This window comes from Denticeps clupeoides, chromosome 3 (assembly GCF_900700375.1).
Source record: "Denticeps clupeoides chromosome 3, fDenClu1.1, whole genome shotgun sequence".
NCBI classification, from domain to species: domain Eukaryota; kingdom Metazoa; phylum Chordata; class Actinopteri; order Clupeiformes; family Denticipitidae; genus Denticeps; species Denticeps clupeoides.
In genome coordinates this window covers 1,438,658-1,546,658 of record NC_041709.1, presented here as the reverse complement: position 1 = coordinate 1,546,658, position 108,001 = coordinate 1,438,658, and the positions used below count along the sequence as shown (strand labels likewise).

Sequence of the window (108,001 nt, the reverse complement as noted above, 5' to 3'; positions counted from 1 at the left end):
CCATCACTATGTGGTCCTTGTCAGGTGCCACCGTAACAAGATCCTCTGTGGTGATAATATTATGGCAGTTTTTTTCCTTCATGAACCAGAAGTCCCAGGTTCAAACCCCACTTACTACCATCGTGTCCCTGAGCAGGACACTTAACCCTGAGTGTCTCCAGGGGGGGACTGTCCCTGTCACTACTGAGTGTAAGTCGGTAAATGCTGTTTGCTGTTTATTAAGTGGTTGGACTTGTTTAAACGGCCAGTTCTGTTGGTAAAGAGGCGGTACCAGGGGGGTAAAAACCACTTCCCCATAGCTGAACGGTGACGCGGAACAGGAGCTCTCTCTCTCTCTCTCTCTCTCTCTCTGTCTGTCTGCGGAACTGAACTTGATCAGATGCAGCCACGGACCTGAACGTTGCTTCGAAGTCGCGGGGATGGCGGTGTGGCGGCTCCTCGGCAGGCACGTCGAGCCCGTGGTGGCCTGCGCGCAGGTCGGCAGCGCCTTCTACGACACCGGCCTGCAGATGATGATGAAGGAGCGGTTCGCGTTCCCCGAGCAGGAGAGGCAGCAGAAGGCCATGTCGGACTTTTACATGACTTACAACATGCTGGGCAAGTTCGTCCCGATCGTCCCGGCGATCGTCCTCTCCAAACTCGGAGACAGGGGCTACAGGAAGGTGCCGATCGTGGCGCCCCTGGTCGGCTACCTGGTCTCCAGGCTGCTCCTGCTCCTCGTCATCCTGCTGGAGTGGCCGATCCAGGCCATGTACGCGGCGACGGTGGTGCACGGCGCCTGCGGCGGCTTCTCGTCCTACTGGGCGGGCGTGATGGCGCTGGTGTCGGTCAGCACGTCCGAGGAGGAGCGCTCGGTGCGCATCATGCGCATGGAGCTGGTGTACGGCCTGGCCGGGCTGGTCGGCAGCCTGTCCTCCGGGCACCTCTTCCAGCTGTACACGGTGGAGCTGAAGGGCGGGGTGCTGCTGGTGGGCCTGAGCGTGCTGCTCTACTTCCTGTGCCTCGCCTACGCCGCCCTGGTCCTGGACGTGTCGCGCCCGGCCGGCGGCCACGATCGGCGCGGCAGCGCCGGCATCCTGGACCGGCGCCCCCGGGACACCGCCAACATCGCGCTGCTGTTCTGCGGGGCCATACTGTACGACGTGGCCGTGGGCGGGGGCGTGGAGATCCTGGTCTCCTTCGTGATGAAGGAGCCGCTGAACTGGAGCGCCACGCTGATCGGCTACGGCAACGCCGCCGGCTTCGTGATCTTCATCACCAGCTTCCTGGGGGTGAAGGTCTTCTCCAGGCGCCTGAGCGACGCGTCCATGATCATGGTCGGCATGATGTCCTTCTGCGCCGGAATTTACTTCATGGCCTTCGTCACGTCCACCTACATGTACTACCTGGGTAAGGTCCTACACCTCTGACCCAGGCCCGTTCCCCTTTCACCCCATTGGAGATGTCCCTGTCACCCAGATTTCCTTCACGTTATCCATGGGATGGTCAAATGTCCCTAACGCACTGCAGTGTGAGACCCCTGCATGAAATATTGTCCACTGAGGGTGGGGGCCGTAGGCAGCCTTTTTGGGGTGACCTCCGCATCACCTGTTTACATTGCTGGAGTGTTCATCCAGGAGCTGGATTTTCTGGTCTTGCAACAATCAGCCGAAGATGTGACATCTTCCCTAATAGTAGCACAACAAATGCAAATATACACTATACACACACACACACACACACACACACAGAGAGAGATTAAGTACTCATAGTATGTCCCAAAAAAACCCCGAAAAATTATAATAATTATGCCGTGTGTGTGGTGGCCGTCAGTTATGCATGAGCCACAATGAAAGTTGGGTACAATATGCATTACTAGAACAACAATTCTGACCAAACGTTTAACCGTTTGTTCGCCAGATTTGCACTTGTTCCCTTTTGCTTCCTCTTTCTCCCCTTCCCTTTTCTCTCTTTCATAAGCCTGGTGCACAGGAAGTGATAGTACATATTCAACATGTTTCACACTGTGTTTAAATGTAATGCCTGCTGTTCGCAGTCTTGATGTCCTAAAATGGGGACGTGAAATTAAGAAGAGATTCCAAACTAAAGCCTTGTGAGCGCCAGCGGTTCTCGTAAATCAACAGTGCCCTTTGTACATTATTTATAAGTGTACTGTATGTATTTAATCGTGAAAGGGTACATATTGCTCGCCACATCTTCTGGGAGAGTACTGATTTGACTTGAACCCTTCTGTCTCTTCAGCCCGGAGTCTCACCTTGTTCGCACTGATCCCGATGCCAACAATCCGGTCTCTACTCTCAAAGCAGATCAAAGGCTCATCCTATGGTAAGACTGATTGACTCTAATAAATATTAGTACTATATTAGTTAGTACTATACTAGCAGTAAAGCGTTATATTTAAATGCAAAAAGATGTTACTTTTACACCAAGTTGAGAATTAACTTAAACATATAGGGAGCACAAAATTAAGACATCCTAGATGTGAATTAATGAAGTATTCTTATTAAATACTTGAATGTGCTGACAACAAAATCACACCAGAATTATCATTGGAAATCCAAATGATCAACCCATGGAGGTCTGGATTTGGAGTCACACTCCAAATTAAAGCAGAAAAACACATTCCAGGCTTTTCCAACTTTGATGTAATGTCCTTAAAACAAGTAAAAATGAGGCTCAGTAGTGTGTGAGGCCTCCACATGTCTGTATAACCTCCTTAAAACACATGGACAGGCTCCTGACGGATGGTCTTCTGAAGGATCTCCTCCCAGACCTGGACTAAAGCCTCCACCAACTCCTGGATAGTGTGTGGTGCAACGTGCCATTGGTGGATGGAGTGAGACTACGGAATCAGATTTGTGTCAAAATTTTAAAACAAAACTTTCCTAATATCAAACAAAGACATTTCAACGTCTGGAATTTTTCAAAATTCTCTTTCATTTTCACTTGTGAGACTTTCAGTCACGCTGCTCGTTTTTACAGTTTTACTACCGCTGGCTTTTCGGACACTTGTGGTACAGTTCTCTCGTGTGGGCGGGGCTTCGCCCCATTGGCCAGCAGGTATTTGAGTGTCAGCATTGTTTCCCGGAACAAGTGATGGGAAGTTTGGTTAATTTCTCTTGTGGCATCCGCAGCCTCGTATTCCATTCGCACAACAGGATGTGAAAGGATGTGTGTTGCTTCCTGAGTGGACAGTTGACTTGGAGTTACATCTGTTGTTCCCTTTTTTTTTTGAGCGGTGTACAACTGAAACCCCCATGGATTTGATGCACAAATGTGTTGGCTCAAGTGAGAAAAAGCTGAAAACTTTTACACCACTTGTTACGTTACAGCCTTATTCTAAAATACATTTGAATGTTGTTCTCTTTTGCAAATTTGTTAAAAAATTAAAACATTTATACACAATAGTTACATTGCTTTGCTATGACAGTGAAAACCTTCACTGATCATCCTTGAAATGCTTCTACAACTTGACTGGAACCCATTCCAGGGAATGGTCTGCAGACCTCTGACACTGGATTGTGGCAAGGAACAGATCTTGGAAAAGTAAAAAAAAAAAAACAATAACAATAATAAAAACTATTTTAGGTCCAAATAAGCACTGTGGTCTCCATTAACCCTGAAACCACCTGGATCCTCTGGCCCCCTGAGTAGTGGTTAACACACTCGCCTGTGAACCAGAAGACCCGGGTTCAAACCTGAGCAAGACACTTAACCCTGAGTGTCTCCAGGGGGGGTCTGTCCCTGTAACTACTGTAAGTCGCTCTGGATAAGGGCGTCTGGTAAATTCTGAGAATGTGAAATGTGACCAAGAACAGAATTACTATGGTGGAGCTTAAGTGTTCTTCTTGTGGAAATGGATGGTAGTAGCCTAATGGGTAGCACACTTGCCTATGAACTAGACAACCCCATTTAAATCTCTCTTGGCACATGGCAGCCTGTAAGAAGGAAAATCCTGTTGCCAGATTTTAGAATAATGTAAAAGCATGTATGCGTACCTTGTGGTGGTAATGTAAGCAGCGTTTGGGGGTATTTGGGGAGGCTTCTCAGAGAGTTCTCTCCGTATTATAACCACCACCCCTCCCTCTCCCACCATTTCATTCTGACAGACAGAGCTGTCAGGAGAAGGTGTCTTATTCCTGTCTTTGGGGTCCACCAGCCAGTCCACAGTCACAGGTTCAGATCATGCCCTCTACTGAAAGTAGTTGTAAAAGGGCTCAGGTCTCAGTCCTCTCTTTTTCACCCTACAGGCATGATCACTTAACTTCTCTGTTCCTCCATCAGATGTACATGCTGCTTCCAAAATCTCTGCATGTCTAACTGACACTTCATCTTGGATGGCAGCCCATCGTCTAAAAACCAGTCCCACCAAAAATAAATAATCATTCCAGCAGATTCTTCACCACATCAGGATCTTGCTGTGTACCTGAACAACTATAAGATCTCTCCTTCTACAACTGCACGCAACCTTGGAGTAACTATAGACAACCAACTCTCCTTCTCAACTCACATCACCAATCTTGTAGATTCCTTCTCTACAATATCAGATGAATCTGCCCTTATCCACCCAGATACTTGTTCAGTCCCTAGTAATCTCACAACTAGATTAGTGTAACTCCCTGCTAGCAGGTCTACCTCTGAGTGTCATCCAGCAGCAAATTCTCCCACACCGCCCCTCTTCTACGTTCCCTCCACCGGCTCCCAGTAGCTGCACGCATCAGGTTCAAAATACTGATGGTGGCCTACAAAGCCAAACATGGAGTAGCACCATCCTACCTCACAGCCCTTATTACACCTCGCACTGCACCTCGTATACTCCGAGCCTCCAGTACTGCTCGCCTGGTACCTCCATCTCTGAAGGTAAAAGGAAGACGCTCATCTAGGTGGGGGAATGAACTTCCCCTCGAGGTCAGACTAGCTTATAGTCTCATTTAGACTAACTTATAGTTTGACTTATGTAAGAAAACCTAAAACAGAGGGAATAAAATGATTGTATTCGTGAGTCCTAGTGAACCAGAACTAATGACTTCATTGATGGTGACATGAAAGCATGATGTAAGTCGGGTGGGTGCCAAATGGCGTAAATGTAATTTGCAGAGATGACGCAGGTTGGAGGAGTACCAGACGCAGCCTTCAGTACATTTTTTGAAAATGTGGACTGGCTGGTTGTCTGGACTGGGCTAAATATTGTACACTGAGCTGCTTTTCAGGCAGGAATGCCATGCCTGACTCAGACTGACATCACAAGCTGGTTAATGTGTGCGATGGGTCACTGCCGGTCTTCTGATGACCGAAAATTAAAGCATGCACGATGTATCATTGCCATCTGCTCAAAACCAGATGAATGGTGCCTTAACTATTTTCTTTTCATTTAAGGACTCGTACTCATCTCACTGCAACTGTCCTTGATGATGGCCAGTTTAGTTTATACTCCAGTCTACACCAAAGTATACCAGGCCACACTGGATACTTTCCCGGGGTTTGTCTTCACAATGTCCAGCATAATCTGCTTCCTGGCTATAATTCCCATATGGTAAAAATAATTCATTTTCAATTTACTGTAAATATATTGGCTGTAAATTAATATTAACTCTATACTGTTTTTTGGGTTTTTTTTTTATTTCCACTACAGCATTGTTGGGTGCCGAACAGCACACGAAGGATATGAAAGAATCCAGGGGAACTGACACTGTGCCTTTATGACCCTATATCTGCGCAGAGACACCCAACATGGTGTAAAGCTACTGAAGACCCACTTGCGATTGTGAATAATTGATTTTTTTCTAGGGTGTAGAAGTGTGTGTTGAGTGTATAGCATGTGTGTGTATGTGTGTGCTAAATCATGGTCATTTTAGCATTTTAGTCTTTTATGACTGACAGCATCTTTGTATTCATCATTGTGATGATTGGCTTTTGAAAGGTCAAGATTTTTTTGTAACAGTGTTGAGATTTTTTTTTATGGAATTATTAACCATTTTTAGTACAATATGAATATTTATTTTTGTAAGTTAAATTCAACTGATCAGTGATTTGATCTCAATTTTATATTGAATCTTTCAACATAAGCAGACTTTTTAAAACTTAGTGGTTTACTTTTTGACAAATGCCAGCCAATAAAAAAAGTGTGTTGAACACATGGTAACCTTGCATATTTAGTTCATATGAAAATATAAGCGTAGAAGAGTTAACATTGAATTGTAAAGGGGGAAATTCACACATCCATATCACACATGAAATTATTTAATCAGTAATTGTACTCCTTCCTGTCCGAAGTCCTGAAATTGAACCAAGGGATGTATCTATACTTCAGATTACTGTGTACATACGTATATATATTTTTTCCTGTCTTTTATGATTGCACTATGGGGGGGTCTGTGTGAAACATTATTTCAATACACGGTGTACTGTGTATACTGTTGTACTGACAATAAACCAATCTTGCATCTTTCTCTCAAGAACAGGTTACATCTCTAGATGTTTTTTAATGTTGTCATGTGAGGAAATGCAAAGTTTCAAGTAAGGAAAGTAGTTTCAAAACAATGCAGGGGGTTCTTTCTTTCTTTTTTTAAGTTTGTTCTGCATAATCATGTGAAATACGAACCTACTGGTCCCATTAGTGACAACAGATTTCAGAACTTAACAAAGAAGGGTGGAGAAGACATAGGATCAGCACGTTGTCACATTGTTCTTGTAGTGGCAGAAGGAAAACTGGAAAAGCTGGAACAATTGTCAAGAAGCATATAACAGGTTCTTCTGTTTAGTGAAAAGAAAAAAAACAGAGAAGACAATTTTCCAGATCAAGTGTGTCGGGTGACTTCACAAATGTCTGAGCTTGTTATGTAATAAAACATAGCATACAGTATTTTACATTACTAACACATACATAAGTTCGGATGCACCTAGTCTGTGGCGGCTATAGAGTCAAAGATGGAGGCATTTTGAAGAATCTAATGCCAGAAACCTATTTAGTATTTATTGCAGCAGGAGAAAGTTGAGTATGTTTGATGTTTTTTCAGAGTCGCCTCTTTTTGCCGTGATGGCTGCTTTATCCACTACAGTCATCATCAAAAGCCGCTTGTTGGGATGTTCATTAACATGAGTGAAGGTGCTCAGCATAATAACACTTCAGGACTGTTGGAAAACCATCCTTGTTGTCAAGAGTGTGAAATGCTGCAATCACGGCAAAAGCTCCCTGACTTCTGGTTTGGTTTTTAAAAAAATATTTTCACCAGAAATATAGTCTAAAGAAAATCCAAGAAGCATGCTTGATGCAAGTCATACCTCAGCCACATGGACAACTTTTACTCCATCAAAGTGGAGCAGTACACCACCACAATTAGCATTAGAAAGAATGAGACTCCCGTTTTTAAAAATGAGAAATTTTATGGGGAAAATAAATCCATGCCAATCACATTGTCCATTTGCAAGGTAATATTTTATGGATTTCTTGGATTTCTTTTCAGTTGTTAAAACAAGGGCCAGTTCTGGCCAAGTTATAGCGATGGCAGGACTACAGGACGTGATGCAGGCTAAAGCTAATGAGCTGCAATGTCTTTTTACAGCAGGACCTCTCTTAGAACTACACAGACATTTTCAGCCATGTGGAACCGAGGGCTACTTACAGGACCTTATCATCTCTTGTGCAGTCCTACAATGTGTGTTACTTACAAGACATTTTTACAGGACTCTTCTAGCCAGTTAGCATGCTAACTTGATTAGCTCATAGAACTGGACATAACGTCAAAACTGTCATCACATGACATTCTATGCACCATTTTGGTAGCTTTTTGAATATTGAACTGAAAAGGGAAGATGTGAAGTGAAGTGAAGTGATTGTCACACGTGATACACAGCACACGGTGCACACAGTGAAATTTGTCCTCTGCATTTAACCCATCACCCTGAGTGAGCAGTGGGCAGCCATGACAAGCGCCCGGGGAGCAGTGTGTGGGGACGGTGCTTTGCTCAGTGGCACCTCAGTGGCACCTTGGTGGATCGGGATTCGAACCGGCAACCTTCTGATTACGGGGCCGCTTCCTTAACCGCTAGGCCACCACTGCCACATGTCATGAAACACAGAAGCAGGTGGACTTCTTTTTAATTTGGCCTTTAAATTGAAGTGAGAGGTCAGGTCACCTTCTCCCGAGGTAAGTTTACATCTTTTTAGATTAAAAATGTGTGAGACACTCGACAAAGGCACTATTCCTCACATTCGTTTTATTGGTCCAATAATTTAAATCACTTGAGGTAAAGGCAGTTACTTCAAAACGACACAAATGTACAGGCTTCTTTCAAAATGTACAAGTGTTACATCAAACATCAAAATGTTCACTTTATGAATTCAGTATTAAACAATTCACACATAATTAAATATCCTTTGCTAAGTTATGTAAACACAAAGCAATGTGTTGTGGGAAAATGAAAATCGGAAAAGCTGAACACATGTGGTTGAAGAAAGTGTAGACAACAAAGACATCGTACTGATAAGTAATTAATTTGCTTCGTCATCCTGCACAGATAATATGTAGCCTCAACAATACCATTAGCAACAATGCTAGCCCTTTATAGGGCAGCCATGTCACAAAACAAGGTTTCTCAACTATTCTCAACAATTTAAATGAAAATGTTCCCTGCCCAAACTAGCTGGATCAAGCATGAGGTCTAATTTAAATTGAATATTTTATCCTGGTTGTCTTCTCCCTGTGCGACCACCAGGGGGCAGAGTCGAAACAGATTTTTGGACCATGGGTTGGATTAACCATTGAATTGCATCAATTTTCTTTCAACAAATATTTCAACCAAAACTACTGGTTAAAGAATTTCACCTGCCATTTACAAGTCTTAATGGTTTTCGAAGTCAAAGTGAACTTAATGAGTTTGCAGAAACATAATTATGACATTTTCCTTCAAAGTTCACATGGATGTCTATTTACTGCAATTTTGAAAGGTTTGTAATATGATGTTATGCGTGTAATATTTCAAAAGTCAATTATTCTCTTTAGATTTTATGTGCAGAATGATTCTGCCATGTCTGTTTTTTTATGTGAAGTTGGAATTAATTTTTTATAGCTCAATGTACCATAACTTTGATGTATCGCTCTTTTCACTCATCCAAAAAGGCCTCATCCATTATCTTGAAGCTGTAAGCCAGTTATCTATAACCCAATAGGTATATTGATTCAACGCTAACAACATTTAAAGCATTTTCAGGTTTGCATTAGAAATATAAAGAACCAAAAATGCATTTACTAGAACAATAGTCCCAGCCAGCGCTCTACATATATTGCCGTTCTGCACAGTCTCTCACCATCAGCTCTCTAATGCACCTAGTAACCTTTACTTGAATGAGCTCAAAGAGAAATCTGGGCATTTAAGTATTAGTTACCGTGCGGTTCAACAGATGCAAATGCTGGGTACTTTCATCCCTCATGTACCCTTGTAAAGACAACATGAAATAGCTTCAGCAGCAGGCCCAGCGAGGGGTAGAGGACAGAGATCAGTATGCCAGGACCATGTGAGCAGGAGGGCTGGCATATTGCACTTGCCATTCCCAACCTGCTGCTGGATAAGTAGGATCTGGGTGACAAAGTCACAAATCTCCTGGTCCGAAACAAGTATGGTCACTGTGACATTTTGTAATATTGTGCAACTCTTTAGATAGATAAAATATTTTATATACTTTCACAATGTTTATTGTACCATTAGTTATAAAAATGCTACCATAAAAGATCACTTTTTATCATAAACATTTACATTCTCTTATTAGAAGCGCCTTACAATAGGTTTAATCCAGACCCAAATCTACTTCAGGGAGATGATGCTTCACAAAGACTGTTCTATGGTTTAAATAATCTAGAACCCATTTGGTTTCCCAAAATATGATGATTAAAAACGTCATGTAAAAATATATCTGACCAAAGCACAAGTTTGTCTGCTGCAGTTGGCAGGGCTGGGCCAGTGCTAATACATTCCCAGGTTCTCAAACAGTGGGCCCTGCGTATCATCACCATTGGAGGGGTCTTCAACGACTTCTAACAAGTACCCGCAAATCCACAAACCAAGACTCTGACTTCCTCTACTGAAGTTATATCAAAGTGTTATGACCGTATCTGATGGTGGTTATAGAAATGAAGGAGATATAAACCGATTCGCCACAGTGCTGCTGACACGGATATTTCAGCAAAGCCAACAGGATCGGTGTCGCTTGGCACGTGTTGCTTGAAGGATGCGGAGGAAACAGGATGAAACTCGGATTTTATTCTAATGCAAACAGAACAGGTCATCTTACACAGTTTTTATTAAAGAGTGCTGGGTTCCGCCACCTCATTTCCTCGTGTTGCACGCTGACAGCTTTACAAATGAAACTCGATGTCAGCGCTCCTGGAACAGGACCGTCGAGGCAGCAACAGGAAACATGAATTCCGCACCCGCCCGCCCACACCACCCCAGACGGCTCTACAACATTTCACGCCACGTAGAACCTCCACAGTCTCGTGCACTTCAGGCCTCGACGCGAGGCTTGGACCGCTCCCACCGGGGGCGACCGAGAGACCCCCGAGACACATCTGCGGTCCCATAGAAACATTTTGGGACGTTTACTTGACCGGGTGGATGGGCAGGGGCTATAAACACAACCTGGAAACACACCTGAAAAAGACATTTGACAGATAAAAAAAGTAAAATCCGCGGACGATGTACAGAATGAGAAAAGACATTTCACCCCGGGTCCTTGGTGAAATGGACAGTTCGTACCTAAGAAACAGCATAGTGAAGTCACCGAAGGGCAAAGCAACAACGCTCGTGACGGTTCATGTTGAGTATGGGTGGGGTTTGATGCTACTTCATGCAGTGAGAAGCCTCCGCCTGCGTACTAGGGTCCTGTAATTAAACGGAAAACGCGGCTCCTTAGGTCCCCCCCTCAATCTTTGGCCAGAGGGCTGGACAAACCCTCAAAAGTCTTTGCTTGGTCTGAGGGCGAAACGAGAAGTGACAAAAAAAAAATACACTGCAGCTCAGACCAGATGCAGCGGTAAAACAAAAACGACGAGTCTCGCTTCTAAAAAAAAAAAAAAAAAAAAAAAAAAAAAGGACCACCGGCAACCATGTGCTAAAAATCTACAAATTAGCCATAGGTCACCAAAAAAAAAAAAATGTACAGGTTGGCTCGCTTGACGTATCCTTCATTTCTGTCCCATGATCCTTCGAGACGCTTCTCCTCGGGTGGGTCTGTGGCCAGGCTGGTTTGGTGTGCTTGTAAAGAGACGTAACAGAATGAGCGTTGGCCACTCGGCGCACTTAGACCCGCCGGATGGGAGGATGGCCAGCGGAGAGTTTCACAGATGAAACGCTTGAGGAAAGAAAACAAACAGCATGATGAAATACTTGCGATCCCTCCCAGCACCCCGGCGACGAACGCGGCCCAGTCAGAGAACCGCATCACGTGGCCACGCCCACCCTCGCCGATGAAAGGCTGTGTGGCAGGTGACGGCAGCTCAGTTCGTCTCAGGTTTGCCGTTTTCCTGTTTGTCCTGTAACAGTGGGATGAGGGACTCCCAGGCCGCCAGGCACTGCAACGCAAACATAAGCAAGCAATCAAAATATGAATTATTAAACGTCCCCTATTATGAAATAGTTTTTTTGCTTTTATATAGGTCTTACTGGTCCCCAAAGACTATCTCTGAAGTCTCTTTCTGAAATTCAGTCTTGGTACAGAATTACCACCACTTTGAGCCCGTCCCACAATGATTTCCCCAGGATGTGCCATTTTGATGTGTGTAGCTTTAAATGATAATGAGGAGGAGAGAGGCCTATAGAAGTGAGCGGGCATTCACAGAATGTTTGCCGCAAACAGGAAGTCATGTCAGTGTTTTTCTAGAAAAAAAATGTAATTAACCCATTGGTTCTTTACACGGAACAAAAAAAAAAAAAAAAAACATTAAAATGCTTCACACATTTTCAAGACATGATGGTCAGTGATGACAATGTTTTAGGGGACTCGTGGGAAATTCTCTGGGATGAAGGTAACCTTTCCCCTTATGACAACATAATGGGACAAATTCCAGACCCGACTGTCTGGGCGAAACAGAATGACCAAAGGACTCTTTATACATTCTAGCTACTACAGGACCATAGATAGACTATGGGAACTCATATTAATGTTAAAAAAATCTTACAAAGTGAAATATTCATAATAGGGGACCTTTGAAATATTGGAATTATTTTTAAAAAATTGTTCAACAGCACCTTGGTCAAAAGCCCCCACTCCACATTTTCTGAAGTGTCACTCAAATAATTATCATAATTAAAAGGCACAGTAAATAACTTTAAATTTCACATTCAAATGCTGAGCGAGCTGCTCTTGGCTATTTTAGAAACATGATGGTGCAACATGAAGACCTCTGTGGAACGGGTCCCTCTCCATATATAACCACATATAAATACATTGCAGGAACCCAACTATTGGGCAGAGAATTCCATTCCTGGCCACAGACCTCCGTCATACTGCATCACTATCATGTAAACGCGGCCAACAATGTTCCAGCTTTCACAAAAGCCAACCTCTGCATTTCCATTTTCCACCCTGGACTCTTCCCAGTTGGCAGCAGCCGTTGGAATTTTGCAGAGCCGTGTCGGTGTTTTGTGCCAGAGCTACGCTAAAAGGTGAGAGAAGTCCTCCGCAAGTCAAGCGCAAACATCAGACGCAAGGGGCCACAAAACACGGGATTAGAACCCATCTGATTCCACTCCAAAATCGAAACAACAGTTAGGATTTGGTTAGCATGTCAAAAACGTTCTTTTGTTCAAGCTTGATTTTCCACATAATCTAATCTCACGCAAGCTTGCTTAATAGCAGTGCTCAAGAAACACCGCTATCATACTGTGAGCAACAAGCTGTCAGTGATATCAAGTTGCACATTACGAGCGGAGTGCCAAGAATGTCATGTTTCAGCCCCCGGGTTCGTTTGTAAGAAGAAGAGTCAAGTAAAAACACAGCATAGCATCTGTATCAAGGTTCAGAAATATGGTGTAACAGGATCAGTGGTACAACAGTGTAATACAGGGTGGGTCATTTATATGGGTACACCTTAATAAAATGGGAATGATTGGTGACATTGAACACATTTTATAAGTGGTCAGAAACTTGTAAATAACTCATGAAATAATAAAGTTACGTTAAAATTACCAATAAATTTGATGGGTCACATGACCCTCTTCCTATTGAAAAAACAAAAGTTGGATCCAAGATGACCGACTTCAAAATGGCCACTGTGGTCACCACCCATCTTGAAAAGTTTGCCCTCACATATACTAATGTGCCACAAACAGGACGTTAATATCACCAACCATTCCCATTTTATTAAGGTGGATCCATATAAATGGCCCACCCTGTACATTTGTGCACAAGGGTCTAAAGGGCCTTTTCAATCTAGAGCAGGATTAAAAATGAAGAAGAGCCCAGATCATTCCGGGACCTTGAGGAGCAGATGTTACTGGGAAATGTCATGTCCCCCGGTCCCCTGTCCCACAGCAGCCCTTGCTCGGTCCAACCTTCTCGTAGTACTGGATGTTCTTGTCTGCCATGCCCGTGAGCAGCTGCCTGAAGTCTTGTCTCTTGTTGTTTTGCCACCGGTCCCAGTCGGCTTTCAGGTCAGCGTTGAAACACTCCATGCGGTCCTGGCACTTTTCCACATCTGTGGGCATCTGTGGAAATGAGACTCAGGGGTCACCGGGTGTGTCACCGGCAGCACCACAGTTTCAGCAAATGGCAATGTCACCTACACTTTATATTTGAAGTTCAGGAAATTCACAAAAACAAAATAGCATTAGCGTAAATCAGAACAGTCGGCTTAATTTCCCTAAAATTAATAGCAAACAATGAATAATTGGTTGTACCATGGGCTCCTGTTCAATTTGCAGAGTAAATGATTGCTTCTTTTTAGTAAGTAACACCTCTGCACTAAAAAAAAAATCATTACTACTCCATTACCCTGTGTGCTGTGACAGATTTTTTTATTAATTTATTTCTGCAGTGAGAAGTGAAAATTAAAACAAAATCCTTTCATGACGAACCTGTGGACTCACCCCTGACCTCTCCTCTTTGCGAAAGGCTACAGCTTCCAGCTTGGTCTCATACTCCGCTTGTACTTGGTCCCTTTTTTTCAGGACATTCTGTGGGATGACATGACGGTTGCGAACATTTAATAATGTTTTAACTTTAAAAAAAAAAAAAAAATTCATTCTGGTGTTTCTGTCCAGACATCATATCTCTGCTAGTGAGGGGAAGTTAGCCATCACCCCACAGTTGCAAACGTCAGTTTCCTGTCCCCAGCCTGACAGGAAGAGCTGCCACGCTGCGCACTGCTGGGGTGAGAGGTCAGAGCCACCATATGGAGCAGGGAACGGTGAACGTCGGGTCTCCAGGGCTCTCTCGGTGCTGACAGGAGACATCTCGCCCAGTCCATCCCCACACAGCAGCAGCGGTGCCAGTATTACTGAGATCCAAGGGCTCCTTCCCACCACACAAGACGCACTACCAGCTAGCAAATGCTCAGAAGGACCAAAGAGTGGGTTCTAGCATATTTCATCCTCCTGCATTATCAGAGAAGCAAATAAATACACTGGGGTACTGGACAAAGGAAGACACACAAAGGTTGTCCTCAATCTATGAAGATGAAGAGATTCAGGACGGGCTGTTGGGTTTTCTGAAAAGTGCCAACATCATAATAATAAAACAAGACGTCTCCGAATTGATTACAGATAGTTCAAGCAGGTCAACTGGGCTGGGAACAAGCCTGGGACACCTGGACAAAGCCATTATTGTTTCAGAGATTCATTTCATAGCGCTAGGTTCTCTCGCCAAACCATGTCACCAATCACGTGATTGTCACACAACGAACCATCATCCTAGTGAGCAGTGGGCGGCCATGACAGGCGCCCGGGGAGCAGTGTGTGGGGACGGAGCTTTGCTCAGTGGCATCTTGACTGTTCGGGATCCTTACCTGCTACCACTGCCCTGGAAATGAATACGGGAAAATGGCGAAGGGGCTTAAGAGGGGGGCTCGTGTACCTTCATGGACTCGATGTAAAGAACATATTCTCTGAGCACAGGCAGGAAGTCCTCGCACATCTCCTCCGTGAGCTCCTCCAGTGCACTGCAGCAGTTTGCCACACAGCCAGCCACGCCCTCCAGAGGCTCCTGCAGCTCCGCCTCGAAGGATGCCCAGCTGGAGTAAACCGGCCCGTACTCCTTAAGCTCCACCAGGTACTCTGGTAAAGCGAGGGCGAGAGTGAGACTGATCCACACTGATGCATTGTGGGTTATTGCCTTCCCAGCACCCCGTTGGGACTGCACCGCAGACAGACTGCAGCGCTCACCTGACTGCTCTTTGATAATTCTCTGGGCGATCCGGTCTATGGTGCCCAGCTTCTGGGTGAACACGTCCAGGTATTCTCCCATGGCGGCGAACTCCACCGGCCGCCCTCGCAGCTTGTACCCTCCCGTCACGTACTTCACCGACTCGCCCATTTTCGTTAGCAGGGCCAGGCCTTGCTTTTTATAAGCGTTCAAGTCCTGAGGAAGGAAGTTAGAACCTGGGTTACATTTCCCCAACAGGCCCTATAATCCAAACAGAAACAGCATCTAACTAAAGATATGCGAAGAAATAATAAATAAATATAAAACATAAATATACAAATCAATGCCCAGGCACAACATGACTTATTAAATAAACCTCAGCCAACAATTTCACCGGGCCTTACCCATTCAGGTCGATAGTGAAACGGTCATTAGAGACCCTGATAAACCCATCTGTAAGGCCGTTCTGGCCACAAGTCAAAACTATCGATTAGTTTGAGTTTTTATGACTCGGCCGCTCATAACAGGAGTAGTTTTCATTATTTAAAATGTCTAAACCATAACGTCTCTCACCTAAATAAAATCACCCCTACTGGCTCCTCCCCCTTCAAAACATCAGGTTGGTCTACTGGGTGACACTTAAACAAAAAGGCCTGTTTCCATTATGATGAATATCGAGCACGAGATCTTACCAGATCTAAAAGGGAAAAAATGTCAAGCCATCAGTCACCTTAGCTGAGAGGAAGACGCTGAAGTGCTCGTTGAACGACAGCACCGGGTGGTCCGCGACCCTCTTCAAGAACTTGTCAAGGGCCTTCCGCCTCGTCTCGACAAACTCCTCGGAAAAGCGGTCCACCACCCCCTTCATCACGAACTTTTCTGGCAGCGGCTGGAGGGAGGCGAGCAGAGGCAGGCTGCCTATTTTCAGCCATCTTACGACATGACTGATGGCTTCGTGACTGATGGCCTGGAGCCTCCGCTGCCTACCGGTATGAGATGGGTGGGCTGGCTCTCCTCGAGCTTGATCCGCAGCCAGTCGAAGTCCTGGTAGCGGCGCCTGACCGAGTACTCTGGCAGATCAAACTCGGCCCTGGTGGTCTGGCAAAGGAGAACGGAATTAAAAATTGAGTTTTTTTTTTTTTTTTTTTTTTTTTTTTTTGTTCCGTTTATTTATGGCCGTCTGCAAAACCCCTTTTTCTGGGGGGCGGCAGAGCGTGCGGGAGACGTGCCGGCTGCCATTTTAATCAAAAAAGAAATGCGCCCAGTCTAGAGCAGGACCCTCCAACTCTCTTCTCCCAGATCCACCACACTCGAGTCAACTCAAGCCCTGGAGTTCAAAAGGAACTAGTGGACCCATCAAGGCCGGGTTGGGTTTTCCCACGCGGATGAAAGTCATGAATATCACAAAGACATTTGAGCCCAGAATAAAGAGTAAAACAGGGGGTTCAATTAAAATGCAATCAATTAATTTCCGAGATGAAGATGAACTAATGGGTCAGAAAAGGCTTCTTAAGAAGACACACTTATCCAGTCTTCACAAAAATTGTCCTTTGGAATTTGTTTAAGGAACTTGGAGAATAAAATGTTCGTCAGGATCTTGGCAAACGAGGCCCAAGCAGGCTCTGTTTTCCCAGACCGACGCGGTGTTGTGCTGATTCCACCTCTCTTCACACGCCATCCATCGCCGCGCTCATTAACGGTCTCTTCTGCGCTGAGGAAAAAGACGCCGGACGAGGGGGACGGAGCTGAGGCACGGCACAGTTTAATTGCCCTCGGTTTGCTGAGGCAAAAGAATGCTTACAAGGACCAAACGCCCTGACGCGACGCTGTAGGTTTAAGAATAAGATCAACTTCAAACAGCCAACAGCCAACCAATTGTTCCTTAAACAGCATAATATGAAGCGTAATAAGATCTGATTTCTGCTGTTTAATGTTGCTTATATGCATTGATGTAGTGGTTTACGATGGATTTATTATGAGCATAAGTATTTGTAAATGTCCAATTCAGAAATAAGCATGTTTTTCATCATATGGATAAGAGATAATCTTCTTATGAAAACACTGAGACTAGCCAATCAGCATCTTGGGTCAAATACTTCTGCTATAATAATAATAATAATAATAATAATAATAATAACACCACCAGCAGAGCTAATAGAAGATGAAATAATGGGTCAGACACTTCAGGGGTTTCTCCACCAGAGCAACATTAAGAAGTCTTTTTCATTCATTTATTTATCACGCTAACCTTTGTTGAGACTCGATACGTGATATACGTCTCCATGGTGGACACATGCTTCCTTGGGTCGTCCACGGTCACAAAGAGGTCACGGGTCTCTCCATCCAGGTCATCGTCCAGCTGCAGCCGATTCAAGAGCGAGGAGGAGGAGGCGGGGCTTGATGTGTCCACTGGAGTCCCGTTGGGGAGGCTCAGGTCCTGGATGGAGCAAAAGAAGGTCTTAGAGCAACCCTGCCAAAACATGGTCTACAAATGGCATCTCGTGTTGCACGTTATGTCTCTCCTGCCCCACTGTTCCACAGAATCGCCAATACGATAACTGTGAACTGCAATCTGATGCTGTTGTAAGGAGAAGGTGGAGGGGCTATTGCTTGCCGGGTCATATTATATTTTATTGATTGTACTGTAGTGTTTGCAACCATAAATAGTGTCCAGAGTTCAGCGTTATACAATACAGTAGAGCATCGTAACATAAATATCCACAAAACCGACCATGACAGGCGACCCCTTCACGTTTACAGGCTCCGGAAGGAATTTTCCGAGAGACAAAATCATGGACCCACCTTTAGGGTTAAAATCATTTAAATATGGCCGCTAATAATCCCCTGCGGGTCAACAAAAGGCAAGATTTTAGAATTACTACGATAACCAGAGGCAACGCTGTCATTACAGGGCACGGGGGGGTGGGGCGGTCATGGTGAAGCAGCAGCGAGTGACAGATGCCACAGTCCCCAGCCGCCAGGCGACCACGGCGCTGATGTGATGGAAGCAGACAGACGGCCGTCAACAACACACCTCACACCACCCTGATATCCAGCACATTTCAGGGGGACACTAGTCAGGATGCCACAACTTGCCGTTCCGTGACCTCTACGTCAGTGTGTGTGTGTGTGTGTGTGTGTTGAAAAATCCACCTCTGGCGCTGCCAGGCGCTGCCAGCAGCAGGGAAACTGTCAGTCGGTAACAGACACCACTGAGAGGCAGACTGTTGTCTCTCTCACACACACACACACACACACACACACAGTCTAGGGGCTCTTAAACAAGCCCACAATGTCAGATGGAGACATAAAATCCACATACAGAAGACAAAGAACGATCACACGTTTAAATTCGAGGACCTGAACTAAGACGCTGCTGACCAGCACGTTCCCTCGCGGCGAAAATACACGGTCACTTCAGCTGGATTTACTTTACAACAAGGCAGCGCACCGAAAACCCGTTCAAAACTCGCCAGACAACTCGTTCAAACTACGCACAAACCTCACAACCGTCTCACGGCACATGAGCCGCAGCCGAGAGCCACAACAAGACCAACGCGCTTCAGCGTCTTTCTGGGGCTCCACGTCCACCGCGTGACATTTCCAACGCTTTAGGGTCACAGTTAAAGGGGGGAAACGACATCAGCAGAGAAATGAAAACGAGTCCGTGCGTGACTTGCACGACAATAGACAATGGGCTCGGCGTCACCAGCCAAACACGGCACCATTATCAGCGTCCCTGCGACCGTCAGGACAAAGACGAGGCTTCCAGCGTCCAGTGAAACCACCCAATAATTATTCAATAATAATGACGTTTTAAAGAACGTTATGCGTTTTTTAAGCTTCGTTGTACTTTTGCTTGGTCCTCTAAGCTTAGAATTAATGGCATGAAAAAAAAGATAGAACTGGGAGCAAAATATCATTCAGCAATTGTCAGTCTAAATAAAGCCTACAGTTAAAAAAAAAAAAAAAAAAGTGTAATTAAGGGGAAGGAAGTCAAGAAGCACCAAATCATCCAAGCAAAAGAAGAAAAAAAAAAGCCCCATTACAGTCCTCTAATAAAGCGCACCCTCACCAGGGCCGCAATCCGAAGGTTGCGGGTTCGAATCCCGCACACCAGGGGCGGCGGTGGTAAAAAGCAGCGGACACATGCCGTCGTGCCACCGTGTGCTGTGCTGCAGTGTTTTTTTTTTTTTTTTTTAAATCAATCGATGCCACGATCCACCGGCGATCGAAGGGTTTCGTTTTGAGCCCGTGAAGGAGAGAAAAAGTACCACGACTACCGTGCGAGGGGAAAACAAAGAAAGGATCTGGAGGCTTTTTAAAAAGGCGTTTTTGTTACTCGGCTGTTCTACACACATCGTGGAACTTCTTTAAGGAAGAGAAACCCGGAGCCGTGGCGACGAACTCAGCATTTTTCTGATATACGGCGTCAGCGCGCTGGTAAAAGGGGACATCACGATGTCCCCCAGATGGAACCCGCGGGGCAGGGGTGGGGGGACGCACCTTCTCGCCGATGCTGCCGGTCGCGGCGGCGGTCCCGACGTCGGGGCTGGGCGTGAGGACGGAGGAGTCCTCGGCGGACAGCGGGTGGCAGATTTCCTGAAGGGACCTCTGGCCCGACGAGCAGAGCGTTTTCGGGGTGCCGCCGCTCATCGTGCGGCCGAGGCGGCGGGAGCAAGGGACGCGCTCCCGGGGGATGGGGGGGCGGCTCGGGTTCTCGTCCTCAGGTGGTGTCTTGCCGCCCGGAAAACCGTGTGGACTGGACCCGCGTACATCTGTCAGCTGGTCTGCACCGCGCAGGTCCGGAAGTACAAAGAGAAGAGACACAAATCACAGGCAGCTCACGTGACCAAACAGCGCCCATTATCAGCTGGGGAGCAAAACACGGACTACAAGAATATTATACGAATGTTTCGACTGAACGGAAGAACGAGATATAAAACGGCCTATTTTAATTAATTTAATTAATAGAAAACAGCAACATGTTAGTAAAACGGTAAAATAAGAAAGCCGTTGCGCGACGTATTATCAGGTTTACGGTAAAAGAGGCGCGGTCTGATGACGCACATTGTGCGCGTCCTTTCCTGTCTGCTGTTCGTTTGTTTTGTCTCTTTCCTTTATGATCCTGATAAATACTCCACTACTCCCGGAGTGTAACGTTATTCAAAGGCCATTCCGACGCCTGCTTTAAAGGTTTCTGTATCGGCTAATATACATTAATACCTGTTCTGTTTGTGTTGAAATTATAGTAAACGTTATATATATAGGTCTAATATCGGTTTTAGTGATTAGAGTATCGACTCATTTGTTGTCTCGGAATCCTCCGGATTTAATCCACTCAGATGGCTTCGAATCCGCCGCAAGGTAAGATCTTGGGTTTGTATGGGAGGGTGAAACGTGGGTTATTTCCTCTAAACCAAGTGGCCTGCTGTGTTCGTTTTGTCAGGCTTTCAGAACAAAAACCGAGCTGCGATCCTGGCCGAGCTGGACAAGGAGAAGAGGCGCCTGATCCAGAGCCAGTCCCTGAACAGTCCCGGAGCCAGGTGACGCGCTCTCCGAGCCGGCGGCGTTCGAACCGGCCGCGGAGCCGTGGCATTAAAACGCCCGCAATGTGGTTCTTTTTTTTTTTTTTTTGCCCGCAGCATCGCTCTGTCGAGGCCCGCCGTGAATAAGGACTTCCGCGACCACGCCGAGCAGCAGCACATCGCCGCCCAGCAGAAGGCTGCGCTGCAGGTAAAACACCCGACGCGAATCTCTCTCTCTCTCTCTCTCCCCCTTTCCCCACATTTGGTTCCATTTTTCTGCGTAGGTTTTTGTGATTTTTTTAGTTGTTTGCATCTCCCAGCATGCCCACGCACACTCTTCAGGCTTCTTCATCACCCAGGATTCTGCCTTCGGGAACCTCATCCTTCCGGTGTTGCCACGACTGGATCCAGAATAAATCCAGAAGACAGTCATTCATCTTTCTCTACTTTCCTTTTTTTTAATAAAGTGACCACAAATGGACAATAATACAATAGTGCTATTGTTTTTTTTGTTTTTTTGCTTTATATAAAAATAATAAAACTGTCATGGGATGGAGAATTTATTCAGTTTGGCAGCTGCAAGTTGGAATCCTTCTACTGGTCATTGTAGCCTGTAAAGCGTTGCTACAAAAAAAAAAAAACAGTCGTAATTATAGGTTTCAAATAACCAACTTGTAAACTGCCACCTGGGTCTTTTGGGACATTGACCTGGCAACGAGAACGAATGCATAATAATGACACCTTTAAATGTGTATTTTTTTTTTTTAAGAGGAGGGTCTTTATGTAAGTGCTTTGTAATCCTGGATAAATAAGGCTTTCTGGGGAATTATTATCTGTATAGCTGCTACATAATTAGATGCATATAAAGTTTGACAAAGACAGGAACCACACTTTATGCAGGTGAACACGCATTCATATGTACTGCCAGAGTGGCACACAGAGGTTGGCACAGGACGAGTGAGCAGTGAATCGGGGTCTGCGGGGTCCTTCCGAAATCCGGATTAGGATGGGTTGAAGGGTCCGGCGATGATGTAGTTGGACGGACTGGCCTGCTGACCGAGGTTGTTGCAGATCAGCATTATCTGGTTGCTCTGGGCTTGGGACAGCGAGCTGCAGCTCTGGTACACGCTGAAGTTGGTCTTCCTCCCCGGAATGTTGCCCTTCTCGCACATGGTCTTCACCATCTTGGCCAGCTTGTTCTTGCCCAGGGCCTGGCAGTTGTACCAGTGAAGGGCGGCCAGGTTGACCACGGGCTTGATGGAGAGGTAGAAGGGCGCGTCGTCGTGCAGCATGGCCTGGGGCCTGCGCTGGGCGTACTCTTTGTAGTCCTGCACGGGGCAGGTCTGCGGGGTCTGGGGCGTGCCGTAGATGCGACACTCCGTCCCCGCTCGCCTGGTCCTGGCGTTGCTGCTGCTCGGGTCTTGGTAGGTCCACTCCAGGCACTCCAGCCCCGTCTCTGACGCCAGGAGACGCACGTCGCCCCACCTCAGCACGGAGCTGTGGAAGCCAGTGCAGTGGCCGAAGGCCTTGGTGGTGTTGAGCCACACCAGGTTCAGCAGACCCTCCGGGTTGAAGCGGCTCAGCAGGCCCTTCTTCCTCAGGATGAGCTCGTCTGCGAAGGTGAGCTTCATGGACTTGTGGGGCTTGTTGCCCTTACCTTTGAACTTGAGCTCGAGCTGCTTCTGCTTGAGGGCCTCCTGGGAGCACCGGAACTCCCTGTCTCGGGTGATGCTGTACTCGTAGCGCTGCTCCTTCAGGTAGCGCTCCAGGCCACACTGGTAGTTGGCCAGGCTGTTGGGTTCGTACTCGGAACCGTCCTTCTGCCGCGCGTCCATGAAGAACGAAGCCAGGTAGGCGTCCAGCTCGTGGCAGGGGACGCAGTAGATCTCCCTGGTCTCAGACGGGTACTTGGACACCAGGAAGTCACGGAAGTTGCGAAGCGCCGTCTGGGTGCTGCGGATGGTTTTCTCGTTCTGTTCCCGGAAGGTGTCCACTCTTTCCTCCAGTTCTGTTGGGAAGGAAAGGGTGGGACTTTTACAACGAATCTACTAGAGCATCTCATAATATAAAAAAAAAAAAAAAAAACTTTACCTCCACGTACGCTATTCGTTTCCCAACACAAAAATGTCCCATTTTTGAGGTATGCTCATTTATTCAGTGAATAATTATTTTGGAATTATTAGGGTGGAAAGTTTTCCGTCGTTTCATGGCTGTTTTTATGTGTGGCCGTAACTAGCTTTTAAAATAACGAACACAGACGGGTTTCGCCTCTTATTCCATTTTTTTATTATTATTACATGAGGCCAGTGGCTACTGAGTGCGAGTTTGGCTCATTAGAAACACGGTACCAAGACACACAAACAAGTAAAAGACAGAGGAAACAGTCCCTGTGACCTGTAGCAATATGAGCATGCACTCCCCCCCCAAAAAAACGCTAAAACCAACGCTCAGACTACAAAAGACGGGAATTAATACTGACGAAGGTGATTACGGTGAAGATCCAACGTGTTTGTGCACAGCCGTGAACAGCTCATTAGTTCCTAGTGTTCTTGACATGATCGTTTCATCACACAATGGCCGTGGCTACAAGGTCCATGATGGTGGAAGATGAGGACGTAGACATCAGGCCTGGGAAAAATGACAGGGACGGCTCATCCAGTGCGTCATTTGCTGACGATTGGCAAAAGGTCCCCCTTGGCTTTCATGGATTTAATCTTGGCTTTGATGTTGTCGTCCATGGCCTGGCGACAGCGCACCGCGTAGCGCGCCAGCGTCTCCTCCTTCTCGTCCCAGGGGGGCAGAGCGTGGAAGACCTCGGGGGCGGCCAGGCTGAGCTCGGCGATGGCCGCCGTCCTGGAGATGGTGTTGCGGTCCACGCCGACCCGGTCGAAGGCCACTTTCATGGACACGCTGCGCCGGAACTCCTGAAGGGCGGCCATGTACCGCGCAATGACGCCAACGACGTTCTTCACTGGGACGGGAGAACAGATGTTGATTAATACGCAAGCGCGCACGCAGTCAGTGATGTATATCTAGGGAAATTCATATTTCATTGTTATTTCTTCACAAATCTGGTCCAGAAAAGTTGACATTCACATATGCCAGATTGAAGTGAAAGTGACTGTCATTGTGAAACACTGCAGCACAGCACATGGTGCACACAACGAAACGTGTCCTCTGCTTTTAGGTGAGCAGTGGGCAGCCATGACAAGGCGCCCTTGTCATGGTGATTTGCTCAGTGGCACCTTAGTGGTTCAAGACTCGAACCGGCAACCTTCTGATGACGGGGCCGCTTCCTTAACCGCTGCCCCTCACTTTAACACATAAAGTGATTTTTATTTTTTAACGTTGATAGTGGCAATCCAGCACCTCAAATTATTAGAACCTATGATCAATGGGGTGGTAGTAGCCTAGCGGGTAACACACTCACTTATGAACCAGAAGACCCAGGTTCAAATCCCACTTACTACCATTGTGTCCCTGAGCAGGACACTTAACCCCGAGTGTCTCTGGGGGGGACTGTCCCTGTAACTACTGACTGTAAGTCGCTCTGGATAAGGACGCCTGATAAATGCTGTAAATGTAATGAAACATGACAGAAACACCTCACAACACTTTCAGATTACAACTTACTGCGAACGCGGGTGTTCTCCCCCTCTCTGCTCCTCTTAGAAATCTTTATGGTCCTCTGCCTGTCCAGTGGGTGCAATTCCACTTCCTCAAATGAGTCAAACAGAGCAGGGGACTCAAACTGGACCGCGTCGTCCGGGAAGGTGCTGATGAGCTGGTGGGAACTGCCCGGCTCCATCTGACTGGAGGGATGACCCCTCCTCTTCTCTGGAAAGTACAGAGGAGGTAAAAAAAAAGAGGACATTCGCGTCCAAAACTGCTTCTAAAAACGTGTGTACGTTCGATAGGCCTTGAGGCTGAACATGGAGGTACCTGGCCGGAGCTGGTCCTGCAGGAAGTCACAGATTAGCTCGGCCTTTTTGGTCAACTCCTGCTGCAGCAGCTCCTTGTCCTGCTTAAGGCTGCTTATGGTCTCGCCCATCAGCTCACTTTTGCTCCGTTCTGCCTGCAGCAGCGCTTTGAGCCTCTCTATTTCATATGCGGCAGGAGGCACTGTTTGAAAGAGACGCAGCGGTTCAGTTCATGCAGTTCTGCAGAGTTTGTGAGCATTCACAGCCTGACCATGGAGAAACGAAGTTACGACCACATAAAACAAGGACATATATCAGAAGTATTTAGATTAATATTTTAATCTTCTCCTCTGGAGAAATTATAAGAGACTAAATTAAATAAATTATTAATTACATGTAATTATATGTAGTTGCCTGCTAATAACAAATTAGTAAACAATGTTTTTCAGGACATGCCATTTTATATGTATTCATAAATTACATGTGGTAGTAACACATAAAACTTTACAATCATAACAATATAAATAAATGTATACTGAATGAGACTGTAACCTACCTGCTAACCTGCTACTACGATGTTACGTTCCTTTTCTTAAATTGAGTCCCACATAGAGCATATTAATCACTACCGCTTTTTCTTTTAAGAGGAAAAAAGGCGATGTCAATGCCACATTTGTTAAGTAATCAGGGACCAAATTTATTAAAATTCTGCTTTGCTGTTTAACAATAGCTACTCTATGAGGTCTCCTTTTCGTGCAATTGTCCTGCTGGTAATTTCAGTAAAAGTTCATTAGAACGTGTTTCATTGGATCTCACGTGATTTGTTTTCTTTTATTTCAGCATTCATTGTTCTAGTGTACAGTAATGGAAACACAGATAATAAATCACAAAAAAAATAAAAATAAATAAATAGTCATCCATTGGATACATAAAATCTGACATTTGTCAAATCTGCCAATCCAACCCATAATGGAAAATAAACCACAAAATTACAATATTGAATTCATGGTTTTAATGAGTCAACAGAAAGACAACACCTACTGCAGATGCTCTGTAGTGATGATTACAGCAATGTTTCACAAAATGCAGAGATAAGAGAGTAAAATTCACAACTACAGGTGACTGTGGCCTGCTGTTACGCAACACGTGCCCTGAGAGAACCTCCAGTCATCCTTGTCCGGCATTTATTTTTCTTCAGTTTAGAAGATTCTACCGATGTCCACCCGTCGAGTGAGGAACACTGAAGAACGTGGGCTGCAAAAGAAAGAAAAACAGAATGATTAATTGGTTAACATTTGCATTGTTGCATTTAAACCTCCATTTGGCGTAACGTAGTTTCACGTCAGGGCAACATCTCGAAGAGTTCTTGGAAACTCACATATGATTCCATCAACTGTGCTACGTTCTAAAATCTGTTTGGAAAATCTCCCCAAATGTGACCGCACCTACAAGGTCCTCCTCGCTGAAGAAGAAAGGGCCTCACGCGGTCTTTCCGGGACTCCTGGTTCAAGGCGCACAGCCTGGAAAAAAATTCCCGCTGGCCCACCCAGCTCTGGCTGGTCGGCCTTATGGTCACAGGACAGGCAGGATTGGCCGCCCACGGCAGAGTCTTCTGACGGGAGGCGGGTATTTCGGCGATTGTCTGCAATGTGGTCAAATAAACGGATCATTAATGGATCATGTGGGAATTGCGGGGCCGTGTAGAGCGGTTACGGGGCTGCACTTTACCTGTGCTGCCTACAAACTCTTCTAGCTGCAGCTTGACCGCGAACGGGCTCTCGCTGCTGGGGCTGTACAGTGAGGTCACAGGCCACGGCGCCTGTGCGGCAGCAGCTGTGAACGCAGCCTAAAGCGGGAAGAGAAAAATAAATTAAAAAAAGGGAATAAACAGCCTAAAACGAAGAGAGTTATAATAGTTCCTACACGCACCGGCCTGATTTTAAAGCGTCATGGGTCAGCTTTTTTACAACTTCAAAAACTTGTAATGCAGGTTTGGGCTGGTCAGTCTATTGTAGTATCTGCTGTCTTTTAAATTCTGCACATGGCTGCACTGAACTTTCCATTCTTCCCCAATATAAAAAAAAATGCTCATGTTGGTTCAAGTAGCTGTTCACAGAAGTAAATTCAGAAAAACATGTTAGGTAACAAGAACTTTATTTTATGCATTAGATTTGTTATCATATTTAATTCAATTCTGCCCCACCTGCTTATTATCATGAAAAAAATCACCGTTTGACGCAATAAAAACTAACACTGAACATACAGCGAAAACAGACATTCCATCTTCCTCGTTCTCATCTATACTTGTAAATATGACGAAATGCTGGTTCACTCAAAAACTAAATCACCCACAGTGCATTTGGGTCATTATGACAAAAGTTAAATAAAAATAAATAAATAAACAAATAAATAAAAAATAAATAATAAAAAAAAAATAAAAGACACTCACCTATAGAGCAACTCCGTCTTGCAGTAAAATGAAATAGGGCACCGTCTTCCTTTCACTTCTGAACCGAAATTGCGAAACACGTACACGGTAGGCTATTTTGAACCAGCGGCCCTGTGGTTCCAAGTGAATGGTAAAAATGAGGTTAATGCCAAACCAGACATCTTCAAAGTTAAAGAGACTCAGTCGCCATATGGCAATAATACGGAGCACCCGCGGTTCACACTGGTAACCGTCCAGTGCACGAATACACCGGATCAGCATTGGCGTGCAGTGATCAGTGGCACCCCGGCAGAAATGCCCGGCTCAGGGGAATAATTCTTCGGCAAAACAGGATTCCAGGTGTTAGTTGGGTTACATTAAGCTTAAGGTCGTGGTTCGCTGATAAACTCGCTTAAAATAACCCAGGAATCTGAGAGAACCTTTTTTTTTTTTTTTTTTTTTTTGTGGAAAATCCCCCCCGGTCTCATGTGTGCATCAAAATACATAATTAACACCCATTAAAAAGCATATGTATATTTGATCTGACTAACATTAAAACCATTTATAATCTGCCCAGCAATATGTGAATTTACAGAAATTTGCAATCAGGCGGAAACAATTACGACGCATGAACTCTCCGATTCTGCACCGTCAGGGTGGAGCAGCGCTGTGCACACGCGCCGAGCGTGGGGCGTGGCCTCTCGGCTGCAGCATGAGAAATTGAATTTTCTGCCCGGACGGGAGAGCTGTGCCAGCCTCGTAAACTTAATTAGACGTATAAATCTGAACAAAGCCTGGCGCAGTGTGCACACCAGCCCGCCGGGCCTAACGCGCCCTCACAAAGTCACCGAAAACAACAACATGTTGTGCAGACATCTACACACAATCCAGACATATTTTACCAACTACAGACTCATGCAGAGCTGTGATCAAATCTCACAACCAGCCAAGCAAAAATGTACAAATGCAAATCTATAGCCATGTCATTCAATAATCACGGTGGCATTTGTGTAAGGACGTTTTAAGTATTTTAACCTTTAGAGACGATTTAAACGTCTGGAGGTTCTTGCTAAGGAACGTGTAGGTGTGTCATGCCAAGTTGGGGGTACCATACCTGAAGGGTCTCCTTTAGGATCAGCACTTAAGGCCTGAGCCGACATCATTCCCAGATCCGGGTTCGCTCCGCCACCCAGGTCTCCGAAGGCTGTGGCCGTGGCAAAGTCGTCGCTGGGGGGGCGTCCCGCCAGGTGTAGGGCCCCGGCGGACCCGCTCCCGTTCTGACCCGCCGTTCTGCACTGGGCGCCGGGGAGAGGGGCGCGCGCGGGTTTGGCCACGGGCGGGTCGTACGGGGACGAGTTCCCCGGTGGGGACACCCCCGCGGAGTCTCCGTCCGGCGAGGGGGGCTTGTGGGGTAAGGGCCGGCATGGCGAGGACCGGGACGGAGGGCGCGACCGCGACACCCCTGCGGACGAGTGGCCGGCCTCCGCGCCGGCTACGGTGTAATAGTCTTCCGAAGTCTCCTCTTTAATCTTCTTCACCAGCGGGTCACCGGCCCCTTCGTCGGAGCTGCCCCCCTGCGGCGGCGGCGGCCTCTTCCTCGGCGGGACGCGGGACGCGCGCTGCGGCTCAGAGTCCTCGTCCGTGGCCGACGACTCGCAGACGATGTCGAACAGGTTGCCGTTGTACTCCTCGCCGTTGTCGTCCGCCTCGGAGGCCTCGCTGCAGTTGGAGAAGTCGCACGAGTCCCGCGTCCGGCCGCAGTGCGCTTTGCCCTTCGCCGCGCGCTCCAGGAAGCGGTCGCCCTGGCTGCCGGAGCCCGGCCCCGGCAGGTGGGCGTCGGCGTCCGGGTAGCCCCCTCGGTCCTTCTGGCCGCTCGTGCAGTTGGACATCAGCGGCCAGTGGTAAGCGTGGCCGGCGCTGCAGCCCCACAGCGCGGTCAGGTTACCGTGGGACCCCTCGGTCAGTAGGTGCTTGAGACTGGGAATCAGGGTGCAGATGGTCCCGTGACTGTGGGCCCAACTGACCAGCTTAGACAAGTTATCGGACGAGGTGTGCAAGCAGTCTTCCATGCTGAGGTCCTTCCCCTGTCAAAAAAGGGACACGCTGGTCAGTCAAGACCCTGAGGAATGAAGACTGAACATCCGACGCGGCGCTTAACGAAGGGAATTAAAAATGGGGGGGCAGCGGTGGCCTAGCGGTTAAGGAAGTGGCCCCGTAAACAGAAGGTCGCCGGATCGAATACCGATCTGCCAAGGTGCCACACTCTGCTCCCCGGCGCCTGTCACAGCCGCCCACTGCTCACTAAAGGTGATGGTTAAAAGCAGAGACGCAATTTCCAGCGGGATTAATAAAGTGTAAATAAATAAAATAACATTTACATTTAAGGCCTTTGGCCGACGCCCTTATCCAGAGCGACTTACAACGTGCTGTCACGTTACCATGGATGAAGTGATCAGATGAATACAATCTTTTTATTCACTCTGTTGTAGATTCTGTACACAAGTCAGACAAGAAGAAGGTCACAAGTTCATCTAAATATTCTCTAAAGAGGAAGGTCTTGAGCTGCCGTGTGAAAGTGTTCAAATCTCAAGGGGAAGTTCATTCCACCACCGAGGATGGAGAAGAGTCTAGATTTATTTGAAATAACAAATAAATTAATAAAAACATGCACTGTACTTTTTTCCCCATTTAAATTTTCAACTAAAGGTGCAACCGGTTAGATTCAGATATTTTAGACGAAATAACCACACACAAGAGAATAAATCTCGGCCTAAAATATGCAAAGCGTATTTAACGAATGCATTAGTGACAGTTGGTGACAACTAGCGACACTGTGGCTCGTCGTACGCACGTATGGCTGACCGAAGGCGTCCCCCAGGCAAATCAAATCCAACAAGGCGCGTTTTAAAAATGTTTTAGCGCCTGGATTAGCATCACCAGACCGCGGATGCGCTAGCTGGCTAGCGGGCAGAGCCGGCCGAACAAAGACTTCAGCCGCAACGGTTTACCTCGACGCGGGAGGGTCGTCGCTCAGCGTCCACTCACACGCAGCTCGACCGGGCGTCGCTGCTCGGCTGCGGGCTCACGGACGCAGGCGTGCAAATGGCGAGACGCGAGCATGCAAAAGCGCAATAAAAAAAAAAAAAAACCAACAACAACAATACAACGGAGATGCTCGGCCGCGCATGCGCACTTGTCCACTTCCGCGTCCTTCGACGCCTACTACCGCACTCCCGACACTATTTTACAGTTTTAAATACATTTTTTATGAAGTCTGTCTGCTTTTACTACCACGGTGTCGGTGAAATTGTACAGATAATGAAGCAGTAGGTGCTCTAGCAGACGATTAAGAGAGTGGAGTGGACGGACCGCCATTACGCCAGCTGCGAAGCACGAGGTGGGCGTGTGCGCGGTGACGTCATCAAAACAGTCGCCGAGGTCTCCGTGGTAACCTGCCGCTCCTTCTTAACGCCCGACGTTTAACTGTCTACATCACGAAGGGTGCGTCTTCTCTCACCTCGTCCGCGGCGTCAGCGATGGCACCGCGTCTAACTGCTTCCGGGTCGGACCCATCGGGCGTCGCCGCCGCCGCGTGCTTTCGCCCCGCGAAGCCATTGCGTTTCAGGAACTTGTCGAGCCAGCCGCGGCTGGCCGCGAACTGCCCGCCGCCGTCCGCCGCGCACGCCCGGACCTCTCTGGCCCTGCGCCGGATCATTGTGCGCGACACGCGGCGGCGACCGGCGCGCATGGACGCGACCCACCCCGCCAGCCTGGCCTCCATCTCCTCGCTGACCTTCTTCCTGCCCCCGCCCTCCAGCCTCGCTCTGTGCTGGTCGGGGACCGACAGCAGCTCCTGCTTCTGCCTCCTCCAGTCTCGGATCCGCTTCGGGTCCTCTCCAGAATGCTGCTCTGCGTATCTGACGGCGTCCAGCTTGAATTTGACGTCGTACTTTCTCTTCGGTGCCATGCTGCCGGTCGTCTCATAGTCGACGCCAAGGAGAGTTTCCACCGCCGAGTTCCTCAACTTACCGGGAATACCGTAATACTTCTAATAACATCGCGTCTCTGATAGTAGACCGTCTCCTGTAAAAGCTGCGCAGCGCACGTTTGTTTCCCGCGCACGGGCACACGGGACGTGCGCCATCGAGAACTTTCTGCCAACTACCTCACTTGTCACTTCGTCACTTTAAACTTACCTCTGTTGCACTACATGGTTTTGCACTCTCCACCATTATTTGTATATGGTGTTTATAAAATTGTATATTGTTTTTTTTATTTTTTTTTATTGTATTTATACTTTGTATTCAATGTTACTGTTACTGTTTTTGTATTTAATGTTACTTGTATGGGTCAGAGAGTAACGTAATTTCAATTCTCTGCATGTCCTGTACATGTGGCAGAATTGACAATAAAGCTGACTTGACTTGACTTGAAGAGCGGCGCAAGCGTGCGGGCTTTCGGGCGTCCGCGTCAGCACGCACTCGGGCCATTTTTTTACAGGTTTTACGGTAGATGGCAGGCGGAATCCGGGTACTTTTCAATTCCAGCCATCATAGTCACATGGCCACGCTGAGCCACGCTATTAAAGTAATACAATTGAATAATCACTAGCTGTGGCATGAACGAAAGTTAATAACATTACTATAGGCTTCCCGTAAATAGTTGGGAGGTGTGAGCTCGGACCTTGTAAAGTGAAGTGATTGTCACATGTGATGCACAGCACACAATGCACACAGTGAAATTTGTCCTTTGCATTTAACCCATCACCCTGAGTGAGCAGTGGGCACCATGACAGGCGCCCGGGGAGCAGCGTGTGGGGACAGTGCTTTGCTCAGTGGCACCTGGGCGGCTCAGGATTCGAACCTTCTGATTACAGGGCCGCTTCCTTAACCGCTAGGCCACCACTGCCCCCTGTGCCTGTGGAGTTGTGTATGATCTGTTGCAAAACAAGTTCTAAATCTTTTTTTTTTTTTTTTTTTTTCCTAAGTATTAATGCTGTGGTTTAAATGCGACCGGTTACTTTTATAAAAGCTTGTGTGTTATCCTTGTACCCTAATCAATAACTGGACTTTAATCAATAACTCATAACTTTATGAGCAGAGTGCAATAACAATTGGGAGACTTTTACTATTATTAGAAAGTTTATTGTATTTACATTGTTAACACTTCACTGTGTTTTTACATAAAACAAAACTATGGTACAATTAGTCAAACTCATTTATTACAAACCGTTTTAGGTCACACAGAGAGGCGTTTAAGGCGTTCTGCATTCTTTACAGCTTGGGTTTCATCAGAGCCATCATCTTCTCCATTTTAATAGCAAGTGCCATGTCTCCCTTGATCTTCAGCTTTCCAGACATGAACGCCATAGTCGGTTTCAGTTTGCCTGATGAGAAAACGACTACTTTTAGAAAGATTATATGAGCTTATATTGTCATGTGTTGTATTAGCCTAGCGGCTAACCCCACTTACAACCATTGTGTCCCTGTGCAAGACACTTAACCATGAGTGTCTCCAGGGGGACTGTCCCTGTAACTACACTGGAAATAAGGAAAGGTTCCCTTTTTAACTGAATCACATGCGATTCAACTGAATATTTAAAGTGTTCCCAACACAATGAATCACAGTTAAAATCAAATTTTTTGACTAACATGTTTGGACTCAATGCCAAATCACGTTTTTGATCAACTTAATAAAATCATTTGTTACTTAATTTTTTAAAAATCATTTAATATATATGGTTTGATATAACGCAAAGGAAGTAGGATGGCCTAAATCAAACCGATGGGTAAGGATGTCTGACAAATGCCATCATTGTATATATATTATACATATGAGACAAAGAACGTCTTTTCATGACCGACAAGAACCGTGGTGACACACCTGCAAACATCTTGATGAAGTCGGCACTGTCCATGTTCATAACCACATCAGGCTTGACCGGCGGCTCCCCGCTGCCTGCGCTTCCTGCGGCATTTTTCAGGTCAATGTACCAGGTGCCCGCATGCTCTCCTAAAAGACCAGCATAGAGTGAATATGGTCGCATAGTGCATTGGAGTTAAATCGGTAAATAAAAGAACTATAGTAATTTTACCTGACAAGTCAAATTTGTATACACCTTGGGTACTTTTGACCACGTCAGGGCTGAGAATGCCCTTTATGACACTAAATGTCTCAGCAATGGGTCCACTGCCTGCAGAATCTGCGACGGTTTTTCCTCCTTTGAAAACTGGACTCCCACCTACAAAAAAAGACGCGACATAACCAACGGCAACAGGCGGCAACATCCGGTGCTGCGTGAGAAACCAAGCGCTCACCGTGATCTTCCATGTGTTTTACCAGGTTATCCGGCACTTCATCCAGGAAGAAATCTGGGAGCAGGGGATGCCCTGAGGGAGAAAAAAAAATGTTAAACTTCATCAAGCCTAAAAAAATTTGGTAAACTAATGTTTTGAAAGGTTGTCTTGCACTGTAAACTACTAACCTGGCTCAACTGCATATATGTCTAAATCCTTTATGCCCTCGTTCTTCAAGATGTTTTCATCAATTACAAAGTTCCCGGTGAAGCTTGTGGGCTTGCTTAAAATGGCATAGGCAGCGTCAGCCATGATATCCACCGTTCTGCACTGTTTGCCAATGCCAGATCCTCCAAGCATATTCATGGCCGCTGTTTCAATGGCTGAAATTTACAGAGAGTGCCAGAAAAGGCTAATTCATATGTTTATGCAAATGAATAACAGCACATGCGTCTTCCTCATCTCACCTGTCTTGGGCCATAATGCGTTAACAGCAATGGAGCCTCGAAATTCTTCCGCCATTCCCAGAACACACATGGACATCCCATACTTGGCCATAGTATACGCTAAATGTGCAAATTAATGAACAAATGCTAAATTACACAATTTAAAACAGCCTAAAGTTGCATAAGGCTAAACAGAACGGTTTCGCTGGACATATTTTTACTTGAAAGCCGCACAAAGCCTACCTGTGTGGTTTTTGAACCAGATCGGGTTAAGGTTAAGAGGTGGGCTGAGATTGAGAATGTGCGGGTTTCTACTCTTCAGCAGATGTGGGATGCACAGTTTAGACCTGTTGAGAAATATTGGATCTCGTAAGGAAGACAGCAAAGCATGATTTAAATTGATGTGTTTACCAACACTGGCAACGCCCTAATCTACGCAGCTAGAGGTACTGCCACCTAGTGGAAGTGAAAGTACATTGCTGAAAGAACTGTATGGGAAATGCACACTTATCAGATATTGATCTTCCTAAAATTCTTGCAGAATCTTAGTATTGTGAAGAAAGACTACGTTAGCCTATTATTCTCTAAGGTGTACTCACACTAGGCAGTTTGAACCATGCACGGGTATACGGCAACCATGCCTAGTGTGAGTACACCCTAATCCGCAATACAATAAGATAAGATCAACCTTTATTAGTCCCACAAGTGGGAAATTGCATTTGTTATGGCAGAAAGTGGATAGAAACAGAAGTAATAGCAGCAAAAACAGTGGTAAATAGCAGCAAAAAAATAAATATGTATATATATCTACAATTGAAATCTACACATGTGCAATGGGGAAAGTAATGGGTAAAATGCAATGGGTACACCTGTACAGTTGGTAATGTGTGTGTGTGGTCAACTGTGAGGTCTTTGTTATAGAGTCTGAAAGCGGTTGGAAGAAAAGACCTTCTGAACCTCTCCTTCCCACATCGTGGGTGCAGTAACCTGCCACTGAAGGAGCTGCTCAGTGCTGTCAGATTTTCCTGCATGGGGTGGGAGATGTTGTCCAACAGGGACAATACTGTTTTCGGACCCCCAGTTCTTGTAGCACCTCCCTGGATATCAATAGTTCTCCTCAAGTCAAATTAAATGAAATATTTTTTTATTTGAGATTAGACAACTACCCACGTGAGGTACGTTCCCCTGAGATTGATACCCAGCATAAGGTCCACTTTCTTCATGGGAGTGTCCAGAGTCCCCGTTAGGTTTATGGCACTGGCATTGTTGACCAAGATGTCGATTCCTGTAAAGCACGACAGTAAAAGCCAACGGTTGCTCCGTGTCAGAATCGCTTGCCAAAACCAGAGCGTTGACAGGACTCACCGCCGAACGTCTGCACCGCTTTCTCCACAGCGTCACCAATCTGTTTTTCATCACGGACATCGACGACACAGGGCAAGGCCCTCCCGCCCGCCGCCTCGACTTACAAGAAACATTTCAGCTGTTAGGTATAAACCTCGACTGAGAAAACTCATAATTAGGTGCAATTAAAACGAATTTCTTATTTTACTCTCTGCGGCGGTGGTGAAGATGGTTCCGGGTAGTTTTGGATGGGCCTCGGCGGTTTTGGCAGCAACGACAATGTTGGCACCGTCCTTGGCAGCTTTCAGGGCGATGGCCTTCCCAATGCCACGGCTCGCGCCCGTCACAAACAGGGTACAGCCAGCCAGTTTTCTGAAATGAACACACAAGCAAGGACCATTAAATGAAAAAAGTGCATTTATAGTCCGGTCACTGGGGACACGTATCCCCATTTTTTAATGAAGGGCCGTGCCTTGATATCTGAGAGTGACGTCAAGCGTGTTTGACCTCGGCTGAGGCCAACGTGGAATATAGGGTAAAGGTCGACGTCGTTTCGGACTGAAGCTGACAATATGATATATTATCATATAGCGCACAAATCAATCGGGCAGTGTGGAGTACCGATTACGGCATGCAAAGTGCAATTTGATTTAGGCTAATTGAACCGAAATGAAGTGATAGCTAACGTGCATACCTTTACATTCTGCACAACCTGCTATTAGCTCGTGTTAGCCAGCTGGTGTGCTGTCTACATGCATTCGAATGCATTAAACTAGTGCAATTTCTATGTCTAAATAAGCATTTGTTGCTTCCATTAAATTAATTGCTGATTAAGAGGACCTTGTAGGTAGCGTTCAAAGTCAAAAGCTAGCCGCCGTGGCTAGCATGATTAGCCGAGTGACAAAAGTAATATTTATAGTTCACAGCAATATGGAGGTCAGTTCTGGCAGATAGAGGACGTGAAACGCGTTTAACGTGAATGCATATGACGTTAGTGGTTCACGAACGAACTAACCAAAGGCACCCGAGGGCTCCACAACAACGTCACAGCTCGAAAGTGTTACAACATGTGCACAGCCACTGCCGCTGATCGGAGCATCAAACTCACCCCGTGTTCTGCAGCATGTCTTGTCTGTATCGATCCGAATCGGCGAGGACGACGTTCTAGCTCAGCTCCAACGGGACCTTGCGACGGCAGCGGTGCAACGTCTCGACCATGAAATTGACTTTTACACCAGGAACCAGGCAAAGACACACATCGACACCGAGACAACACACTCTGCGCAACCTATGTGCGAAAACCGAGCGGCAGACGTCCCTGTTGGTCAAAAGAGGTTCTAGTGATTTGTTCATTTAGTTACTCCTGTATTCATTTAAACAGTGATATAACATCTTAAATCCTATATAATACGATGTATTTACGGTTGGGCTTTAGCGTTACGCGTTTAGTCATAAATATACAACGCAATTATTGACCATATTATCCATCGTTGTTTCTTTATTGGTCTGTCTTCTCGCTGTGTGAAATGGTTTGAACTGCTGGTAATTGCTTTGCCACTGTTTTGGTTGGCAGTGCCGACGATTTATAAATGGTTGGGTAAAAGTGACGCATCTTGATCGGCGAAGATCTCTGTCCCGCTCAGACGAGGTTGAACGAAGACGGCCGAGTGAAACCGAAACCACCGAGCAAGGTAAATAAGATCGTTTACCGAAAGGCCTCTCTTTAAATCACTGCCCCCAAAATTGACATTTTCATCAGTATGCGGTCAGTAAGTGAATGGTCTTATTATCCTCTAAAACGTTACACAACAGCTTTTACTGAACTGTATTAAAATACAGCATACAAACAAAAAATGCGGGCCAAATTGTTCTGCTGGTCCTACCTGTACGTTGAATTCTAGAAGTTATGCAAATGAATAAACAATCCTCCTAGAATCCGCGTGTTTGTATGCATTTTTTTTTTTACTTTTTATTGCATTGCTTGGATGTGTTGGGCCATGTCAAATTAGGCTCCGCAGAACCCGCCTAACTGGTGAAACAAGTTTCCTCTTGCACGCAGTGCTGCGGGGATAACTCCTCAGACCGACACCATTGCCAACCTCTTGCACTTTTTATTATTAAATCGCGTGTTTTTTTTTATTTGTATTTTTTATTTTTTTGCAGGCTGAGCAAATGCAAACGACGGCCCGCGTTTCGTGCGTGGGGGAAACCGGACGCCGAAGCGCGGCCTTTATCCGTTTAGCTCGTTAATTCATTCCAGCCCGCGGCTCCCGCGTCAGGTCAACAACAACAACAACAAACAAACAACAACAACACCCACTTTCCCGAACACACGTGACGGAGCGCCACGACCGCGACTCTCCTAAAGGTGTGTCTCCTCCGGAGGGGAGGCCATTTTGTCTGTACGTCGGCGGCAGGAAGTGCGCCTTTGTGCCCGTGAGCGTGGAGATCCAGCCGCAGCGCCCGACGCCTCCTGCTTCTTCTTCTTCTCCCTCCTCCTCTCCTCCTTCGTCTTCTCCTCCTCCGGTTTTTTTTTTTTTTTTTTGCCCTCCTCCGCCTCGCCCTCCTGCCCCGTTTCACGAAGCTGCTGTTGTCGAGCCACTTCGCAACTCTTCCTTCTGTGCAATGGATGGGTAGGTGACTTCTCCTGCCTTATTTCCCCTTTTTTAAACCGCGTTATTATTATTATTTTTATTATTATTACAACGCGCGTGTTTATTCCCGCTGCTGGTGACGGGCTCGTCGCCGGAGGGTCGGGGGGGGGAGGAACACGGACGGATTTTTTTTTAAAAACATTAAAAACAAGATTAATTAATTTGTTCCGTGAAAAGGGCCGCGGATGACCGCGTCGCCCCGCCACATGTCCGCAAAGTGGATGTTTACCAAAGTTGCTTTAAGGAAGTAGGCTCGTCTCGCCTTCTCTCTCTCTCTCTCTCTCTCTCTCTCTCTTTTTTCTTTCTTTCCTTCCTTGTTTTTGCGAGCAACTCGGGATTATTCGCCACAAGTGATGAAGGCTGCGGTCCGGTCCGCCTCGACCGGGCGAAATGAACTCGTGAGGATCGTCTCTCCGCCCGCTGCCATTTTAACACCACCACCGCCATCATCATCATCATCATCAACAACAGCGGCGGCGCGGAGAGGTTCCTCCGGAAAACAAAGACGGGACGCGCCGGCCCGGGTTTTATTCCGCGACTCGGGACCCCGCATCGTTGTTTACAGCGCGGGGCGCGCGCGCGCGTGCGTGCGTGCGTGCGTGCGCGCGTCCGCGTCCATAGGCGTGTCGAGCGTGTTTTCGTCCCGTCGTCCTGGACATCGACGCGTTCTGCCACTCCGGTGCCATCACGCGGAACAAAAGCGGGGACCCCCCCCCCCCCCCCCCCCCCCCCCCCGACCCCGTGTGAAGGAAAGTCCCGTTTCGGGGACCCCCCCCCCCCCCACTTTCAACAAGTCTGCGTCTTTCCCCGCAGTGAGTGGCCGAAAGAGCTGAAGCCTCAACGACCTTCCATTATTTTACATTTACAGCGTTTACCAGGCGCCCGTATCCAGAGCGACATACAATCAGTAGTTACAGGGACAGTCCCCCCCTGGAGACACTCAGGGTTAAGTGTCCTGCTCAGGGACACGATGGTAGTAAGTCGGATTCAAACCCGGGTTTTCTGGTTCACAGGCGAGTGTGTTACCCACTAGGCTACTACCACCCATTATCCCCGTTTTTAGTGGGGGACCCCGCTGCGAGGTTGGCGTACGCGCCGCTTTATTAAGGATGTTGGCTGCTGGATTTGTGACTACAAGACCGTGTACGTTTACAGGCGGATGTTTCACCGCTTTATATGAGCAGGTTGTTTTTTTAATAATTAATGACAGTCGCTCCACTCCAAAAAAAAAAAAAAAAAGCGAAAGAACCCACGACCAGACGCCGGCGGCGTGTTCCAGACGTCACGCCACGGAGCGTTCGCGGTGCGGTCGATGGAGTCGGTCGCCTTCATCCGCGTGTGCGGTTCGGCTGGAGCCCACCAGTCGGAAGCGGTGAGCGGTGCCCTCGGTGAGTAAACGCCGAGACGATGGACTCACCGAAACGAAGCCGGCGGTGCTGCAAGTGGCCCCGTATCCCTGCGTGATGTGGAAAGTGGTGAAAGTGATTGTCATTGTGATACACAGCAGCACAGCACACGGTGCACACAGTGACATGTGTCCTCTGCATTTAACCCATCACCCTTGGTGACAGTGGGCGGCCATGACAGGCGTCCGGGGAGCAGTGTGTGGGGACGGTGCTTTGCTCAGTGGTACCTTGGCGGGTCGGGATTCGAACCGGCAACCTTCTGATTACGGGGCCGCTTCCTTAACCGCTAGGCCACCGTTGCCCCAAGTTCTATGTCTGCCGACCCGGCTCGACGGGCACGTCCCGTCCCGCTCTCCTCACCCCCTCGGAGGCGACGAGGTGCTGAATGGCCCCGCGGCCATTTTTTTTAATGATCGTTACCAGGTTCTGCGGCGGGAGGGCGGGGTCGTTTCTTCCGTTTTTAATCGGGGGCCGTGCGTAATTACGCGTTTTCCCGCTCGCCCTTCCCTGGTACCGCCGTGTGGCCCCGCACCCGCGCTGTGATTGGCTGTCGTACCAGCCGGAGCGTAAAATGGCAATCATCCGCTGCCCACCTGACCCGACCCACGTTGCTAAGCAACAATAGCTCGCGGTTTTATCGCCGTTTATGACGGCCGTGCGTAAGTAGCGACGGTAATCGCCGTTGGGGGAACGTTAGCCGCGCGATTCCCTCTCCGGAGGGCCGTTCCGCTGACGGAACGTCGGTTCCCCGCCAAGGCCGCGCCGGGGAAGGCAGGTTGCCGGGAGGACGGGGGGCCGCCTGCATACAGGGGCCATTGTGCGAGTCCTGTCATCATCTGACGCCGTACGGGGCCGCAGATATAACTCTGGGGGGAGGAATACCGGCATCGCACCGGCGCCGGTAGATCGTTTTCTTCCCTCCTGCGGGATGGCATTCCGGCGCTCCGCTTCCGAGGTGAATATTTGCGGGGTTTTTCTTTCGGATCGTCAGTGCAAGTACAAATTTTTAACACTTTACAGCATTTACCAGACACCATTATCCAGGCCGTCTCACTACCAGTAGTTACAGGGACAGTCCCCCCCCGGAGTCACTCAGGGTTAAGTGTCTTGCTCGGGGACACGATGGTAGTAAGTGGGATTCAAACCCGGGTCTTCTGGTTCATAGGCGAGTGTGTTACACACTAGGCCACTAACACCCTGCAATGTGATTCGTCTTTTGCTCTTGCGTAAGTTGACTGTCAAAAACCGGAGTCGCGTCGGTCGAGAGCGCCGATGAATGTCCCTTCGAAAGGAAGCGCACGCCGGTGGTTTCACGAAGGCCTCGTCCCACAGCGAGGACGCCAACTTCGGGCAGCGTTCGCACTCGAAGGTCTCGCTGTTGCTCAACTTTTTTTTATTAATTTTTTATTTTTTCCCTTTTTTAACTTCAAAGCCGAATAAGACGTCTAATTCTGCTGCTCGTAACCAAGCAGGAAGTGGCAGGGACGCTCGGGATCTCCGGCGTGGCCGTGGAAGGTGGAACCGGGGTTTTTAAATGTGGGGATGTCTCCCTGTTCCATGTGCTCTCTCGTAATCTTCTTTCTGGGGTTCCACCCAACACCAATGTCAGTTGGAAATTTTTTCTTTATTATTATTTTTAATTTTATTGTATTTTGTCACAATTTCGCCGTTGAACAAAATGACACAAATGCATAAGGGTGCAGGTTCACCTTTTTATTTCCGCCTCTGGAAATAAACCGGTATCGGTGCATGTGGTGGGATTCAGGAATTATTAATAACATTTTTATTATTTATTTATTATTTATTTATTTATTTTTACATTTGCAATATATATATTAGATTGACCTTTTTAATATAGTGGGGGGTGCTGTGATGCAGGCTTCCTTTAGTTCTTTTCCTGGTCTGCGTCCCACAGGAGCGAACAGGAATGTGACTGAGGCGCTTCGGCCACCTTCCTGTTGCCTCTTTTGAAGTTTTCCCCTCGACAATATTACAAGAAAAGTTATTGTTGTGCCGAGACAATTGTTCAAATAATGAAAATGTGCCGCCGCTTTATCCGCCGAATTCATTTCATCCATCAAATGTTTACACAAAATCTTTCAGGCTTTTTCATTGGCGGAAATTTGACATTTCAGCTTATAGATTGACATTTACAGCATTTACCAGACGTCCTTATCCAGAGCGACTTACAATCAGTAGTTACAGGGACAGTTCCCCCCTGGGGACACTCAGGGTTAAGTGTCCTGCTCAGGGACACGATGGTAGTAAGTGGGGTTTGAACCTGGGTCTCCTGGTTCGTAGGAGAGTACACTACTACCACCCTATTATGAAACTGAAAACTGAAGAAGTGGTGTTTATATTCTGTTATATATTTTTTAAATGTGCTAAAAGACTGTTGCAAATTTTAAACAAGAGTTTAGAAACGGGGTGTTTTAATTAATCAAGGAAAATACATTAATTAAATGTATTTTAATATTATTGTTTAGCCTTGAGTGGCGAAATCAGCTCTGAACCACCAAGACATGAAGGTGTCCTGTAGCACCAGGATGTTGGCAGCAGGTTGGTTGTGATGTTGGGCCACTGTGGATTGGAGTGGATTGTTTGTTTTTCCATCACATGCCACAGATTCTCCATCGGATTGAGATCTGGGGAATTTGGCGGCCAAGTCAACCCTTGAACTCGGTCATGTTCCTCAAACCAGCCCTGATCCAGTTTCACAGTGTGACTGGGTGCGTTTAACCTGCTGGAAAAGGGGGTGCTGCCACAAGGGAATTTCATTAAGGGGTGCCCTTGGTCAGTAGCGATGTTTAGTGTTACCGCCACATCCTTCACATGAATGCAGGACCCAAGTTTCCCAGCAGAACCAGTGATCACTCCTAATTTCTGTGGTGCAGAGGGGTCAGAAAAGTTTCTGAACCAGATGACCACAAAGTCCCAGATTCAAGCCCCACTTACTACCATTGTGTCCCTCAGCAAGACAAAGTAATATTGGACCCTATGAAATCAGTTTTAGTTTTTACCTAAATTCATTTTTTTTCCTTTTAAATTCTTCAGAATTCCCTGTTTTCCATTATAAACGTTTTTATTAAAACTGTATGATTATGGAGTGGGTGGGGAAAAAATAACCTGCAAGAACATCCCACTGTTCAATAAAGTGCTTGGGCATTTACAGGGCCGCTTTCTTAACTGCCAGGCCACCACTGCCCCATGTAATCAGAACTGAGACTGCTCACCAAGGGTCATGGTTAAAAGCAGAGGAGACATTTCGTGGTGTCACCGTGTGCTGTGCTGCAGTGTTTCACAATGCCCATCACTTCAATTCACTTTCATGTGAATACTATGTGCATTTCAGAACTATTTCACAATATTACACATTCTTCCTTTTGTGAAATTAAAGTGCTTCACATTTGTAATAATCCTAAAAACATAAATAAATAAACATTGAAAAAAAAACCAATTAACTGGACAATTGACTGTGAGTGGTCGTCACATATGTTCTCATAAAAGAGTCCAATTCATAAAAAATAGTTTGGGTATTGTCCAGCTCTAAACTTAGCATTAAGAGTCAAATTCCGCAATTGACCGCAAGTTTACATTTTACATTGCGTTGTGGTGTGCGCAGAAGTCCCGCCTGGACAGGAAACCCGTGGACTGGTTTCAATGGGTTCCGTTTTATTTGTTTGATTCCACAATTCAGTCACAGAAATCATTAGAGCCCCAATAAAACTATACGTTTAAAGGTGATTGGCTTGATTTTGTATCACTTCGCTTTTTCTGTTTTAAAGCAATTACAGTCTTATAACTTGTTGTTTTGAGTTGATGTCTCTATGTAGGAGTGGGCGATTTATCGAATTTGGGCCCCGGGGCTCCTTCAGCTCTCTGGACATTGTTTTTTTTTATTTTTCGTTTTGAGGAACGCTGGTTCAGCGGCGGTCCATCGTCCTGCCGGGAGGCCCAGTGCCTGATTTCATCCACCCGCTGCCCTCCCATCGCTCTGCAGAAATGACTCAATCTGATTGGCCAGTGGAGGTTGAGATTGGTGGAATAGACCCGGCTTTCGCTTTGCCGTCGACTCCGTTTGAGATGAGGTTCCTAATTATTTTTTACGGTCCAGGACTTTCCAGTCGGCCCTCCGGCTCGGAGCGGCCGTAATCGGTTGCAGGGTTGTTGGCACCGGCCGCCACGAGCGAGTGTCCATCTGTTCCACGTTATCGGGCGAATATCCTCTTCCTCTTTCGTTGGAAAAAGCCAATCAGGCCGCCGCCCCCTTCCCGAGCCGCTTTGGGTGACTGGGCTGGATTGGGAGGGACGTCGCTCCAGACACGCCCCTGCGGCCCGGTCCCTCTCAGCCCGCCGGGCTTAAGGGGACAGATGCCACGTTGGTGACCGGGGGGGCTCATGTTACACGCGGCTTTGCGCACCTCCCCGCTTTTCAACCTCAGGAATGAAATATTGATGTCGCACGCTCGGCCCCCTTCCTGCCCGTGGGGGCGTGGCCGAAACGATCCGTAAACGTCCAGAAAATCGGAAAAGTCCTTGCTGACTGGATGGTCACCGGTCTCAACTTTTTTTGTGTTTTTGATTGTGTTATTTGGCATAGCGCTTACTGTGGTTATTTTTCAACTTGATTGGCGCGGAGTCGGTGGGCCATGTGCCCTTCAGAGAGCCATAAATCCGGTGCTGCTGATGCCATCAGATTTGCCCGGGGTCGCTGACCCATCTCTGGTACCCGGGACTCCTCAGAGAACCGCCTCCACTGATGGAAAAGGAGCCCGGCGCTTTAAACATTCATGGCTGTCACCATATCCTTCCCGTTGGCCTTTGTCCACTGCCACCTGCCTTGTCATTTTCCAATGGGCCTTTCTCTCTCTCTCTCGCTCGCTCTCTCTCTCTCGCTCTCTCTCTCCCCCCCGGCCACCTATTCTCGTGACCATTTCCTTTTAGGGTTGAGTTAATTCTGCAAAGAATGCCACAAATCATATGACTCTAAAATCCTGTTATTGGTTTTTGGTTCCCATTTGCACACGGCAATCGCTCGGTTCCCACATGATATTTGTCCCCCCACCAACTCTCGTGAAAATTAGATCTTCAGGTTAGAAAAAACATCTTCAGCATCCTCAGACGAGACTTTAATACAGCTGCAAATGGACTTTTGCACGGGTGTCTGGACGCGTCTGCACATAAAAGTGAAATATTCGTGGTCAGACTTGCTGCTGACCCGTGCGTCTGATCCAAGACCGGGCGACTTTGCCAAAAAACGTTCCGGTCCACGAGACCCGAGCCGGGCGTCTGCAAAGTGGAGGCGACTGTCCGGCATCATTTACATTTACGGCATTTATCAGACGCCCTTATCCAGAGCGACTTACAATCAGTAGTTACAGGGACAGTCCCCCCCTGGAGACACTCAGGGTTAAGTGTCCTGCTCAGGGACACGGTGGTAGTAAGTGGGGTTTGAACCTGGGTCTCCTGGTTCATAGGCGAGTGTGTTTACCCACTAGGCCACTACCACCCTACTACTACCACTAGGCATCCAGACACGCACCTGTTCAGACAAACGGAGGGTCATGGACCCGAGGGTGTTTGGGGACACGAGGCTGCCACGCCCGTGTATTTTGACTACCGCGTATTGTTGGCGCGCTGCTGGTATTCCGGGTCGCCATTCCGCTGGCGGTGTTGTGGCTGCGGAGCCCATTGTTCTGATACCGTACGGCCCTCGCTCCCGCAGTCCTTCAGCCCTCGTCTGTGAGGAATGATCAGTATGTGGCAGCTCGGCACAGGGTGCCCTGCTGGGTTCACATCCAATCCAGAGCGACTTACACTCAGTAGTTACAGGGACAGTCCCCCCCTGGAGACACTCAGGGCTAAGTGTCCTGCTCAGGGACACGATGGTAGTAAGTGGGGTTTGAACCTGGGTCTTCTGGTTCGTAGGCGAGTGTGTTACCCGCTAGGCTACTTCCACCCATCTAGATCCTTTTTAGAGAGTACGGGATCATTTATATTTCTTTCTTAATGAAGTGACCGCTTGGGTCTTCGTGCTTGTAACGTTAAAAAGGGCGCGCAGCGGTGAGTCGGTAGTTCAGTTGTGTTTTCGTGATGAACGCACTCGCCTGCAGGCCTGTTGAGGCAGGCGTTCGACTTTCTCAACAAATTGGCTTTCATATCATGTGCTCATTAGGTAATTTGCCTGCGGCCATGTTGCATTATTAAAAACACTCTTAAGCAACACCGGCGAAGCATTCGGCCGGTTTTCCCCCCAACTCTTCAGTGCCTGGACCAGAAGTGAAATTTCCTTAAACGAAATTATTCTTCTTATTATTTTATTATTACATTATAGCATGAGATTTTGAGGTGATGTTTAGGGTGGTAGCGACCTAGCGGGTAACACACTCGCCTATGAACCAGAACACCCAGGTTCAAACCCCACTTACAACCATTAACCCTGAGTGTCTCCAGGGGGGGACTGTCCCTGTAACTACTGATTGTAGGTCGCTATGGATAAGGACGTCTGAAAAATGCCTTAAATGTAAATGTAATGTTTTTTTATTATTCTGACAACGCACCCAGGACTGAGATTTCCCAGGAAGGCGGCTGATCCAGTGTCTTCCCCACGCTCAAAGGCCGCAAGGTGGCAAGGACACGAACGTCGTCCGCTATCAGTTAACTCGAACGGGTGTCCTACTATCGTGTGGTGGCCTCCTGCCGTGTTGAAATGGGCTGAGAACGTGTTGCGGGGTCGGCCACTAGGTGATTTAATGTGTACATTTGTGTAGGTTTTTTTGGGGTTGTTTGAATACCATTTTACTTGTTTGGTCAGTGCAATGTGACAGTTACAACCTGCACACAAAGTTAAAGTGCGCAGGTGCATTGAAGTGCATCAAATTTTGTGTGGGGGGGGGAAAACGCTCAAACTACAATTCCCAGCATCCTTTAGGCTGGAGAAATGGCTTCAAATAGCGGTGAAACCGTATGGACGCCGCCATTGGACAGGTTAAGTGAAGTGATTGTCACATGTGATGCACAGCACACGGTGCACACAGTGAAATTTGTCCTCTGCATTTAACCATCACCCTGAGTGAGCAGTGGGCAGCCATGACAGGCGCCCGGGGAGCAGTGTGTGGGGACGGTGCTTTACTCAGTGGCACCTTGGCGGATCGGGAATCGAACCTGCAACCTTCTGATTACGGGGCCGCTTCCTTAACCGCTAGGCCACCACTGCCCTGGTTAATGACGTCCACTGGAGGCCTTGTCTCCAGACCCGAGGCCAGTTAATGAGGCCGGTCCGCCGTTCCACCGTTTGGGTTTCTCTTCATGGCCTTCCCAGACAAAGCGGCCCAGGTACAACTCTTGTTGACGCGCACGGGATCGGGTGGCCGGCCTACCGGGCTTGATTGTCATCCCGGCCGGTTTCAGTTCACTCTTCTTTATTACCCCCGTAGAATATTAAAGGGAAACGGACACCAGGCTTGGCCCAACCCCAGAAACCTGAGCGAGAAGTTCCCCTTTCTTCCTTTTCTCGTCATGCAGCTTTGCCGGGTCCTTCCACTGAGGCCAACGTGGCGTGTCTGGAAGTCGCGAGTCCGGCTCCATTTTGGATTTCTCTGTTTCCGCGAGAAATGTGGGATTTGGGAACCGGAGACGTTAGATTGCTCCTCCCCGACCCGCAACACCCCCCCCCCCCCCCACACACACACACACACACACAGGGCTGGCCGCTGCCGTGCCCTCGTACAGGATAAAAAACAGAATACCAGCGCGTACTCGTGCGCGTTCGGGGCAGGACAACGACAACCGAACACCAGCCATTCCGGCCGGCTGCGCGCTTCCGACGGGGAGAGCGAGGGGAACTCTACACCGGTGAAAGTAAAGGCCTTATTAAATTGTGGCGGGGGAGGACGCGTCTGCAACGGTTTCCTGGCGGGCCGGGACGTAAGAGAAAAGCGACTCTTACACTCCGCACGCCCTGATCGCCATCTTTGGGATTTTTATTACCAGGCTGGGAACGCCTCATGTGACGTTGCCGCGTCGCCGCATAATAAAGTGTTGTTTTTTTTTTGTTTTTTTTTCGTCTGGCCGTGTTTGGCGCTTCTGGTCCCTGAAAAGAGATAAAAAATGAACGGATGAATAAATAAGAAGGAGCGCTGGGCCCCGGGCGGCCGCTTGGCTTTCAGCGCCGCTGTTTAATTAGAGTGCGCTGCTGGCTTTTGTTTGTCCGGCCGTATCCGGTTGCTGACGGAGGGGAGGGCCGGCCGCGGTAACGGATACATCACCTGCGGCGGGGCCGCCACACGTATGCCGCCCGCCCGCCCGCCCGCCCGCCCACGCTCGGGACAGCTGTTCCCTTCAGCAGCGCGCTGTGCCCCTGTTTCTAGGGAGATTGCTTATATCAACCTGTTGAAGCCCCGCCCCCCCGTAACCTTTCCGCGCGGCCGTGGGAGGGGTTTATTATTTAAATGAACAACGCTTGGTCGTGTGCCTGAATTTCATTTACATTCGTACATCTCTACTCCCTTCCCCATTTCTGACAGGTTTGAACAGAGTTTGTGGTGTGTGTGTGTGTGTGTGTGTGTGTGTGTGTGTGTGTGTGTGTGTGTGTGTGTGTGGTGTTTTTTGAGATGCTCTGATCACATGCGCACACTCCCACCCGGCTCCTCCCTTATTGCTCTTCCTGTCGTCCACGTCTCGCTCGCTCCCTCTCTCGCTCTCTCTCTCTCTCTCTCTCTCTCTGCCTCACTGTTGCACTTGCTGCTCCTCAGCTCCGTCTCTCCCACTTCTCTCTGCTCTGAAAGCCCCTTCCTCCTCCTCCTCTTTTTATTTATTTATTTATTTATTTTTATTCGGTCTTCTCTCCACTTCTTCCTCACCCTTTCTTCCTTTTTTTTTTTTTTTTTTTTTTTTTTTTTTTTTTTTTTTTTAACGTTCAATCTGTCTGTGTCTCGTCTCTTCCTCATCTCCGCTCGGCCAGTCCCCATGCCGGTGACGGAGGACTAGGCCGACACGCTGCCAGTGAGTTTCAGGTACAGTCCTTCTGGGCCGGGATCTGCCCACTCGCGTGCGCCCCCGCTGGGCTTGTAAAGGCAAGCGTTTCGGTTCCTTTTTAAAGACAGGAGACCTTACCTGTTGCGCTGTGTGTGTGTGTGTGTGTGTGTGTGTGTGTGTGTGTCTGTTGTAGCCCGACCAAGTGGGCTTGGTAAATAAAAGCCCCCATTTTGTGCGTCTGCATCTATTGCATGTTTAATCTGCAGGGCATTAAACAAAATTCATTTTCACTTTGTTGCTCTGTTGTCTCCCTCTGTCTCTGGGAAGGAAGTAGCGAGTGTGTGTGAGTGTGAGTGAGTGTGTGTGTGTGTGTGAGTGAGTGAGTGAGTGTGTTTTTAAGAAACCAGTTTGGTGTGTGTGTGTGTTTTTTTTTTTTTTGCCTCAGATTGAAGGTTGCAGTCTTGACTTATATCGTGACCCTGCGCTCGAGCTGTGTTTAATCCTCCAGTCCTGGTGGCCTGAGCTCCGACAGTTACGGTGAAATTTGGCTGCAGGAGGCCGTATTTTTACTGCAGACCGGTGGCCATTTTGCAATGGATATTAATTTGGTATGTGCTACTAAACTGCGTACAGCGGAATATATTGTAAGTTTTATTCGAAAACCTTTGCAAACATGATTTATGAAGTCGAACCTTTTTTTTTCCTAGTCAAGAAAATTATGAACTAAATAAAAAATTCAAATAAAGCCGATCTCTGCCGGGTGCTTTTTTTTTTTTTTAGGGACCAATCATCAAACGGCTCGGGGAAATATGAAGGAGTCTCGGTGTCTTGCTGTGGCAAGTGACGTCATTGCAAAACTGGTCTGGTTGCTGGTGAAACCTGAGCTGTATTTATTTTCCTTCTTGTTCCATGAGGCCTGCACATAAACATGCACAATACCCGAATCCTACGGTACCAGGCCATGGCGAATAAAATGTCACCTCTTGAAATGCCAACGCTACCAAACGAGTGATTCTAGTTCTATGTTCACGTGCATTTTGTACTGGACAGTAAAGGGGGCAGAAAACGAGTGTGTGTTGCTCCTGTACCCCGGCGTTTCCTTCCGTTCCATCCGGTACCTGGTGAACCGCCATCCTCAAAATGGCAACGCTTGGGCTTCCTCGTTCTGCTTCGGCGCTGTTCTTCCAGCTGCGGCAGTCGCAGCACCGCTGCAAGGTTGTTCCCGATACGGGATCCGCACCGTATGGGGAACATTTAGTACCCGAGTCAGGGGGGACAATGGCGAGATTGTAACACCGTACCGACGAGGCATCGGAAAAGCAGGACCGACATTTTTCTACCTGCCCGAGCACGTTAATTGGCGTGGGAATCCGCGTGGAATGAACGCGTGTTGCCTTTAAGAGGCGGCGGGAGGCGAGACGCGAACGACTGCAGGAAGAACACTGCGGCACATAAAGCATTTCCATTGGATTTGACCAAAAATGTTGTGCGTCCCCCGACAAAAAGCCCAGGGTAACCCGACGGTTCATCGCGGTGACATGACAGTCATCACCCGGCAGCCCGGATGGCTCTGGGACCAAAGTATTGATTCGTTGGCTGCCAAGTCCAGTGTATTTGTGTCTTGCAAGGCAGGGGACACCCTGTCCTTATTGGAACCAAGCTCGTGCAGGCATTTACGGTGTCCACACAATGTGTCAGCATTGCACGTGGAGACCCCTTAAAAGGGTCGTTTTTCATGTCATGGTGATGGTGGTGATGATGATGATGATGATGATGATGCAACCATGTTCATAAACGAAAGACAGGATCGCCCGTCAGTTTTTCCAACGCTGGGCGTGGGTTCTGCTTGGGTTTTGGGAGGGGCGAAACCCTGTTTACTTATCGTTTAAGTCTCTTTTGGTTTTCACTTTGTTAGTCTTTTAAACTTTTTGATCTGTTTGTCTTTGTCCTGCACCTGAACACACGCGATGTCCGCTCGGCCAGTCCCCATGCCGGTTACGGAGGACTAGGACGACACGCTTTCTCCTGCACCTGATTGAGCTGACAGGAATGCACATAGTCGTCCTTTGAAAACGTACATTCAAATGAGCAAAAATGAGGAGAAAGTTGCGCACGTTTTACACGCGAGTACATACAGGCATAACTGGGTGATATATCAGTAATATCAATTTGTATATTGTGAGGAAGTCATTCAAGAGATGAGTCTGTTGGTGTAATCTGTCATCATGCCGGTCAAGTGCAGCCATAACTACAGGGTGGGCCATTTATATGGGTACACCTTAATAAAATGGGAATGGTTGGTGATATTAATGTCCTGTTTGTGGCACATTAGTATATGTGAGGGGGGCAAACTTTTCAAGATGGGTGGTGACCATAGTGGCCATTTTGAAGTCGGCCATCTTGGATCCAACTTTTTTTTTTTTCAATAGGAAGAGGGTCATGTGACGCATCAAATTTACTGGTAATTTCACAAGAAAAACAATGGTGCACTTGGTTTTAACGTAACTTTATTCTTTCATGAGTTATTTACAAGTTTCTGACCACTTATAAAATGTGTTCAATGTCACCAACCATTCCCATTTTATTAAGGTGTATCCATATAAATGGCCCACCCTGTAGTAATAGTAAAACAATGTAGTTGTCATGGCCAAACGCTGAATACACCAGCTGGTAAACCCGACGTCCTGGAACGAAGTTTATTTGTCTAGTTCATTTCGGTTACTCTACCTGTGGCGGTCTTCAGTCGTGCAGGCCAGCAGCTGGCAGATGGAGAGCGGTGGAGCCGAAACACACCTGCCTGGCTTGAGCAGGCTGGTGTGGTCGGCCTCTTCTTTCCTGCGTGTTGAAAATTGCATGATGCACACGCTTTGGCATTCATTGAAACAAAGCAAGTTTGCTCTTTTTCTTTGTGTGTGTGTGTGCTGTTTGCCTACGTTCTTTATATAACATCATGCAGTTCTTTTTTTGAAAGTTCTGTGGCTGTGTGACCACTGTCTTAATATCATTCTGTGAAGGTTGTGAGAACTTTGTTGACTAGAATATGATGGAAGAGACCGGAGACCTTGTTTAAAGGACTGTACTGTATCTCTTCTGGTAGTAACTAGACTGCATGGCTAATAGAAATTCACAGAATTCACAGAAACGAGATGTAGATGATCCTTTGACCATAATATTCCGCAGTATTGGCAAATGTAGTGAAATGTTTGCATAGTGCAACCAGGGTAGAACGGTAGCCTGAGGTGGTGAGGGGACATGTACCAAAAGCTTTTATTCCAGACTTTTGCACACCCTGAAGCTGTGCTCTGGCCGAGAAGAGATGGGCCTGTTTTGGCAATTTTTTTTTTTTTTTTTTCTTCCTGCATTTCAAATGAAAAAGAATTATAAGGATTAATTTTTCACACCAGTCATGAAACAACAATGCCTTGTTTTTTAGCATGATAATTGATCCCAAACCAACGGTTTGAAGCCTGGCGGAACCATTGTTTCCCGACGAAGCAGCTGTAATTGCTTGGTGTCATGCACGCAGATCTTGGGAAAAAAATTTTTTTCAACTATTTCTCAACTGACATACTTACATCTGTGTAAAGTATTATTTATTCTCATATACTGAATCAGACACTAAGGTCCTGTAGAGCTAAGCAACTAATCATACAATTGGTTATTGCCGCTGCTAAATAATATTGTAATAGGGTTCAGTCTAACTGGAATATGAAGGTTAATGTGCTTCATTTACGTTGTAAGTTAGATGTCTGAGCTTAATTATTAGCGTGCGTTAGCAAGACCAAAAGCAGAGTCGTGTACCGCAAAGTTGCCCACTTGTTTTTATGGTAATATGTGTATGGACTATTATACATACAGAATAGAATGGGAAAAATGGGATTTACTCCTGTCGAAGTGCAAATTCATCTATCTTGCGTTATATACAAATTATAAATTGTATTTGACATCTGAGCGAATCTGTTAGCCTTTAGCATTTAGGCTGAACTAGGTCATTCAAAAATTGTTGCTAATTGATTAGCTTTCCCATGAGGTGAAGTATTCGTTCCGAGGTTCATTTCTAATTTTACAATAAACACATCTTTAGTGTTTATTGTACACATCTTTGGATGCCATTTGACACAAATGTGCTTGACTTAGTGCATGGATATAAAGACTAGATGTCGTGTTGAATGGCGTCCGTCTATGGGAGCGAATGCGTTCCAAGGTGGAATACAGAATTACAGGGCCGCAAACCGGCGAATTTCAGAAGCAGTTTTTGTTCTCAATTCGTTTCAAATGTCAGACATGTATTCATGACTGAGACATGAGTAAATTGATAGAGAAAATATAGCATAATTTTATGTTCAAAATGTAATGTGTGTGTGTATATTGTAATTTTTTTTCACCTCAAAACACATCAAAAAAGGCCAGCAATGTTAGCTGAAATCTTCATGATAAGCCCTTTAGCATTTTTATACGTACACATTTATATTTACGCTTTTATCCAAAGCAACAGGTGTTTGTATCTATTTGTAAAGAACTGTAGACAGTGAACTCTACACCAATCCATTTATCTGACAAGGAAAATGCTACTTTTTTTTTTATATATATATAATATGAAAGATTTTTATTTACCTGCTTATTTGGAAAAAAAATAACTCTAGACAGGGAAGGTCCATACACAGAGGCATTTTGTGTAGATTTGTCAAGAACAGAAGCCGTGTCTTTCTTATGAGGTGCTATGGTCTGTAACATGAATAACGTTATTTGTCGAATTCTCGTAAAATAAACACTTATGAAATGTCGTGGTCCTACGGTATTACAGTCCTTCGCTCGTACCACCTTGGAACCCCGTCTAAATACGCGTGCTGTGAGGCTGAGTGCGACATGTAGTGTTTCGATGTATGGATTCAGTTTTGGGAAATGGCGAGTGGAATTGCCAGATTTGATGCTGAAATTCGCAGAATTGCAGCCACGGTGGCGCAACGTTTATTTTAGCGTGCGGCCTGGACTTAACGTGGTGAGAAGGAACCGTTATTAACGCTAATGCCTTCAGCATGTGCAGCCTCATGTTTGCAGATTAATGTGGTCGTGTGGAAGGATTTTTATTTTTTTTTTTACTCTCCACGCCTCACACGGCATCCCAAAAGGCACCTGCGGCCATTTTCACGAAGGCACGGGGTCGATGAGAGAAGATGGTTCGTGGTGAACAGACTGCTCCCGGATGCCAATTAAAAGACACTAGCGATGGCGTCGTGAGAAACGGCACGGTAGCTCCGTGGGGTCGGTGCCGACGCCCTGTGCCTGTGTGAAGTCACCCCTTCAGGGTGTTTGACCCCACCGGCCACCGCGTGTGTGTTTGGTTCCATTTTGTCCCGTGTGCACGTGCATTTTTCACTCGCCAGACGAAATGTCAGAGGCATCAGAGAGGAGCTCATAGCTGGAAAGGGTAAAGAGATTCTATCTTTTTTTTTTTTTTTTGGTCATTCTTTTCCAGACGTGATTTGAATGTGGCCTGAGAAGAAAAGAGATGAGCCCCCAGTTCGAAAGGCGAAATGACGAGCCGGCGAGGGACGTGCAGCTGCCTCTCGGCCACCTGGCTCGGCAGGATTCCTGCTCGTATCTACCGCTCGCGTGTGATTGGTCGGCCTTCGGCGGGGCCTCGGGGTTCAACTTCGCGCCGTCGCTGTTTCTTTCGGTGACCCTGAGCAGCACAGTTGTGTCTGTATGAGATAAGAAGGAAGCAGTTTGTTTCCGTACTTTGGCCTTCTTGGCCGTTCATCCGACTTCAGTATTTGCTTTGTTTCTATTTCCTCTCCTTTTTAGACGCTAATTATGTGCATGTTGGCTGACTTTTTAGTTAGCGACGCATAGCAAAAATGATCAGTGATGGGTGGTGGTAGCCTAGCGGGCAACACACTCGTCTATGAACCAGAAGAGACCCACTTACTACCATCGTGTCCCTGAGCAGGACACTTAACCCCGAGTGTCTCGGGGGAGGGGGACCGTCCCTGTAGCTACTGACTGTAAGTCGCTCTGGATAAGGGCGTCTGGTGAATGCTGTAAATGTAAAAACGTTGAGCTCTCCTGCGGGAGTCGGTGTGGGTCCGGTTGGACTGGCCTTATGGTCCTGAGTGCGCGGAGAACAATCGGTGTGATTGTCAGCCGCCGTCACAGCTGTGGAGTAGTGTTGTACATTAGAGGCCCCCCCCCCCGGGGCGAAAAGAAGCTATAATTGGAAGAATGGAGGAAAGTCAATTAGTAACGTGCTCCCTCCGGCTCAGGAAATAAAGCACGAATGCAGACGTTTCCTCCAGCAGCCGACAGAGAATCGCCGACCATCTTGCATATTGTGTGTGTGTGTGTGTGTGTGTGTGTGTGTGTGTGTGTGTGAGGTCACCATCTCATGGTGCCATGCTGAGAAGCAGCTCGAGAAGCCCCCCATTAATGTGTTTTGCGCGTTAGTTAAGGTGCGGATGGCCACCAGAAGCTTTTCCCGGCCTTAGAGCCACGCCGCCGCTCCGTATAAAATCAGCCGCGCCTCTCGGTAACTTGGATGGTAATCGCTGGCTTGGTGCTCCTGAAGGGGCGTGTCACGTTCCTGATGTTTCTTCCCTGCTTATGCAGCTCCTCAGTCGGCTTTGTGCAGCGGCTGGGAAACTGTGCTCGGCGTTTGTTCACGCTCATCGTAAAATAAAATTCATGATCCACCTATATATTATTAGAGTATTCTTTCTTTTTTTTTTTTTTTTTTTTTTTTTTTTTTTTAAATGCACGTGATTTTATTCAATTTGCCTAAACCTCTTGGAATTCATGTTGGAATTCCACATACAAAACCCCATAATGACTAAGAAAAAATGCATTTAATCCTTTTTTTTTTTTTTTTTTTTTTTGAACTCACAAGTAACTGCCCCACTGCTCCCCGTGTGTTTGATGTAAACATTCCTGTATTTATCCTGGGCTGCTCGGGTCGTCCACATATAGGGGAAAATGGGAATTGTGTTCTGCTGATGTAAATAAAGTTTTTTTTTTTTTTTTTTTTAAAAGGCCGGTGACCTTTAGAGAGAGAGAGAGAGAGAGAGCGCAATAGAGAGAGAGAGAGAGACGGGTGGGGAGGGTGGCGGAACCTCCGATGTGATTTAACCCTCAGCTCTCGGTTTTTGTTTGTGTTTCAGTGGGGACCTGAAGAGCCTGCATTTTCCACTTTCATGCGTGGCCCTACTACCATGAGCAATTCTACTCCTTCCACAGGTAACCCCGCCCCTCTCGAGCAGGACATGCCCGGCATGTGGGGGTGTTCCTGTGCTCCAAATTGACCTTTCACTGATTTAATTCACAGGCAAAAATTTCACTAGATCCGTTGCTGGACCTCGATTGGTAGAGTGCCTGTAGATATGTGGTCAGCATGTCCACGGTCAGTCAGCTGTACTAACAATATAATAAACCTTAATTACAACTGGAACATGGCATCGGCCTGTGGCCTTTCCCACTGGCTTTGTCACCTATGCCCTGTAGTAAAGTTAGTGTTCTGTAAATTGTCCAGTAATCGGAGCGATCCCTTGTCCTCATAGGTTACTGAACTTGGTTTTTTCAGTGTCCTTAGTGAGGTAATAAATGGTAATGTGCTGCTTGGGACATTAGGTCTGGACTGGCTGTGGTCGTTTCTTTTTGCCGTTTAACTGAAACAGAGCTACAGCACTTTAGAACTTTGCTTCGTGAAGCCACGTTGCTAGAAAATCTATATAGCGGAAAGCGGCCGCGTCCATGTTGGTCCCTTCTCTTTCCCACAACGGGCCTGTTGCACGCCGCATCTGTCCACCCGTCCTACGTGCGTTTTGATGGGGGGGGGCACAGCCTCCTTTGTGCAGTAGCGGCGGGAGGGAGGCGCGCCCAGGGGGAGGGCCCGGGCGGAAGAGGGGGAGTAGCGTGGCCCTAATGTCCGGGGGTCAAGCTGTGAAAATTAGTTCATCTCTCCTGCTCGGCCGCAGCGGAGGGCTACAACTGGGCCGCTGCATTTATCGCTTGTAAAAAGCATCGGGCGGGCGGGGGGTTTTAATGGATGTTCCGCCTGGCCACCGCGGTAATTACGGCCGTAGTACGTTTTTATCCTACACACTACGTCCCATCCCCCATGCAGAGAGTGAAATCTGCGAATTATAGCTCCTTATAGTAAACACACGCACTGGCGAGTAAAATGGACTCCACTTTACTCATTTAAAACCGTTGATTGTAAGCAGCGACTTGTATTGAGCAGCCATGTTTTTTTGGGTTTTTTTTTTTTTTTTTTTTTTTTTTTTTTTTGAGAAACACATATCATACACTGGAAATAAAGAATTGATTTTTGAAATATTGCTTTCGTGTTCCACCGGTGTGGTTTTTGGTTTAGGCTTGTTAGTGTTGTTAGACATACAGTCCAGGCCAAAAGTCTGGACACCTTCTCATTCAACGTGTTTTCTTTATCTTCATGACCATTTACGTTGGTAGATTCTCACTGAAGGCATCAAAACTATGAATGAACACACGTGGAGTTATGTACTTAACAAAAAAAGGTGAAATAAGTGAAAACATGTTTTATATTCTAGTTTCTTTGCTCTGATTACTGCTTTGTACACTCTTGGCATTCTCTCGATGAGCTTCAAGAGGTCGTCACCTGAAATGGTTCTCCAACAGTCTTGAAGGAGTTCCCAGAGGCGTTTAGCACTTGTTGGTCCAGCTCACCCCAAACCGAGCGGCGAGCTAACCACGCTGCCAAAGCATTAGTGCCAGCATATTTATCCTCATTCGCGAGTCAAGACGACTGAGATGGCCATAGTCTCCCTGTCCCAGGGACAAAACACGGGCTGCCCACCTAGGCCCAGCGGTCGAGCAAAACATGGAAGGTGGATATTTAAAAAAAAAAAAAAAAAAAAGTGAAAGTGAAGTGATTGTCACATGTGATACACAGCAGCGCAGCACACTGTGCACACAGTGAAATTTGTCCTCTGCATTTAACCATCACCCTGAGTGAGAAGTGGGCAGCCATGACAGGCGCCTGGGGAGCAGTGTGTGGGGACGGTGCTTTGCTCAGAGTCACCGGATCAGGATTTGAACCGGCAACCTTCTGATTACGGGGCCGCTTCCTTAACCGCTAGGCCACCACTGCCCCTTGTTTTTTTAGGTGCTGACAGCAGTTTGGAGAGCATGCTGGAGGAACCCACCGCTGCTGGTTTCTGTAAAGTGGTCGGTTTGATGGATGGGTGATGATCTGAAAAGCTGCCATGTGCCTCACCATTCATCCTTCTATAACGGAGTTTAAAAAAAAACAAAACAACCCACACACACACACACACACACACACACACACACACACACAAGCACGCTGTTAAATTCAGACGTTGAGGTTCCTTTTTTTTTTTTTTTTTACTTGGCAGACTCTTTTATCCAAAGAGACTTACAAGAGGACGACACCAGCAGTTCTCATTCGGTTTCTATAGATTTTGAGTTTACAAAACTAAGAGCCCCGATAAGGCCCAACTTGTCAGAAAAAGAACATGCTCGGAGATTAATTTTTTTTATTTTATTTTGTGAGTGTGTGTGCGTGCGTGCGTGTGTGTGTGTGTGTTGGACTCGTCTGAAATACTTTTTGAACAAGTGGGTTTTCAGCTGCTTCTTAAAGGTGGTGGTAGTCTCGGCTGGTCGAATGGAGCAGGACAAGTTGTCCCACCAGCCAGGGACAAGAAAGGAGAACAGAGTGGATTGGGATCGGAGGCCCCGTGAAGAGGGAATTTTCAGTCTGGTTTCATGGGCGTGCAGGAGTGTAGCTAGTAGTGTGTTGGTGTAAGAGGGAGAACTTCCATTTACAGCCCTGTAGGAAACATCAAGGATTTAAACTCGATGCGAGCGGCTCCCGGGAGCCGGTGGAGAGAGGTGAGGAGGCGGGACGTGGGTGTGTTTCGGCTGGTTGAAGATGAGGCAGGCGGCCACATTTTGGACCATCTGGAGGGGTTTTATGGTGACTGCAGAAGCTCCAGCCAGGAGAGAGATGACCATTCCCTGGACGAGGAGCAGCGTAGCCTGTTGTGGAAGAAAAGGTCTAATCTGTTTTTTTTTTTGTTTTTTGTTTTTTTGTGTTCAGTGGTATGAAGCACTTACCACCACCAGTCGGGCTGCCATTAAAGATGGTGGTGGTGGTGGTGGTGGTAAGTGCTTCATATCAGTCGGGAGTAAAAGCTGAGCGCATTTAGCCCGGGAGCCAGAAGAAGGAGCCGCTGATGGATGTTCTGCTGGGACTCTGCCTCTCGAGGCTTTGGACGGAGGTCGTCTTCGCTCGGGCAGAGCAGGAGTGTCTGTGCCGTGGACCGTGAAGTGTTAACGTGTTTCAAGCCACCGCGACCCTGTCATTTCCTTCACACAGCGTCGGGCTGACCGCCTCAGGATTCCCTGTCCTCCCATCCCATGGAACACAAGTCCCTGCAGGGACCAATCACAGGCGTCCTTCTGCCTGTCAGACCGGGGCGTCCCTGTTCCCTTCAGGCACTGAGTAGAAAAAGTGCCGCAAACCCTCGAATTTCCGAGTTGGGGGGGATGGCGAGTGGTAGCAGGTGGGGAGGGAAAGAACAAACAACAGTGGGAATGGCAGCCAGGCATTCCGGGAATGGTATCCGTACATATTGTTGAACGTGCAGTAATAAGAAAACGTTTCTTCGGATTCCCCAAATTCCCGAGTGTCTTGGCAACCCCGCGGCCCAACTTCATCTGCCCAGGGCCGTGGCGCGGAATCAGGGAACCGCAGGACTAAACGCAAAAGAGGGAAATATTAACCAGAGGCTTGACTCTGAAAGACTGAGGTGGTGAGGGATCTGGTGATTGATGTTCTTCTAATCTGGTAGCCAGGACTGTTTACATTTACGGCATTTATATAAAGTGAAAGTGAAGTGATTGTCACATGTGATACACAGCAGCACAGCACATGGTGCACACAGTGAAATTTGTCCTCTGCATTTAACCCATCACCCTGAGTGAGCAGTGGGCACCATGACAGGCGCCCGGGGAGCAGTGTGTGGGGACGGTGCTTTGCTCACTGGCACCTTGGCGGATCGGGATTCGAACCGGCAACCTTCTGATTACGGGGCTGCTTCCTTAACCGCTAGGCCACCACTGCCCCTAGACGCCCTGCTACCACCCATTTACATTAATGTAAATGTAATCGGGTAGCCAAGACTGTTTACATGTACAGAAATCAAACAGGCTCATCCCTTCCCTATATTGTGAAGGGTTTACATAGATGGTTATTGGCGTAAAAGCAAATAAAATTTTCATACTTTAAATTGTTAGTGGCTCAGATGGTGGTAGTAGCCTAGTGGGTAACACACTCGCCTATGAACCAGAAGACCCGGGTTCGAACCCCACTTACTACCATCGTGTCCCTGAGCAGGACACTTAACCCTGAGTGTCTCCAGGGGGGGACTGTCCCTGTAACTACTGATTGTACGTCGCTCTGGATAAGGGCGCCTGGTAAATGCTTAAAGATGGTGAAATTCACAACACAAGGGGTCATTTTTCCATTCATGAATTAAGCCTGGTCCTTTACTAAAAGAGGACCTCGGTGAAGTTCCCCGTTCAAAAATGCTTTTAGTTTAGGACTGGGCTTAATCCATGATCCACAGGATAAATATTAATTTTGTAATCGCACCACTGCAGGGTCTGTATGAAGCAACATTTCAAGCCTGGTCTATTGACCATAAACCTCTCTTGAACCTTGAGGAGGAGAGCGTCCCTGGATGTTGCAGGACTTTTCCTCTGCCTCTGATGATCCTGCTTGCAGGTTTGGGAAGTTGCGATGTAGAAGGATCGGGCAGATCGGGCACCCGGCATGTGTGATCGCGTCCCTTATCGCATGAAACACGCGATAAGATTTGTTAGCGCCGCAACGAGACCGATCGCTTTCCCGGAGCCAGATGCTTTTGATTGGTCGTGTGAATGTCACCATGGCAACATGGGGTCACTGGAAAACAAGCCAATCACAGCCGGTTCCTTTACTGCTTCCTGATATGTGGCAAGGTGCCTGTCTCTAGGAGACCCACGCTGCTGCGCCGTCGCCGCGAAGCCCACCGATCGGTCCACACGGAAGGAAAGGAGCCGTTTAATTACGTTTTCCTGGCTTTTTCGGGATTCCCTGGGATTTTAATGGGATGCGATGACTTGGGTACAATTCCAGTAAAAAGATGGAACGGACGTTCTAGTCCATAAGTTGGCCTTGGTAAAATCCAGATTTCGGTTTCGTTCCCCAGGCTTCATTACGTCTGTGGGATAATCGAGTTTCGCCTCGCAGCTTGTTATCTCTCTCTGCGTGGGGTAGGCCGATGCCCGCCCGCGCGTACGTACGTTCGCTCGTTCCGGCCGAGCCGTAATTCACCCGGCCCTTCGGCGGGCGGGCGGGGTGAGGCGAGGCCGCGGAAAGATGTGCACTAAGGAGAGGCCAAATCCAATAAGGTCCCTGATTCATTTTGGGTCTTGAGAGTGCTGACAGATGCCGCGGCGGGCAGGTTCACGCTGAAACCCGAGAGGACTGGGCCATTATTTACTCTTTGCGAGGTGTGTGTGTGTGTGTGTGTGTCACATGTGGTCCGTTCTCGCTATAAAGCATGCTTCACTTCCCCATTTAATCCCTGCCCCCACGCCACTCCCAGCGTGGTGATGTCATGGAAGAAACCCGAGCTTGCGGCCTTGTGGATTTGCATGCCTCCCATCTTTTTCCTGTTTGTTCGAAACCGCGACTGTTCTGCAGACGGACGCTGGCACATTATCCTGCGGCCCGAAGAGCTTAATGGCTTCGCTCGGGGATTAAATCGGGGTCCACAGAGAACCCGCCGTGTCCACGGGGTCCAGCCGAAGCTCCCGGCTTCACTAATGACCTCTGAGGAGAAAAGGGAGGGTACTTAGCAAGACTGCCTTCTGATGGAGTGCAGAGGGCCGCTGTGGCCCCAGTCGAAGGCCAATTACGGGGCCGATGGAAGGGCCAGGACGGTAAAGGTGCTTCGGGGCCCAGTCCAGACTCCACCCACGATGGTGAGGTTTGTTCTGCTGTCAAGTTGCGACCACAGGGCCCGACCTGGTTCCCTTACCTTCCCACAACACCCTGTAGCGGCCTCAGGTGGGGTCTTACATGAGTGAGATGATTTTTTTTTTGAGGGAGGGGTCCTGTCATGCTGACAGCAGCACTTTCTTTTGTGTGTCCCCCCCACATCCCTGCTTGCTCTGCTCAGCCTGCAGGATTAACTCTGAAGTGCGTCTGTGTGTGTCTGAAAGCATATTAGTGTACACTTGAAGGCCCTTTATCACTCCCACAAACACACACATTCTGTTTGTTTCCATCGGAAAGAACGCGAGGCTGTATCCCCGGGTTCCCCAGTGGAAATTTTGGGACTGAGAAGGTGTTTGGTTTCCTGCTGGTATGGTGGCGGTCATTAGTCCCGATGGCGATCATGCAGTTCTCTCGGCCTCTCTGGGCTTCTGGAGAGTGGAGGACATGTCACATGCCTTGGGCCTTCTTAATGGCTGTAATGACCGTGGTTCAGGAGAGTCAGGCTGCAAATATTCAACAAGACTGCACAACTCTGACCAATTTTGAGCATTTTTGAGCTATTTGTGATAATGGTGCATTTGATATGTATAGTTTAATGTACATACGTGTTGTGAAGATAACTGTGTTGCATCACAACGTGAACATTATCAGCATTTAATGCGTTGTGAATACCAATGCAGAGCCTAGAAGCTGGTTTTCTTGCTATTACTACAGAGTGGTCCATTTATATGGATCCACCTTAATAAAATGGGAATGGTTGGTGATATTAACGTCCTTTTTGTGGCACATTAGTATATGTGAGGGGGCAAACTTTTCAAGATGGGTTGGTGACCAGGGATGATAGTAGCCTAGTGGGTAACACACTTGCCTATGAACCAGAAGACTACAGAGTCACAGGTTCAAATCCCACTTACTACCATTGTGTCCCTGAGCAAGACAGTTGCTCCAGGTAACTTGTAACTACTGATTGTAAGTCGCTCTGGATAAGAGCGTCTGATAAATGCCATAAATGTAAATGACCATAGTGGCCATTTTGAAGTCGGCCTCTTGGATCCAACTTTTTTTTTTTTTTTTTTTTTCCCAATAGGAAGAGGGTCATGTGACACATCAAATTTACTGGCAATTTCACAAGAAAAACAATGGTGCGCTTGGTTTTAACGTAACTTTATTCTTTCATGAGTTATTTACAAGTTTCTGACGACTTATAAAATGTGTTCAATGTCACCAACCATGCCCATTTTATTAAGGTTTATCTATATAAATGGCCCACCTTGTATATACTATCTTTACATGCCAGTTCCATAGTGCATCCATAGTGAGGCAGTAGCTACCTGAGGTGCCACATTGGGCAGCGTTCGGACCCTGCCAGACGGAACGATTTATGTAATCCTCTAAGAGGCTTGTACTGGTGGTGGGGGGGCGAACTGCTGTTGCCCACTGGGTGTGGCATTGGTCAGAGTAGCCCTTTGGGGTGTGGCTGGCATTGTACTGTGGGGTTCTTCACAAGGAGTTGGAGGGGAGGATGTCTGTATGTGATTTTAAAGAAGAAAGGCCGCTCTGTTGCTAAAATCCTGCCTCTTTTCTCCCTTGTCTGGCAGCTAATGGCAACGAGAGCAAAGCGTTTAAAGGAGACCGATCTCCCTGTGTCCCCTCCCGAGTCATCCACATCCGCAAGGTCCCCATCGAGGTCTCCGAAGCCGAGGTCGTCTTACTAGGAGTCCCGTTCGGCAAAGTCACCAACCTGTTGATGCTTAAAGGCAAAAACCAAGTACGTTTCCCCCCGTCCAGCAGGTCTTTATATTTATTTTATTGAATTTTTTTTGCTCTGATTTTATTGCTTGAATCACTGCGGTCATTTCAAATCGGTTTATTTCCTCAAACGTTACATGGAAGCGTGTCATTGTTATCCGGAGAGGTAAAGCGGGGCCATGCTGGCCGCCTGCCAGTGCCAATTTTCACGGCGCTGTCCAAGTTACTTTTTGTCCAATCTTTTCCGGGCTTATGAAATTGAGGTCGAGCATTATTGAATACGAGTCTGTTCCAGTCCATTTAGAAATTCTTCAAACACTCAGAATCTCACATTACCTTCCAAAAAAAAAAAGTAAAAAATCAACAACCCAAAAGCAGTAAAAATATGCTTGGACACGCTGAGAAGAACGTTGTGGGCAGTTACGCTTCGTTAACGGCACTAACGCCCGTATGCGTCCCTTTCAGAATACACCACGGTCTGCTTTAATAAGAGTGCTGATAAGATGGTGCTGAACAGACCACAGCACTCCACCCTCGAGTAGCTTTTCATACTCAGAGACAGACAGCATATTTAGACTAAAATGACGGGCAGAATTCGAGATGGCAAGACTGCTCGATGAGGCGCCAAAGCGAGACACGCCTCCCATCTATCGGCCTCTCACTCCTTGTGTAAACTGGTCAGAATATTTCTCTTTCGCGAGGGTGAGGGCATGAAAATCCCTCTCCCTGGCTGCCAAATCCGCCTCATCCATCCCCACGCAGCGTCCAGAGACGCTGCTTTTGTTTGCTGTAATGAAATTTGCCTGACATTTTAAAAATACTCCTCTTTCACTTTTTCCTTTCTTCTCATACTCTTCATGTGGCACTTGAGCGACGCGCAATAGCGTTTTATTTATTTATTGCATTTTCGTGGGTTGTTTGATTCCTCTTCTCTTCATATTGCAGTTCTGTGCTTCCCTTCCAGGCTTTCATTGAAATGGCATCCGAGGAGGCAGCCATGACCATGGTTAACTACTACACCACTGCCACGCCCCATGTACGCAACCAGCCCGTCTACATCCAGTACTCCAACCACCGCGAACTCAAGACCGATAATCTGCCCAACCAAGGGGTATGTGTGCGCTACACGTTGATAATGATTGATAATTGCTGCATTATACTTTTTCTATTGTGAACTTGGCAAATCTGATATATATATGATTTTGTGCTTTGCCAAGTATATGAAGTGTATTTATAAAGTGTGTGACCAGTCTTTGCAATTCACAATACACACAATCTCTACACAGCGAGCTCAAGCAGCCTTGCAGGCTGTCAACGCAATGCATGCTGGGAACATGAGTCTCTCGGGCTCGGCGTCGGCTCCCGACAGCGCCCTGCTGCCCGGACACAGCCCGGTGCTGCGCATCATCATCGAAAACCTCTTCTACCCCGTCTCTCTGGAAGTGCTACACCAGGTCAGGCCACGTGTTGCAACACTGCGCTCACTCGGCAGCGTTCTCTTGACTAAATGGTGGCGGCCTAGCGGCTAAGGATGCGACCCCGCCAAGGTGCCACTGAGCAAAGCACCGTCCCCACACACTGCTCCCCGGGCGCCTGTCATGGTGCCCACTGCTCACTCAGGGTGATGGTTAAACGCAGAGGACAAATTTCACTGTGTGCACCATGTTCTGTGCTGCTGTGTATCACAATGACAATCACTTCACTTTACTGAAATGACTGCGATGACATTTTTTCTCACTTCAGATCTTCTCCAAGTTTGGAACTGTGCTGAAGATCATTACCTTTACCAAGAATAACCAGTTTCAGGCCTTGCTACAATATGCAGACCCCATGAATGCACATCATGCCAAAGTGGTACGTCCTTAAAATCCCTCCCCCACTTATTCCCGCCCCCAGATCCACAGATTTACTTGTCACTAATCTGCGATGACTCAGTGCAATTAATTAGCTTTATACCTTCGAATATAAATGCCAGGGTTGCTGGGAGAACATTAATGTCTGAATCATTAATGCTGGTTCGCTCAACAGTGAACATCTCTGGCCCCGAATGTCACCGCCGAGGTTGCCGTAATCAAGGTGTCGAAATAAATCACCCCCCCCCCCCCCTCAATCCAGGCTGGCCTCTCGTGTGACGTTGGCCATGGGCTCCTGTCTAGAGGCCTCAGGGTTCTCAGTCTTTCTTCTCAGCCTGCCGTCTTGCCTTTTCCCAAATCCTGTGAAAGAAGGAAGGATGGGTGGGGGGGAGGAATCGTCTCGTGATGCGTTTTGTCACTGCCAGTTGAACCCAAGGGAAGGGGCGCGGGGGGAGAAAGCTCGTAATTGCACTGCTGGTGTTATCCATTGTGCTGCTGCCATGTTGCCTCGCTCTCCTGCACAATGAATGCATTTATTAGTGCTAGCTGGGCGTGGGGGGGGTTCTCTCTCGTGTTCTTGTGTTAAGTTGCCAGGGAAAAGCGAGATGTTATCCATTAGCTGAAGAGAGGAGTTCAGTAGGAAAGAAGCCTCGTGCGTTGTTATTGGCGGAGGGCGTGTCGGGGGCGGGGTGTGCCCCCCCCCCAGGCCTGCTGTTTATCTTCTAATGGCGACTCCCATCACGATGGCCCGAAAGGTTTCCTGTCAGAAGATACGCCATGTGTGTTTTTGAGCAATTCTCGACAAATTGTGGTCTGCCTAAAATTGAATCCCCTCAATCTGTCGTCTGAGGCTGTTCTGCTGTGAATTTTTATGGATCTGTTTTTGCCGAAGTGATGCATCCATTTTTTATTTATTTATTTATTTTTTTTTTTTTTTTTATCGTACCCTGGAAATGCAAGGGCTAAAAGAAAATAAAGGTTTTGAGCCAGATGGCAGCATTAAAAACGAAACTCCAAATTGTCTTTTGTCCCGGACGACAGGCCGAGCTGCCCTGTTTAGCGTATTGATTTTCAGCAGCGGTGCCCTTTGATGTTGGGAGGAAACAGCAGTCATCTCTATTAGGGGCCAGGCGTCATTAAGTAGATCAGATGTGATCGATCTGCAGGTGCTGCTCCGGAGCCTTTGCTCAGCGTCCGTCCTCGCCGGCACAGTCGTGATGGGAAATTATCGGGCGTGTGGGGGAAATTGTCGGAATGAGGCTGATAACGTCCTGCCGGTTTGGATCCCGTTAAAGCCGTAAGATCAAATTTGGCTTTATTTGCCCAGACACTCAGCTGAGGCGGGCGCGGTTATTGGTGATGAAATGGTGTCTGAACGACTTTTTAAACTATGTTCGATTGTGTTTGTTCACCATCCGTCGCCTCACATGTGCTGGTCTGAAAACGGTTTCCCTCACCATAATCCTCAACTAATAGATTTGTCTGATGAAGTGTTAATTTTATTTGATCAAAAACATACTACCCGGACGGTACTGACTTATCACAATAAAAAAAATGATAACTTTCGTTTAGTTTAGAACCCTCATAGTAGAAGTAGAACTTGGGTGGTGACCAAAGTGGCCATTTTGAAGTCGGCCATCTTGGTTCCAACTTGTGTTTTTTCAATAGGAAGAGGGTCATGTGACACATCAAATCTATTGCTAATTTCACAAGAAAAACAATGGCGTTATTGTTTTTAACGTAACTTTATTATTTCATGAGTTATTTACAAGTTTCTGACAAGTTTTCCATATAAATGGCCCACCCTGTATATGCTTTTTGTGTGTTTGTGTAAAAGACGGTAATTTCAGGCTGATCTCATCCCTATTGGTCCTCCAGACTTTGGACGGCCAGAACATCTACAATGCCTGCTGCACGCTGCGTGTGGAGTTCTCCAAGCTGACCAGCCTGAATGTGAAGTACAACAACGACAAGAGCAGGGACTTCACACGCCTGGACCTGCCCTCCGGTGATGGGCAGCCCACCTTGGAGCCCACCATGACTGCTGCCTTTGGTAAGACATTGTCCCGTTTTGTCACAGTGTCCCGAACGCGGAATGTCTCGCCTGGTTGATGGTGATGATGAGTCCTATAGCTCTCTTGAGGTGTGTAAGAAAGAGTTGAGTCTTTGGTTGGTTTTTATTTAACTTCCTCCTGAACAGCAGCATGGCAACACAACAGCCAATCGCCTGTCTGCCTGTCCCCTCCCCTCCCCGACTGCTGTTCACACGTTTGATGTCAACACCGTCGGAACACACGCAAAATCAAAAGCTGGCGTCATCTTTATCACGAGCACACAAAGTCGCGAGTGGGTAGGAAACCGGCGGCCCGGGAGTGTGAGATATATCGGGGATTGTGTGTGTGCACAAGGGAACATGTGATTTAAGAGGGTCCGGGAGGGGCCAGACTCGCTAGACACTCATCTTGTTGTCCCAGGTCCTGTAAATCAGCCGTCCTGTCTGTGTAGCGGGGTGCTGGGGATACCGATAAGCCGCGCGTGTGTGTGCCCGCGCTGTAAATCATCCCTGATGGCCCCTCGCTGTACGTGGCGCTGTGTGAAAGGTGTAAAACGGCGGCCATTATTGCCCCCACATTAATGCAAATAGAAACATCGTTTTTCTCGCGAGGCTGCGGCACAGTCCCCAGACGGGAGTCGCATGTTCTCGAGCCCCCCAACATAATGCCATAATGTTCTCTTCCTTCTAATACATTTTTGGGTTTTTTTGCGCAGAGCCGGTGCCGGGCTAGAATATTCCGACCCTCCGATTTGCTGATGCCTCGTTTTCGAGGCGGCGATGGTGATTGATTTGAACGCTCGTGGGTGGGGGGGGGGGGACGTGGATTCGACGGGCCGTGCTGCTGGTTGGAGTTATTTTTTGCATCGGACTGAAACACTTCAAGCCATATGGCTGCAGGGCTTAATGAATTCTCTACTAAGTGATTCACTCCATTAATCACACTGTACACTCTGCTTATCTGGTCCCCTGCAGGTTGGACATTTTACACGCAGCTTGTGGTTTCTGGTGGAGATGCTTGACTCTCTCTCTCTCTTTCTCTGGCTTTCCTGTTGCAGGGGCTCCTGGGATCATCTCCTCACCGTATGCAGGGGTGGCCGGTTTCGCCCCCGCCATCGGCCTCCCTCAGGCCGCAGGTACGGTAGAATCGTGCTCTCCTCAACGCTTCCTCAGATGACTGTCGACTGAGAGCTGTGAACGCTCGCGTGTCCCCGGGTGCCCCCCGCGAGCGGGTTTTTCTGCTTTGGTTGGTCTGCATTAGCGCGGATTAATGAGATGCGCGTCTCAGCGCGCTCGCAGACATTGAAACGAGCCGCATCATCTTGTTAAGAGGCTGCGGTGTCGGACTCCCACAGTAAGACCCTTCTAAAACACTGGTGTCGATGCTGGTCCAATTTCCAATTCTCAATAGTCACTAGCAGACACCAGAAATTGCTCCAACTGAGTGTAAGTTAGTCTGGTTATGAACATAATGGAATATATATATATATATATATATATACACACACACACACACACACACACACACACACCAGACGTTCTGTGGTTAAAAAGTGACCGGTGATGAAGGGCTGCAGTCACGAACAGGCAGCATGTAACATTTTGTGTTTTAAAGGCCAAACAGCTCATATATCCCAGCCTCCCCAAGCCCTGCCCTGTCCTCCTCTCCCCGTCTTTGTTGCCATGGTGATCCGTCTCCCTCCTCAGGCCTGTCCATGCAGACGATGCCCGGCGCGCTGGGACCCCTCACCATCCCCTCCTCGGCAGTCGCGGGACGGATGGCCATCCACGGCATGGCACCCACCACCCTCCACTCCGTGCTCCTGGTGTCAAACCTGAACCCGGACGTGAGTGGCCCCGCTCCGCTTGTCCCTGTCCCCTTCCCGCTGCTACACCCCAGCCCCCTGCTGCTTCTCCACACAGGAACAGTTGTGTGGGAGCGGTAGCTTGCGTGTTGGTTTTACTGGTTTCATGTTCACGTGAGAGAGTATTTTACAAAATCCTAAAAAAAAAAAAATTATTACAATATTTTTATATACCTAATATATTACAAAATATTTAATTTCTGTTTTTAAAATGAGATGCATCATGGTCTACAACGTGTTTGTTTGACAACTAGACCGCTGATGGCGTGTTGGCAGGTTACTAAATGAAAGCCGCCACCACGTCTGCTCTCACCTCAATCAATTGTTTGACTGACGGGTAATAAGGATTGTTCTCCCTGTGTCACGCAGAGCATATCGCCACACGGACTCTTCATCTTATTCGGTAAGCGGCATTTTTTTTTATTATTATGCTGAAAATTGAATTTCTGGACGAATGTGTTTTTTTTTTTCTTCTCCCCCCCGTTTGCTCACTTATGAAGGCGGAGCGCTACACGGTGGAGAAAATGGAGGTGCTGCCGCACAAACAAAGAGCAGATCGCTCGCTGATAGGAAATAATGGCGGCACGTAAACGGCGACATATCTCCTGTACCTGCTCCGCTCGGGTTATTGCCCCCCCCCCCCCCGCAATTTAATATCTGTCAGCCGCTGACGGGGTGCGCGGCTTTATTCTGACTGATGCCCGCGATATGCCGCCTCGTATCCCAGTGGCCCCAGCGTGTGGCGGCGCCCCCCCCCGTTCCCGCCAGTAAAATACGGCCGACCGTGACGCACACACTCCCACGTACACGCGCCAAATAAAGTGTGTAAGTGCGGCCGTAACTCTACTCCTCCGCTCTGTCTCCCTCCCTCGCCGCTCAGGGGTCTATGGCGACGTGCACAGAGTGAAGATCTTGTTCAACAAGAAAGAAAACGCCTTGGTGCAGATGGCAGACGCAACACAGGCCCAGCTTGGTATGAAATCCCGTTCGGTCCAGATGTACGGTGTTTTTTTTTGCTTGATTGACCACCCTCTTGCCTAGATATATATCTCTTAAAAACAAACAAAAAAAAAACCCAGAGCCCTCTGCCACTAACATCAGTGCCACTGTGGTTTTGAGGATGGCCCCTCGCGTATTTTCAAATCATCTCCCATCCTGATCAATTCTGATACAACTCAGACTTACCTAGCGGGCAAGGAAGCGGACCCGTAATCAGAAGGTTGTGGGTTCGAATCCCGATCCCGAATCAGCCATGACAAGATGGATTAAATACAGAGGGCACATTTCGTTGTGCGCACTGTGTGCTGCAGTGTATCACAACATCATTTTCACATGATTTTAAATTGTCAACCAAATTGTGTGACCAGTCAGTTTTGGGGTGGTAGTAGCCTAGCGGGTAACACACTCGCCTATGAGCCAGAAGACCCAGGTTCAAACCCCACTTACTACCATCGTGTCCCTGAGCAAGACACTTAACCCTGAGTGTCTCCAGGGGGGGACTGTCCCTGTAACTACTGACTGTAAGTCGCTCTGGATAAGGGCGTCTGGTAAATGCTGTAAATGTTTTGTAGAGCTGCAGTCTTAAAATGTGGCTCCATTGGACATTGGAGATCAGAAATGTCAACAGGCAATAACATTAGTTCTCCTGTGACGTCTAGCAATGAGCCACCTGAACGGACAGCGTCTCCATGGGAAAGTGATCCGGGTCACCATCTCCAAACACCACACGGTGCAGCTGCCCCGTGAGGGACAAGAGGACCAGGGTCTCACCAAGGACTACAGCGGCAGCCCGCTGCACCGCTTCAAAAAGCCGGGCTCCAAAAACTTCCAGAACATCTTCCCCCCCTCCGCCACCCTGCACCTCTCCAACATACCGTGAGTCTCCACCACCCCGCCATTCCTCGTCTCCTCCCTGGCAGCATTATTTTTAGAGTTTAATTAAAGTCATCTGTCACTGCACATGTCATACTATGAAAATAATAATCAGTTATCAAACACTGAATGTAATAACTGGGACTGATTTTGTTTATGCAAAGCGGTTTTGTAAATATCATTTTGGAGCGTCCCCCCCCATTGCAAAATTATTCACTTATTATTTTGAGAAATAGCTGAAGCATTGCAGTTCTGAAATTCAGCCTAGATTATTTATGGCTATGATCCCCAGACCCTACTAAATAATGCATATAAAGTCATAAAACCTGGACCTGAACGTGAAAAATTGCTTATACCACAGTATTGACCATGTGGCTACGTTGGACTGGCAGTTTGTAGATTACAGGAGATTTTCTCTGCATAATATTTGCATTTAGGTCCAGAGGGTGTATAGTAAAATCTATATGTTTATGAATGAATAATGATACTCATATTCATGCAGCCAATTGCCCAAGGTCCTCAAATCTTGACTGCAATTTCAGAACTTCCTCGCAGTGCGGTTTACTGCCGTAGAAAAGCAATGCGCGCGCGGTTACGTGCCGCTATTGTTCCCCGTCGTTTCGTCCCGGTCATTAAGTTCCACACAGATCAAAGTCAGGGGCCATTTGTCATCCTCAGCCTGTCTGGGTTTTTGTTTTTCTGAATGTTTTCCTCCCTCGCTGCCCCCCCCCACACAGTCCCTCGATCACAGACGACATCCTCAAAGACCTGTTCGCCACCTCCGGATACACAGTGAAGGCCTTCAAGTTTTTCCAGTAAGTGCCGTGCATATTCTTTTCCCCTCTTCATTGTGTTCACCTGTTGTCTGGTTCCTGTAATAAGCCCCCCTCCCCTACACAACGTGTCCATGGATACGGCCGGTTGTGTGAGGCGACCGCTTTTGTGTGCCGGGCTGGACAGGTGTGCACACAATGCTTGCACACAGGGCCCTCCCGGGATTGGTCTTCCTACGAGGCGTGGGTGCCTCGGGGCCGCATCACCACTAGATGGCAGAAGCGCGTGGCACCGTACGCCAGCCGGCAGCAGAACCCGGGCGGACGATGAAGTTGGAGCTCACGGGAGACGGTTTATTGTTCAGACACGCCAGTTAAAAGCAGCACTTCACAGATGTGTCAGTGCTAATTTCCCTGTCTGGGAGAGGCGGAAGAGAGAGAAGCAGTTTATTCTCACAGTGTGTGAAAATAGGAAAAACACAGCAGCTCATACTTTCTTCTACTATAATATAATAGTTACTCTGGTAGTTTTTGGTTTTGCACCTGCCACTTTTAAACAATATAGATTGAAATACGTCAAATCATCACGGGCTGCTTTGTTTTATGTCAGGTATGTAGGTTTGGGGCAGTGGTGGCCTAGCGGTTAAGGAAGTGTCCCGTAATCAGAACAGAGCAAAGCACCGTCCCCACAGGCCGGGGGGGGGGGGGGGGGGGGGACGCCTGTCATGGCTGCCCACTGCTCACCAAGGGTGATGGTTAAAAGCAGAGGACACGTTTCGTTGTGTGCACCGTGTGCTGTGCTGCAGTGTATCACAATGACAATCGCTTCACTTTCACTTTAGTTATTCAAGACCCAGGCTTGCTTTTCATTTAGACACTGATCTCTCTTAAATGCAACTGCATTTTTTCACGCGCACATACCCGCCAATCAGAAATATTCACCCATAAAATGGTACGTGTGTGTGTGTGTGTGTGTGTGTGTGTGTGTGTGTGTATATATGTATATATATATATAGAGAGAGAGAGCTGATATTACGTTATATACTTGATTAAAAGTAATAATAAAATCATAACTATTAATTTAAAAAATATATTGTTAAACCAGAACTAAATCTTCAATAGGTTTTTCATATCATCCCAGTGGCCTCAAAATAACATGCCGATCTATCTATTATTGTTTTTTTTTTTTTTCAATATTTTTTGCATTGCAAATGACTTCTCATGCCAAATTAGCTGCTCTATTCTCAAATTCTTTTAGTGATTGTCTTACTGACATGGCTGTCTCTGTGATTGGCAGGAAGGACCGGAAGATGGCTCTGATCCAGTTGGGCTCAGTGGAGGAGGCCATCCAGGCCTTGATTGACCTGCACAACCATGACCTAGGAGAGAACCACCACCTTAGGGTGTCCTTCTCTAAATCTACCATCTAACAGTTCCTCTTCCTTCTGACTGCTGGCATTCATACTGCTTCAGCCCCAGTTTTTTTTTTTTTTAAGTGATTAAGTCAGAAAGAAGACAACAGACTGACAAAGACAGATAATCTCAATAGATTAGTTTAGATATTTTGCAAAAATACAATTGCAAAAAGACACACTGACTGCAACAAAGCCTTCAGAGATCAGAAGGGCTTTTTTATGTGAGTAGGGGATGAACGGTGTTGCTGCAACATCCCTGGACCCTTCAGCGGTGAGGGTGTTGGCCTTCCAGTACCTGCTGTTACAGTGAGCGTGTTCAGACAACTCACCAAAGATCCCTGACAGGATCCAGAATGGCTAGCCCCCCTGCTTACAGTTAGCCTGTCTGGAAGAGCAAGAGAAAAACTGCATGATGTGCAGTTGTGAAAGGTTAACATTGGTGCATGGAGCCGTGTGACCTTTTTGTTTTCTTTTACCAGATCAACTGGTAGGTGGGAACTGTATGGGGCAGCCAAAGGAAATCATCCTTGTAACCTCTTCACAGCCTCTCTCACCAAACCAGTGGTCTCAGGACTGACCTCGGCATGCTGGGTGGGTGAAGCAGTGGGTGGGGTGGTGCACAGCGTGATGGACACCCGCCACTCATTCCACGTCACAGAGTAGCGCTGGGAATATCCTGTAGCAACAACTACCCCCTTATGAGTAGCATTAAAAAAAGCATGCATGCTCCAGGCCTGGGTACAGGTCATGCACCCTTACAGGCTAAACCATTCCACCACACCCATATTTTACAGAATTTTTTTTTTATTTATCTGAAGAGGTCAACAAGTGGGGGGATGATTTGCACCTTAATATTTACGTGCAAAGACTTTTTTTTTTTTTTTTTTTTTTTTTTTTTTTTGGGCCAGACTGTAAATGATCTGTGAAATGAGGGCATGCTGGTATATGAAAACATGATTCTATTATTCCTGACTCCTCTAAGCTGAATGCTGACTCAATGAACTGCAGAAACGATTCATTCCAGGAATTTTAAAGGCCAGCTGTCAGTCTACTGGAAACCTCCAATCAGTGCTCGGCTGTAGGGAGGCCCCGCCTCCCCAAACTCCGTGTTGGAACCGTGAATGTGAAAGATGTAGCCCCATGAGTTTGTAGATGGGATTTGATTCTCCATTGGCTTTCCCCTGACCTTTATATTGAATCTGTGTGTTTTCTTTTTATTTTTCAAATTTCCGGATCAGTTTAAGTGTAAAGGTTTGCCCTTGGTTGCCTGGCTGTGCCCGTGACATCTGAGTCTGTTTGTTCCTCAGAGGGCAGTTCACAGTAACTGGTGTGTTTTCTTCTATGTGTATCTATTTATGTGTGAGGTGAGTGAGTGAGAGTGTGTGTGTGTGTGTGTGTGTGTGTGTGTGTGTGTATAGTTGCGCCCTCTTTTTGCCTTGCACTCCCACCGATCATGCCTCCCCACTTAATCAAACCAAAAAAAATTAAAATAAAATGGACAAACATTTACAGCACTGGGAGCTCCACAGTCAGCTGTCGCTGTGGTAACTGTGTGGTGTGTGTGTGGTGTGTGTGTGGTGTGTGTGTGTGTGTGTGTGTGTGTGTGTGTCTGACGTCCTCAAGACTGTAAGGCAGCCTGAAGCCCTCAGTTGTACCCAGGCGATTGTGCTGGCTCATGTTGCCAACGTACAGTAGCCTTAACATTCCATGGACGGGCTCAGCAGGGCCCTGTAGGCACCATGAGGGAGCACTTCAGAGCCTGAGTCCGGCAAACCTCAGTCACCCATTAAGCATTAAAGCTCCCATGTTTAAATCTTTATACGCAAGAGTTCTGAAAAACTGACACACACACACACACACACACACACAAAGAAAAAAAATTCCAAAGCAAACTTAACGCAAGGCAAGGGGTGGCATCCGTCTGTTCATCTAACGTTCACCTGAAACGATACCAACGCAAAACACTTCTCGAAATTTGAAAGTTTTCTTTTTGAAGTTTACAGTCTTAAATAAAGCAAAACTATTCAGGTCTATGTATCTTAAGGATTGTCAAGATTTTTTGAAAAAGAAAAAAAAAAAAAAAGTTACTTATTTTTGGTAATTTGTTCTTTTTTATGGAAGAGAAAAAAAAAACAAAAAACAAATCTGAAACCTCATTGGGTTTTTGTACCACTATAATCCTTCAAAAAAATCACAGATTCAAAAAAAAAATCATATTTACTGTGTATTTTACTTAATTTCTTCTTATGTGCCTTATAATGTGTTCATAATCAAATAGGTTTTAGGAATTACTATTTTGTAGGGTTGGTGAGCGGGTTGGTTGTTTTACCGTTTTTGTTCGGTTTGAACTTTTGTGGGGGCTCAGTACTCTGGTGTCTTAATTCAAAGCGTAAGTTAATGTTGGTGCCCAGAGTGCTTGAGTTAAAGAAAAAAAGTAAAAAAAAGAATGGTAAACTCTAAAATATTCAGTGTGTGCTGTGGGTCTCTCTCTGTTTTTTTGAGCGTGAGTGTGTATAATAGTGTCTGTGTGAGTATATTTTTATCTGTTCATGTATATATAACTCGTGTGCGTGTGTGTGTATATCAGAATAATATAATATATGTATGGAAGTCCTGTTTGTGTTGGTATTGTGAGTGTTGTGTGTGTGTGTGTGTGTGTGTGTGTGTGTGGACACGATATCATCCCCCTGATATGAATGTTAGATCAGAGGAGCCTGATGATGAAACCGCATGAAAGACCGGGCTGAGCTGCTCGGCTCCGGCTGGGAAAGCCTCTCATAATCCAGTGTGCCTAAACCCCGCCTGCCCAGCAACAGCAGCCATCGCTGGGCTGCGTCTCTCCCTTCACGCCGCCATAACAAACTCACATCTGTCTTACAGGCGCTCAGTCGGTGCTACTTCAGGCCTCTGGCGTGACACGCGGTCACCACTGGCTGCATGGACGTCACCTGATCGGTCCTCTCAGAGCCAGTTCTGTGCAAAACCTCTCTAAAAAAATCTGCTTGAGGCCAGGTGACATGAGGAAAAACCTGGCCAATCCGAGACACGAGCCTTACATTTGCAGAATGTTCATAAAAAGTAGTACTTCAAGCCAGAGAATCTGCACATCAGGTCTAGTGCCCCTGCTGGTTGACTGCAGCACTACTTTAACTCCACTCGACCCCACGTGTAACTGCACCGTCAATCGTATTTTTTGACTTATTTAAAATAAAACAAACACACTTGACCCAAAGCAGTGTGGTTCAAGCCTGGGCTTGGTCTGACACCGTCTTGATCCCTTTAGCCCTTGTCCCCAATTGATTGAGACCCACAGCACACACTCCTTGTTTTCAGGTATGCCTCCATTTCTGGTGTTTTTGTTCTTATTTTTTATTTTTGAATTCTGGTTCTTGTTATTTTTCCGTGTGAAGCTGTCTCACAAATGTGTGTCTATGTTGGACTTGTTCTTTTATTTAGTGTACCTTACATTTTAATCATGTTTAAGGGGTTTTGGCCTGGGTTTGTAATCTGTAGTGTTTTATTTTACATTTGTATGTGAAACCGGTAAAGGTTGTGGTCTGTCACTCTGGTTTCTTCAGCAATCTTGAGTGTTTGTCAGTGTCTGCTGGAGAAAGCTTCAGTCCATCAGCTATACTAAACCCCAGCTGAGAAAATTAGTTATGCAGTTCACCTTTTATTCCAAGACTGGATGGTGCTTCTCCTCCTCCAGCTCCTCCTCGCTGTTGGCCGGAGGGAAGGTCACTGGTGACCCCCACCTTTTCCTTTAACCAGGAGAAAAGCCAGACCCCACAAACTTGCATGCTTTCCGAGCATTCGTTCTAACAGGCTGTTTGGGTTTCCATCTTCACGAGAACCATGTCTCAACTCAGGCCGCATTGTTCAGTCCTAATGTAAGTCGTTCTCCTGTAGAACCAGGATGCTTTTTTATTTTTTATTTTTTTTTTGCCTCCTCTTAAAAGTTTTATACTGAAATGTCACAAATAACCGCAGGACCAAAGTTTATGTGCCTTTCATCTCGCTTATTTGAGTTTCCTCCTGACAGTCATTCAAGAAAAAGAAAAATCGACTAGTCCTGTCGTCTTCTGTTCAAACTATCTGACACGATTGCTGTTTATCACTGAAGAGAATGTGCTGGGGGGGGGGGGGGGGGGGGGCAGAATCTCATGAGCGCAGGATCATGGGTAAAAATTGACCATGTGCCCTTACTGATGACTACTGACGGCCCGCTGTTCTGGTGTAGTGGGCTGCACCACTGCTGTAGTTTTTACTTTTAACGGAACACAACTGGTTTAATAAAATGGAAAAAAATGAAAAAAGCTTTACAATTTTAAAGTGCGTTAAAAAATGATATTGAAACCAAAGGAGCTGCGCACGGTTAGAATATTTTACAGCCATTTTTCTTCATTAACCTGCAAAAACCTCTCAGTGATCTAAATTCAAACAATATTTATAACGTCTAGCTTTTCCTCGTGCTTATAAATTATTGGGAGATTTTAAATTATCTGAATTTTTTTTTTTTTTTTTTTTTTTTTATATATATACAAAAAAGGGAGGGGTCACATTCTGACATGCGAGGGTTCTCAATTGGACCCAGCGCCCGCACACTCCACATCTCTGCATCAGAATGTTTTCTTGGCATGAATTTCTAGTTTGTTTGAATGTTCCACTACCAAACGGAAACAAACACTGTTACTATATACATATATATATATATATATATATATATATGTGTGTGTGTGTGTGTGTATGTGTATATATATATATATGTGTGTGTGTTCCCGTAGTTTTTGTTCTCGTTTTGAACCTGGCCAAAATGGTTTCGGGGAACAAGATGCATCATCCACGTGGACTGGTTTTATATTCAAGAAGATGAAGAGAAAAAAAACACAATTTGTCTTCTGTATTTTGTATATCATACCAGAACCAGCTTTCATTTGTAAAGCAGTTTGTGACATTGTGGGAAATGGGCGAGAGACAAAGAAGATTGAGTCTATGAGTTGATGTAATAAAATGCAAATAGAAGATAAACTATTAAAGAAACATATTTTCTAATTTTTGCAGTGCATGGTTGAGTGGACTCTTTGAATTCTGTAAGAAGCATTTATTTTATGTTTGCAAGAATATTATTACTACTCACAACCATGACTTAGGCGTATATTTATGACATCAGAATCTCTGCGCTTTTTTTCCTAATCAACTTTTAATTGTAGCATGCCTTGAATAAATGTCATGACACCTGTACTTTCCTCAGTCCTCAGTGTCTGGCGTCTTTCTCTCGTTCTCCTTCACACTTCCTTACTGTCCCTTTTACTTCTCGATCTCTCTGTGACTCTGACGTCTGACTGCACTCTTGCTTCATCGCCTTTGGGCTGTTCTCTCAGGCCGAGTGTCTGGGCCCTCGTGCACAGCTGCATGCTGGGACTGCTGTTCCTGCCCCAGCCTTGTGCGTCCTGTCTGCTTCCTCGGCACTAAGCGCCTTACTCTACATTCGCCAACACCGTCCCTGCTGAGCATTAACCTTTTAACACCATTCTGTGGCAGCTTCTATTAGGGCTGAGACTCCTCCCCTAACGCTGAGTACCGTAACGTATTCCGGTTATGCTCATTGTTCACATTTAGTCTCCAATTAAGCTGTGGGTGTGGGTGGGATAAGAATAAATATTTTGTCTCCATATGACAGCCTGGCTGTCATACAATAATTTGTGCCCTGGAATTGCTCCACAATCAACACTTAACACAAGAATAATGTTCATTTCTGAAGGCCCAACAACAAATAGTATGGCCGCAGATGATGATTAATTACATTCATTACTCAGCGTGCGAAGCAGACTGTTGAAACTCTGCCATCGGGAACAAGGGGACCTCGGCCGCATGCTTCGGAGCCGGATGTGTCGCTAAACAACGACGCCGTGTCTGAACGCAGAGGCCTGTTGCAGAATGGGAGTTTCTGTTTAGATTCTCATCACATCCTTTTTGAGCTTTTTACGCTATCAATTGAATTTTGTAGTCAATGCTGATTTTGTATTTTTTTTCTTCTCAAACGTTGCAGGAAAGATTGAGCAAAGATCAAAGGGACTAATTCTGGTGTATGAAGGATTATACAGGGGATCCAGTTAGCAGTGGATTATACTAGTCTATTACTGACATTACAATTAATCATCGTAGATTTGCAATATTTGCATAAATTTAAATCATACACACATAAATGACGTGAGTATTCCATCAGCTGTGGCTCCTAAGTCTCTGCTCGACGTGCTCCACATGTTCTCTTGAAATGAACAGCCTCTGCAGGGTGACTGTACCCAAGCAGCACTAAGCAATACGTGAGCAATGGAAAAAGCTGAGGTCTTGAAGATATCACCTCGAAAAGAACAAAAAAATCATCATCAAAGTGTAAAGGGGGATATGCAATTTCCGTAGAGAAGAGAACAGAGCCCAGTGTCAGATTTGCCTCACACTGTCACTGGTGGCTGTTTCCTGCAGATCAGGCCCCGTGATGGGACGGAAACTCACTTTTCACAATGTGCAGTCTAGAAATTCAGACAAACTAGGGAGCTAAACACATGCGCTCAATCAAACCAAAAAGACCCCCAGTGAGCAAGCCAAAGGTGAACAGTGGCCAAGAAAGACATGTTCCTCTGGTCAGCACTGGATTACACTGGGCTACATCCATGGGGTGGTAGTAGCCTAGCGGGTAACACACTCGCCTGTGAACCAGAAGACCCGGGTTCAAATCCCACTTACTACCATCGTGTCCCTGAGCAAGACACTTAACCCTAAGTTGCTCCAGGAGAGGACTGTCCCCTGTAACTACTGACTGTAAGTCGCTCTGGATAAGGACGTCTGGTAAATGCTGTAAATGTACATCCAGGAATGATGGTGTATAGAGTTTACTGTAGTCCAGTTATGTATTACGATCTAGCGTTTAGGTAGTAAGGTCATTTCAAGTGGTAGGTTTCAGAAGCAGATTTCCTTTTTTCCAGCTACAAGGTTAATTGGTGTTGACAGTCGGGGTAAAAGAAAAATCCGTTTTTTACTGGTGACACCCGTCCGAGGAATCTGAATATGTGCTGATAACAAGAAGACATCAAAAACACACCATGACATTCCTCACATTATTTAATGCTCTACAGTGTTAAATATTTGGTTTTAATCTTTCATTTAGCAGTCTGAAGTCTGACCTTGTGGTGGCTGTTATTATATTATCTTTATGATCCATTTTTTATTGAAAGTTTGGTAAGGTAAACACTTCCAGGTTACAACATTTCAAAATGCTAAAAATATTCATTCATAACATTTACATTACATTTATCAGACGCCCTTATCCAGAGTGACTTACAATCAGTAGTTACAGGGACAGCCCCCCCCTGGAGCAACTTAGGGTTAGGTGTCTTGCTCAGGGACACCAATTGTATCATCATTTACAAAAGTAATCAAATGTAATTAGTTACAATACTTACCCTTTTGAAAATGTAATCGTAATGTAACTAATTACATTTCTAAAGTTTCTAGCTAAGGAGACCAAGGAAACAAGTTCAGAAAGTGTAATAGTGGGGTGAAAAAATCAAGTGTAGTTACTGATGGATGAGTTAAGTCATCAGGAACATGAGGACAGTATTAGCTAAGCTGTTTTCTGGTTTAAAAGAATCCATGAAAGTCCTTGCTGGCTTTGTGGAACTGTCACTTGCGCTTGTTAATTTAGCAACGGCGTCAAATAAGAATCAAGGACAAACCTTTTTTCTTCTATCAAGGAAGACAGATATGCTGAACTAGCAGAGAAAAGAGCTTTTCGATATTGACGAGATTGCGAAGATTCAGGGATTCACGGTGTGCAAAAAGACATAGTGCACATGGAAATGTAAAATAACACAACACAAAAACTTGACAAAGGACATAATATAGCACAGGTCAAGAAATTGGACGGGACTGTCCTTCCAGGCTCATCTGAACACTTAAAGTTCTGAGTTACGCCAGTTTCATTCCAATCTGAGGGTCCTGCTTCGCTTGAAGGGTCTACTGACTTAATTGAACGGGGAAGAGACACAGGCTCAATATAGTGAACGTCCCCACCAGGGTCTCTGGGTGGACTTACTAGGTGACTAGCAGGCAGTTGGATAAGCCGCTGTGCCTGCTGCCGGGATTGCGCTCTTCGGTGTCACTTTGGAGTAAAAAAGACTGAATGTCAAATTGCTAGAGATTAGAGCACCACCCTTCCCAGGTGGGGTGGAGGCCATTTCTCCTACTTAGTCCAGGCTTCCCCCCAAAAGATTTCCAATAATTAACCAAGTTGAAATTATTTTGCTGACACCACTCCTATCACTTCCCAAATGAAACCTTATCCTCATCGCACAACCAATTGTCCAACTTCACTCCCAGTCTGGGCTTCCTGATGGATTTTGTGTGATGAGTGTCCATAACAGAATACTCACATGACGGTTCATTAGCACCACCCCATCGGTAATGGCCCAGTGTTCTTCTCACGATGTATGTAAGCCACTTCCTAATGTGCTCTGGGGTATGAAGTACGTCTCTGCTTACTTTAAACGTGTCAAAAACGTTTAAAGGGGTGGTAGTAGCTTTGTGGGTAACACACTTGCCTATGAACCAGAAGACCCAGGTTCAAACCCCACTTACTACCATCGTGTCCCTGAGCAGGACACTCAACCCTGAGTGTCTCCAGGGTGGGACTGTCCCTGTAACTACTGACTGTAAGTCGCTCTGGATAAGGGCGTCTGGTAAATGCTGTAAATATAAATATATAAAACATTTCCACAAGTTTGTTCTTTCGATACCTGGAGGGCATGGATTGCAGAAGGAGGCTGCAGGCAGATGGGCGTCACTCAGAATGAGTAGATCAGGCCCATTCTGTTCTGTAAGTAATACACTCGCCTATGAACCAGAAGACCCAGGTTTAAATCCCACTTACTACCATAGTGTCCCTGAGCAAGACACTTAACCCTAAATCGCTCCAGGGGGGACTGTCCCTGTAACTACTGACTGTAAATCGCTCTGGACAAGGGCATCTGATAAATGCTGTACATGCATTAACATCTTTCAATGAGGAACGGTTTGACTGTGTCATGCATGAAATGTGGGGTCAGGCAATGCCCTGAAAATGTGCTCCCTAGGTGGGTCTGCGGGGAAATTGGCTGCAGTATCTTTAACCGCCACTGGGGGGAAGCAGCCGCCGCCCCTTTAATCAAGGCAGCATGGGGCCTGGTGCTGCTTTGTGCAGCATATTTAAACCGGCGCAGGTCTGTAGGCGAGGACCTTGGTCAGACGTTGGGCTCTAACGCCATTAATCTGGCGGCTGTCACTGTAAGACTGTAAAAAAGTCACACGGGGAACGTGCTTCACTGCAGTTCTGTGCCTGCCATGTACAGTTAGAGGCAGAATTAAGGCTTTTTGAATTATTGTAATAATTACAAGATTAACATGTTTTTTTTTCCCCCCTGAGCAGTGGTGAAATAATGGCCATCGATGGGTTCTGTTCCATGGCTCACAATGGAAAGGCTCTTTTAAGGACAGAGCAGGTATAAAGATGGATTATTGGAGATGGGGAGTCAAACGGAGTAGATGCACAAAAACTGCAGGACTGCACCGCTGAGCAAAGCACCGTCCCCACACGCTGCTCCACCTAAGGTCAATTTAGAGTCATCAGTGCACCCAGTCTGCATGTCTTTGGATAGTGAGAGGACCTTGTGGAACCCCAAAAAAAAAAAAGCTGGGAGGGCGTGCAACCTCTGCACACACAAGGTTCGAAACCTCGGAGGTATGAGGCCACGTCACTAAATTTAAGGGTCTACAGTAGTGTGACTCTGTCTAGAGGGAAAAGAAATAACATTTCGACTGACTGTCATATGAGACGTGCTTTTAAAGGTCCCCACCTCAGGGTACGGTCGCAACGCAAATTCTTTTCTGTCCGTCTGAGATGAATGTAATATTGCTGCAATTGTTTTATGATCGGCCATAATTGATGATTATTTTCACCCCCTGCCAGAGGTGTTGAGTGCATCTGTGCTGTTTGTACGATTGGACTAATTTCTTAATGTCAGAGGGCGGAGAGGACACTTCTTTTCACACCTCAAATTTGTCGCCGTTGCCAAACACATGCAATGCGGCTTCGGGCAGTGAGAATTCATCCCATATATTTATGTGTATGGCAACGGCGTTAACATTCTGTCTTTCTCGCCACCGTGATTCCTTTTAGTGTAGATTCGATTATTAAGGTCCAAATAGTCTGGTTAACTAATAGAAGCCTGAAATGGAGAGAGTCTGGGCTCCCACTTTAACTGTTCATTACACCAAATTGAATTTGCAAAGCCATTTGGACACTTCTTGTGGTGAACAATCCCACATGACAGTAGAGTAAAGCCGAGGGTTATATACATTTATGTCTTGCACAAATCCTGGCATTAAATATGTACCTGCTATGTACAGTCATATTTACAGCATTTATGAGATGTCCTTATCCAGAGCGCCTTACAGGAATGGAACTAGAGGTGTGAGCCTTTACAGGTCTCACGATTCGATTCGATCACGATTATCAATACCTCGATATCGATGCATCATGATTCGTTGCATAAAAAATCTATATGTGGTCACATGATGTTTTCAAATACAAAAGTTAAGGTCTCGTACTCTTCATTTGCTACAACAAGCAGAAAAACTAGCTGTTAAGTGAGCTCCACCCTAGTAAGAGTTGTATATACTGGTAGTGCTCCTTCAGGTAGGTAGTTCACCTTTCTCTGCATGCCTCACCAGAGTTTCCTGCACTACATGCCATGTTGTAGATCTCTGGACACTCAGAGACTGTTATGTCCATGCACGCTTTGTGTGTGTTTCGAAGTGGCAGAAAGAAAAGTCACCTGCTTTGATACTATTGGGCGCGCAGCGGTCAGAGTTCAGAGACTCTCCAAGCAACGTCATTACGATATGATCGATAATGTTCTGCAGAATAGTCCACGTCTGCATCGTGATGCGATTAATTTCAGTGCCCCTAGTTAGAACCTGTAACATTGTGGTCTTCTGGATCATAGGTGAGTGACTTATTCGATAGGCTTCTGCCACCGTTGCCCTTGCCAAAGCTACTCTAGCTACTGAAGAGCATCGTTCCTTGTAAAGGTGAACCTAATACATTCAGTAATAAACTGGCCAGTGAGCATGCATTACTCATGAACAGATGTCATTTGTTCTCGCTCTCACTTCCTTTCAGAACGTAACGTGCGGATCATGTGAATGTGTTTGGTAATACGTTCACCGTCATTAGTAGAGTAACCCGTGTGAGGGAGTCATGTGTACGTGAGCTGCTGCTTATCAAGATGCAGATGATTGGTTATCGCATTTCTTAGCCAATAGTACAACAACACACTATCCGGCTGCGTTTTTTTTTTCTCTTTCTGGTTCTTGGGAAATCATATGATTCCGCTTTAAATAAATCCATTGATTACCTGTCAGTCTTTATGCTAATGCTTATTAATGTCTTCAAAAAGTACATTCCAAAACGATTCTAACACGGTTCAGGATCCGCAGATTCTCGTATGCTGACAAACATAATAAAACCTTCTGGCTGTCAGAGATAATAGATAAGACACACCCAGCCACACCCAGAGCTACACAAAACCAGAACTGTGGAATCCCATAGAAACGGGTCTGAGTGGGTTTCCTTCCTTAAATCTGTGTATCTTCTGCTGCTCCTGCATGAGTGGCGATGGATCACCTGCTCCATGTTTAGAACACATTCTGCCTCCAAATGCCACTGAAATGTCAAAAAAACCTTTAAGAGAACATAAGTTGCCATACTAAGGATGTAACAGAGAGGGTTTAAATGAGGAAAACAGCCCTTTTGAGTTAACTCTCATTTCCTGAGCTCATTATTATTAAAAAACCGACCATTGGCAGAGCTAAAATTACAGCCCTTGTGGCTTGGAAGCTGCAGCTAAATTCCCAAGTCAATCCCTCGGGAACACAGTGAAGCAGGCAGCTGTGGTGAAGGGGTGCGCAAGCTGCTTGTGTGCCTGGGATTCCTGACATATTTGACAGAGTCACATGTGTGGCAAGGGGGACGTTCATTACACTGGCTATACATCCCATGATCTCCTAAAGCTCTAAAGCAATCATGTGAAAGTCATCCCCATTTGAGGCCAGCGGCCAGTGCCAGGCCCACATTACCCATCTGAGCAGAGCTGCAGATATGCTGTAAAAAAAAAAAATGGAGCAGTGCTTTCTAATGTGTGGATATATTGATGATAAAGCACATGCACAGATAGACCAAAGGTGATGCTCCAGCACCTGGCCTTTTCTTGCAAAAAATTTGGCCCATTCCATAAATACACAAGCATGTCACACCCGACACTCCCGGCCCATCTTTGACTTTCCTTGTCATCACAGCAGGAATGTGAGGAATGCAGCAATGCAATTTTTGGTTAAAATTAGGCAACATATAAATGATGCATGTAACCTGCACACGTTCCTATTCATTTGCCCTTCTGTTTAGCGTAACCTGGAATAAAAATGAATTGGGGGCCAGAAGGGGCCGATACAAAATCTATACTAAACCATCTTGTGTGGGTTCCTGAAATATTAGGAGGCTCAGTCGCAAATTTTCTTAAAAGGGCATATAGCAAACGTGGCTTTAACCTGGATCGTGTGTCTCTCTGTGAGCCAGCGTGATTAGTTTTCAGATGTCATCCAAAATGACTTCTTGCGTGAATGGCAGAGCAGTTTTGCTGAAAGGACATCACTTTAGATTAAGGATATATAATGAAATAATAATAAAAAAAAAAACGAGTCAAGTGCACTCTGTTGTACAGTAATGTCACAGTCAGCCATTTTCAGTACATTTAATGGCATCCGAGTAACGCACTGAATTTATTACTTTTGAAGACAACCTTAATCTGGGCAGAACGAACCACATCTGCCGAGGGACGTGTGGCTCGGGTCTCTCGGTCCACCGTCGAAGTGAGTCGAATGGCTCACAGTGACCCTACAAATGTGACACGCTTGCACTGGCGGCGAGCTTTTGCACCAGCGTGCCACTGGTGGTGCTCCGCTAATTAGTCCTGAAGAAGGCGGGCAGGGACAAATCCCGGCGAAATACAATCTGCCTCAGCGGGTGGCAGGTCAACGTGTAATTTAACCCCCTGACATTAGAGCGCACGGGCAACACCTTTACAAACACACTCGGGTGGCACGCAAGGACATGTCATTAAACCAATAATGCACTATTGTCCGAAAAACAACACAAAATGCTTTGAACAAAGAGCGATTATATGATACCTGAGCACTAGTGAGGTGGAACGTTTCCCATAAGACATAGCAGAATTTCCCAGTTTAAAGGAAGATATGCGTTAGCATGTATGTATATGTAACTAAAACAGATGGCGACTGGTCTTTTATACAGAAACAGCCATTAAAGTAGGCTGAGACTGGCCAGTTTGTTGGTTAGAACAAAAGGAACATTGAGGGCAAGTGCGCCACTGAATTGGTCTCCGACTCGGCTGCTCACACTCACCCTCTTCAGCGCCCCTCTGATGTCTGGGCCGGGCCCGGCGGATATGCTGCCCACTCCAACAGCCCCCTCATTTCCTTCCCAGACGTACGCGCTGGCCAGGAAACAAAATACTTTCGGGCTGTGCTAATAAGCACCGTGGTGACTGGGTAGGTCTGGCTGCCGCCCCCTTCGCAGGGCCCTTTGGGACATTCAGTAGGGACGTTCATGGCCCATAATCTGCCTTCAAGTGTAGTTTAAAAATGTTCTCACATTTACCATGACCGAAAGGTGGTAGTAGCCTAGTGGGTAACACACTCGCCAATGAACCAGAAGACCCAGGTTCAAACCCCACTTACTACCAATGTGTCCCTGAGCAAGACACTTAACCCTGAGGGTCTCCAGGGGGAAACTGTCCCTGTCACTACTATAACTGGTTCATGCACACTGGAACCCCCTCCAATAAAAAGTATAGGAGAACCTTCGGGCTCAGAATTCTGCCCTCCCACGAGGCCGAAGTCAAAGCTCCGCTCAGGAATTTCACCAGGAAACTCCCCGCAGTTCACCGTGGTACTTTGTTTGCAGTTAACTGGAGTTTTTATCGTGAAGGAAACTATTTCAGTTACGTCCCTAAAACGTGAAACATTTCACAGAAAAACACCACAACTAAAGAGATTAGCTACAGAAGTGAGATAGCAGCTCTTAAAGGCATACATTTAGTTTTTCTCATGTTTTATATTGTATTTATAGAATAAAATTACATTTTGTTATGGACATACCTGACTTTAACAAAAGAGTAATTGAAAAATGTGCATGTTTGAAGGAGAGACAAGCAAAATTTACTCATGAATTAAAAATGACTGAAAACACAGACATTGTATTTTAATTGCTCTGTTTTGACTGCATAGTTAAAGTATTAGTTATAAAACTAAATTAAATAGAATAAAGGGGAAAATAAGTTACAAAAAAAAAAAAGCATTTAAAATGTTTACGTTCAAGGAGAACTTAAGACACAGACGGGTAGTGGCCATGGATTCTGCTAAAGTGCATTGTGGATAGATGTGCAATGACCAGTGTGGCAGTAACAGGTTGCAGGGTAGTGGTTAAGTGAGCAGCGTGTGAGCAGCGTGTGAGCAGGCTGTGAGGTGAGGTGGCATGTCCTGGTGTGTACTTACGTACAGTAGGACACAGCATGCAACATGTACTGTACGTTTAAATGGCACGGCATGATATTAGTCTATAATAGTGATTATAAACACGTTCTTTGAGAAAATGCGTGACGATACATGTTCAGTGAAGTGATTGTGAAACACTGCAGCACAGCACACAAAATGTGAAATGTGTCAACAAAATGTGTCCTCTGCTTTTGACCTTTGCACAAAATCTTTGTGCTTTTTACTTTACTACTCTTTTTTTATGGCTCTTTTCTTTAAACATTGTCTTTCACTCATTTGCATGCCTTCACCCTACCAGTTACACATATTTTATGTTAAAGATATGAAAGTGTCATATTTGGTTACGTTTGCAATATTTGCATATTGGTTCATTGAATACTTGCAACATTTGCAACACTGTGGTCTGTAGCAGTCGCTAAAAGCATTTCACTGCACATCATACCGTGTATGACTATGTATGTGACAAATAAAATTTGAATTTGACCATCACCCTGAGTGAGCAGTGGGCAGCCATGTGTGGGGAGCAGTGTGTGGGGACGGTGCTTTGCTCAGTGGCACTTCACCTCAGGATCGGGATTCGAACCGGCAACCTTCTGATTACGGGGCCACTTCCTTAACCCCCCGCTAGGCCACCACTGCCCCATACTGTGGGTGGTCGCTCTCTGAGTCCGATTTGCAGAGTAGACCAGCTGAACAGCACACCACAGGACAGGACACTTAAAACATCATCATTTCCAAACAGGTTTACTTTTACAAAAGAGTTTGTTAAAGAACCACAGACACGACACACAACACTTGGCCCAGGAAGTCGGAATGATCCGGTGAGTCGATGAACAAATCTTTTTAGTGAAGTGATTCTAAAGATTCAGTACATCTAAAAGAATAGGTACGGAATGTGCAGAAGTTGTCCTAGCGGAATCTCACAATCAATAAATAAATGAATCGATTTCGTTCCTGAGAATGGAAGTGGTTGCTAGCAGCCATTGTGTCTCGACCCGCAGATTTAAAGTGAACGTGGTTCTTTCTCGGTGTGAAACACCACACCGCAACTCATTATGATCATTAATGCGCCACGGCGCAAGAGTTTGGCCCCCACTTCTCTGAATATGCGCGTGTCGACATGTTGAGATTTACAAAACAGATTCCTTTAAAAGGACCTTTTCCCCCAAAATACTGTTCCGGCTCCTCTGTGCCGCCTCGGAGGATCAGCATGTGCTTGTTTTTCTGGTACCAAGCAGCCGACGCAGCAAAATCTTTTCCGGTTTTGATCCCAGACGGATCTCCTTGTGTGCGTTTAACAGACCTGGAAATCGTTCCGTGAGTTTAGCAGAAATGTCCATCTATCAGCATTTCCTCCTGCTATTTACACGAAACGGTACGGTATAGAAACGGTGTTTGAAGACCTGCCGTTCTGCAAGGCGAATGTAAACAATGTTGAAAGACATCAGAAAAGAATTATAATGCAATAACATCACCATCAAAAACACATGAATGGTTGTGTGGTCTTTATCTGTATTTACCTACTGGGCCAGAGAGGGAAAAAAAACAACTGATAAGTCACCGATAACGGAGGTTTGCTGTGGTTCTTCGAACTTTCGCTTCCTTACACACCGCCTGAAGGTAAAAAACGTGGCCCACAGGCAGCGCACTATTACAGCCTTGATCCGTGGGACAAATTCATGGGTGCTAGTGGCCTAGTGGGGTAACACACTCGCCTATGAACCAGAAGACCCAGGTTCAAATCCCACTTACTACCATCGTGTCCCTGAGCAGGACACCTAACACTGAAGTGTCTCCAGGAGGGGACTGTCCCGGTAACTACTGATTGTAAGTTGCTCTGGATAAGGGCGTCTGGTAAATGCTGTAAATGTGAAATGGTGAAATGAACAGTGACGCAACGAAATGTGTCCTCTGCTTTTAACCATCGCCCTTGGTGAGCAGCAGCCATGACAGGCATGTGGGGACGGTGCTTTGCTCAGTGGCACCTTGGCGGATCGGGATTTGAACCGGCAACCTTCCCATTACGGGGCTGCTTCCTTAACCGCTAGGCCACCGCCGCCCCTAACAAACACCAGTCTGATGCCAGGAATGGACACCCTGCAGATAAAAAGCACTCAAATCACCAACTAAGACGCAACATCTGCTTTTATGTGGTAGTAGCCTAGTGGGTAACATACTCGCCTGTGAACCAGAAGACCCGGGTTTGAATCCCACTTACTACCATTGTGTCCCTGAGCAGGACACTTAACCCTAAATTGCTCCAGGGGGGGACTGTCCCTGTAACTACTGATTGTAAGTCGCTCTGGATAAGGGTGTCTGATAAATGCTGTAAATGTAAATGTTTTTGCCGCACGCTTAATATCAGAATGTGTAAGGTGAGCAATAAAAACGTAAAATATGAGAGTAGCTTCCATTTAGTGAAAAAGGGCCTCATAAATCTACGAGCAGTTTGATGCTGATCAGAAACAGTTGTTTAACTTCTGTATTATTATTTTTTCCGACGTTACACGAGGGGAAGTAGGAACTGCATTAATAAAACCCGTATACGGGCTCAATGTGCTTTTTCCGCTGCATAACATCAGAAGTAGCCTGTAAACCTGATGACGATGATGATGATGAATATGATAATACCAGTCACATGAAATGCTGGTCATGAAGGTCATGATGTCGGGTTAAAAATGATTGCCGTGTCTATACCTGTATTTATAGGACACAGATGATGTGTGTGTGTTGGCCCCAGCCAGCAGAGCGGGACACCTCTCAGCGAATAGAAACAAGGCGTACCCTCCGTGCTCACCATTTGGTCACTAAGTGTCACCGTGCCACGTTAGATGTGTCCGAGGGTAACGGGAGGAGCCTTCAAATGAAAAAGAAGTCAGGACAACACCCCCAGCCAGCGGGTTTCTGCTCACTTCCACTGGCCTTTGTCTCGTGTCAGATTTGCGTTGCCGCCACAATCGACAGAAGTCCTATCTCAGTTCCCTAGATGTCCCACAAAGGGCGAACGGAACCAGCGAGGCTTTCTAAACTTCAGCCCTGCTGCTGGGACAGGAGCAGACTCGAGCGCGCTGGGGGCCAAAGGGTGCTTTTGTTGTGGCTGGATTAGCAATGGCATGTGACCGCGGGCCCCGGGAGAGGGGGGGAGAGAGAGGGGGGGGGGGGGGGGGGGGGGGGGGGACAGAGAGAGAGAGTGAGAGAGAGAGAGAGAGAGACGGGCGTGTTGACTCTGGCCCTGACAAGGCCTGAATCCCCTGCCGAATGCCCAGAAACACTGTATTGCGGAGGGAGACACGCACATCCCATTAGCTTTTTAGTGAAATTATTTTTCAAACACTTTGGAAAGTAATAGGGAAAGGCGAGAGATTCCTGACTATAGGGAAAGGCTAAGATTATACAACATTGATAATACAGTTTTGATAATAAATAAATAAAAACAACACAATATGGGGGGCAGTGGTGGCCAGTTAAGGAAGCGGCCCTGTAATCAGAAGGTTGCCGGTTCGAATCCCGATCTGCCAAGATGCCACTGAGGTGCCACTGAGCAAAGCACCGTCCCCACACACTGCTCCCCGGGCGCCTGTCATGGTGCCCACTGCTCGCTCAGGGTGATGGGTTAAATGCAGAGGACAAATTTCACTGTGTGCACCATGTGCTGTGCATCACATGTGACAATCACTTCACTTTCACTTTTTTTTTTTCTTTTCCTTTTAAACTCCAAGCCAGTCACACTTCTGTAAAACCGTCCACCAAGGAAACACTGATTTCACATGCCGCTGTGCAGTAAAGGACTAGACAACAGGTGGTTCTGTGGCACTCGCCAGAGAACACCAAGAATGGCAAATCCGGGCGCCCTGTGCTCCTCACAGATGAAAGCAGGTTCACACTGAGCAATTGTGACCGAGTCTGGAGACACCGTGGAGAACGCTCTGCTTCCTGCAACATCCTCCTGGATGACCGGTTTGGCAGTGGGTCAGTAATGGTTTGGGGTGGCATTTCCTTCATGTGCTCTCCAGAGGTAGCCTGACTGCCTTTAGGTACCGAGATGAGATCCTCAGACCCCTTGTGAGACCATATGTCGGTGCGATTGGGTTCCTCCTAATGCAAGACAATGCTAGACCTCATGTGGCTGGAGTGTGTCAGCAGTTCCTGCAAGATGAAGGCGTTTATGCTATAGACTGGCCCACCCGTTCCCCAGATCTGAATCCAAGTGAGCACGTCTGGGACATCATGTCTCGCTCCATCCACCAACGCCACAGATCATCCAGGAGTTGGCGGATGCTTTAGTCCAGGTCTGGGAGGAGATCCCTCAGGACACCATCCACCACCTCATCAGGATCATGCCCAGGTGTTGTAGGGAGGTCATACACTACTGAGCCTCGTTTTGAGTGGATCCAAATCCAGACCTCCATGGGTTTGATTTCAATCAATAACTTTTGTGTGATTTTATCAGCACAATCAACTACGTAAAGCAAAAATTATTTCATAAGAACATTTAATTAATTCAGATCCAGGAAGTCAAATTTTTGTGTTCCCATGATTTTTTGAGCATTGTACAGGGTGGGTCATTTCTATGGATACACCTTAATAAAATGGGAATGGTCGGTGACATTGAACACATTTTATAAGTGATCAGAAACTTGTAAATAACACATGAAAGAATAACCACTATGGTCACCACCCATCGTGAAAAGTTTGCCCCCTCACATATACTAATGTGTCACAAACAGGACGTTAATGTCACCAACCATTCGCATTTTATTAAGGTGTACCCATATAAATAGCCCTCCCTGTACATTATAAAGTATTACAACGTATTAAAACTCTGGTACAGAGTGAGTGCACATTGCATTGTTTAACCTGATTACACTTTACCATAATGGTTATCCTTTCAATGAATGAATGAAGACCACACCCCATTTATTTCATGTCTTTTAATTTCTCAGTAATAACAGTGCCCAGTGGGGCATTACACTTTCCAGCTTCGGAGTACGATACGATACGATATATATATCTACACATCTAAAAAGAGAAGTCTGTCCAGCCATACTGTTTACACTGCTAACAGTTCAAGTAGCTACAAACAGGATCAATATATACACACATATCTCCAGCATGAGAACAAATGAAAGCAGTGTATGCCGTGGTATCAACCAAACTTCATCAACGCATTGTACAGATCAAAGTTTACAGAAAAAAAAGAACATATATATACGAGTGGTGGATCACAACTAGACTGTTTTCTCATCTGAAGTGACTGGGGTCTTGATAGGGGCATCAGTACCAGTAGTTCAGCAGGCATCTGGCAACAAAATCGTGGATTTCCGCCATTTTGATTCCAGGTTTGCGCGACACGGGACCGTCTCGCACCGACCTGAAGTTCAGGTTCGCACGCCGGGCCGCGGCGGACAGACCGGACGAGCCGCAATTTTCCACATCAGGCAGCTGTTGGTACTGACGCTTACAAACTCAAAATGGGCACAAAGCAACAAATCTCACCGTTACACTAAAAGACCGCCAGTCATCTGCACAACACGTGGGCCTAATCACACACACACACACACACACACACACACTAAAAAGCAAGTCCAGTTCCCCACTGTACTTCAAAATAACACAATTTTCTAGAATAATTTATTTTCTTTGATTTATAAAAAGAACCCAAGCCTATCGTATCATAGTGCGCTCACACACACACACACCCCAACTCCCTCACACACATTCAAAGACATAGGAAAAGTCTAAAACATTTGATTTACAGTGCACGGTAGACCTTTCATAAATGAGGTGTATTAATTACCTTTTTTTTTTTTTTTTTTAATTCAAATAAAAAAATATAATAAATTAAATGGACAAATTGCAGTTGCGGACCAGCTGACTCCTCACATCACCGACTCGGATCGGAAGCGATTCGCTGCGTCTACGTTACATGTTTAACAGCGCGTGCCACTGCGCACCATCATGCATCAATCTCTCAAAGTGAAAGCTGCTCAGAGGGAACCGTGGCCTGAAATGGATTTTCAAGGACGCCCACATGTGAAATGTGTTGACAGAGGCCCGAGTGGCCGCTTGTTTGTTCGCGAGGGACTTATGCCTGTGCCGATTATTGCTGATAAAGGGCCTTTCGGCGCCGTTTCTCCTTCATGCATAATATGGAGTTTGATATAAACCCCTCCTCCAAACACCCCAGGCCACAATCTTTGTTCATAAGCAGACAGGTCTGCATCAGATCATATCCCCGGTCTCTGCGAGCCACAACGGCCGGACACGTTCCCGCCTCCCAAAGGACCTTGGGAAGTTTGGTTTTTGCGGAATACAGACGAATAACACTGAGGGCGAGTGGGCATTGCGCAAGGCAGGTAGGAAGCAGAGCTATGGGCAGAATGCAGAATCTCCCCTTTCCACTGCACAATGGGGCCCTAACCTAGTTTCCAGTGTGGGCAGGAGGAAGCGAAACCTATTGTTGGTAAGAACACTGTGAACAGCTTCAATGCACTTAGTGCCTAGTGGGTGGGTGAGGGGGGAAAGAAAAAAAAAAAAGCGTGAAATGTTTTGCAGGAAGGGGGTGGGTGATGAATAAATTGTAATATTTATCTATACGCATCCAGGCACTTGGCGTTTTTGACTGCTAGCAAGCTTAAATATAAGTCACCTTAAAAAAAAAAAAAAAAAAAAAAAAAGGCTACAAAAATATTGCTGTATTTTATTTAAAATGTGCATTACCCCAGAGCCACAGAAGATGCTGAAATGAGGCCGAGTGAGCAGGACTGAAATGTCTGGACATAAATGGACCCTCCTGATTCATGAGCCGGGGGGCGGCACCTATGTGCGTAGTCAAGTGTGGAATACTGCAGTCTGATTCACGGACAGGGGACTTGATGAAGTCTTATTATAACGGTTATTAAGCATGAAGCTAGGCCTCGCCACCCACGCTGCTAGAGGCCATATACTGCGAAGACAGCGCACAGATCCTCAGCCTGCACTCCAGACACGGCTGTGGACGGTAATAAAAACACAGCAGAGTCATAAATAAAATCTTCTACAGAAAAGACGGGGAGATTATTGTTTTGTGGATTCTCGGTCTTTTCGTTTTAGTCTAAGCAGCCAGGCCCCCAGTTAGGCCTGCTAGTCGTGGCACCAGTTACCCCTGATCTTCCATCACCGCTGGCTCATTTCATACCGCAGGAACTTCTCTTATTCGTGACAATACAAAACAGCATACCAACAAACAAAAGACTGAACTTACGCACCATCAGCACCATAAAAAAAAAAAAAAATTTCTACGTCCGCTCTACGGCCCAATTCTTACATGGTCAGAAATACAGGAGGGAGACGGGAAGAAAAGCAGCAGTCCCTTTGTCCACTGTGCTTGCCTCTCGGCCTCTGGCTGCCATGTGCGGATAGTCTCTGGGCCCCCAGGCGCGGGGTTATACGTCCAGGATCTCCTCGGCCGTGCCCCCACAGCGTAAGCGGTACCGGCCAGTCCTCCAGCTGATGGTGGGGTCCCACAGTGCCGACAGGAAGATCTGGATGGTCATGGACTCCCTGATGAACCAGGCCACGGCATAGTCCAACTTGGAGAAGCACGGGGGGCCACCCTACATTGATCCCCAGTGCAGGTGATGGAAAGATGGAGAAAACACTGGAAATTAATATTGTTACAGAACAAATACTCAAAATGATAAATACTATTATATTAACCCGAATAATTAATACATATGGAATATATATTGTATTTATATATATGGTGGTATTGCTGGAAAACGTACCTGAACCCCTCTGAGCTGAATGTAGTCAGAGATGAACCAGGCCAGGCAGTGGCACATGAAGAAGACCATGATGTCCCAGCGGAAGACGTAGTGGGCGGCCCAACCGATGATGAGGCTGGCCACGAAGCATTCAGAGATGGGCTCGATGACGGTGGCCGGTAGCATGTTGATGCGCAGTTTGGCCCACCTACAAAGGCCAACAGGGCCGATTAAACAAGCGATGGCACAAAACAGCTCAAGAAGACATTTACTCGTAATAGATAAACCACTTTGAGTCCAGAACTTAAAATTTATCTTACAGAATAACCACGACAGTCCTAAAGTGGGACGAAACTAAGGCCGGGTTGCTTGTTAGAAACCAGCGCTGTGTTTATTTTTTCAGTGGGCGCACGGAAGCCGCAACAATGGGTGGGGCGCACCGATGGGTCAAATTACCGCCCGCTGCGGAGGACTTGGGGGGTGAGGGAGGCCATACCTGATCATGCGCGATTGGAACTGGGCGATGGAGTAGGAGCCCGAGTTCTGCAGGGCCACCTGCGTCGCCATGGAGAACCTCCACCCTCTGTGCAGGAGACAGCGGAGGAGAAAAATGACCACAACTCACACCCAGGTGAAGATGCGACGGCAACATGTTGAGTGTCAACAGGCTGCCGTTCAAAGGAAACCCTCAATAAATAACACAGAGAGCAGAGAGAGCCACCACCATGCGTCCATGCTTCACTAATAACCACGAACGCACAAAACAAAAAACCTGCAGAATAGTCAAGATCAGCAAAATACAACAAACTTTAATTATATATACACACACACATGACGTCATTCATTCTCCTTTATTTTTAGTTCAATTTAAATAAAGATTCACGGGACAAGTGGCTGATTCAGCAAATCAACAGCAGCTCATGTCTTCGTGGAAACTGGGTCGAAATTTAGTAAACATGGCGGCACCCTGGCCGTTCAACCAGTTGACCCACATGTTGGGGCAGTGGTGGCCTAGCGGGTAAGGATGTGGACCCGCAACCTTCCGAAATCGCCAAGCTGAGCAAAGCACCGTCCCCAACACACACATTTACGGCATTTATCAGACGCCCTTATCCAGAGCAACTTACAATCAGTAGTTACGGGGACAGTCCCCCCACCCCCCGGAGACACTTATCTTTTACATTTACATTTACATTTACAGCATTTATCAGACGCCCTTATCCAGAGCGACTTACAATCAGTAGTTACAGGGACAGTCTCCCTGGAGCAATTTAGGGTTAAGTGTCTTGCTCAGGGACACAATGGTAGTAAGTGGGATTCGAACCCGGGTCTTCTGGTTCATAGGCGAGTGTGTTACCCACTAGGCTACTACCACCCCACACTAGGCTACTACCACCCCACATCTATATGCATCCAGGCATCCATGACTAATTTAAACAAGCTTAAATATAAGTCACCTTAAATTAATAAAAAAAAGGCTAAAAAAATATTACTAAGCGTCCTGCTCAGGGACACAATGGTAGTAAGTGGGATTTGAACCTGGGTCTTCTGGATCATAGGCGAGTGTGTTACACACTTTGCTCCCCCCGCGCCTGTCATGGCTGCCCACTGCTCACCAGGGGAGATTGTTAAAAGCAGAGGACACATTTCGTGGGTGTGACCGTGTGCTGTGCATTATAATGACAATCGCTTCACTTTCATACATCTGCCGCTTACGACCATCGTGTCCTGTGGAAAGTGACATGAGGCAGGGATCTAGAGCCGGGAAATGTTAGACCCTCACCTGTCTGCAATGGCTTTGGCCATAAAGTAATCCTCAGCGATGTACTGGGCGAAAGCAATGAGGCCCCCGGCCTGGTCCAGGATGTCCTTCCTCATCAGACACGACATCCCCGTCACACACTTAATCCCGGTCACGTTGGCCGAGATGTAGGAACGCGGGTGGGACGTTCCAAAGTACACCTGCGCAAATGCACAACAAATGGAATGATGGGAATTGTTCACGGGCAGGGCCACAGTAGCAGAGCAAGATGCAGTCTGGTGACTTTAAACAGCAGGGAACCGGGATGAAAACGTGTCTGTCCGGCCAATGGCCGCCGTATTCACAGACACTAAAATGACACTGCACACCAGAACAGACTACAGACACACCAACATCTCAACTTCAATGGAGGTTTGGACAGGAAGTGATTAGCAAAGCTCAAACAACGCTGCATTTGTCTAGCAAATCCAGTGTGGGATTGTCCAGCTCTCTCACTCACACACACACACACACACACACACACACACACACACACACACCTGTTTTTAAAAATCACTGTGTGGACCTGGGCCTTCCACATGTAACTACAAGGTGGGCCATTTATATGCATAAACCTTAATAAAATGGGAATGGTTGGTGACATTGAACACATTTTATAAGTGGTCAGAAACTTGTAAATAACTCATGAAAGAATAAAGCACACCATTGTTTTTATTGTGAAATTACCAATAAATTTTCTTCCTATTCTTCCTATTGATAAAACTAAAGTCTGATCCAAGATGGCCGACTTCAAAATGGCCACTATGGTCACCACCCATCTTGAAAAGTTTGCCCCCTCACATATACTAATGTGCCACAAACAGGACGTTAATATCACCAACCATTCCTGTTTTATTTAGGGGTATCCATATTTTTGTTTGTGGTACTTTTTTTACATCGTTATAGAAACAAAGTAAAATTTTGTCTGAATCAGGACAGATTCCGACAGAAGGTAAATACAGAACACTTGTAGAACATTCCTATTGGACAGTTTGGAAGTCCAAGTGGGGTAGTGGTGGCCTGGTGGGTAAGGAAGCGGACCTGTAAACGGAAGGTTGTCGGTTCGAACCCTAAGAAAGGTAACGTCCCCACTCACGGCACAGTCGGGCTGCCTTAAAAAGAATTACGGTAATACTAAAATCATCCAGCGCACAAATTCAAATGAGTTCTCTTTCAACCACCCGACATGTTTCCATTGACAACAGAGCTGTGGAACAGGGTGTGGCCGGCGTGCTTTGCTCCCATATTTTACCCCAGTAACCCCAAATGATCCCAAATCCGGGGGGAACAAACACCCTCACCTGCTCCAGCGTAGCAGCGAAGCCCTGCCTGTCCGCCACATACGGGAGCCCATGAACCAGGCCAACCTTCTCGGTCATTTGATTGGCCATGTCGGTCAGAGTGTCTGACCTCACTGGGGTGGGGGGTCCACAGGAGAGAAAAAGATTATTTTTCATCTGAATGAAGCTACTGCATGAATGGGTGTCAACCGTAGAAGATAATAGAGCCCATACCGCGAATTCCACTATCGCAGATCCAAACTAGGTCGTACTTCGCCCCTTCGTATCCGGGCATGAGGTTGTTGATTTTGGGATTGATCCCAACTTTCTTCCCACCTGCAAAAGGGGAAAAAGGGGGGGAAAGCCTTTACAAATGCCATTAATATGCTGCCATTTTACAATGAAAGCTTCATTGATCGGACCGCCACCACCAAGTCCCAGTCCCTTTTATACACATCAATACTCACAGGAGATCAAAGCTCTCATGGGGTCAGAAGGGGTCAAATGACCCCAAAGCATGAAAGCACCTACACACTGAGGGACAATGGGAGCCTTATAGTGTCACGAGTCACGCCGCACAATCTTACTAGCGTTCGCGTCCTCAGCCAGACTGAACAAGTCTGCATGTCAAGCCGAAGGACAAAAAAAAACCTGCGCCAGCGGCCCAACAAGGTAATGAGAAGAGTAAAAGTTGTCTAGAATACACAGAAAACTGATTCAAGATCAGGTTTTAGTTGAAAATGCAACTGCAGCCACTATATAAAAAGCACATAGCGGTCTTTACAAGACAGTACATAGGAAGAAACAACATCTAGAAGATGTGGTTTGTAGAGAGAATTTACCGTTATGAAGTTATTGAGACCTGAGGCCAATCATGGAACACTGTTCTGGTCAAACCCACACTGTGGTATTATTATGCAGTTATTGAATATGCACTGTACATAATGTACACAACATGATGGGTTTAATCTGGTTGATTTTCATAATAGGTCTCACGACCTCGGTGTCCTGGTGATGTCAACAGCTGGCGCTGTATTTATCATATGTATTTACATAATTCATGATATAATCTAATGCGGCGCTCTAAAGACGTAATCTATCTGTTTAGCTGCCAGCGGCCTGCGTTGCTGCTGCTGATGATGATGATGGTGGTTTAGTAATCGGACACCCGGCCAAATCAGATGGGTGCTGGGGGGAGCGGCGGTTCACGCCAGCGCCGCGCTTCTGTTCGTTTCAGCCGCCAGGAACATGGCACGCTGCGCAGTTCACTACGGTTCGCCACGCCCACCCAGGAATGGAACGTTCCCACGGCCGAGCGCGGGGCTCTCCCAGGTGAGCGGATAAAGGGGTCCCCTGGGGAAACCGAGCCCCGTCACCAGATGTTCCTAATGAGAGAGTATCAATATCTCCGCCTCCCTGAGGCAACCACCAACCCGCGCTGGAACCGGGGAGATGTTCTCTCAGGGTCGTAGGGTCTCATGGCGTCCCTTATTTACATTTACATTTGCAGCATTTACCAGACGCCCTTATCCAGAGCGAGTTTCAATCAGTAGTTACAGGGACAGTCCCCCCAGGGACACGATGGTAGTAAGTGGGATTTGAACCCGGGTCTTCTGGTTCACAGGTGAGTGTGTTACCCGCTAGGCTACTACCACCCCACCTTATCTTTAAGGAATGACACCAGGGACACCAAAGGGGATCAGAAGCCCCAGTTTTTCTCCCACATCCTCTTTTAAAGCCCACTGAGAAGTGATTTCATGCTACAACAAATAAATCGTTTCTGCATTAAAGACAAGCACACTGAATATTATTAATTAGCCAGGGACGTGCACCTACCTATAAATAACCTGGCGTCAACGTTGGGATATTTGCCCAGGAGCTTCTTGCAGACGTCGATGGCAGGATCGTCATGGTCTTGTACACAGAGGAGGATTTCGTACTGTGGGTGAAAATAAAAAAAAAGGTCCGTCATTCCTCTCATTTCGGAAAAAAAAGAGGTCTACTGCACTCGAACCCCCAAAAGGTCACAAGCGTTTCTATATAAAATATCGGCTATAAATAAAGAAATAAATAAATGAATGAAAAGCAGTGTTTGTTTCAGATTCTGGGAAATCCGATCTTTTCGCGGAAACCCCAACAGCTGCAGGCCAATTACGGGATGAACACGCACTTCAGCGGCGCTGCACCTCACAAAAGAGAACCAGAGCGCGAGACGCCGCACAGGGCCCACAAACGGAGGAGCCGATGAGAAGAAGCGGCGTGAAAGAGCCCGGCTACCTGCGGCAGGCGCCAGCGGCCTGGGGACAACGTCGCCATGACGATGGGGAGCCGCCCAGTCGCTCCACAAAAAAAAGGGCCTTTTCTGCATGAACGGGGACGCCATTCCCATGTTGGTTAATGAGAGGGCATTCAGTGTGTGTGTGTGTGTGTGTGTGTGTGTGTGTGTGTGTGTGTGTGTGTGTGTGTGTTGGTGATTTGGAGTGCAGGACTCAACTTCCCCATGAGGAATCTGCAGAGTGAGAGTGGGCGGGGGACCTGCAGGGAATCCCACTTAACCACACACACACACACACACACACACACACGCGCGCACACATGCGCACACACACACACACACACACACACACACGATTGGAGTGTAAGAGTGAAGCGGACCACAGTGGCTCCATAATTGTGGACGTGCTTGAAACGCTCTGAACAAATGTGATGTTGTAAAGCAGCTCGGAACGCAACGCGCTAATGAAAAGGGACGGAAAAGGGACAGAAAAGGGACGGCGCGGTGAGGGCAGCGCACTGAACCAGGTCCACTTATCTAATCGGAAATGGGATGGAAAAAGGGGAGGGGGGGGGGGTCTACAGAAAATGGACAGAAGGCCACTTCTGTCCCCCTCTCTGCACAACACAACGCAGCTAAGCTCTTTTCCACAGAGGCCCTTCTATAAACACCGGAGACGAATCAGACGTCCAGCCGTAAGAGAAGGCAACAAAACACACACACACACACACACACTTTTGTCGCGCCGTTTGAAGCCTCCTCTCGTCTCTCATCGTCAGGGCACGTGGCCCACTCGTGTTAAATCATTCATGCACTTCTGCTGGACGTGCGTAGCATGCGGCGGGTGGAGGACGCGCCCCGCGGGACGCCATGTCCAACCAGGCACGCGTGGTCACTGCATCAGGCCCAAAACCACAACAGGACGGACAGAAAGACCGCGGCATCTCAAAAAAGTTTCTTCATCTTTTTTTCCCCATTTTTTGTTGTAAAGCGTCCTGAGCATTTTTGTCATGCCGCACGACCCAGTCGCGCATCTGAAAAAAATCTCAAGCAGATTCCTGCACGGCAAAGCGCCCCAATCGTGGCATTCCTGGTGCGGGGGCGGTGTAGATGATCCAGATTTTCACTGGGCCAGACAGGAACCCCGACCCGTACGGTACGGTGACGTACGCGGCGTCAGGCTTTGCTGGTGTGTGTGTAAACTCTGGACGGACACATCGGATTACCTTTCGCTCACTGAGATAGCGGCATTACATGACTTTTAGGACAGGGCGGGGCCAGCGTGACGGGACGTAAACTTTGCACTTCGACTGAATGGGGTCCACGTGCGGACGTCATTGGACGTCCCAGTGATGTCCTCGCAGGACTCACGTGCGGCATTGGCGGGCTCTGTTCATACGGTCTCTGCTGAAATGAGCGGGCTTCACAGAACATACAGTAAATTATGGGCTACAGAGTGCACCTACGGATCAGCAGCACCTACACCTACTAAAACGTGGACCACGGCGTGACTCGATTTATTAATAAAATAAACAACGTAAAGGCAAAAAAAAAAAAAAAAAAAAAAGTGATTGTCACATGTGATACACAGCAGCACAGCACACGGTGCACACAGTGAAATTTGTCCTCTGTATTTAACCATCACCCTGAGTGAACAGTGGGCAGCCATGACAGGCGCCCAGGGAGCAGTGTGTGGGGACGGTGCTTTGCTCAGTGGCACCTCAGTGGCACCTTGGCGGATCGGGATTCGAACCGGCAACCTTCTGATTACGGGGCCGCTTCCTTAACCGCTAGGCCACCTGCAGGCGTGCTTGAGGCAGTGGTGGACACAGACAAAGCGCCGCTTTTTATCGCCTCCATATTAGCCTCAGGGAAACTGTTTATACTAAACCGTCACCACGCCTAAAGTTACAGGTCTTCCGAGGTCCAAGCACATGTCCAACAGCTAAAACGTAAAAGCACACGTGTTGTTGGGAAGGCTGGATTTGTGCGTTTAGACGGGGCCACTGCCTGTCCACAGCCCGGAAAAGGCCGCCTCTGGTTCCTTGACCTATAATGTAAAAAGGCAGCTGTAATGCAGCAAGGGTCAAAGGTCAGGGTGATGTCACTCTGATAACCGAGCAGCCGGTGTTAAAGAGTCAAATCCAGGTGCCGGGTCACCAGCAAGAGTCCATCCTGGCATTGTCTACGTGAGTGTTGATGCAGGGGAGCAAAAACTCATTCACCTTCTTCCTGTGGCGAAAACATCTGCACCAGCTTCTAATTTGGGCATTTTTGAGGGACAGGGACTTCAGGTGTCCAGGTCTCATGGAGCTCTACTGCAGTGGCTGGCCTTGGATTTTAGGGTCAACAAACGGTTGTCTTGTGGGGTCAGCCTGACCTGGGCTCGTCAAAAACGTCTCCAGTCTCTTCAAATCTTTTTTTTTGATCCTCTGCACTTGACGCTGAGACACATTGAAGGTGTGTGGACCTGGTCTTCAGCCTCTTGATAATCCACACTTTAGTCTCAGGGTGAATGTTGGGCATGTTTGCAGAGGTCTAGTTGCAGTTGGTGTGAAAGTCTAGTGGGGTTCTGGGGTTCTTTTATACACACCTGAGACCTCATGGATGCATTATTAGTCTCAGGTGACGCTCATATGACAAGGCGACAACACTTATCTCTTTGCAAAAATGGACTCAATGGGCTTTACGAAGCTTTGAATATTAGAATACTTTTTGCCACTTTTGTTTTGCACTGAAACATTATTACAAAAGCTGTTGATAGGGAATAAAACGAGCCGTTTCTTGTAGAAAAAATCTTGACTAGAAGTATATTTCAGCGGCACTTGTACACAAGCGACAGGACTTTTGTCAGCGACTGTACAGTAACTATGTACAGAAGAGAGACTGAGCGTCCAAGAACTGTGATTTGCATTCCGGTCCTCCATTTCCCTCTGGCAAGGGAAGGACATCTCAAGAAAAATGTTCTTCCCGGAAGGTGCCGGCTGCCAGTCTAAGCCAACCGTTCCGGTGGATGCTCGGCCCGACCCAACAAACCAGGAATGCACCACAAAACCTCAAAGCGCCACGTGGAGATGACTTCACTCATTAGACAGGCGTACAAGGAACAGATGACACGCCGAGAAAGACGGAGCCGGAAAGTACCGACCTGCACATCGCTACGCTAGAACCTGCCGGATCGGTCCGTCTGCCGGGTTTCTGGGCGCGCTGTCCCACACGCACGTCTTCAAAGTGGGAGTGCCTCATTGGACTATAGCCAGCAGGTACATGTCACCCGAAACGTTATGTCATGAGCCTTGATGATGGTTGGAGGGCTCACGTGACCGCTTATAAAATGGTGCGTTCGCTGTTTCTCCTCGTTCACCATTGTTTCTCCGTGAAATGGGCGGAACTCAAAGAATCGTTGGTACTTTTTCCCCCCCCCGTCGCTACGGTGAGTGTTCTTGCGTAATTTTTGAAAATTCCGGACTAAAAATGAGCGAACCTGCAAATTTTTAAGCGGAAAAAGAAAGCGAATAAATAAACCACACGCGTCTAAAACCTGCGGGTGTCTCAGTTAACGGAGATTATTTATTCATTAAATAAATGCTGGTAACGTCCACAACTACATACATACCACCGTTTTTTTTATAGAGCAGTGCTTTTAACGGTGCTTGGCGGTAATACGCTATTTTATGACTTGTGAACAGTGAAGTGCATATTTTTCTTATCTTTTGTACACAATCTTACACGCACTTTAACGTGCAGAATCGGATACGGATGCTCTTCATCTAGGCGGGGGTGTTTAGCCACAAACTGGTCAGGCCAGTCACCAGACGGAAATAAAACTGCTTAGTCGCACTGCGGTGCCGTCTTCACGCTTGATAATGATCTGGCTTCCTCTTCCTCTTCAAACCCCTGCATGTCATTTCACACGCTGCATGGATGCTGTGGCGGATTGTCTCAGGCAAGGACGGTTTAACCTTTTCAACCCAGGCATCCTCAAAAATCCGCTCCGACCGCCATGACACGAACGGCCCAAGTTATTTTTCCTGACGCAGTCGTTGCTTCCACTAGACTAAATTACTGTAACGGACTCCTCGGAGAGACACTCAAAACGTTCTTGGCAGGGTCTCAGGGACAGAAATGTCCCACTAAATCATGACGAAAGCGGATGCAGCTCACAGCATATGTGGCCATAAAGTGCTCTCACCAAAAGGAAAAATTAATAAACGAATAAATAAACCCAGCCCCATTCTTCTAAACGCTAGCAAAGGCAGATTGTTAACATCTGAACACGCATTAACACCACTGACATCTTACAGGATCTAAGATTGACAAAAGGAGAAACATGGGTGCAAAAATTCACACCATCTTATCGAAGGACGGGTGCGGTGAATGGCCTTAAATTTTCAAGCTTTGGCATGGCAATTTGCAGCGTTTACGGAAAGAAAAAACGAGAAAATCCAGAAGCCCTTTCACGTACTCCAGTTACCTGCTGAAGGGGCTCGTGGGTATTTGCAAGTGAAAGCATGCTGGTGATATTCAAATGACCTCGGCACTAAAACCAGAATGGTGCACACCACACGTGCATGTGTCATTTTCACCTAGGTTTAATACGCAGTACAGGCCAGACACACCTTCTCATTCAACGTGTTTTCTTTATTTTTATGAACATTTACGTTGGTAGATTCTCCCTGAAGGCATCAAAACTATGAATGAACACATGTGGAGTTCTGTACTTAACAAAAAAAGGTGAAATAAGTGAAAACATGTTTTATATTCTAGTTTCTTTGCTCTGGTTACTGCTTTACACACTCTTGGCATTCTCTCGATGAGCTTCAAGAGGTCGTCACCTGAAATGCTTCTCCAACAGTCTTGAAGGAGTTCCCAGAGGTGTTTAGCACTTGTTGGTCCAGCTCACCCCAAACCATCTGGATTGGGTTCAGGTCCGGTCACTGTGGAGGCCAGGTCTCCACTTTTTGTTAAGTACAGAACTCCACATGTGTTCATTCATAGTTTTGATGCCTTCAGTGAGAATCTACCAACGTAAATGGTCATGAAAATGAAGAAAACACATTGAATGAGAAGGTGTCTCCAAACGTTTGGCCTCTACTGTATATTAATGAAGTTCCACTTATGCACCTTTGGACCGTGCGGCATATGTTCCCCGGTGAGGAGTGATAAAATCTTGCATCAAGCAGAATCAGCAAGTAATACGGAGAAGCAACGGAGAGGCCACACCTTCACTCTAATGATAGTGACTAGATAATTCACCGCTTCTATGGCCTCCCCATCCACTTCCTGTTGGAAGTGTTTACAGAGCGAGGGCGGAGAGGACTGTGCGGCGCTGATCTTACCGAGGACCGCCTTTCCACCTCAGGTCACGCGAGTCAGCCGTGATAACTTCTCCGTTCACGCTTGCTAGACTCGCTCACCACACCTCACTTTTATCAAAAAGACGGTATTCTGAGGAAAGAACTGAGTGTTTGGGGAACAAAATATACCGTCTCAGGAATTCTGTCAGTTCACAACATTCAACATACGAAGTCAGCAACAGGAAACGTCATAAATATTCAATCCCCTTGGACACAACGCGCGAACACTGGGGAGACACACACCAGACATTTTGGTCCCCTAATTTCTCAATGGGCCTACTAAAACAAACCTTAAAAAAGCCATTCAGGGTAAATAAGAAGAAAAGTCTCTGTAAACTTCCTGTGGTTCAGTCATATTATGAACATATTGTATGCTAAACCAATCAGAGACTGTGAAGGGCGGGGCATCACCTCTGATTGGCTTTTGCTTGAAAGTAAGCGTGCTGCAGACAGATAGAAAAAGACAGTGAAGCGATTGTCATTGTGAGACGCTGCAGCACAGTACACGGTGACACAACGAAATGTGCCCTCTGCTTTTAACCATCACCCTTGGTGAGCAGTGGGCACCATGACAGGCGCCCGGGGACCAGTGTGTGGGGACGGTGCTCTTGCTCGGTGGCACCTTGGTGGCTCGGGATTTGAACCGGCAACCTACTGATTACGGGGTGAGTAGCCTGGACCAGTGAGATAGTCAGATTTGATGAAGCCACGGATTAGAGCTTTATTTGGGTCTGACCCAAGCTCATTGTTATCATGGCAGAGATGTCAGCCAACATAACTGTACCAACATGCTTTGCATGCGTTACAAGTCCCTTATAAAATAAAAAAAATTAATTTATGATTTTTAAAAAAAATTTTTACCAGTGCAACCACAACGTAATTGGCATCAGCAAGACACCGTTTCACCACCTCGGCATCCATTGTCAAAATCACCAGACCACTGAGCACAACCATGAGAGCACGAGCCATAGAAATAGATAGAATAGACAACAGGCAGCAGCTAACAGACAGTCAGGCCGAGATGATAATCACGCTCCAGCCCTTAAAACACTTTCTCTTTTAATTTAGATTTTCTTTATTTAATTTATCTCCTTTTAGTTTCAGCTCAGTGAAGCACTTTAAGCACCAACACATTTTCCGGTAGAATAACGCTACAAATAAAGAACTTAATGTTAACCAGATCAGTTACTTTTGATTGACATTCTATATTAATTGTTACACATATTAAAATCACAAAGTATCAACATGAATGTCTGTTTTCCAGAAATAAAGAACATAAAAAAAAAAAAAAAAAAAAAAAAGTAATAATCTATATGGACTGCCTATATGGACAGCAAATGCAAGTGCAGAGCAAGCTCAGAGCATCAGCCTCAACCTTACCTTGGGGTAATCCAACTCAAAAAAGGTCTCCAGGTTGTTGATAAGGTTGGGGTCCACGCCTTTGAGGGGCTTTAGCAGCGAGACCCCGGCCAGCTTGCTGTATGGCTGCTTGTCTGTGGTCTTTTTGTTGAGATGCAGGCGGCTGCAGAAAAGGAGAGAACGCGGCGAGTCAAAGGCAGCGATTACTACGAACGTTTCCGTCAGAAGAAACCAACTCGGGGAGGGGGGGGTCTGCCGGTCTCTACTTGCTCCACGACGTAAGCCCTTAATAAAAGGTCCGGAGGGAGTCGCCCGTTTGCAGAACTAAGAAGGGATTCAAGGATTGTGTCCAAAGAACGCCGATGGTTAACTCGCAACGCCAACGGGATCCCACCGCCTCGCTACGTACCACAATACGCTCTGGTCGCCGCGCCCATGGCCCACGTAAATCCTGAATGAAGGACGCCGCGAGAAGCCCTTCCAGCTGACCGGGCACGACCGCGAGAGCCACGATGGGGCCAGTCAGGCTACCGCCATGGGAAACC

The 108,001-nt window shown here is 46.8% G+C and overlaps 7 protein-coding genes across 21 annotated transcripts in view; 3 read left to right on the top strand and 4 right to left on the bottom strand.

Annotated features, from left to right (window-relative positions):
• The first annotated feature begins 320 nt into the window (after positions 1-320).
• On the top strand, positions 321-6,371 carry slc46a2 (solute carrier family 46 member 2). Its single transcript, XM_028971050.1, has 4 exons — positions 321-1,389; positions 2,242-2,325; positions 5,377-5,533; positions 5,633-6,371. The coding sequence occupies exons 1-4, from the start codon at positions 420-422 to the stop codon at positions 5,685-5,687; spliced, it is 1,266 nt and encodes a 421-aa protein (XP_028826883.1). The 5' UTR covers positions 321-419; the 3' UTR covers positions 5,688-6,371.
• A 1,829-nt stretch (positions 6,372-8,200) lies between these two features.
• On the bottom strand, positions 8,201-20,172 carry snx30 (sorting nexin family member 30). 3 transcript variants are annotated; one of them, XM_028972588.1, is made up of 10 exons: positions 19,862-20,172; positions 17,604-17,792; positions 16,343-16,453; positions 16,086-16,244; positions 15,376-15,571; positions 15,068-15,267; positions 14,071-14,169; positions 13,549-13,701; positions 11,455-11,567; positions 8,201-11,347 (listed from the first exon to the last, which is right to left on the bottom strand). In XM_028972588.1, exons 1-9 carry the CDS (start codon positions 20,009-20,011, stop codon positions 11,493-11,495), a joined length of 1,332 nt encoding a protein of 443 aa, XP_028828421.1. In that variant the 5' UTR covers positions 20,012-20,172; the 3' UTR covers positions 8,201-11,347; positions 11,455-11,492. The 3 variants fall into 3 exon arrangements, with proteins under 3 accessions (XP_028828421.1, XP_028828420.1, XP_028828422.1); XM_028972587.1 differs by having other exon boundaries at positions 8,201-11,567; XM_028972589.1 differs by having other exon boundaries at positions 8,201-11,567; positions 14,083-14,169.
• Positions 20,173-20,422: 250 nt separating this feature from the next.
• inip (ints3 and nabp interacting protein) lies at positions 20,423-21,442 on the top strand. Of its 4 annotated transcripts, none has more exons than XM_028972590.1 (5): positions 20,433-20,551; positions 20,644-20,722; positions 20,805-20,901; positions 21,001-21,091; positions 21,187-21,442. In XM_028972590.1, exons 2-5 carry the CDS (start codon positions 20,701-20,703, stop codon positions 21,343-21,345), a joined length of 369 nt encoding a protein of 122 aa, XP_028828423.1. In that variant the 5' UTR covers positions 20,433-20,551; positions 20,644-20,700; the 3' UTR covers positions 21,346-21,442. The 4 variants fall into 4 exon arrangements, with proteins under 4 accessions (XP_028828426.1, XP_028828425.1, XP_028828423.1 ...); XM_028972591.1 differs by having other exon boundaries at positions 20,445-20,551; positions 20,701-20,722; XM_028972593.1 differs by having other exon boundaries at positions 20,423-20,722; positions 21,204-21,370.
• A 67-nt stretch (positions 21,443-21,509) lies between these two features.
• Positions 21,510-31,282, bottom strand: kiaa1958 (KIAA1958 ortholog). 5 transcript variants are annotated; one of them, XM_028972583.1, is made up of 5 exons: positions 30,749-31,282; positions 28,346-29,315; positions 24,826-25,005; positions 24,517-24,720; positions 23,016-23,854 (listed from the first exon to the last, which is right to left on the bottom strand). In XM_028972583.1, the coding sequence occupies exons 1-5, from the start codon at positions 31,196-31,198 to the stop codon at positions 23,547-23,549; spliced, it is 2,112 nt and encodes a 703-aa protein (XP_028828416.1). In that variant the 5' UTR covers positions 31,199-31,282; the 3' UTR covers positions 23,016-23,546. The 5 variants fall into 5 exon arrangements, with proteins under 5 accessions (XP_028828414.1, XP_028828415.1, XP_028828417.1 ...); XM_028972581.1 differs by lacking the exons at positions 23,016-23,854; positions 24,517-24,720; positions 24,826-25,005 and adding an exon at positions 21,510-22,891; XM_028972582.1 differs by lacking the exons at positions 23,016-23,854; positions 24,517-24,720; positions 24,826-25,005 and adding an exon at positions 21,510-22,891 and having other exon boundaries at positions 31,025-31,282.
• A 1,071-nt stretch (positions 31,283-32,353) lies between these two features.
• Positions 32,354-37,590, bottom strand: hsdl2 (hydroxysteroid dehydrogenase like 2). Its single transcript, XM_028971287.1, has 11 exons — positions 36,426-37,590; positions 35,526-35,689; positions 35,339-35,437; positions 35,144-35,258; positions 34,217-34,320; positions 33,995-34,093; positions 33,716-33,910; positions 33,549-33,620; positions 33,326-33,472; positions 33,115-33,243; positions 32,354-32,617 (listed from the first exon to the last, which is right to left on the bottom strand). Exons 1-11 carry the CDS (start codon positions 36,440-36,442, stop codon positions 32,505-32,507), a joined length of 1,254 nt encoding a protein of 417 aa, XP_028827120.1. The 5' UTR covers positions 36,443-37,590; the 3' UTR covers positions 32,354-32,504.
• Positions 36,827-73,871, top strand: ptbp3 (polypyrimidine tract binding protein 3). 6 transcript variants are annotated; one of them, XM_028971283.1, is made up of 16 exons: positions 36,831-37,008; positions 37,481-37,596; positions 37,686-37,950; positions 55,508-55,583; positions 62,994-63,163; positions 64,109-64,255; positions 64,431-64,598; positions 64,888-64,998; positions 66,876-67,050; positions 68,109-68,186; positions 68,758-68,897; positions 69,285-69,318; positions 69,796-69,888; positions 70,574-70,790; positions 71,525-71,602; positions 72,858-73,871. In XM_028971283.1, exons 4-16 carry the CDS (start codon positions 55,541-55,543, stop codon positions 72,988-72,990), a joined length of 1,587 nt encoding a protein of 528 aa, XP_028827116.1. In that variant the 5' UTR covers positions 36,831-37,008; positions 37,481-37,596; positions 37,686-37,950; positions 55,508-55,540; the 3' UTR covers positions 72,991-73,871. The 6 variants fall into 6 exon arrangements, with proteins under 6 accessions (XP_028827115.1, XP_028827117.1, XP_028827118.1 ...); XM_028971282.1 differs by lacking the exon at positions 37,686-37,950 and having other exon boundaries at positions 36,827-37,008; positions 72,858-72,990; XM_028971284.1 differs by lacking the exon at positions 55,508-55,583 and having other exon boundaries at positions 36,827-37,008; positions 72,858-72,990.
• Positions 73,872-92,555: 18,684 nt separating this feature from the next.
• ugcg (UDP-glucose ceramide glucosyltransferase) overlaps positions 92,556-108,001 on the bottom strand; it is a 19,673-nt gene continuing 4,227 nt past the window's right edge. The window contains exons 2-9 of the mRNA XM_028974577.1: positions 107,478-107,619; positions 100,302-100,404; positions 98,700-98,801; positions 98,487-98,599; positions 97,168-97,346; positions 95,881-95,967; positions 95,406-95,592; positions 92,556-95,234 (exon numbers count right to left, since the gene is read on the bottom strand). Coding sequence (XP_028830410.1) covers positions 95,064-95,234; positions 95,406-95,592; positions 95,881-95,967; positions 97,168-97,346; positions 98,487-98,599; positions 98,700-98,801; positions 100,302-100,404; positions 107,478-107,619 — 1,084 coding nt within the window. The 3' untranslated portion in view covers positions 92,556-95,063. The remainder of the gene's footprint in view (positions 95,235-95,405; positions 95,593-95,880; positions 95,968-97,167; positions 97,347-98,486; positions 98,600-98,699; positions 98,802-100,301; positions 100,405-107,477; positions 107,620-108,001) is intronic.

What these genes read in the sequence shown, in the direction of transcription:
- inip (XM_028972590.1), top strand. Translation starts at nt 20,701, where the DNA reads ATGGCTTCGAATCCGCCGCAAG. An exon ending in CTGAACAGTCCCGGAGCCAG is followed by an intron (nt 20,902 to 21,000) that starts GTGACGCGCTCT and finishes TTTTGCCCGCAG; the next exon opens with CATCGCTCTGTCGAGGCCCG. An exon ending in AGCAGAAGGCTGCGCTGCAG is followed by an intron (nt 21,092 to 21,186) that starts GTAAAACACCCG and finishes TGATTTTTTTAG; the next exon opens with TTGTTTGCATCTCCCAGCAT.
- snx30 (XM_028972587.1), bottom strand. Translation starts at nt 20,011, where the DNA reads ATGAGCGGCGGCACCCCGAAAACGCTCTGCTCGTCGGGCCAGAGGTCC. An exon ending in CGTATCGAGTCTCAACAAAG is followed by an intron (nt 16,454 to 17,603) that starts GTTAGCGTGATA and finishes CTCCTTTGCCAG; the next exon opens with ACCACCAGGGCCGAGTTTGA. An exon ending in GGTCAGGGGTGAGTCCACAG is followed by an intron (nt 13,702 to 14,070) that starts GTTCGTCATGAA and finishes TCATTTCCACAG; the next exon opens with ATGCCCACAGATGTGGAAAA.
- hsdl2 (XM_028971287.1), bottom strand. An exon ending in CTCAGGGGAACGTACCTCAC is followed by an intron (nt 34,321 to 35,143) that starts GTGGGTAGTTGT and finishes ATTTCTCAACAG; the next exon opens with GTCTAAACTGTGCATCCCAC. An exon ending in CTGGTTCAAAAACCACACAG is followed by an intron (nt 34,094 to 34,216) that starts GTAGGCTTTGTG and finishes TTGCACATTTAG; the next exon opens with CGTATACTATGGCCAAGTAT.
- ptbp3 (XM_028971283.1), top strand. Translation starts at nt 55,541, where the DNA reads ATGCGTGGCCCTACTACCATGAGCAATTCTACTCCTTCCACAG. An exon ending in TGCTTAAAGGCAAAAACCAA is followed by an intron (nt 63,164 to 64,108) that starts GTACGTTTCCCC and finishes CTTCCCTTCCAG; the next exon opens with GCTTTCATTGAAATGGCATC. An exon ending in CACCATGACTGCTGCCTTTG is followed by an intron (nt 67,051 to 68,108) that starts GTAAGACATTGT and finishes TTCCTGTTGCAG; the next exon opens with GGGCTCCTGGGATCATCTCC.
- kiaa1958 (XM_028972581.1), bottom strand. Translation starts at nt 31,198, where the DNA reads ATGGCACCGAAGAGAAAGTACGACGTCAAATTCAAGCTGGACGCCGTC. An exon ending in TCGCTGACGCCGCGGACGAG is followed by an intron (nt 29,316 to 30,748) that starts GTGAGAGAAGAC and finishes CTTTTTTGACAG; the next exon opens with GGGAAGGACCTCAGCATGGA. An exon ending in TCCTAAAGGAGACCCTTCAG is followed by an intron (nt 22,892 to 28,345) that starts GTATGGTACCCC and finishes CCTTCCCAACAG; the next exon opens with AACTGGAGGAAAGAGTGGAC.
- slc46a2 (XM_028971050.1), top strand. Translation starts at nt 420, where the DNA reads ATGGCGGTGTGGCGGCTCCTCGGCAGGCACGTCGAGCCCGTGGTGGCC. An exon ending in GATCAAAGGCTCATCCTATG is followed by an intron (nt 2,326 to 5,376) that starts GTAAGACTGATT and finishes TTTTCATTTAAG; the next exon opens with GACTCGTACTCATCTCACTG. An exon ending in CTGGCTATAATTCCCATATG is followed by an intron (nt 5,534 to 5,632) that starts GTAAAAATAATT and finishes TTTCCACTACAG; the next exon opens with CATTGTTGGGTGCCGAACAG.